At 40.3% G+C, this 144179-nt stretch overlaps 1 protein-coding gene across 1 annotated transcript; it reads right to left on the reverse strand.

Annotated features, from left to right (window-relative positions):
• Positions 1–54196: 54196 nt before the first annotated feature.
• On the reverse strand, positions 54197–109023 carry KCNK9 (potassium two pore domain channel subfamily K member 9). The gene is made up of 2 exons (XM_089477448.1): positions 108738–109023; positions 54197–55038 (listed from the first exon to the last, which is right to left on the reverse strand). The coding sequence occupies exons 1-2, from the start codon at positions 109018–109020 to the stop codon at positions 54197–54199; spliced, it is 1125 nt and encodes a 374-aa protein (XP_089333574.1). The 5' UTR covers positions 109021–109023.
• Positions 109024–144179: the final 35156 nt, after the last annotated feature.

Below are 144179 nucleotides of genomic sequence, written 5' to 3' on the forward strand. Positions count from 1 at the left end.
GAATTATTTAAATTTTTATTGTTAGTAAGGATTTTTATTGGGATATGCAATGGTTTGGTTACTCATACACGGTTTTATTAGTATTTTTTTTAAAGACTGAAATGGTAGCCCAATCTATTATTATTTTTATCAAAGCTGTTAAAACGCAGATGCCTGGTGCCACAAAATCATTTGGTGTGTCATGTGATACTTTGTTTTGTATACATTACCCCCTATGCACCAGGAATGTGTATTAACAGCTAAATAATGTTACATTAAAGTTATATTAATAACACCATGCCCTCCTCATACAGAGCCCGTCATGCTGGGGACTTTACCTCACGAATTTCTCCTCACATCCACTAACATGCAGAAGATCAAACAGGGCTGCGTGAGGGCTTCGCGCCAAACAGGAAATGACATCATATCCGGCGCAGCCACAACACAGCATCGGGGAAGAGCCTTCGGTGGCGACCTGCCACTAACTGGAGGATATCCGTAGGCCTGCAACTAACAATTGACCCCCCATATATGCCACTCCGTCCCTCAGATATGCCTTATACCCCCATATATGCCACTCCGTCCCTCAGATATGCCTTACATTGTTACATATTACATAAGGTTGAAAAAAGACTCCTTCAAGAACATTTTATTCATCCACGTCTAATCACTACGTTCTACTGGAGAATGAGATAATGCTCTAGAATCCCAGCTATCAAACTATTAGATCCAACATCCAGGACCCATAAAACTTTACTTTAAAAGTATGAAGTATGGAAAAATATATAATTGTACACATTTTAAATGTTATCATTTAGCTTTGCAAAAATTTGGCTTGGAAAGGTAATGTCATGTGTGTTTGTTTCTTTCTTTTCCAAGGACCCTAAGGCTACTTTATTCCAGATGTTCCTCCAAATGTGCCAAAGTATATTAAAAATAAAATCTGATAGCGACCTGTTATGAAAAGATTCACAAATTACAACATATTTTAATACACAACCTTAATATTCCTAAAAATATAATAATATTCGGTGAGAAATATTCTCCTGGGATATGAGTTTCCTTTAAATTAATTTGCACCAAATTTGTCCCTCTAGGGGTTTATTTAATAAAACGGGAGTTCAGAGATGAGTTGTGGTTTCAATTATACATTACACAGGGGCAACCGCAGTGCGCTTCTGCTGCAAGAAGGACTGAGCTGTCAATGCATAATGCACAGTTAAAGGGAGATGTCTCGAGTCAACTACGCAATTAAACATACCAGGGTTGACCCTTCATAATGTATAAGGAAATTAGCAGGCTGAAATTGCAACTCCATGGTCCAGTTCTTCTGCTCACGTGCCCATTATAGGCGCTTTCGGCAGTGGACAGGGGTCAGCATGGGCACCCTGACTGGTCTGCTGCTATGCGGCCCCATAGGCAACAAACTGCGATGCTCTGCGTGTTCTGACTCCTTTCTACCAGAACCAGCACTAACTTTTTCAGCAGAAGCTCGTCTGTTGGATTTGACCAAACGGGCTGGCCTCCTCTCCCCCCCCCCCGCATGCATCAATGAGCCTTGGCCGCCCATGACCCTGTTGCCAATTCACCACTTTTCCTTCCTTGGACCACTTCCTTGGATAGGTGCTTAGTTGGCCCTACATAATGCATAGTTTAATTGCTTTGGTGACTAAAGACATCTCCCTTTGTTAACTATGCATAGACAGCTCAGTCCAGTTCTTGCAGGAATTGTGAAACCATCATACAGGCAACTGTCAGGACCCCTCATTAATTTAATAAGAGTACATTTATTTCTTTGGACCACTTGTCCATAAAGCAAGTTACTTTTTTTATGCCCACATAGTTTGCATATCCAGCTGCTGGCCGCATACCGCAGCACCCAATCTGCCCCTAATCTTACTGGAGCAACAGATCGGCTGAATGTGGGGTGCCATCCGGTCCTGTCTATATTGCTGGGTTCTTCTGTAAAAACTTGGCACAGAGTACACTTGCAGAAATTGCACTTAATGAATAATTGTTTTAGCACATATATAGTGTTTTTTCTTTTTCACAAATTCATAACCTTACATTTGTCTAGGTTGAATTACATCTGCCATAAAACAATATAACTTTATTTTCTTTCCAGCTTCCTCTGGAGACTACAGGACTCTTGCAATGATTTCTTACTATTTACACATATTGTGACGTTGGTTTTATATCTCACCCATCCGTTAGATAAACCTCAGATGCAACATGAACCCAGCGCAACATAGTTTCACCTATTCACTTGATTGTTTTTCATTGTTAGGCTATGTATGTCATTGACTTGACAGTTGGCTGGGCATCCATGATTAACAGGATAAAAACCCTGGCAAAATGAATTGGACTTTTAGGTCTTTAATCTCTAATTACATCAAACGCCATCCAAATTCTCGTCTAACCAGATGGTGCGCAACCTCTCCAGCCCCTGACATAAATCAGTCAAGAATACAGAAGTAGAAAGTCAGATTCTAATGTATCCAAAAACTGTTGTTGATTCAGTTTTAGTTGTTCCAAATACTAATTTGTTTTTGGCAAACGTAGTAAAATGTAAAAGCAGCTTCAGTGCTCTCAGGCTAAACCTGACAGTTACAAAACGGCTCATTCAAAGCTAGCAGTTTTGGCAAGTTGAACAGCATTTTATCTTTTGTTTTTAATGGATGTCCAAGTCTCAAGCTGAACTTTTTGGAATTCAGTAGCTCTTCAACAACAAGTTCATATTATATTTAGCTGCTAACCACAGCCTCCTTTTAGACCCATGTGTTAAAATTGGCAGACTCTTTAATGCCGAGGGATGCCACCTACTTTACCACGAGGAGTCATCCATGAGTAAATATCCTGGAGGGCACTAATAGAGCCCTAGGTATTGACCAAATTAACAATTTTTGGTTCAGACGACTCACAAGTATGGCGCTTAAAGAAGAAGTGCCATCTTTCCTGAATCCTACAGTTTACAGTTCTATACATTATAAAAATATATGTAATTGTATTCATATATTAAAATAAGCAATACATACCTAATAAAAACCATTGGGCATCTAAAGTGCCTTTTCTAAAGAACCGATTTCTACTCATTAAATTATCCCTCCCGATTGTTAAGTTGCTGATTGCTGTTGGTTGGTTTAGGCAGCCTTTGTAAGGCAGGAAGAGAAGAAAATGATAACTTCAGGACAGGAAAACGATTATATAATGTTGGCCTTGCCACAAGCTGCCACAATGTTGGCCTTGCCACAGGCTGAAACCTTTAGGTTTCATGAAGTCAGCTTTTAGATGAAATCGCTCCAGAACAATTACTGACAAACAAAAACTTCAACAACTTAAATTATATATGTTAAAACCTGTATAAAAATTATATATGTTATAAAACCTATAACTGTTCCTCCGTAATATCCATAGTTCTGAAAAGGTCCTGCCAATGGTGAAGAATCAGGCCATAGTCACTGACACAGCAGCCATTACAATAAGATTCTGTTGAAATATTTGGACGAAGAAAGAAGACAGAAGAAGCAAGAGATGGGGGACACGAAAGCAGTCAGCAGAGAATGTAGTGTGACATTTAGAAAAAGCATTAGAGAGATTAAATAAAAAAGTGTGAGAGTGAATCAGATTAAGTGACAACGAATTTTCATTTTTTTGTTTTGGTCCGAAAACGAATGGCCCCAAAAATGAAACCAAAAATTTGTGCGGATTGTTTTTGGTCCATTTGCACAAGTCTACTAGACACTTCCCTAGAGCGGAGCCTTCACATGATGTGGAACCTTTAGTAGAAATCTTTGTAAAAGCCTCAGTAACTCATACGTCACCATTGTGTCTACGATGCTTCTACTTCTCACCTGTACCCAACAAAGCTTTTTATGCTAATATTAAGTATTTTTATTGTTTTTTAAATTGTTTTTTTGTTGGATAATTAGTTGCTTTACTGTTAAGGGACTCTGTTCATAAAACAACTTCTTTTTAGTTTTTACAACAAATCTAAGAGTCTCAGCGATGCTGATAATTAAAATGACGCAGGAGGATGCTATCGTATTAGACATATCTAAGTAGTGTTGATGCTCTTGGCAAAGAGCTTTTTTGGACCATCACAGCTTCCTGCAGTCCATTAGTTAATTAAGTTAGGCTAATTAATTGTGGTGGGTTAAATACATCATTAACCAGTGCCAACTAAAGATTTTTTTTTAAACTAATGTAATATATTACTTGGCGTTCAGAGGTTTCTGCCACTCCGCTAAAAAAAAGTTGACATTGGCTTACGACTGACACATAGATCATCACCTAACGATGCATGGATCAATTTCTTTGAAAACACAGTATTTTACAATCACTTTTCCTTACAGCGCTATATATTCTGAAACAGATACCATAAGGGAGCATTGTATTGTATATTATACACAAATTTATGCAGAAAATAAAATTTTATTTAAAACTAAAAAGATTACAATTCTTTGATTTAGTGTAAATGGTAAATAAGCAGATGAGCCTTCCAGCATAGGTAGTACAGGGTAATCCAGTAAGGAAATTCAGCCATGCCAGGGATAGGTATATGATTATGTTGGAACAGGATCCTCCCAGCATAGGTGGTAGAGGCTAACATACATGGGATAGACATACGGCTCCTGAATCTAAGACGAGACCAACGACATTGGTATTGGTCAAGAGCACCGTCTTTATTTTATATAAATGTTACCATTTTAGCTCCGCTGATATAAAATTATAATGTGATTGGCCAATGTATAACTTTTGCAGGAACACTTAATAAAAATAGCTATAAAATAGCAATAAAAAATAAAAAAAGGAACTTACTTAAAACATGTTCGGATTATTTTATGTGACTAAGTCATTCCAAGTCAAGAATAAAATGACAGAAGATTTATTTGCTAAAAACTAGAATACAACATATTTCATTTAATTTAAAAAAATGTATATATATATATATATATATACACACACTTGACATTTTAGAGGTATTCTATACATATTCCCAATATAGTTATACCAAAGTAGTTTGTAAATTTACATTAATCAGTTAATATTTCAGAAAGGTCCCTAATCTATTATTCATGCTCACCGAACTCTTATTACATTGTAATTTAAGTGTTCTAAGAATTGTGTGGGTTGACACATCCAGGGATAAGGAATATATTTTACAACATGCACAATTTTGTAATTTACACATTGTACATGCCGGAACATTCTTTCTCCATTCCTCGGAGATCTCCAGGCCGCTACAACCAAATTATCCTCATCCAGGGGGTCCGTCGCCTTCTTACTCATTACCCCTCAACCTCCTAATAGCAAGATCACAGAGAAAAGGTCCCTCTCCTCCTTCTGTACAAGTAGTAACTCTAATGTTTTTACCAATTTTGCTTTTTTTTTACTATGATGGTGTACATTTTTGCAGCATTATTTGCTCCTCTTCCAGAAAAAAAAAATTATATATATATATATATATAAAATAAAAAATAATAATAATAAAATAAAATATATATATATATATATATTAATATATAGGGAGCCCTTGACATCTTTGGCACTCAAAGGGATCTCTATTCATATTGCACTGGTAAAAATAATTAAAAAAATAAAATAAAAATATGTGGGGTGTAATCAGGGAACATAAATTAGGTCATTGTTCACCAGTGGCAACTATAGTGTAGAAGAAATCCTAAGAAATATTGCCATAAATTATTTTTTTTTTCTATGATTTTAAAAGAAGACCCTACTTTATGTAGGTACATCAAATATGGAACAAAACCATAGATGTTAATGTGCCCCCTATTGTAAGATCGCTATGGAACCTGCTGACGTTCTATAAATAAATACAATTAACATAAAACACCCTTTCTGAAAATATTGTGAATATGCCAAAAATCTTGCAAAATTTAAATGAAGAACAGTATGCGGTGCGATGCTTAAATACCTTGTCTTGAACAATACAAATAATAAAGAGAATTAAAAAAAAAAAAACAAGAAACGTTCTGAGCAATGACTTATACAAACACAATGATCACGCTTATAAAATGAAAATAAAAGGATAAAAATTACAGGCTTATGGCTCAGAATAGTCATAGGTTTTTTTTATTTTTTTGTCTTGGTTTTTTTTCTTCTCCCTGAAGTCCTGACATCCATCGCTGACAGTTTAATTGTTAGGGTTACGTGATGGATAAAGGAGCTTTCTCCGAGACTCCCACTCACTAAACACTTGCTTGGAAATGCAGCTGCTAAGCAATTCCAAGATAATAATTTTTCCTCTTCTTGCTCTTGTACCCGCTACCTTGCCATTCATTGCATTTGCTATAGTCTGCGATATGTAAAAAAAAAAAAAAGTTTATAAATATACAATTTTTACACATATATGTATGGTTTCTATTTTGTTTTGTTTTTTTGTTTTTTTGTGGGATCCCCGAGATTAATATAGTCACACAAAAAACAAAACGATTTTTTTAACCTTTTTTACATAGCAAAATTGCTGGGGTCCCACTTCAACCCATAGAGTTTTTTCATGGCTTCTGGAACTCGTTGGGAAGCTTGTGTTTTTGAATGCACTTGAGAAGATACTTGTCCTCCTTGGTTTGGAGGAGATGTGTTCGGTTAAAGCAGACGAGGGTTGACACCATCCAGCACAGGAGCTAATTTAGACATGTGGCCCAGTAATGAACCAGTAGAATCCATGTGGCAGACAATGTGTTCAATGTCTGCTGTCCAGTACTATCCAGAACTCACACAGAAGTGATCCGGTCAGGATGTAAATGCAGCCAAACGTTCTTGGTACGCTACAGCCTCTAGTGGATGTATGTGGAACTACAAGTAAAAAGTTTAAACAGTGGCCCAAAATTCTAAATTAGGGCAACCCAGGGGGCTAATCGCCCTCCTGCCCTTAATGCCAGTCCTCCTCCGAACCAAACACATCTCCTGCTTTCCAGCATGGACATGCAGTATAATTGACGGCCAGTTCAATTTCTGGAAGAGTTCCTTGAGGTCTAACAAGGGCCCCTTCGTGTGCATGCATTTTAGTTAAAGAAAGAAAATCTTACATAGAATTCCATTCACGGGTTAGAATTTTTTTTTTTTTTTTGTTTCTGTCACATTAAGCATGGAACAAATAATGGTGCCCACTGGGAACCTATTGCTGTGTTACATAAGAGACTATAATTCCCATCATGCACTGCCATACTGTATATTCTAATAATGTGCTCTGAATATACAGGCTTGTGCAGAAACTGAATGTTTTTATTCAGCTCATCTGATTTGAGCGAAACAGGCATCCGTTCAGCAGATCTGTTTATTTGAGCCGGAATACCGTTCAAGTAATTCATGAAATTACACGCTTTGAAAAATATTGGCGTACCATCTTTTATTTGTATTATCACATTTTTCCCAAACATTACTTATTTTGTTATTGAGTACTTGCCACCAATTTAGTTCAGGGCTTTTTGATAAGATTAGCTGTAATTTCCTATAGCCGTTCGGAACTAGAAAGAAAGTTTTGTTTGTAAAACACTCAGAAGGAGAAAAAAACAATATTATACGGTAAATGCACAAATACCTTTGAAAGAAAGATAAAAAATAACATTTCATTTATTGAATGCCTCTCATTTCTGTGCGGTCACGGAAAAAAATAAATATATATATTTATTTTTTTCAAATTATAAAAACAATTTAATGCTTTCTTACATTGTTATAGCTGTTAATAAAAGTTTAGTTCCTTTATTTAGCTCATTAAATGAGGATGGAAATGTTAGTTATCAAACAAAACAAAGATTATGCCAAATCTAAAATCAAACTTTTAATAAATTCCATAAAACACCCTGTATAAACGAGGTAGAATGCTTTTTCAATACCATCAAGAAAATATATAAAAAGAAAAAAAAGAAAAGAAAAAACACAATGAAGGTGCTGAACACATAAGAAAATAAATAAAAACATAATACTGTAAATCAGCGAGATAACTAGTTCATTGGCAAATGTTAGCCATTACATTAATAATTAAATTGAATTTTTTTTTTTATGACGTCACTGTGTAAGGGGGAAGCGGGCGTTGAGTGGCGCATGTCAAAACGCCACTCCCTTGACACAGAGTTTTCCTGGGGTGATCCTGGAGACTCAGAGAGTCATAAGTCATTCACTGGTTTCCAGTTCTGGTTTGATCCAGAGTCTTTATTTAAACCCGGTGAACTTGGTGATTAATTTTTTGGCTAAAAAAAAAAAAAATGATGACCAAAATAAATATATAAATATATAAAAATATATATATATATTTTAAATTATATATTATTACACACAATATGTGGACAAAAGTATAGGGATTAGAGACCTGACCGTTACACCAACAGGGGCTTTGATGACATCACATTCTAAATACACAGACATTAATATGAAGTTGGTCCCTCCTTTGCAGATATAACGGCTTCCACTCTTCTGGGAAGGATTTCCTCAAGATTTTGGGGAGTTTCTGTGGGATTTTTGCCCATTCATCCAGTAGAGCGTTTGTGAGGTCAGACACTGATATTGGACGAGACGCCCGGCTCACAATCTCCGTTCCAGTTCATCCCAAAGGTGTTCGATGGGGTTGAGGTCAGAGCTCTGTGCGGACGGTAAAGTTCTTCCAACCACCCTCATCCAACCATGTCTTCAAGGCCCTTGCTTTGTGCTTCGGGGCGCAGTCATGCTGGAATAGAAAAGGGTCTTCCCAATAGTGGGAAACTTTAAAGACTTAACTCTTAACTGGAATTCAGTTTGAGATCCAGGTGACAGCCATCGAGAAGTTCTTAGCAAACAAAAACTTTACCCCATTCCAGAACCTTCAAGTACAAGCATATAAATTTAAAAATGTTAAAAAAAACCAAACATGAACCGCATCCTTGCCAAAATTATATAACTTTATTACTTTTATTTGACTTCAATTTAATTTGGTCTGCTCTCAAATCAGCCCCGGGCTTTTTCAGATCTGGGAAGCTGGATTGCTGCATTGTATTTTGCACGATGTACAAAAAAAAAATCTAAATTTGGTTAAAATATGCTTAATATATTAAAATGGGTATATTTGGACACAGAGGGTTTCTTCGTAGCTGCATATTCCAGAAATGTAAAATCTGCTTCTGTGTGGGATGCATAATAATGGAAATTAATCAAGGCAGAACCGTAAAGATTGAAATTTCAGCTAATCTATCCTTTTTACAACCTTTGCAGAATGAGTCACCCATCTGAACATATATTTTATTCCTCCCCCTCTCCTGGAGTACTAATTTCTGGAGGTCATATTAAATATATTCTTGTCTGTCTTTTTGTTTTTTTTTGCTTGACAAATTAAATATCTCTATTATAAACCTGTTTATGGCAACATGCTGTTTAAAAGACAACAACGTACACAATAATAGGCGTCTTGAATTTATTTTGAGTGTCTCTCTCACCTACACAAGCAAAACATATTCCTAGGAATAAATGTGAGTTCCTTACAAATCATTATGGAATAATGCAATAAAATATCCCAAATAGCTAGCCCAGGGCAGCGTCAACAGCTGCCCCCTCTGCATCACCTTCCGTACTATTGAATGTTGAAATACGATGTCATATCCCAGCACTTCGCCTTTTAAGGACGTGTGATGTAAGGCCGATGTGAGTTATGGATGCTGTGCCGACTCAGCACAATCCTACATAGAGTTAGTATGACGGTTGGGGAGCTTTAAATTCCCTCTCTCCTCCCTTGAAATAAACTCCCCTCCTGTACTTTGTTTAACCCCTTTATGTATTGAAACATCATATTAGCATTTAATAGAGATTGTGTTATTAATATATTTAACAATAATGATCTCTGGCTCCTCATATACAAGACTGGCAATTGGTGCTTCTTATCCCTGTATGTTATGGTTGATACCCCTGCTTGAATGCAGGTGACTCAAGTGTATCATTAAACAATGACAAGTCAAGTTTTCCACGACGAGCAGTTTTAGAGCCATTTGGGTGGCAGATTTGGCCCCTACATAGAATCTCAATGAATGGAGTTTAAAGAGTTAACATTTCAAGAGTATTATATATAATGTATATATATATATATAAAATATATATAATGTCTAAACACCCTTACATTGGTTAATTTGCTGTAACGAACTGTAAAAATTAGGATTTGGGAAATGTGACAAATCCACTTATGCTTAAAAAACACAATTATTACAAAGGGTAAACAAATAGCATTACCTATAATGGTCTCCCATAAATCTCAATCTAACCAGGGAGATGTGCAGTGCTGAATCCATTTACCACCTATAGATTGCTAAAAATGTAATTATTCAGTTCAAGCAAAATGAGTCTTCTCATTAGAACCCGTAATCGGAATACAAAGGAACCCTTACAAGATGTAAAAAGAAACATCTATCTTAATGAGAGCGAGCAGCATGGTGCTGTCTAGCGAATAACCAAAACAGCTTAATGACTAATTTGAATTAGTCAACATGAGATCCACCGAGTATTTGTGTCCAGATTTAGCTAAAACAATATGTTTCCAGCAAAGACACATACCGAGTCAGGTTGGGCATTTTTATTCTGCGGCCCACGGCTAATTTTGATAATTAACCAATGTAAATGAATATTCATTTTTTTATAAATATATATATATATTGGTTAAAAACACATAAATTTTTCCTTTTTTAAAAACAAATGGAAAAAGAAACACTCGCCAGGCGTCCACAAATGAAAAATCCCACTCCCTGAGAAAAACAGTCGGTGCTCTGCAGACCAAAGGGCTGGATTCAGACCCTCCACAAGGAGGAAGGTATGTGACCTAAATACGTGGGTACTATTGTAATATAGTGATCATGCTGAACATAAAATAAATTGGAAGAAATCCTAATTTCTAATGGATTTATGCACATCATGTTTTCAAGAGACGGCCACATAAAAAAAACAAAAAACACTGCGTGGGAACACTAAACAGTGAAGAGGGGAACATAAGATTAAGTGGCAAAAAATCTCTAGCCTTTGACATACCTCCCATGTGGCCCATTTTTCATGGCACAGTCCTCGTAACTGCCCTACTTTTGGACAGTGGGGATCATGTGCCAGTTGGCAAGATCCTCTGATCTCCCCTGAATGGCCCAGAAGAGCTGTAATTGATGGGTCCTTCCTATCTCTAGCTCCACCTCCACCTGCCTCTAGCCCCACCCACTGCTATTCACAGCCCCACATTCTCACATCTGGCCCCACCCCTTTCCTTCCTCCAGCCACACCCTCTAATAGGTGTCCGAATCCGGGACACTACTAAACAGGCTAAGACTCCAACACATCGGGAGTACCGGAGTATCAGCTTGTTTCACGATAATAATAGAAACAAACTTTAGACAGAAAAGAAACAAATGTGTCAAATTAATTTTTCAAGAATTGTAAGAGATTGCTCAATGCTGCATAAAAAAATACTTTTTGATTATGTGTGTTTGACGGCAAGCAGGTGATTTTGTGACATCGTTTATTAAGAAGCTGAGCTTACCGCACTCTGACTTCATGCCTATAAATGCTTATTAACAGCGCAACAAATTGTTACAAATTATTACCTTTACCATGAAAATTTATTTTGGAATCCAGGAAGATGTTAGCAAGGTAGACAATGTAGATGAGTGGGCTGTACTTTGTGTCGGATGATCCAAACTATCTTTGGGTCTTGGCACGAGTTCCTCTGGATATGCGAGAGGAACGTCTCATATCCGACTGGCAAATAGAGCAGGGTTCATTGAGCTCAGTGAGTCTGACTCAACCGGTCATACCGCAGCAGTCTTGTCCTTCTACCTATAGACAAGAAGGTCATAGTGTCTTCTCCAGACCCGTATGAGTACTAGGGAGATGCTGATCAGGATGTTCTAGAAGAAAAACCCACTGAGTAATTAGAAGTATGGAGCAAGTGGGTATAACTGGGTAGTAAAATGTATCCTAAACATGCTAATAAAAGGCGGTGAAATAAGAGTATGAACCAGACCTTTGTTTTGGGCTCCATTACCAAATGTATGCTTTTCTTGACAATATTCGCCTGTCTGTTTAATTTATGTATGACAAAAAAAAATCTGAAAATGCAACAAATGTGTTGATCTTATTACAATGTCTTTTTTCCCCCCCTACATGTGCTGTATTATCACAGTTCTTATTAAAAACACAAAGCCATTCCAGTTCCTGGACACGCAACATTAAACTGAGTGATTAGAAACAAAGATTCTATTGTTTGATGCACAATGCAAACCAACGGCCCGGTTCAGCGATACAGACGTACACGCTTACAGCAGAACTAACCTCTTTAACTCCGTTCTTTTATCACATAATTCCTTTTACTAATGCATGTTACATCCAAGAAATATAGAGTTGTTCTTTTGCATCCTCTAGACATCATCTATAGAATATGGTGCTACCTCTACCCTATCCATTTTTAGCCTTTTTAACCCACTGGGGTACCCAAAAGAGAGAAAGGGACAGGGTTACTGCAATTCACTAAGAATCCCCTCACAAAATGAAACCAGAGCCCTCCAGTTATCGGTTCCTACTCGTTAATGTAAAGGTTTCATGGCTTGAATAACATTCACAAAGTTGATCGCAGTTCTGCCAAGTTTGCCCCTATTAAAACTGGACCAGACCCCTCGCACCTGGCTTGCATTTCTACGCATTGTCTCGTCCTGCTATATTCCCCATTAACTTCAAAAACTTCTTAGAAATACTTAATAATAATAATAATAAAATATTATTAATATTAATATTAAAAAAAAAAATATTCCTAACACAGGCTTTGTTTGGCCAGGGATTTTGGGAGATATTTAATAATTTGATATCAGCATGGCCTGATTTATATTTCGAACAATTCACCCTACGCAAAGCCTTCATCTGCCTTGTGTCCCTTAAAATATATAAAATTAGAAATAAAAAAAGGAGATTTTCGCTGTGGACTAAAAGTAGCATAAACAGGCTATTAGGTGTGAAAAATTATAGATTATTTGAGGTTTGCTACTTTTTATGCATCTCCAAGTAGAGGATTAAAAGAAGACTCCAGCGATGGTTCGGCAGCGGCTCCTGAGGGGGCAAATGAGACCCCCCTGGGCACAGGCAAAGAATGTGCTCCTATTAATTTTAGTGAGTGATTGCCTGGCACTGATTGGCTGCTTCAAGCATCCAATCAACTGCACAGTAATGAGACCACAGAGGGGATGTTGCACTGCAGGACTGGAGCTGGAGCTTCTCCTAAAGGTAATATACATTATTTGTTGGCGAGGCTGCATGGGACATCAGACTGTCCCTTTAAAATATTTGTTATATTTTGTTTAGTTAGTATTATAAGTATCATAAATTAGTGGAGGGGGGAGGAGATTTAATTGCACCTCCCCCAACACATTAATAAGGTTTTGGTAGCCGTATAAACTGCTTTGTGTGCCCACTATGTAGGAGGTGAGCGTAGGTTCTCACCCTATTGAGAGTTTGCCTTGACGTGGCGGGTGAGCTTAATTATGCTTTGGCCAATTCATATAACCAAAACCTCTCATTTATATTATGTTTATGTATTTGTTGCCAACTTTATTAGGGTGAGAAGCGCAGACAGTTTTTGTTTTTTGTATATGTAACCCCTCAAGGGATTTTAGTGATTGCTGCTGTGTCACTGACTCACCTGCAGTTCTTATGGAGTGACCAGCAGATGGAGAACTGCAAAGCACATGGGTGAGGTACAAAAGGGGCCATTGGAGTTTGGAGAGGGGAGTTGAGAGTTTGATGCCAGAGGTGAAGGACCCTTGCTGAGAGAGAGAAGGAGAGTGAGAGAGGCCTAGGACCAGAGGCCTGCTTGAAATCCATGCTCAGAGGAGAGTTGCAGCATCCTGGCAGAATCTTCCAGCAGAGTTGGCAGTGAAGAAGTTAAAGGCTGAACTGCCCTGATTGCAGGGGGTAGAGTGGTAAGCCTAAAACCTCCCCCCCTGTCTCCACAACAGGGCACCCTGAATTCAGCCACACAACAATAAAAGATTTGATCTCCAGTCCCACTGACATACTGAAGTTTCCAATACAATTCAACCCATACTGTGGAGTAAGATACTCATGGGCCCCAACTGTGTTATGTGCACCAACTAAAGGTACCCAGCGGCCACTAGGGCGAAGATTAGGGTGGGCCGCAGTGATTGTTGTGGGTGGGTGAACCTTGTATTGTATATTTTATTCTACTATATTTCATGTTTTTTCTGTTGCATTTATGCATAGTGTTTTGCTGTGCAATACAAAGTTAATTTTAAGTTAGCCCTGTGTCAGTTTTATTAATCACTCGGCTATGTTCCCAGCGGGAGCTCATATCCATACCCTGGATGCTCCGTTGGGTGGAGGCACTGCCACAGTTATGTATCCCAACTCCCAGGTAGCGGAGGCTCAGGATTGACCTGCAGAGCACAAAGAGGTAACTGGGGTAAGGGGCCACAGAGATATTGGTGGGTCTACCCAAAAACCCGTTACATATACATTGTACAGCCAATACGCTGTTTTTGCAGCATGCTTACACCTGTTTGGTAGGCCTCGTATTATACATTTGTATTATTTGAGCCTGAGACTAGGTCAGCGCACCGACTTTTTTTCTTTTCCCTGTTATCATAAATTAGTGACTGTGGCACAAAAACATCAGTCAGGAGGCGAATAGCGCAATCTGGCCATGTGAATAGTTAAAATTAATCAAGTTAAGTACCATTGCTATATTGAAGAAATATGGACGTGTTTAATCTTGAATGAAATGCATTTTTATAATAATATAGCATTAATGCCATCATTATCATAAAGTAATCCAAAGGATACTTCTAACAGAAATTATTTCAATTATAAACATAATATATGCCGGAAAAAGACAAATGAAGTGTGCACTTCAAAATACCATTTCTGCTGAGAATCTGATTGCATTTTTTCCCTTCTCGAACATTCTTTTCTGATGTTCCCTATGAAATATGGATGAGCTATCTGTCTCGCTGGGTCTCAGATACTAGTGAAAGGAAATCTAACATGCATATGTATGGGGAGTGGAACCTTGTCACAAAATCATTGAGCGTCCTCATTGTACTGAGCCGGGATAAGACCTTCCACCATATACAGTTTAGTTTCAGGAAAAAGGACACACTTTACTGCGTGATAAAAGGAGCAGCTGCCCTGAGCGCAGTCATTCTTGGGAGGCTCATAGCAGCTGCCCCTTGTGCCATCAAACACGGTAGCATGGGTTGCAACTGCGGCCGGGCCTCCCACCCAAGTGGGCGACCCCTGAGATCGCTCCCGCACAGGCCCGCAACCTACCTCTGTGTTGCTTGCATGCTGCGTGCGTGACCTCTCATTTTCCCCCAGTGGAAGCAGGAACGCAGAGGGGGTCACGATATGATGAGTCACATTACATTACGTGACCCTGCTGCATTCCTGCTCCCCTGGGAGGTAAAAAAGAAGTTGCTCGTGCAGTGTGAGAGTGCCATGGAGAAAGCTGAAGGTGAGCTAGCGAGTGTGAATGAGTGTGTGGGTGAATGAGTGTGTGAATAAGTGTGTTGGCGAATGAGTGTGTGTGAATGATTGTGTGTGCGAATGAGTGTCTGTGAGTGTGCAAATGAGTGTGTGTGCGCAAATGAGTATGTGTGTGTGTGTTAGCATAGATGTATCAATGTTTGGGGAGCAAAGGTGGGACAGGCAGGCTGTTTGGGGGCAAAGGTGACACATGTTTTCTTCTTGGGGACAAAGATGGCACAGACAGGCAAGTTAGGGCAAAGATGGCACAAGCAGTCTGGAGAAAAAGATGGCAAATCCTATGCTTCAGGTCCTGTGGATGCAATCTGTGTGCTGGCCTTTGGGATGTGCGACCTGTGATATATGTTTGCAATTTAGGGCTTCCAATTTTGGTACAACATAGTGATAACATAGTGATGTAATTGTATCATGTGATGTAAGGACAAGTTCCATGCATGAAACAAACCAAGGATTTAGTGCATACTCAGCGAATACCACTCAAAAAACAAAAAAAACCTAAGGCATAAATATTGGGGATCCCGTCACACTATATGGCCCTATATTGGTCAGCTTGCCCCCACGTCAAAAAGAACCCCATGTTTTGGCGAGTCCTATCTTATATTTCATGGCTATATTGCTTACCAAGGAGCTGAATCAATGGGACTGCACCTAATTTTAACCTAAATGAGACTCTCAAGCAATTTGAATCCTTCTCTGGACACCATTAATGAGACACCTGTGTGCACGAAACTGCCCAGCCCATATGCCATTGTGTGTCTCAGCTTCAAAAATGAGCTTCAACATTTACTTTTTTGTGTGGATCAACAAACCACTCAACAAATCCTATACTCTATGAAATATTATGTATTTCGGTAAACGTGTGGTGCATCGAAAAAGAATTCTACCATCCCAAGGGCCTGTTAACATAGTTCCATTAGAATGCAGGCGACGTATGTTCATGAGATTGATACAGATGGAATATTCCCTTGAACATTCATGTGTATTTCACATTGAAACACTTTGCAGTCACCTCGGAAACAAAATTGTATACATTAAAGACACTTCTGTAGAAGAGAAGAAAACTTATGATCAACTGTGGTGACATGGGATACGACTATTCCTTGTGAATTGATTATAAATATTAATAAATGGAGTTTTTTACCTTAGAGTAAAATGTACTGGTTGAATTATTACCAAATATACCGTAAACATAGTTACCTTTTTATAAGAAAAAAACTGGATATACTTGAGTCCTAAACTAAACTAATTTTAAAGTTTGATGATTAAATGAAGAGTAGGAGAGGAAAACAGAATTTATACATTAACAAAAACTGATATACGTATATATACACCGGTAATTATTTGGTTCCTTGTGGGTAATGTCTAAGAACAGTGGCGTACCTAGCTCACTTGTCACTAGGGGCAGATTATTTTAACGCACACTCTTCCCTTGTAGGTGGCATCGGGGCTTGAATTTTATGACGTAGGGTTGGCGTCTTGGAGCAAAATTTCTTTGGCACCCCCACACAAAAACAAACTCACTAATACCCTACACTTACGCATACATACATACATGCTTCCCAGTGGGCACTAACTCTAGATTCCCGCCTGACACCATAGGCTGATACACACACATGCTAACACTATATACTCAAACACTTACTAACACCACACCTCTTTTTCCTCTCCTCTTCTTCCTCTCTCGCACCTTCAGTCCCTCTCTCACAGGGCCGGTCCGACAATGGAGCCGAGTGGGGCAACCGCTCCAGGCGGCACTTTTGAAGGGGCGGCACTTCGCCGCCCCAAGCTCTTTTTTTTTTTTAAAGGGAAAGAGAGAGAAAGGGTACTGGCAGCTTGGTAAGCGAAAACCACTCGGCGCCCCTCTCTCCCTCCTCTGCGGTGAGTCTCCCTGTTCGGTCTCGGTGCCGGCTTCTAATGCATTACAAGCCGGCACCGAGACCGAACAGGGAGACTCGCCGCAGGACTGCTGAAAGGTAAGTACAAGGGGGGGGGGGGGAAGGGTAGATAATGGGGGGGGCAGCAGGGACGGAGGGAGAGGAAGGGAAGATAAGGGGGGGGGCGGCATTTTGCCTTTTTTAGTGAATAATAATACATGTGTGACAATGTCGCATGTGAACTTTCCTTGTTGATAAATCAATACTAGAAATATGAATTGTATATTATTTTCGATATTCAGTTTCACTTTGGATATCACTCACTCTAAGATACATGAATATTTAGTTTGAGTTTGGGTACATTATTTGGAATATTCAGTTTGAGCTTGGAGTTCATTTCCCAAACCATACATTTTTGAATATTCTGTTTGAATTTTCAGTATGTTATTTAGAATTTTCCTATTGAGTTTGGGTATAAGTTTTCACACAAAAAAGTCATTATATGGGCAGGATGGAATGACTGTAACTAGATTTTTAAAAGCCTATACAGTACATGTAATTATGTATTTGTTTTACACAGTTTAATTAATAAAGCCATTCCCTGCTGTTTCTATACACATTATCGGGGCTTTTAGGGCTGTAGAGCCCTGCGATCCCCTCATACCCAGCAAACATTCCGATGGAAAACCATCTGTCTAGCAGAGCCTCTAAAAGGGAATGGATGAAGTCCACCTTACATCGGCAACACTGTCTGTAACTACACCAATAACATACTTTGTATAGCATTCTTTGTGACAGGTAATGACACACGCATGTGTATTCTTTGGGTCTATTAAACCCGATTATTTGACATTCCATGATGCTTTATCGCTACACTTGTGCATTTGTATTCGAGAGAACATGAAAAGTTTTCGTTGTTGAAACCAAATAAATTAATATGGCGACGGATAAACGTACACGAAGACCAAGACGCACAACACGGAGATTATCGTTTCTTCGTGTTCGTCTTCATAAATATCTCCTAGCTAATCTCCCTGATCCCTTCCCCCATAGAAGTCACTGCCTTTAGCCTACCTTAATCCGGAATACCTTGCCCTGCCCTTTGCCAGGGGGACTAAAATCCATGTTTCTCCCAGGCCAAGTTGCACAGAGAGGTTGATTCAGACAATGAAGATAAATACAAAGTCTAATTATCGCTTTAGTTGACAGATTTACACCCATGCAGCTGGTTGCCACTGTGTACTCTATTGATGATCTGAAACCCGAATTGGTTTATAATACATCATAGATAAATGGTGACTTTTATTTATCATCTTAAGTCAAAGTAGAATCCAAACTATTGGGTTATCAAAATATATGCTAATATGTATCTTTTATCCCTTAAAACCACTTAGATAGCGACCAAGATATGGCTGTTAGTTTGTATGGCGATGGTAGCCATCTTTGAGGATGTCATTACCGTCACATGCTACGCCTGTGGAAGCGTCACCATGGAAATTACATATTTTTTACAATTAAATGACACCACTAGTAACGTCCCTTCACTAACTTTTTTCCCCCACACGGCTTCCAGACTATATGATGTTGAAGTAGGCCTGGTGCCTCGAAGGGGGGGGGGGGGGGCAATAGAAACCTCTGATGGAATATGCACAATAAGTCTATGTCCATAATGGCGTCCTAAAAAAAAAGATATGGGGGGGCAGACACTTCCCTAGGGTTTTAGTTGGTCAAGTACCGCAGGCCTAGAACGTTCATTGGCACATCAGGCAAATGCTTGCTATAGCGCACTATATTAACCCTTAGCGCTGCTGCCGTGGCAGATCGGGTCCCTCAGTACGCGGCTGTTGGCTGGATACACTCAACAACATAATGAATGAGTATCAAAAAAGTAACAAGCAGCCGTACGCATGTAATTTAGCGTCACGTTGGCCTTAAAGGACCAGGGCCACATTTTATCCACGGTCCAGCCCTGTAGGACAATGTCCGTCCATGGAGAAATCCAATGACCATCTTTGCTGGGGTTTTTTTTTTTCCGGAAACAACTTTGAAATCAGATCAGTGGGAAACCAGAGATATTTTTCTTGTGAAAGTTATTCTATATTTAAATCTAAAATATTATTTAAATTGACATACATAGCTGTAGAGACAATGCTTCAACGAAGGCTACAGCTATTGCAGCCGGGTTCTGAGCAACATGGATGTTTAAATTATCAGTATCAGTAGATTGCAGCTGCAAGCATCAAAAATAATTTTGGCAGGAATTACACTTTTCATAAATATATAAACCCTACTATTTTTTTTAATGTAATTCAACTTTAAATACTTATTCAATCCACGGGGACTTCAATAAAAGTACAATTTGGGAGCGTACTTATAAAAATATATATTCCGAGTGTTCAGCACTTCTATTCTTCTTTGAATACAGTAATTAAATGTAATGAATTTTTCATTTACGAAGATGTATTAAGTACGAGATTAGAAATGAAGTTATGAGCTAAGTTTAACTTTTTTTTGTGTGTGTGTGTGTGTGAGATTTACCGAAATCTTCTTGTTATAAAATAAATGGAAACTATGCAGTGGAATCCAGAAATGGCTGTCACTCAAAAAGTATTGTATAAATGAGCCGGCTAAATTCACAAGAATTAAGTATATTTCTAGTACTTTTAGCTTAAATAAAATGGTTATTTATATATATATATACATACATACATACACACACACATATAGTCAGTATATATATATATATAAAAATACATATATACTGTATATATATATATATATATATATATATATATATATATATATTATATTTTTTGATATATCTATCTTTAGATAAATCTTTCTAAATATTTTTATATGCATTCACAGAGAGCGTTAGAAAGCGGGCTAGAGAGTCAGCAAGAGTAAAAAAAAAAAAAAACGCAACCAAATCTCAACAACATTTTGAGTCCTATTTGTCTAATTTGTTGGGGCCCCTCCTCATTTACGGACATTTATACAAAATTTACAAAATTGGTTAAAATTAAAACCGGTACAAAGATCGTTGGCAAAACTAGCAACCAATATCCTATTCTGAATTTCTATTACCCCCCCCCCACAATGCTGCCTGAACCAATCGGCAAAAATCAGCAACTTAACAGAGAAGGGATAACTTAAGGGGAAGAATTTTTTTTTATTCCCTATGCTTACCAACATAAAAATTGGCCTTTAAGTCTATTTTTCCCAGTTGCTCGAAAGAAATTAAAGAAAGAATCATAACCAATGGGCCAATTTTCATACGTGAATGCATAATGCGTGATTGAGCTATAGATTTACCATATAAATGGCTGCGATATTTTCTCTGTGAGTGATCAGGATCGTTAAGCGAAGTCATATATTGTACGCATACAATGCACGTTGTCAAAAGAAAGCAAAACCGTGCAGGGTTATTTTTTTTCAGATAAATACCGGTATTATTTGTCATTTTTAATGGTTAGAGTACCTGCCATTGTATTAGATCATACTTAAACCTGCTAGAGAAAGAATGCATGTGTTTTAACCCATTAAGGATTCACCATATGCGTGTTTAACCATGACGCCCCTGTTATACATTATATAGATATATATATATATATAAATATTATTATATATTTATATATATCTGACCTTTTATATAAAAAATATTAGAAAAATTGAGAAAATGGGAAAAATATATAAATTTAATGGTCTTGTTATAAAAATGTCATACCTTTATACACATTTTCCACAAAATGAGAAATGTGTATTTTTTTGGGCAGGTTATATGCAACTACGACAGTTTCCTACATGCATAGGCTTTCTTATGCTTTAATACACTTGTTGGGCCCCTTGTCCAGTGCTGGATTAGGACCCTCCTTTGCCCCTAGATGTGCGCACACACACAAATTCACGCAAATAGGGGTAGGAAGGGCATGGTGTTTGCTACGGTAGTAGATTGTAAGCTCTAAAGAGCAGGGCTCTCCTCTCTTTCTGCACTAGTAGGGGTTGCGTGTTAATGTTGTAAATTTTTACTCCCCCTCCTATTATAACAGGGCTACGGAATCTGCTGGCGCTCTATATTCACATGATCAACGAAGGTCCCTAATGCTTCTTGCGGACTGCCTGCCCTAGGAACCAGAGGCTAGTCAATGCCTGACCCCGAAAGCTTCATCATACCCTTCCCTTCTTCATAAATATAAGACTCAACACAGGACCAGAAACTTACTTTGGAAGATCTCTGCATTTCTCTCCACATTAGCCTTCTTTCTCCTTTTCATCTCTCCCTCATTCTCGTTTCTCTCCCTCTTTCCATGTAGCTTTCATTCATTCACCTAAACGTATCATCTTGTGGCTCTCATTTTAATAGAACCTGAGTAGATCACAGTAGAATAAGGGATCCTGTCAGGACTCGGGTGATCAGGTCGGGTAGGAGCCCATGCGCAGGGGATACTTGGGGTTCAGTATGTAACCCACGGTGCATGATTATGCAAACAAAGACACCACAAACAGAAATCCAGGCAATGCAGTGTATTTCATGTATATAACAGGACCAGCAAATAAGGGTAATCTAGTCTAAGCAAGTAACCAGACGTATGGCAAAATAAAATACAGGTAATAAGTCTTTTGGCAGGGAGCCCGCTTGGAAGGGCGCGACAGACAGAGAGCCCGCTTGGAAGGGTACGAAAGGCACACAGCCCGCTTGGAAGGGTACGAAAGGCACACAGCCCGCTTGGAAGGGTACGAAAGGCACACAGCCCGCTTGGAAGGGTACGAAAGGCACACAGCCCACTTGGAAGGACACAATAGCAGGGAGTCCACTTGGAAGGACACAATAGCAGGGAGTCCACTTGGAAGGACACAATAGCAGGGAGTCCACTTGGAAGGACACAATAGCAGGGAGTCCACTTGGAAGGACGCAATAGCAGGGAGTCCACTTGGAAGGACGCAATAGCAGGGAGTCCACTTGGAAGGACGCAATAGCAGGGAGTCCACTTGGAAGGACACAATAGCAGGGAGTCCACTTGGAAGGACGCAATAGCAGGGAGTCCACTTGGAAGGACGCAATAGCAGGGAGTCCACTTGGAAGGACTCAATAGCAGGGAGTCCACTTGGAAGGACGCAATAGCAGGGAGTCCACTTGGAAGGACGCAATAGCAGGGAGTCCACTTGGAAGGACGCAATAGCAGGGAGTCCACTTGGAAGGACACAATAGCAGGGAACCAGGAACAGTACAGGTGCAGAGCCACAGCAGGAAGGTCCATAGACTTCAATACAAAGGCCCTGACTGAAGGGCAGGGCAGGTTCATAAAGGCAGGGTAATCCAGATAACAAGGCCCAGCTGGATGTATTGACTAGGGCTCAACCCAGGTAACAAGGCACACCTGAGTTCTGAGTGCTCCAGAGGGTGGAGGGTGGCCACTAGTGGTTGCAGATGTAAACACCACAGGTATAAAAAACCCATGGTTCAGGCAGCGAAAAATTGGTTCCTGACAGATACTCCAAATTAATTGCCAATAATTCTAAGGATAACACAACAGGGCAGAGCAATTTCACTGGAAAATCTTTTTTTTTTAAAACCATCTAAATGTCAAATCTACAGGGACACCACCATGTTACTGTTACAAGTGAAGTGTAAAATGTACAGTCTATCAGCTTTTTATACATGTAAAGGGAAGCATAGCTCTTTACCTTTCTGTTATTTTATTTCCTCTAATTTAAGACATTTTTATTTTAAAATTGTCAAATTAAATATTTTTGTTCGGAACAAATTTTCCACAATCGTTCAAATTTGTTTTAAGCACAGTAATACTTTTTTTGTCAAGACACCGAATGGATATAGTGAGGATTCTGGGAATATGGGTGAAGGCGTAATGTTTTTAATAATTATTACCGTTATGTAGCAGCTACAACCTCATCTGTGCATCTACGTCCTACGTCAGAGACTGATAGGTGCTTCTGTACCTGCTGAGTGTAGCCAATAACGGAGATGCATTGGCAGACTAAACGAGGATATCTTATACGATATGCGCAAAGCATGGAACTAGCCTTATCACCATAAAAACCGATGTAATGTCCCTTCTGATTGGACTATCGCATTGGTTGCTACGGTGCTAAATCCACTTTTAAAATGTTGACCTTGAATCACTTTTTATACAAGACTCCTAACAAGTTATAATGTAGGTCTATGGCACCTCTTTATATCTGCTGTGAATTAAAGGGACACTGCAGACTTTAAATGAAGCATATGAAAGCTGTGTGGTCCCTCTTAACTTTTCTGGTGCCACAGTTGTAAACGCTGTAAAAATACCCCATGTGCATTTGTGCCTTCCACTGTCCCCTCACAATATTATGATTGAGGCAATCGTGATAATTAGTGGTCAATGAGATTGCCCTCCATTCTGATTTCCATCGTTCTATTTTCCATAAAATGTTCAATAGTAGGCACAGGGTGCATATACAAAAATGGGGACTCCTGCCTCCACTAGGCTTTTACATGGTAACATTGTTGCAACATCAGGTAACAGGCGTTTGACATCCTCCCCCTGTGGCCAGACGGGGAACTGCAGGTTTAAGAGAAGATGCTGCTGATGGCTTAATCTGGTCTTCAGACTCAAGTAGACTTAATAATGTTGTAGTTTGGCCAACCTTGGTATCCCTAAAGCTCTACCAACCAATCGTAGTCGATGAACACAAATAAACGCATATGTCTGTTTGATATTTCTCTTCATCTTTAATTTTCGAAACATAAAATGTATCAGCTAAAATGGCCTTGTGGCAATCTCTTGTAATTAATGAAATTAATTTCCCATTCACTGCATTTCCAGGCCAGCTCTAAGCATTTTCTGCTGCACACGCAGCTCAAACTTCATCATGAACTGCTAATTGATACAAAGTAGCTACTTGACTGCTTTACAGTCTAACAAATGAGATAAAATTAGCAACTATTCTCTTCAAAAGTCACCGTAATGAAACATGCAGATGAAAAAGAAACAACTCCACCTTAATTACTAAATGGGTGTTTAAATTATTACATAGATACAAGGACCTACAACAGATGTATCTTCTGTCTTATTATCCTGGAGCTCATACGGCATAATATATCTGGCAACATGTAATTAAAGGGACAGAGAAGTCAACTTGTTATTGTTACCTTATACAAAATAATGAAATATCTGCATGATGTACATTGTGCAGAATATCGCAGGGGTCTGGGCTGAATAAACCTTAGCCATTTGAGGGTCATCATTTTCAGTTTGATGGACCTTAGAGGTCCAGGTAATTTTTGTACAGCCTTAGATTTTTTTCCCATTCATCCAGTAGAGCGTTTGTGAGGTCTGGCACTGATGTTGGACGAGACTCCCAACTCGCAATCTCCGTTCCAGTTCACCCCAAAGGTGTTCAGTGGGGTTGAGGTCAGGGCTCTGTGCGGCCGGCCAAGTTCTTCCACCCCAAACTAATCCAACCATGTCTTTATGGAGCTTGCTTAGTGCGCTGGGGCCTACATTCCGGTAGGTAGCATTCTCCTGGTGCCCAGCAAACTCAGATTTATCCTTCAGACTTCCAGGTGGTGAAGTCTGATTTAGGGCTGCAACAACTAATCGATTAAATCGATAATGAAAATCGTTGCCAAAGAATTTCATTATCGATTAGTTGAATTGATTTTTATCGATTATTAAATGAGGGTTGTTTCAGAGCAAACGCTCTGAAAAATCCCCCTCATTATATAATCCGTTTCAGTGACTCACAGCAGCAGCTCCTACTTACCAGTCCCTCCCTGTAATCACTGTGACAACTGGCCCCGCCCCTTCCTCCTCCAGAACCACATGGCTGTGACACTCATCTAACTGTAAGTATAAAATTAATATTTGGGCTACTGAAAGTTAGGGGAGGTGGGAGTTAATTTAGGGGCAGTTATGGTTAATGGGGTGTTTAGGGTTAATTTAGGGGCAGTTATGGTTAATGGGGTGTTTAGGGTTAATTTAGGGACAGTTATGGTTAATAGGGTGTTTAGGGTTAATTTAGGGGCAGCTATGGTTAATAGGGTGTTTAGGGTTAATTTAGGGGCAGCTATGGTAAATGGTGTGTTTAGGGTTAATTTAGGAGCAGCTGTGGTTAATGGGGTGTTTGGGGTTAATTTGAGGCAGTTTTGGTTAATGGTATGTTTAGGGTTAATTTAGGGGATGCTGTGGTTTATGGGGTCTTTAGGGTTAATTTAGGGGCAGTTATGGTTAATGGGGTGTTTAGGGTTAATTTAATGATGAGGACTGAGGGTTAATTTTATTAATTTATTAAAGTTAACTTAAGGTGCCGTTAGAGATAAAGGGGGGCAAACTAAGGGGAATCTAAATCCTGGGGGCAGTGAAGATTAACCCAGTACTTATTTATAAAAGTATGGTCTGTGACTCTATGAGGGGACTATGAGATATCTGGGGGGTATAAGGCATATCTGGGGAGGACGGAGTGACATATCCGGGGGTATAAGGCATATAGGGTATATAAGGCATATGTGGGGAGGGCAGTGTGGCATGTCTGGGGAGGACAGAGTGGTGTATCAGGGTGTATAAGGCAGATCTGGGGCCACAGTGGCATATCTGGGGGTAGAGTGGAGTGGCTTATCTGGGGGGTAGAGTGGAGTGGCATATGTGGGAGGCAGCGTGGAGTGGCATATGTGGGAGGCAGTGTGGAGTGACATATGTGGGAGGCAGCGTAGAGTGGCATATGTGGGAGGCAGCGTGGAGTGGCATATGTGGGAGGCAGCGTGGAGTGGAATATGTGGGAGGCAGAGTGGCATATGTGGGAGGCAGCGTGGAGTGGCATATGTGGGAGGCAGCGTGGAGTGGCATATGTGGGAGGCAGCGTGGAGTGGCATATGTGGGAGGCAGAGTGGAGTGACATGTGGGAGGCAGCGTGGAGTGGCATATGTGGGAGGCAGAGTGGAGTGGCATATGTGGGAGGCAGCGTGGAGTGGTATATGTGGGAGGCAGCGTGGCATATGTGGGAGGCAGCGTGGAGTGACATATGTGGGAGGCAGTGTGGAGTGGCATATGTGGGAGGCAGCGTGGAGTGGTATATGTGGGAGGCAGCGTGGAGTGGTATATGTGGGAGTCAGAGTGGAGTGGCATATGTGGGAGGCAGCGTGGAGTGGCATATGTGGGAGGCAGCGTGGAGTGGCATATGTGGGAGGCAGCGTGGAGTGGCATATGTGGGAGGCAGCGTGGAGTGGCATATGTGGGAAGCAGCGTGGAGTGGCATATGTGGGAGGCAGCGTGGAGTGGCATATGTGGGAGGCAGTGTGGAGTGGCATATGTGGGAGGCAGCGTGGAGTGGCATATGTGGGAAGCAGCGTGGAGTGGCATATGTGGGAGGCAGCGTGGAGTGGCATATGTGGGAGGCAGCGTGGAGTGGCATATGTGGGAGGCAGCGTGGAGTGGCATATGTGGGAGGCAGCGTGGAGTGGCATATGTGGGAGGCAGAGTGGAGTGACATGTGGGAGGCAGCGTGGAGTGGCATATGTGGGAGGCAGAGTGGAGTGGTATATGTGGGAGGCAGCGTGGCATATGTGGGAGGCAGCGTGGAGTGACATATGTGGGAGGCAGTGTGGAGTGGCATATGTGGGAGGCAGCGTGGAGTGGTATATGTGGGAGGCAGCGTGGAGTGGTATATGTGGGAGTCAGAGTGGAGTGGCATATGTGGGAGGCAGCGTGGAGTGGCATATGTGGGAGGCAGCGTGGAGTGGCATATGTGGGAGGCAGCGTGGAGTGGCATATGTGGGAGGCAGCGTGGAGTGGCATATGTGGGAAGCAGCGTGGAGTGGCATATGTGGGAGGCAGCGTGGAGTGGCATATGTGGGAGGCAGTGTGGAGTGGCATATGTGGGAGGCAGCGTGGAGTGGCATATGTGGGAAGCAGCGTGGAGTGGCATATGTGGGAGGCAGCGTGGAGTGGCATATGTGGGAGGCAGTGTGGAGTGGCATATGTGGGAGGCAGCGTGGAGTGGCATATGTGGGAGGCAGCGTGGAGTGGTATATGTGGGAGGCAGCGTGGAGTGGTATATGTGGGAGGCAGCGTGGAGTGGCATATGTGGGAGGCAGCGTGGAGTGGCATATGTGGGAGGCAGCGTGGAGTGGCATATGTGGGAGGCAGTGTGGAGTGGCATATGTGGGAGGCAGCGTGGAGTGGCATATGTGGGAGGCAGCGTGGAGTGGCATATGTGGGAGGCAGCGTGGAGTGGCATATGTGGGAGGCAGCGTGGAGTGGTATATGTGGGAGGCAGCGTGGAGTGGTATATGTGGGAGGCAGCGTGGAGTGGCATATGTGGGAGGCAGCGTGGAGTGGCATATGTGGGAGGCAGAGTGGAGTGGTATATGTGGGAGGCAGCGTGGAGTGGCATATGTGGGGGGCAGCGTGGAGTGGCATATGTGGGGGGCAGCGTGGAGTGGCATATGTGGGGGGCAGCGTGGCGTGGCATATGTGGGGGGCAGCGTGGAGTGGCATATGTGGGAGGCAGGGTGGAGTGGTATATGTGGGGGGCAGCGTGGAGTGGCATATGTGGGAGGCAGCGTGGCATGTCTGGGAGGCAGCGTGGCAAGCCTGGGCTCAAACGTGCATAAATTAGGCGGGGCTGGTTGCGAAATAAAGGCAAGAAATGCATTTTATCAAAGTTTTTTTATTATGCTGCTTGTATTTAATATAATTTGTTAAATTATTTTAAATAAATGAAAAATTTACATTCGTTTTTTTTATCCGATTAATCGAAAAAATTATCGGCCAACTAATCGATTATGAAAATAATCGTTAGTTGCAGCCCTAGTCTGATTCACAGTCTCACCGATGCTTGCCATTGCTCATGGAGATCTTCGGCTTTTGTGCAGCTGCTCTGCGATGGAAACCCACTTCATGAAGCTCCCGACGCACGGAACTTGTGCTGATGTTGCTTCCACAGGCAGTTTGGGACTCTGTGTTGAGTGAGGCTACAGAGAGAAGGTGTTTTTTTCTGCACTGGGAGCTTCAGCACTCTGCAACCCCGCTCGGTGAGTGTGCGTGGTCTACCGCTTCATGGCTCTGTGCTTTTGTTACGCCTAGACTCTTCCCCTTCCCAAAAATAGTACCGAAACACCTAAACTCAATAATTATACTGCATACTTTTGGTCATAGTGTATCAACATGCCAAAGTTTATATTTATTTAAAAGTCATTTAACTAAACTTTTTGTACAAAATTTACTGCTACTTTAGTGAGGAGACCAGAAAGATCTTTGATGGAGTAAAAAATATGCATTCACCCCGAGCCGAAATTAAAAATGGGTGCCGATTGATTCACATGAATTGAACATGAAATCATCTGAGCCCTCGAAAACCCTCTTATCAGCAGCCTATCAGTCATTCCCTCTGGAAAATCACAAAAAAGAAGCACTGTTATTATGCTTTGGTGGCTAATAAAATAACCATTAATTTTCCTGAAAATATGCTTCACATTATTTTAAGTGTTTTTTGTGCCAATCATGTGATATTAATTATTAAAGTCTATTAAGTCTATGTTTCAGAACTTTTTTTTTATCATATTGTAGAAAAGTTTTTTTTGTGTCAATCGTTTCATTTACATTCTTGGGTTTAAAGCATTACAAATTGGACAAATAACGCTTTCCTGGAATTTTCCAATATCCCAATGGTGTAGGTCCTATTGTTGATGGTTAATGGTTAATAGTTGATGGTTGATGGTTGATGGTAGACTAGTAGTTCAATGCAATTTTTTTTCCTGAAGACTAAAATGAAGACTTCGCCGGCGCCCAAGTCTACCAGCAAATCCCGTGGAATTCTTACAGTCCATGTACTTAAAGGGTCTGAGAAAACTAGAGCTGTCCGACTAAGGCAGGGGCGTCCAACATGCGGCCCGCTGTGCGGCCCGCGTAAGATCGGCAGCCAGGGCAAACGATCTTACGCAGGCCGCGCCTCAAGCCCTGCCACTTACCTGTGGGAGGGTCTTCTGTACTGCATAGAGGAAGCGGAACCTAGCAGAGTTCACGTGACATCACATGACTCTGTTCCAGTCCTGCTTCCTCTGTGCTTTACCAGAGAACGCAGAGGGAGGCCGCGCCCCCTGCTTAAGTCTGAGCGGCATCAAGGAGCTGCAGTGCAGGTAAGGGGGTGGGGAGGGTGTTAGAATGAGTATGCGTGATTGAGGGAATTAATCTGTGAATGAATGAGTATATGAATGAATGAGTGTGTGTGTGATAGCATGGATGTGTAAGTGCTGGAACCTAGGCATGATGGGACTTTGATTGCTGTTAGCAATCACACTCCTATCATGCCAAGTCAGCCAGTACATGGTGAAACCTGGCTAGCTGCCCCCCTTGTATATTGATGCTGCCAGCAGTATGGGGTCTGCACATCACAGCCACCCTGTACCAGCATGTACTGGCTGACTTGGCATGATAGGAGTGTGATTGCTAACAGCAATCACAGTCCCATCATGCCTAGGTTCCAGCACTTACACATCCATCCAGTAAATGCTGGAACCTAGGCATGATGCCTAGGTACCAGCATTTACTGGTTGCCTGGGTATGATAGGAGTGTGATTGCTGTTAGCAATCACACCCCTATCATGCCAAGTCATATTGCTATTTTTTTTTTCCAATTGTGTGTTACCTACTTTTATTAAAAATGTGAGTTTGTATTATTATTTTTAAAGGTGGGGGTCATTTTCGGTTTTGGCTAAGTGAACCGTGAATGTTTTGGTCCAGAATTTTCATTTTTGTGCATCCTTAGAATAAATAGAACTATTTCATTTTTAATTATCCTGAATTTGTAGTCACAAAGCTTTCTAGGCCCAGAAATCAGTGAGAGGAAAAGTAAAGAGGGCTTGGCTCACAAGCTTATCATCATTTTTCTAACAGGCACAATGACGGCTCGTTAAAAGTAAGTAGCACATTTTGGAAAGAAATAATAAACATGGAGAACACTTAAGGGGAGCATTAACAAAATGTCAGCATCTACACTATCGAAAAGAGTCATGAAAATCCAGAACAAAACATTAGATTTTTTGTGTTTTTGCGCGTTTGATGGATCTTTCGGAGAGCATCTTTTCATCCTGCTTTGCCATAGTTTAATCTACGTCAATTTAAAGAACAAGAAGTAAATTCTGCAGGAAAGAATTAACTTTTTTTTTTTTTAATTTATAGATTAAAACCTCAACCGGGCATTGGTCTCGACTTAGATTCAGGAGCCTTTCCCATGCCTGTTTAAATCCCCTCACTGTATTACCCTCTACCACTTCTGCTGGGAGGCTGCTCCACTTATCTACCACTCTCTCAGTAAAGCAAAAGACTAAGCCGATGTAATGCCATCTGAAGGCCCAAACCTGGAGATCTGGCACCAATGTTTTTGAAAATGCTACCTAAGAAATGTTTAAGTCCCATGGTGACCTTAAATGAAACAATTTAGGATGGAAACCTCATATCTCCCAACTTCTACTCCCCGGCGAATCGGAAGCTTGGGCACAATTTTGCACATGCGCAGTATATATTCTCCAGTGTCCCAGACCACGGGGTTCCAAAAAGCAGGACAGAGGAAGAGCTTGGCGGGGCAGTGGGATAGAGTGGCAAAATCAAGTCTGTCCCGCAAAGCAGGACAGTTGGCAGGTATAGATCTTCAGTTCTTATGTTTGTAGGCAAGTAAGTTACCTTTTTTTTTTTCTTTAACTGTGCAAAGTGCTTTTATTATGTTTGAATGATTTGTTCCGATTGTATGGAGTTGGTTTTTTTTTTCTCCATTTTTTCTCTAAATGCCACGACACAACAAATGATGGATTTAGATTATTGATAGTCCTCATATTCTCTAAAATATTCCCTTTTCTTCCTCTAATGACTTTTCTGACAGCAAAAGCACAAAAAAGATAAACCACACAAATAAAATATTGGAAATTATAATATTTTGTTCCTCCATTAACGTAAAATCAAAGCGCTCCAAGAACATTTAGGTCGTATTTCTATAGATTTTTATTTCTTTGTCCTTTTTTTTCATTTTCTTTTCTTTGATTAATTCCGACGTGAACGTTTTTCAAATGAGATTATAAATTATATAGGGTTCCTTTCATCCAGAAAACTTTCACAAGTTTATGGTTCATTTATTTTAATACAGTGGGAATAAAATCAGCAGTGAAATTTGCAGCACAATGAATGCCTGACCCTCAGAGCTAGCAATCTATTTCATTGTGGGTATAAAGTATAGAAGCTTAAGTTATAACACACTGGATGTTTTTAATACTAATATAGGTTTTCAAAGTAAAGATACAGTATAACCCCCCCCAAAATTCAAAAACCAGATCAATCCAGATGTGCTAAACCATATATTTAATGTTAATTCTGTATTATTCCTTCATTTCAATAGTTCTTCATAATTGCGCAGCCGCGCATATCCAGGTGTCGGCGGGACGCCAACTTTAAAAGGACAGGGCTGCCTGGACATCGCCAGTCCGGCACTGGCTGACACTCTACAAATAAAATGTGATAATAACTTTTTTCCGGTTACAAAGCTTTGCCATGCTGTGACTCGCTGAGCCTCTATGTCTTCTGATGTCACCTTTTAACATGTGGGTCGTGGGCTGGTAAAGGGACACAAACAGCGGAGTCAGCCACTTCCATTAAAATAGCTTCAATAAACACAATACTATCATCAAAAAAAATAGCAGGTTGGGCATCTAAACCAACCTAGAACTCAGCTCTGGCTTATCTTCTGTTCCTTCTTCAGGACAAGCGTTGACCATAAGGACGCTCTCTACCCTGGGAGCTCTGCAGTATCTCACTCCCAAACCGGACTCACGGAGTTCACCTACTTTGCATTATGGAAAGGAGATGATTGCTACTCCTAGCTTCATGATGGGTCTCCCTAAAAACATGGCTCAGATGAGGAACACATTGATAGTCCATGTCTTCACTTGGGTCCACCAGTCTTTTAGCGGGCAGCCAATACACCCTGCCATAAAGGAGTTAATAATTCTTAATGTTACCCACATAGCTTTTCATGGGTGGTCTAATCCGATCTGCTGACTTTGTACATCGGCCCCTTGTTGCTCTTTATATTCATCTGTGATGTCCGTCGCTGTGATAAAAATTGAATGCTACTTAATCCCTTTTTCATCTGAATAACAAAATTTTTTTGTATGAGCTGCCAAGTTCAAATGTTCTCAAAAGATTTAAAGAAATTGTTTTCTTCACAGCTGGAAAAGGGTGTCCAACATGATTTCTTACCAACACTACCGATCAACCAACTGTAAGAGGCTGATGGATCAACAAAGCTGAACCTCACGTTCCACAAAGTAAGAGGTCTCAAAATCTGAGCAAATAACCCTGCCATCTTACTATTACCTCTTCCATTTCCAAGCTGTCTGACCCGGAGTATCTTCCCATTCACCCCGAGACTTTAGGACTGGGGTAAAAATGTTGAGACTAACAGAGCCATAAACCGGCATGACCCCTTTTATGAGGACAATGGCAGCTAATTGTTATAGCACACTCTGAGTTAATTATTAAACGTCAAATGTGGTACAAGATGAAAACATAATCAAGGCCTTTGTTACTTCTTGTCAGGAGTACTTTGCTCATTTAATCAAAAGCTCTTAATTTTGTGCAGAGGAGCCTGTTGGTATAATTAATTTTTGTGAAACAATAGAATTTCATTGAAAGGAGACAAAGGAGGAAGAAGAAGAAGAGTAAGAGGAGCTGCAGGAAAGACGACAGAGACAAGGGAAAGGTAGGGAGACATTGTGAGTAAGAGGAAGTGTGTGTGAGCATAACTGGAGGTATGCTGCACTATTCTCTTCCTCTGGCTCAGTATATAATGATGATATGAGTTATGCTGTACCATTGTGAGTGTCTGGCTCTGTCAGGCCCCACCCGGGCTTGCTATAGTTTCTCTAGTCTTGCTACGGTTTTCCTGCCTTTGCAGTACTCCATTCCTGGATGTCCCTATGTTCTGTCCTGTACCTCTGATTCCTTACTTCCAGTCTTGCTCTTTGCTTTAGCTCTGTTTCCTTTATAAGGTGTGCCCCACCTGTGTGTTCCGGTTGTCCCAGTGTGCAGTCTACAGGTATGTCTCTCATTGCTATGTGTCTGGGTTTCATGTTTAGTTTGTTTAGTATCACTGTCAGCAGGGATTAGCGTTAGGACCCACCGTCATTGGAGTACTTTGGCGTAGTGGTGGGCTAAGCATACTATGGCCATAAGATGTGACGGAATCTCCAATAGTTATCAAATAGTCCTAGGCTAGTTCCTGAATGTATTTATTTGTGTCAGTCTCATGTAACCTGTATTACCGGCAGCGGGGTGTCCTGTCTTGTATCCCTGGCAGCCGGGTGTCCTGTCTTGTATCCCCGGCAGCAGGGTGTCCTGTCTTGTATCCCCTGCAGCGGGGTGTCTTGTCTTGTATCCCCGGCAGCGGGGTGTCTTGTCTTGTATCCCCGGCAGCGGGGTGTCCTGTCGTGTTCCCTTTTGTGCCCTGTATTATAGATGTCTTGTCTGGTTATGTTTCTTGCTTGGTCTCTCTGTTCCTTGCTATGTCCCCCTTGCTTGCTATGTTTCTGCTATATCCTTTGCTTAGCTTCCACGCTTCCGGCCTGCAGCATCCTGCCCATTTCTAAGTTCTGTTATGTCTCATACCTACTCCAGGGTGCCTGCAGGTTATTACTTTGTTTTGAACTGGATAACATCCGCTGATATGTCAGGGCACTGGTATGTGGCTGCACAACCCTAGGTGCTCAACACCCTGGAGAGTGCGGTCGCCCTGCATCAGGCCCTGTCCAACTCCGCTACTGCTCAATAACTCCTAAACTCCCTCTTTGGGCGCTCTGGGTCGTGGTAGGCGTCTGACCACGGACCCGGGTCCTTACAGGCTCAGTATATAGTAATGAGAGTTATGCTGTACCACTGTCAATGTCTGGCTCAGAATATAGTGAATGAATATAGCTTTGATGAAGTCTACAAAATCAATTTGCAGAGAAAGGAGACATAAAGCCAGAGGATGTAAATCAATTTACCTTTGCCGAATAGAATAAGTAGTCACTTCGTAGACCTGTGTTTTGTTTTGTTTGTTTTTTTTAATATAGAAATTACCTGTTCAGTAAATATCAGTTAGTTAATCATTTTTAATGTATTTATTTTTCGTATTTCTAGTTTTATTTTCAGTTGAAATACAGTTTACAAATTTTTGCAATAAATATTCTTCAAACTTTATATTTATATAGGTTTGTTACATTTTAAAGTGTAGGGGGAGCCACATATATGATCCCCCTGGGTTGCCAAATACTCTAGGTACATCCTGCTTTGTAAGTCAATCACCTCTGCTGTATTTCTCCAGGACCATAACACAAGAAAAATATTTTTCTTCAGCACCTGATGACATAACTGTGGCCAATTGCTGGATATGTATGGCTGCATATTCCGATATTACACTCACTTACAGTGTGGGCATCTCCACCCATCAGCCACACACACTGTAGCACCCCATCTGTCATTGCAGTAGTAGTTCTAGTGAGTAGGGTGCGCCAATGACCAGTGGCCCACTGGCATACCTGTGAACTTTCTGAATGAGCTGACCCTGAGATTTTTTTATCTCAGTTTTTATTAACTTTAATGTCCCATTATGTTGATTCTATGTACTTGTCTTGTACTTATTTAAAGACACACTTACTTGAGTCCTCTGCATTCAAGCAGGTATATCAGCTGTAACATACTGGGAGCAAAAACACTAATTAGGAGTCTTAGATACCATCAGATCAATGTAGAGTCAGACTGTGTGACCCTGAGATTGGAGCAAAAACCCTGAGACTGTACTCTATTAGCTGGCTGAAAGGTTTGGATGAGTGGATGAGTGGATGGATGGATGGATGAGTGAGTGAGTGAGTGAGGATTTGATTGTAGCGAGAGTGATTTTAAGAAGTCGATGGTGTAACCTTGAAAGTGGGGAGAACATATGTTTTCTCCCAGAATGCAGGTTGTGGGTATTAGGAGGATAGATTGTAAGCCCCTCTGAACAGGTAGGTATTTAATGAGTGTTTAGAGGTTAGAACAAGTAGGGGAGAGACTGACACAGCTTTCAGTTTGCCCTGGGACAAAATCGACCCTTTTTTTTGGCACTAACAATATTCAAAACATTCAAATATGTAGATTCAAAACCAAAAAAAGGACAACCTATAGTTGGGAAAGAGACAGCGCCTCTTACTGTATAGCACTTTTATAACAAGGGAAATCAATCTTGTATTTTAATCGGAAGAAAACAACTAAATTCTTGCTTGAAATTGGTAATCCACGTAATCCCATCCCTTATTAAATACGCCTCTCTGAAGGATACTAAAACCCCGGAATTTACTGGTTCTAAGATGGTGTAAATTTACCGGTAAATCATTCTTGTGTGGCCAAAAAAACTAATTAAAATTTGGCCTTAAATCAGCAGACATGTTATAAAATAAAAAACTACATTTATCACCAAATTGGAAAATTCACTTTTTTTCTGTTTTTATTGAGAAAGGGATAAAGAAGCCCAATTCGTATGCCTGTTTCTGTTATAGGAATATAGAATTTTTCACAGTTCTAAAACAGATCCTACTGTGTCCCTCTGGTAGAAGAGAAAAGCTTAAGGTTATCATCAGTTGCCAAAAATGAAATCTGTCTATTTTGTTGATTATTTAAACATAAGACCTAAAACCGAAGCACTTTTTCTATTCTTAATTGGTTTTGGATATGAACATGGTATCAACAGGGGTCCTTTTTTTTATAACCAAGCGAAATGGGATCACAGTTTGATGGTTCATGAAGAATACTAATGATATCTCCCAAAACTGACATATGCTGAGAGTAGCAAACCTTTCGCTCAGTGATAATTTCTTTAAGAAAAAATATGAATTCTGCACAATTTAAAGAAAAAAATCCAGTGGTTCTAGGCTGTTAGGTAGGATTGTGCTTCAAAACCCCAAATTACCTCTGACATCTAAGTTTTCTGCCAACTTCTAGATACACAGTTAAGTCCATTTAAGTTAAACATTCAAGAGATTGTCAGATAGTGAATTTGCCAACTTAAAAGTAAATTAAGACATTAAATCTTTAACACAGTGATCTTCTACCCCTGCAAGGAATTGCCCCACAAAGGATATGTAGAATGTGTAGATCACTGGGGCCCCCACAGCTCTGGAAGGGAGTTGACTGCGTTATAAGCATTGAAGAAGGTTGAGGTCTATGGTGTTGTGTGTGTGGCCGAGCGTGGTGTATGTGGCTCAGTATGGTGCGTGTGTTATGTGGGGTAGGTAGGAGTATGCTGTGTGCCCCCCCCCCTTGAATTTACATGTTTAAGGCCAAAATTTGTAAATTAGTGGAAAAGGGGTTTTTTAAGCTCCAGAACAGCTTTAGGCAAGTTTTGCTTCTATACAACAATGAGTTGAAAAACTCATTCCATTTGTTTCAAAAATCATTGAAGAACAGATTTCAGGGTAGGTATGGCAATGAAGGAAGACGTGGGGGAACGCCAACCGGGGTTTGCTCTCACTAAAATATTTGGGGTCGCTACCTGAAACTTTTTTTACTTGCAATTCTACATGTGACCATTAGGCTGTCTAGAGTCACAAGGCTTTTTATTCAACTATTTTCACAAAAAGGGCTTTAAACACAGGTTATAGGGGCTTAACTCCTGGGTCCCTTTGGTTAGCTCACCTCCAGGTAAGCCAAATACTGTCAGGCCTTCTCTTGCCTGCTTTAATACATAGACATCCAAGCAATTTCCTCTCAACCAATTAATCAAATATATTGATCAGATAATTCTAACAATATTTAATACTGATCATATTTAAAATGAAATTAAATTAATATTTGTATGTTAATGTTTTTTTCTATTGATGGGTAGCGATACAAAAATCTTAGTTGTTTTAATGGTTCCACAGTTCATATAATATTTTAATTAGGTATTTCACTAATGTCTTTTATGCTTTTAATGTAAAGTGCAAAATAAACTCCACAATCATACATAAAATATACCAAAGTATTTTATTATATTAAATTCAATTTCATCCAATAATTTTACAATACCATACAAGTCCCAACAGACTAGCATGTACCAGAAAATTGTCACGAACCGGGTGAGCAGGTCTGATAGGAGCCCAGGTGCAGGGGATACGAGGGGCTCTGTCTGTACCCCACGATGCATGATGGCTTGGGGTTGGTACAGACAGGCGCAGGAAATAAATCAAAGACAGAAGATGCGGATTAAGAGTTGTATTGTATATGATGGTACAACAATATATCAACAAGGAAAGTCACTTGGCAGGAAGCCCTCGGGATGGGGCACACACGGCAGGAAGCCCTTGGGATGGGGCACACACGACAGGAGGCCCTCGGGATGGGGCACACACGGCAGGAGGCCCTCGGGATGGGGCACACACGGCTAGAAGCCCTCGGGATGGGGCACACACGGCTAGAAGCCCTCGGGATGGGGCACACGGCTAGAAGCCCTCTTGCAGGGCACACGGCTAGAAGCCCACTTGCAGGGCACACGGGAGGTTGCCCACTTGCAGGGCACACGGCAGGTTGTCCACTTGCAGGGCACTCGACTTGGGAGTCCACTTAGTGGGGCGCTGGCCGCAACTCAGGAAACAAAGCAGGAACAGATCAGGAACCAAACAGGCAGTCTTATAACATCAACTGGCTTGATCAGGTAATACACTGCAGCTGGACCTGATAATGAGTCTGAGTGGTTCTGAGTGGCAAGGGCCGCCACTAGAGGTTGGAAACGGGAATGAGCAACTCAAAGTTTAAACAAGTCCAGCCAGTGAAGGGTGCAACGTTACAAAAATAAACCAAAAAATACAATATTAACCAGAAACTTATTGAGTAGGGACACGAAATAGGAAAGAACCCCAACGTTTCAGCAATAAGCCTTCCTCAGGAGGTATCCTCAGGCTTAGACTGGCCATTGGTCAATATCAGGCGAATGCCCAGTGGGCCGATGCCCAACAGCACCTCCTTTATTCCTGGTGGATCCTACCTTTTATTTTGTGGCCACCAGCTGGCTACCCCACACCAGGTGGCTGCACGGACACCATTTTATCGACCACTGGCCTTAAAGTGCCAGGGTTCATTTTTGTTTCTGGCCTGGCCCTGATTATGATATATCGAATAAGGGGCGCATGAACATGTGGAGAAAAATAACAACACAATAGTGTAGCAAGTTCAAACAAAATATCTGTGTAGTGAATGTATATTGCACTCACAAGAGTAACTGGTAGTAGAGGCTCATCAGATAATGACAGAGCTTGATAAATCCTGGAATGCAGATAAAAGAACCGCCAATGGTGCAGTATAATAGAAAATATATTTAATAAGAAAAAACTGGGTAAACTCACAAGTAAGTTGGCACAACAAAATTGTTATGCTTATAAGCGCAATATGGAAACAAGAATCCAGCAAGGTAAGAAATATCCGTATGGAAAAAATCTTTCAGAGTCTCTCAACGCGTTTCGCCAAACTCGTTGGCTTCTTCAGGAGCAGAATACAGATATTACAAATAAAATAAAGTAAAAAACTGCAGTCTATACATTTTCGTCCATTTGTCCCGTTTTTGAAGGTTCCCGGTGGTGTTCCAGTCCAATCACGTCCTCGAGCGGTTACATCATCACGTTGCCACGCATTGACGCGATTACGTTGCTTCCGTCATCCCGGCTCGATCGCACAGCAGCGTAGTCGTGTCATTAAGCGTGTTTCGTCACTCCCTCCCGGCTCAATTTGCATCTTTATTCCTCCACAGCTTGTTAAATAAAGTTGATTCAAGGAAACGGAGGAGTGCTTCTTTATCTTTAACCCTTTTACTTTAAAGGATTCCGGACGTCTCGGGCACAGGCATTTTAAACAGACACCCCGGGTAAAGACAAAGACAATTAATAAACATATTTGAAACAAGAACATTGTGTGTGTATTAGTTCTCCAATGTGTTAGAACCAAGAAAAAGGTAAGTAAAAAATAGAAATGTAAGCCAATAAGGAGTAAAATAAGATGAAGGTTAAAAGTTAAAAATGGAGATAGTCAAAAAGAAATGTAAAAAGGAATTCATTAAACTGGCCCTGATTATGACCCTGCTCTTTCCACCAGTTTCCCCCCCAAAAAGGTTATATTAGCATTTTATTTGTGTCTGGGGGTAGCTGGTAAACAAATATAGCCCTATCCAGGCCTTTGGTTGACTTTTAAAACTTAGAGAAAAAAAGATGCTATGGTTTCTCTCTTTTTTTTTTGTATTGCAACATTTTATTTTACAATTTTCTGGCTTTCCGAAATATCAATTCCAAAGAAATCTTTCGCATTTTCAAGTGGCTGAGCCAAATATAGCAATATTATTTTTGCATCTCCCATTGACAGTACTTTGGGCTGTTACCACGGAAACAGTCACAGTTTGAAGGAATGAAAGCTCACTTATTTTTTCCAGCAGGACTTTATTATTTTGAAAAGGTACTTTAAAGCTGTACATCATCTACTTACTAAGAGAGGGGGAAAACACAACATTTATTTTGAAACTGACACAAGTTTCCGTGTCTGGTGTCAAGAATGAAATGAATTTGCTCCGAGGACCATTTACAAAATCAAACACACGATGAGGTTTTTGATTGCCGTGGTGGTGACTCTAAATGGTTCATATTTTAGGCAGTAATATTTTTTTGACTAGGGGTTTCACTGCCTTCATTAGACACGGGACAGATACTATGATATCCATTTACATTACAGTATCGTATGCTGTACATGCTGACTCCCATCCTATGACACCTATGACATCATATCATTGGAAGGACAGGGGTTCTGGTGGTCCTGCCTTTGATAAAGCCTAGAGTGGATCCCAACTTTCATTTTGTCACTTTTTAGTGGCTGTTCTGTTGATGCCCCATTAAATACTTGGGTAGGAACCTAAGGCTTCAACCCTGGGGAAATTGGTTTCCAGGATGGATATTTATACTGTCTATGGCGGGAGAGCCTAGTACTTGTGCCTCGGTGCTCTTCAGACACAAACCTTGCCTGGCTTAGGCCTCCTTATTTGTCACTGGGGCTATTATAGAGTACGGATGATAACCATATCTGGGAACTCTGGGTAAAGCTTCGCTTCTCCGGGTCTCCGAGTCACTACAGGGAAACTCGGGGTTGCGGTAGCGACATCGCAGCACACCCCACTCCCTGACCACTTCCCTCCAATATTGGGTTAGCCCCGCACGTAACATCACCGTCCACCGGTGTCAGCCGGACCGCCCAGACGTCAGCGGGACCATCCGCCATTGTAATTGGAACTGCCTACCCACATCCCGCAAAGGGAGAGCTCCAGGTAGTTCCAAAGTGTGATGATAACCGATTGCTTTTCTATATGGCCAGCAGCAAACATGCGCCACTTTTTAAAAAGTCTGTATAATTTACACTTAACAAAGGTGTACATTGCGTCAATCAAAATGTGTCCAGGAAATGTATGTATATGATCTCATAGATGGGTTCCTAATGCCCTTAAGATTAACAGTTTACTATACTGGACATGGCCATTGAAAGTGTCTTACAAACATTCTAACTCATCAGGGCCTTTAATAAGAACCAAAAAAAAAAAAAAAGAGTATAATAAAAATATAAATAAATGTGTAAAGGTAAAAAATTTCCCCAGGTAGACATTTTGGTGGCCACTCCTGAACCTCATCAGTTAGATATTGCTGGTATCTCTCTAGGCACCCATAAGAGTTTTCAAAGAAATTAAGTGAAAGTGGCTTAAGCGGGAATGGCCTCTGTAAGTGTAATACATCATGATCGTGATGGAGATTTTTACACAAGAAAAGAACAAAAAACAGTTAAATAGAGCATTTGTCTGTTCTACCTCCTTTTGGACAAAATAGCAGAATGATGTCACTTCCAATATCAACGCAATGGAGTGACATCACATAGACGTACTTATGGGAAGCTCCCAAGAACAGGACCCGCTTCTCCTTCTGTACCCTTATCTCAGAACGTGTGTTCATCTTATTGTCAAGATTATATATTGTGAGTTTTAACGCAATCCGCTGGCATTCTATAAATCAAATGCCATAATGACTTTAGTTTTTGTTGGTATACAATGTGTGCATGAGCTGATGCATTAAACACGTAAAGAAAACTTCTGGTCTAACATATGTTTGCCTAACGTTGGATACGGTCCATCTGTTCCACAGATCAAAGCTGCCATCCTGCCCAGTACTAAAGACTGTTTATTCTTTTCAGTTTATATTATGAGGTTATTCCATGTATCCCGCAGGGCTTGCAATCAGGGTGGAAATTTCTTGGTAATACTTGAGGGCCAATGTAGCAAAAGATCCACCACTCTGTCTGACGAAGAGACCTCTGAGATCTTGAAAGCTTCTGTAACTTTACATCTCCTTCTGACTAAACTTTGACTATGGTCTCTATTTTCCATTGGGTTCATAAAGCTATATTATTGTTTAGTTAATATTAGAGGGATATCTTCACCCAGAACATAGCTCCAAGTTTTAAGGAGGTCCCAGTGACTAAAACTCATGAGGAAAGGTCTCTAGGAGTTCATCGGAGGGGAGAGTTTCCAGTTGTGTCAATAGGAAGTGAACGCGTCATGAGATTGTTGAGAGTATCCAGTTTTGCAAGTTGACTATCAAAGTTCTTTATCATTCATAATGCTTACAAGAACAGTTCCTTCACTAATTTGTGTATTAGCGTGGCTTATTCACTAAACTCAGTCTAGGCCTAGGGTGACAGGTCCAGGAAATCGCCATCTTGGGTGATCAGGCCCCTCTGTGCCCTACTGCCCAATTGGCCGGTTAAAGAGGAGAACTTTGATCTCCCCAACTGGCCTATCTACGCTATGGAGGTTCAGCACAGCCTCCATAGACTTCACTGAAAAGCGATGCGCACATTTAAGACACAGCGTTACAGCATATGACCCCATATCCCGGTGACTCTCAGTGTGGTGTTCAAACACCACACTGAGCTGATGCTTTATGGCAATGCTAATGAAGTCCCTTCCTCCATAGACAACTTATTTTTAATCTGATACTAGTAGTAATAAAAATCAATTTGGCGGTAGATCCTCTAATAAGTTACTTTAATAGATAATTTCACTCTACTCATGATTTTGTTCCAAAAAAGCCTTTATTGTAATGCAAAATATTTTAATACATATGTCTTACCTTATATTTCAATAATAAACCTTTTTGAAACTCTGCTTGTATATACAGAAACATATACAGTATTGATATTCAATGACCTAAACCTTTTAACTCTTTATTCTATATGTACACATGGGGCCTTTGTGTATATATATATATATACATTTATATATACAATATTATCACAATATTTTCTGCATCTCCTGGTGTTTTATTATTATTAATATTAATATATGCTACTTAAAAATTCAGAGGATTATTTGTAGGCTTTTGTAGGAAGCATTTCTACATTCAGTTATAAAAACAATAAAAATGTATGAATTCCAAATTATGGTACATGCGGGTTTTACCTCTTTTTATATATATAAAAATGGAGAATATTTTACAATACTTCAACAAGCAACTTTCTTGCATTTTTAAAAAATGACAATATTTCAGTGCATTCCAATTATGGTGCCATTCCATTGAATATAATAAATTATACAATGGTTTAAGGGGTTTCTACAGAATTTCTTGTGATTTTACTCTGAAATGACAACCATTTCAAGGGACAATTAAAGTTTGAAAAATAGTGAACGCAAAATCTTATTTAAATAAAGAAAATGCTTAATAGTGTTTTATTTTTTCATTGATATTTTTTTACTAATAATTATTTTTTTGCCTGTACATCATAAATCATTTTATCATTTAACCTTGCTAAACAGTGCATGCGGATAATATATTTAAAAAATAAAAAATAAAAAATGTGATCCTTAAAGGACTCTTGGCATCTCAATTCCAACTCCCATGATGCTCGGGTGTTGCCTTTGCATGATAAAGAATCGTAGTTCGCAACACATCTATTGCAAACTTCCTTATATCTATAAACGTCACCATCATGCTATGATTATAGCTTATATATATTATGTTTGTCGCATGCATTTGCTATAAATATAGGAAGAAAGTTTGGCATATGGGAGAATATTGTCTATATTCTATATAATAGAAGCGTCTGTGATTTACCTGTTAAAATGGGTAGAAGTAGATGTCCGAGTGTCAGAATATTTTTTGGGGGTCCCTATCGCGGAGTCCTCCATCCCCCTTTTTATAATGTCCCACAAATCAACACTGCGGAATATGATAATGCTGTATAAATCGATTTATCATGGGGAATATAGGTGGAAAAACTATTATCAGTGACCTAGGAGGAGTAAGAAAGGCAATTCTGGCACTGATAGGGTAAAACAAGCCAACGAGAGGGACCCACATTCTGCACCATGCTCTGTCAGCAAAAAAAAGGGAAGCAGGGTAGATAAGCCCCCCATAAAGTGATGTATTTGCCTTGCCCTCCCGAGACTCACATCCACAGCCCATGTCCTTACCGCTGAGCACCGTGATATGGAATCTAGGCACCAACATCAATAATGTAAATGGGCCAGTTGGGGGGAATCAGAGACCCTTCAATGGCCATTGAACAGCAGCAACCAGTTACTTAATAGGCAGCTTTGGCCATAATATGCCATTTTTCCTATACCCATTCCATTCCCCATCCATCCCATGACCATACCTAGGATATTCCCAAAGCTGGACCACCTTAAAGAGGTAAGAGAAGCAGGGCTGAGTTTGGTTGTAGCTAGCCAAACACACTGTTTAACACCAAGACAACCTCATGTTTGATGTCATTTAAAACAAATTCAACGATTGGGTGAAATGGACCATCGTTATGGACCCCTGTATAATCAGACCCCTGACAGCCACCTTCTTTCCTATTCCTTAAAGTCATCACAATGCATACTCCTAGGGTACAGCGTAGAACATATAGATCCACTAAAAGAATATGAAATTATTTTTTTTAATTATTTATATAGCACGTTGACTATCTCTTTGTGGCACTAACACATTTGTATTAATGGTCCACAGCCAGGCCCGGACTGGGACAAAAAATAGGCCCGGGCATATAAGCCTGAGCAGCCCATTTTTATTAATTAATTTATTTATTGTTAAAGCCCACCCTTCATGTACCATCTTTGCATTTACTCACTCATTCACACAAATCATTGACACATTCATTAATGCAGTCTCACAAATCATTCAAGCAATTCATCCACACATGAATTCATTAATTGTCATACGCATTCACACAATTCATCCACACATTTATTCATTCATTTATTCTCATACGCATTCACGCTACCCCCTCTCCCCATCTTATCTGCCCCTTCTCACTATGTTCCCCCTTCTCAATATGTACCCCCTCTCACTATCTATCCCCTCTCCCCATTTCTCACTATCTAACCCCCCTCTGCCCCTTCTCACTGCACCCCCTCCCTCACCCTACTTACCTCTATGGCCGCATTGACGCAGGGCCCCTTAAGCCCGCGGCAACTGCGACCGGGTCCGCCACTCTAAGGGGCCGGGAAGCCCCCACCAGGGCCGGCCTTAGGGGTCTGCAGCCGCACAAGGCTTAAATTAAAACATCGGAGTTTTTTTTAAACTTTATTTAGCATCTTCCATGTTAAAAAAAGTTAACAAAAACTTTATTTAACATGGAGGATGTTAAATAAAGTTAAAAAAAAAAAAAACCCCCGATGTTTTAATTTAAACCCTGTGCGGCCGCACACCCGTAAGGCCGGCCCCTTAGAGTGGCGGACCCCGTCGCAGTTGTGGCGGGCTTAAGGGGCAGGTGCCCCTAGAGGCCGCATAGGCCCAGTCAAAGGCCTATTTTAAGGTAGGGGCCTGGAGCTGCAGCTCCAACAGCCCCTAAGTCAATCCGGCCCTGCCCGGTGAGCCCGATGGCCAGTCCGGGCCTGTTTACAGCCCAGAACTTTGTAGCAGTATACCAAATACTGTTGACCGAACGCCCATGTCTTAGTGTCTTGGTTTAATGATAAACAAGGTGCTTACTACTCAAGAAATATGGGTCTATATATGCAGCGCTTACACATATATAGAATAGAATATTTAAAAAAAAAAAGATAACAATAAATGTTTTAATGAAATGCAGTTAATAATGGAAATACGTGGCTCCATCATAAACCTAAATAATATTAACCCCAAAACCCTTTTTGTTATAATTTCATTGTAGCCAAACACAGGGATACAATGTATGAAGTTCTGCAACATTCTTCAACAACTAGCTTGGCTGTTCCATTTATCTACCATCGTCTAGAGAAGGTCAACGAAAACCGGTCAATGGAAACCGGTCAATGGAAACTGGTGCACTGGGATTTTCCTATCATACCCCATACGCAAGGGACCAGGTGTCAAGATGGGACCCAATTCACATTCCAAAGCCGATTTACGTAGTCCAGAATTCCCATAAGGACTTCTGTCCATACCGACGAGGAAAGGAAGTGGTCATACAATTTGCAATTTATCAAGGTGTTTCAGCATTGCATATTATCATATATGATGTAAGCATGAGTCCTTCCTTTACGGGGGAAAAGTGTATTATACTTTGGAGAGTTCCAGCATGTTTTGCATAGTATCCCCTATAGAAATATACTTTTTGACCCATTTACAGTAGGGATTCCATGCCTTTGAGTTTAATTATATAAAGCCAGTGCATAGCTGAGATATTTACTTACCAATTCATGATGTCATTGTTTATATAGTATGATTTATTTTTTTTGTACAGTAGTCTGCACTGAAGTCCACCAGATCGGTTTATGACTTTTCAGGAGTATTGTACAGCATAATCATGCCAGTTCTGTATTGGATACAGAACACAATACACAATACAGAGACAGTATCCTCTTTCTTCTGACCTTCAGGATCTGTCCAGGATCTGTGATATAGCACATAACATGTAGGCTGTAATGATGTCATATTGGTTATAAATGACCCAATATAGATCGGTGGGGACATCCTAGGTCCAAGTTTGATATTCTTCTACCTAATGCAAAGTATGATTGTTTATTAGAATACTGTCTAAGTATCTAGGCCGATCAGATAATTTCCTAGACTTAACATTGCTTAACATTTGTGCTGTAGAGTGAATACTAGGAATCACCTGGAAAGATAATAATGATAATAATCATAATAATAGGTAATTTAATTCCATAAAGAGAAAACACTTATTGTACCCTTTATATGTTAAGCAAATAAACATTAGCAGATAGGTTATTTTATTCTTGCTGATGGTTCAATCACATAAAAACTTAAGAAGCTATTTCAGTTTCCATGGTAACAATGTATCATTGCCTGCTTTTCTATTATGACAACTTAGTGTTCCTGGCAAAAAATATACACGATTAAACAATTTTGTGGAATTCAGCAGTACTAAAATGATAATTTATTTCTAATGCTGCTAGTTAGGAAAGCATTAAATACAGCAGAGTAGTGGAACAGCAGCTTTAATAGAGTTAGTTTTGTTCCAGTGTCTCACACAGAGTTTAGTATATCTTATCTTCCCAACTGGGTGTCCGTTCAGTGTAATGTTTAAAATAGTCTAATTCTAATTGATTTCCAACTAGTTAAAGTCAGAGCGCTGATGTCACCTCCACCTTAGTGTATAACTCATGGTAGTTGTTTTAACGATAATTAACCTTATTGAGGTTATGATCAGTGGCAGCCTGTGGCAGAGCCAGCAATATATAATCCATTCCCTGTCTTGAAGTTCTCTCCTTTCTCTTCCTTGCCTCTGGAAAGGTTGTCTGAACCAATCAGCAACAATCAGCAACTTAATAGGGGAGAGACGAGGAACGTAAGAGGGAGGAAAAGTCATGCAGATCCTGAGAACAGGAAATTATGGTGACTGTTCCCTTGGTATATATTTTTTTTAAATACTGTAAGCTTTTATTGTGTATCTAAATTATATTTTTAAAAGATGAGACTTGGAAAAAGTAACTGATCCGCTTTAAGGAATATGAAGAAGTATTTTAGGAAAGGACAGGAGGTTAACTAACGTGTGACATGTATTCCATTAGCAAACCGAGTTCTAGAACTGATTGGTGTAAATTATTGAAAATAATTAAATAATAAAATTATTTTAATCAGCCCTAACATTGCATATAAGCGATTCCTATGATCTACAGACAGGACCAATCTCAGCGTCCCACAAGCGCCGTTTCCGGTGGTGTAGCTACAGGCCCGTGGCTCTAGGGGGCCCGGTGAGACCCTGTAGAAAATCATATAATAACCCTTAAAGCTCACTCATTTGATTTTTCTATCAGGTTAGCATTGAAGCATTTTTACTTTTTTTAAAAGTCTTAATGTCAGCTACAATCACCCTTCAGACTGCTAGAATGCTATTAAAATGCATAATATGTACAGATTTCTTGACAGCGTGGATATGAAGATATTTCCGTTTGCTCGAGAAATTCATGACAGCGTTTTGGGTTTTTTTGACATCTATTTTTAGTTTCCATGATTGGCAAATAGGTGGGAATATTTTGTCAGAAGTCAATCCGAGGATTTGAGAAAAATGTTAGAAATGGATTGAAATGGGTGAAAAGCTGTCATTACTTGCAGTTCCCCAGCAATATTTTTTTTCCCCAATTACATTCAATTTATAGATATTCCTATTAATTTCCTAATTGTGATGATTAGGCTTCCCGAACATTGCCTCTTCTTAATCCCTAACTCCAATTAAATGGAATACAAAAAAAAAGTGATGTTCCTATGAATACAAAATTTTAAAATCTAGATTTTTTCCAAATTACATAAAAAAAATTAATCTGGACACATCGTATTAAAATGTATATCACTGTCTGTTGTGCTTGATTCCTCTTTATTTTAATGCAAATGGTCACTTATCTTTAATAGACTTCAGGAATTTGAGCTCCAATTGTTCTGGATTATATTGTTTTAAATCAGTTCATGCATGTAGAAGGACACAATGGAAAAGCCAAATAGGAGACCACCGTATCTTAAATTGAATTGAATTGAACAAGCCACAATGGGTTTATCATAGGTTTAGCAACAAGGCTGGAAATGTTAAGCCAACACTGCTTAAATGAAGTCAAAGTCATATTTTCACCTCTACACTGCTTGAACCCCGACACATCCATGGTTAGTGAGGAAGAAGAAACCTGTAGGTGATGACCCATCGTTACCACCACCAAGTAGGATCTTGAGGGTGGATTTTGTTGGGCTTTCGCTCATCATTGCCTTGAAAGGATGACCTGAGCCGAGTTGTCTCTAGTCCTCGTTGGCACTTCGGTGGAATATTCTGCATCAAATATTCAAGGTGGGCACATATTTAGGCAAATACATTCTTACGTCTCCGTACGTGATTAGGACAAGCTTTCCGCTGAAGACAGTAGATTTGCTGAGATGTGATGTACAGATTTTTCCGTAAGGTCTACAGGTGCATTCATATCAAGAGGCATCTTCAGTAAATGTAGGACGTTTTTGGTAAGTTCTTTGTATTTGATGAAAGTTTGAGGAATTCTTACATTTTTGCCATGAATAAAATTGTAACTTGCTACAAATGGATCCATAAACCAGCTATACCTCATCCTTTGTACCGCGAATAAATATTGCATTATCTTTTCCCCAACAGGGGATTTTCCCCAACAGGGATTTTTCAAAAAGAAACAAACGACATAAAAGTTCACCTTACAGATCCTAATCGGTAATAGATACCACAATCTTGGTAACGACAACAAGCTGCTTTTTCAAAGATTCTAGAATTTTTTTATATTGTTTATTCTCTATCAAAGGAACATTCCCTTATATATTTTATTATATATATATATATATATATTTAATTTTTTATTATTTTTTTATATAGTTTTTTTTTTTTTTTTAATTATTTGGCCAATATACTTGGTCAGATGACAAACTAACAGAATAACATAAATAGGCGATAGATTTTAGGGAGGGGGAGAGCCTGCTATAGCATTAAACTAGTTGAGCCATATTGCCCATCATAGAGACACAGGGGGATTGTAAGAACATAAAGTCAGAAGTAGTCCTGTTCACGCTCACTTCTGGCAAGTGCTCCATGAATTTTGTTGAGTAAATACTGCATTGGTTTATTTCGGTTCTAATAGATTTGCCTGCCAACGCTTTGACAAGATTTGACCAGAAATTGTTTTCCGCTTCTCAAAATGAGAAGATAGATCATGCTCCTAATCACTACAACAGACATCATTTATCTTACTTCTCAGACAGTAACAGTAATTTCGTTAGGAAAAAAAGACACAAGTCCACCAAGAAGACAAAAAAAAACAACTATACAAGCTATTTCCAATTTTACCTTAAATAAGGGTAAAAAAAATCCTTCCTGCTTCCAAAATCATATTTCATTTATGATCAAAGGTTAATAAAAAAAATGTTCTTCTTAACCTGAATTCCTGTATATTCATCTATAATTGTTTCAAAAATAGCATTGGCACTCTGAACCCAACTAAGACATGCGATTACACTAAACTAGCAGAACAAATTCCAAGAGTATGATGTGGAGCTCAGAGGTCCCCTCTTACCCTTAATGAAGGTGCCACCTTCTACATTGGTCTACATACACACACACTACTGTTTAAAAGTTTGGGGTCTTTTTTGTCCTCTTTAAAACAAAATAATCAATAAAAAAAAAAAACATGAAATGGGTGAGAAATCCAATGCAGATGGGGTTAATGTCATAAATGACTATTTTTAATGGAACATCTTCATAGGCCTACAGAGGCCCTTTATCACTCCCATCCCTCCTGTGTTCCAGTGGCCCTTTATCACTCCCATCACTCCTGTGTTCCAATGACCTGTTATCACTCCCATCACTCCTGTGTTCCAATGGCCCTTTATCACTCCCATCACTCCTGTGTTCCAATGGCCCTTTATCACTCCCATCACTCCTGTGCTCCAATGGCAGTTTATCACTCCCATCACTCCTGTGTTCCAATGGCCCTTTATCACTCCCATCACTCCTGTGTTCCAATGTCCCTTTATCACTCCCATCACTCCTGGGTTCCAATGGCCCTTTATCATACCCATCACTCCTTTATCACTCCCATCACTCCTGTGTTCCAATGGCCCTTTATTACTCCCATCACTCCTGTGTTCCAATGGCACGTTGTGGTCGCTGATCCCAGTTTAAGTTTAAAAGGTTGATTGATGGTTAGAAACCCTTTTGTAATTATGTTACAGCCAGAAATGTCCTCGTTTTCCATGAAAACAGCTGAGTGACCCCAAACCTTTGAAGAATAGTATTGATATATCTCATTTGATTTTATCACAATTAATATGTATGTCTCAGAATGAACATGCAATTTTAATTATGATTTGCTCAGATTTATCTAAACAATAAGGATTTATTTAAACCAATTGAATAAAATAGCATCGGTGAATTGTAAAAGTTTAGATAAATTCAACCCAAGATACCTACAGGAAAAAAAAACAATATTGGGGAAACAAACATTTTATGATAATACCCAGATAGCTTTCCAATATAATATTATACGCAATAACATCGCTATTCGGTTTTCCTTCTTTGAACCCAATATTAAATGAGTTTTCTGCCTAAGTTTTCACAGGATACAATAAAATGTGAAATTTTTCTACATTGTAGAAAATCATAGTTTTGCCATAAACTCACCAAAAAATATCATTCATGAGTAAAAAAATATAATTGATAATACTTTTCCATCAGTTATTAAGTCTTCTTTTTCTTGAACAATATATTTTGTAATTAAATTTGGGTTGAGTAATGGGAATATTGGCACTTTCCCAGATACAGTGCCCAAAAACAATTCCATTTGAGTCTTTCTAGTAACTTTTCCAAACCAAAACTTATTGATGTCCCAAATATTTTTTATTTTTGGTTATAATATATCTCAGCTCACGCCATTCACCAACCAGCTGTAGTGATTTGTGTTCATTCGATTTTTCATGGTCTCGTTACAACTTTACTAACTAAACAGTGCATCTTTCCTAATACTGAATACTGAATACCGAAACCTTTTGACGAAAATAATTTTGTAAAATTTTTACTCATTTGTAATTTATGCCAGACACACAACACAAAAGCAGGCACTTTGCCTTAAAAACACCAAAAAGCTTCTTAAATGTTTGTGTTTATGTGATTAAACCTTTAGAATAAAGAATATTATGGCTCATAGATTAAGGTTTATTTGCTTAACCTGCTCCAGAGAACAGTCAATATTTTGAGTAAGGGGGCGCTGCGCCAATTAATTGAAGATTTGAAGATTTTCTTAGATTTTTTCCAAATAATGAAATTTGTTACGTTTTATGTCCTAATGGATTAAACAGCAAAGTACACAGTTGTACATATACAATTTATAATATTATTCTCTCTTTTTTGGTTCTTATTCAAAAAATAAAAATGCCAAACCCCATAATTTATCCCTGAGATATATCAGAACCATTAAATATAAAAAAAAATGTTTTAATATAATTGTAGATATAAATAATTGTAGATATAAATAATTAGAAACATTTATAGTAGTATTGGTTGCCAATATGGTAAGGCATTATAATATTATGGCCTAGTCAGAAAAAAGGCACCTTTTTTATTTCTTTTTATCGTTTTATTTATTTTTTTATTATTATAATTGGAAAAGAAATAGCAGGGAAATATATTAATTGATTATTGCAACTTTAAATTCTAAATATTATATTTTAGTCGAATAATAAATACATTAATGGTGTTAAACCCAATAGGTGACTAATGTACAACTTCGACCTTTGGCATATTTTTTTTTTTTTTTTAAATGTAGAGTCAGCGATTTATTCTGGCCTTAGCTTATTTACATTATGGATGCCTGTGTCGAGCCAAGATCCAAACAGCTGGGATATGAGGTCATGTCTTAGCATTCTGTATTAAATATGGCAGCCATGGATGGGGCGGCCATGGATGGGGCGACCATGGATGGGGCGTCTAGGGGTGCTGGATAGGTGCTGCATAGGACACAGAGTATTTTGGGACCATCTTTCCAAAATCAAACATAATTCAAAGATACTAGTCTTAGAATTTACTTTGTTTTGTATTACGTTTGTATCCATCTTTTAGACCCAACAGTAAGACCCGGAAACCAAGGGTCCCAACGCTTTTTGCCAACGCTGCATTTGCTTGTAACATTTAACCGTTTCCAGTTACCAAGAAGGTCAATACAGAGGATACTGTCTCTTGTATTCTTCCTGAGACCAATATATTCTTACCAATATTTAAAACATTAAAAAAAAAAATCAATTAAAGAGACAATCTTTTGTTCTACATATAACAAGGAATGCCCTGTCACTATTTTATTGAAAAAAAATCCGAATTGTACATCCACCCAAGTGTACCCATCTTTAGTCAAGCATTCCCCAAAAATATAATTCTATTCATGCAGATACTCGCTGCACCAAAAATATTTCTTTCTTAAATAAAATGAAAAAAAAAATATATATATATACAATTTAAACAAAGTGATTGCCGCTGATCCATTTCTAACGTCCAGAAACGAAGCAAAACTCAGCGTCGTTTGAAAAAAAAAATGATTTCAGGAAATCCAAAATATTGTTTGCTTCTGATTAAAACTTTTTGTGTGTGTGTATGTATGTGTATATGTGTGTATGAGTATATGTGTATGTATGAGTATATGTGTATGTATGAGTGTGTGTATGTATGAGTGTGTGTATGTATGAGCGTGTGTGTGTGTGTGTGTGTTTGTATGAGTATATGTGTATGTATGAATATATGTGTATGTATGAGTGTGTGTATGTATGAGTGTGTTTATTTGTATGTATGAGTGTGTTTATGTGTATGTATGAGTGTGTGTGTGTGTGTGTATGTATGAGTATGTGTGTATGTATGAGTATATGTGTATGTATGAGTATATGTGTATATGTGTATGTATGAGTGTTTGTATGTATGAGTGTGTGTATGTGTATGTATGAGTGTGTATGTGTATGTATGAGTGTTTGTATGTATGAGTGTGTGTATGTGTATGTATGAGTGTGTGTATGTATGAGTGTGTGTATGTATGGGTGTGTGAATAATTCATACCAGTTTTTACAAAGTGCATGCTTTAAATTTTTAGAACTGGCAAGCTAAAAAGAATCACTGTTTCCATTTGTATTATTTTATTAATAATAATAATAATAATAATATTTAATAAACAATCTATCTAGCAGTAGAAATGATAGTTTTCTTTTTCCTCAGGACATACCTGGCATACAGACTGCTTAATGCACATGCTTAGTCTGGAAAAGAAAAAAAAAAAAAAAAAAAAGAAGAACATTCTAAAAAATAAACATTATTTATTTATATAGTTTCTTTCATCTGGGAGAATTCTAGATATTAAAAGCAATACAATTGCTTTAATAAAATAATACCTGATGTTTGAAATTTTTTTTGTTACAATGCGTTAGTTTCCACAGTCAATCAGACGCATACCCGCGACCTGCTTTTCTTTCCTTTTTTTTTTTAAAAACATTTTTTAGACGTAAAATAAAAAGTCTGCTAGGTCGGTAGGATGAGCAGCACGCAAATGTCCCCCCTGCTTGTTTTGCGGCTTTGGAACGGGTACTTGCTTCATATTAATTAAAATATGAAATTCCTTTTCGAAATCCACTCAGGGGTTTAATGTAAGGCATACTTTGCTGGAGAAGTTAGGATCCATGCTTCATGCTCTAATGAGTCTCAGAGAAGGCAGGCATATTATTTTTTTTTTTCCTTCTCTCTGTCTCAATTCCGAATTTTTTTTAGAATTAAAGGCAAGAGAGAGAAGGTTGACCGCACACAAAAAAATAAGGAGTGAACTTAAATCGACTTTCGCCTTTTCATTAGCCTGTGTTTATCTGTAAAACTGTGCAGCCCGGGCGAAACGGAACTTACGGGAGACGGGAAAATACTGTTTTTTAGTGTGCTTGGCGAGATCTCTTCTATCTTGTAGGATATGGAATGAAAGTACTGAGGGTTCAGCTTGGAGCTGAATGAATTTTGGTGGGACACCATCCGGCTGGTGTACTCGTGGGACCTGTAGCACATGCAGGAACAGACCGACTGGAGGTCCGTCACTTCGGCCTTGTATCGAGGGCGGCCATGTTGAGGGTCTTCTTGTATATGGATGATCATGCTGTTACGATTCCCCGCTAAGGATGCCCGTTCCTCCGCGTCCCGTCTCTCATCCTCACTGTTCATCGTTAAGAACCTGAGAACAACTAAGTTTAGAAATGCCCCGATTACCGTCAAACCCACTAAAATGTACATAAAGCTAAAAGCCACGTAGAGCGGCTTCTTTTGGAGGGCCCTGTTTTTCTGCAGAGCCACGTAGTCTCCAAAACCTATTGTCGTTAAAGTTATAAAGCAATAGTAGTAAGCCTGGAAAAAGCTCCAATCCTCGTAATGGGAGAAGGCCGCTGCTCCGATGCATAGAGTGCCCATGCAGGAAAAGAAGCCCACGGTGACCATGTTCTCCATGGAGACCTCCGTACTCCTCATTCCGCAACACTTCTTGATCCGTTTCAGCAGGTACTTTACGAAGGTGTTCATTCGCTCGCCAAGGCTCTGGAACATGACCAGGGTGAGAGGGATTCCGAGGACGGCGTAGAACATGCAAAAGGCCTTTCCTGCGTCCGTGCCTGGGGCGGCGTGCCCGTAACCTACAAGGGAAAGCAGAACAAGAAAAGTTTCAGAAACAAGTAACTTCCAACATTTTTGTACAGTTAAGAAGAAGAATTTAAAGCCATATATATATATATATATATTGATTTTACTTTTCAAAGCCATTGGCTCCCCAAATATTCTCCCGCCATCCTTTTTCTGGCCAAATGCTAATAGTTGATGGGAATTGTAGTTCAACAGCAGCTCAATAGTGGGGATAATTGAGGTTTCACACAAAAAATACAATTTGCAAAAGGAAGAAATAGTCAACCTGATGCATTATTTGGCCTGTAAAGGCCATCAGGCAAGCGGCTATTGAGCCCAATGGCGCATCGTCTGTACCATTATGGCCCCCAGCCCAGCAAATCCAGCTTTTCATTGAGCGGCAGCTGGTTGAATACTCATGGCAGAACGTAACAGAGTGATAGCGGAACATGTCACATATTATTATTAATCTAATATTATTATTATTAATCTAATATTATTATTATTATTATTATTAATCTAATATTATTATTATAAAATAATAATAACTATAGAATGTTATGGAACAATTTACCACTTTATAAATAATAATGTATGGAAAGCCAGAATACAATTGAATCATATAAAGCACCCGATTTAGAAAAATTTAGGGAACAAGTAGTAAAAATGGAACAAAAGAAAAACTCCAGAAATAATATATTTTCACAAACACAAAACCATAGAGTGAATAAAAATATGTTAAATATGCAAAATGGAATAAAACATCACATATGTATAAATATCACTAGCCTCGTTTCCTGCATTTTCACCATTCTGCTCACTTAATACCCAAACTCTGGGGACCAAATGATCAATGCGGAGCAATCACCATGGCAACAAGTGCTGATTGCCCCACTTTTTCCATTGTTGCACAAAGTTCCCATTTTATAAACCTGGCCCGTTGGCTCCCCCGTTAGATTCGCTCTGTCTCTGCCGGTCCAGAAAGGCAAAAGCTTTTAAGCGGAACGAAGCGATGGGGAAAGTAATCAGGTTTGGAAAGTACTTCAAAAAACCCTTTGAAATGATGTTGTGCTTAAACACAGTACACGTATAATTAGCAGCAATTACACACTCCAGCTAATGATCCAGACACACAGCCTCTCCATTATCGCGCATGCATATTAAAGTAATCAGTCGTTGGTCTCGTCTTAGATTCAGGAGCCATATGCCTATCCCCTCGCTGTATTAACCTCTACCACCTCTGCTGGGAGGCCTTTCTGCTTATCTACTACTCTCGTACCTGTTACTTGTACCCAGTGCCACAGTATACACTCATAGGCTAAGCAATGGTCTATGCAGATTCAATGGAATTATTGATTTTATTCTCCCAAAATTTCTTTCGAAAGTGAAAATTCCGCCTGGAAGGAAATGAAAATCCATCATTGTGTTTTTTTTGTTTTTTCTACGGAATGCTGAGGGTTGGATATTTTGTTATTAGTTATTATTCCTGGGGTATAATGGATTCAGAAATACAATGCGCGCCACATGGGTAATCACAAAATAAAGGTGAAATAATTACTGGTGGCTGAGATGTTTATCAGCAATCTCGCAATCTTCCGGCTGCCATCAAACACCGTAATTATTATCAGAACGATGTCAAATATTTAGAAATATTAAGCTTGTTAAGTGATGCTGAACGATGTCTTAGATGAATTTGCAGACCCGATGGGCTAATTTGGGCCGATGCGACGTAGCCTATAGATAATAAAGCCATAGCTTGCCATCTAACAATAGAACAGGCAACATGGAAATACAACCATTCCCCCCCCCATCTCGTCGCCCGCTTCTCCTGCTGTAACGACTCAAACCTTAATTAGTCGTTGGTCTCGTCTTAGATTCAGGAGCCGTATGTCTATCCCATGCATGTTTAATGCCCTCACTGTATTACCCTCTACCACTTCTGCTGGGATTCTGTTCCATATATCTACCACCCTCTCAGTAGTGTAAAACTTTCTTCCATTCCATCAAAGCCGCCGATCCTCTGGTCTCTTGTTGTAACGTTTCTCCTCTTTTGAAATAAACGTCCCTCCTCTACTTTGTTTAACCCCTTTATGTATTTAAATGTCTCTCCTCTCCCCCTTCTCTCCTCCAAGCTGGACACATTGAGCTCTTGGAATAATATATAATATATATATATTAATATATATATATAATATATATAATATATAAAAATATATTAAAATAGATATTTTTATACACTTAAAGCAGATCTGTTACTTTTCCCAAATCCTAGTTTTTTTTCATTTTTACGCACTAAATGAACCCAATAATACCATTTAGATATTGAAATAAGCAATATTTATGTCTTAGAATCCCCCTTATGTGTATACTATAGGAGCAGTGATCTTAACTTCTTCATGAATATTCCTCCCCGTAAGGTTATCTCTTCCCTATTACTAAGTTGCTGATGGTTGTTTATTGGTCCAGGTTGCCTTTTTTTTTTTTTAAGGGGGTGGAGAGGCCGAGTACAAGGAATTGTTGAGATGATGCTGGCTCTGCCACCAGCTGCCACCATTCTCAGCTTCAGTTTAGTTACATTTTATAGTTTAAGCTCCATTCTCACTTAAAAATAATTTTCAAATATATACATATATTTTGTAGTGGTTTCAGTTTTCAAGTAAGCCAACTCCCAGCGGTGGGAATAACCTTGCTTCCTTCAACAGCAAAAGCTGAATCATAGCCTTGAAAGCGATCCTCTAAGCCTGTCTTTAACGATTAAACACATGGAATATTCAAAGAACCCGTTTAGTATCCACGATGAGGCTGGGAAATTAGGCATTCTAAATGGAAAGCCACTCAAAGAACCACTCGAAGGGATCAAAAAGCCCCAGCGAAATATGTTCTGGTGGATTTCAGCGTAATTGCAAAAAATTAAACTGTTTGTAAAAATTATCATTTTGGGGTATTTCTGCTGTCACAGCCAGGCGGGTAAATTACCAGGCATCTAGGGGGTGCGAATGCTCTGGGGGAGAGCGTTTGGCAGGTGGTCCATGGTAGGTGGTCCTGGGAGCCTCAGGTTTGGGTTTTGCAACTTGGTATGTCCGTCCCCGTGTTTGCCTGGTAGGCCTTATGGTTTTTGTTAATTATTTATGTTTATGGATGTTATTTATTATATTTATGTGTTTACTTGGTAGTCTTTGCCCTGTTAACTCAACAAGGTGTTGGGCCTAAGGTTTATTTAAAAAAATAAAATTGGCTGCGGCCTTTTCAATCCGGGCTTCATGTGTCTGTTGTTTATGGGGTTAAGGTAAATTGGGTGGGGGGTCCGGCCCTGAGATCGAGGGTCCTTCAGTGATTGAAGTGAACGGTTACATTATTATGGATGAATATTCTTGACTAGTTAATTTCTGTGAACAGCGACTCATTTCTTACTCACCGCCGCGATGAGCCGCTCAGCAGACGAGGTACATGACAAGATTCTCAATGTGAGATTCAATCTATCAAAGTAACCTTTCTGTTCAATGTTGTATCACAGGCTTTAATTCGCTAAAAAAATACTTTTAATGACGCAGCAAAAAGTACTGCTATACATTCCACACGTACCGAGGACAAAGCCTCGGGGTAGTAGATAAGTGTTACAGCATCCCTGCAGAAGGGGTAAAGGCTAATGGGTCTGATCTGCAGGCAAACTGATGAGTGGAACAAAAATGTGTTATCCGCTATTCCACAAAATCAAATAAATAACTGTTTCAAGTTCTTTGCCCGGCGCATGCATGGGGGCCACGGGGGGGCCACGGATATCACTTACGTTATCAGGCGGCTGCTTGCCTTAAAGAGCCAGGACCGCCTGGCCGTCGCCAGTCCGGTCCTACGTATACAATATATATCTCCTTAATGAGCTGACCTGAGGCTCTTTAAATGTTAACCCTTTAATAGCCCATTGGGAAGAAAAAATTGTAGTGACTGGCTCAAATGGCTTTAATACCGCTCCTCACGGACACCTGCGTTCAAGCAGGGATATCAACCATAACATACTCGCAGCAAGAGCATCAATTGGGAGACATATATGATCACAGCGGGGTAGAATAGGAATTGGGGTAAAAACCCTGAGATTCTGGGTCAGCGTTCCCAGGTATGCTGATCCCCTGTCCGAATATATTCAGGGATTGAATCATTTTGCCGGTACTTGGCCTTCGCTCGCGGCAGACGATGCACACGACAGGACTTCAAACGCAAAGTTAGGTGGATCATCAATTCCTCCTTTCTTGTTTAAACATCGCATGGCGCGAGAAATATCGATTATAATATCAGCTGTAAAACGTTCTGCTGCCAAAAAAACGACAGCGCACAGTGAAAAAAAACAAAAAAAAAACTGGAGATCTGACTTCAGTGTTAAAATCGTCATTTTTGGAAGTTAGTGTCTTTTTTTTTTAGTTTTGTCACATTTTGCCAGAAAAAAAAGGGTAAAAATAGGAAATAACTGAATTTACTTCTGTTAAAGCCTTTAAAGGTGGTGGAAATTAACCCTGTTTTGTGACCACTGTCCATGCTACACCCAACCCCCCCCCCCAAGGCAGGGAGGGGCAGGGCCGTTCGCTAAGTGGAAGCTGCAGTAGAGCTGCAGTACAGATCCCCATTGATTTTAACAGCCCCCTGTGCCGGTCAGGGGAGATCAGAGAGTCTCCCTAACCAGCCCACGATACCCGCTGGTTGTAAAAATCAAGACCATAGGGAAGCTGCTCTGGACGGCGGGGCAGTGCCTGAAAATCAGGACTGTCCCACTTAATCCAGGGCTGTTGGGAGGTATGCTTGGTGCCGCTGGCAATACAATGAGCACTGGTGGGCTACAACCGGACACAATTACATGTCCGTTAGCTACGATGGGAAAGCCTGCATGAGAGAAGCGCCGCACCGAGGGACCGCAGCTGATTTAAAACAAAAAATTATTTTATATTAATTTTTAAAAAAAAACAGAGAATCCAATCGCGTATCGATCACTGATCAATAACTACAGTAACTATACTAAACGCATCCGAGTAAAACATCTGATCAATTAAGAAATGAGAAATTGGCTTTAGTGTTTTATCTGATCGAGCCGAATTAACTGGAAGTTGTACATTAACCATACTTTCCATAATTAATATACTTTACGGAAAATATTACTTATAGAACAAGGTTTGGTTTTTTTTCTGGGATTTAACTACAAACCCCAGTTTGCAACCTCAGATTTTAGATTTAGGGACGAGAATTTGAGAATATAACCCTAAAAAAAATTTGTTATTCCCGGAAAGAACATTTTCTTCAGTCTCCTTAACTAAACGTTAATGCGTTCCTTCGCTAAGGGTTAAAGCTATGATCTCACCAGATTAGATGTTACAGATGTTCGATGACATCACTTTTTTTGTGACGTCACTTAACAAGTGTCCTCTTTACCCTTAACCAAAGGACTCTTACTTACTCTCATTGAGCAATTTACTTATTCTTTATGCTTCTAATACCTATTCAAGGCACTTCAGGTTAATAGCGTATTAATTATTAAGTAGAATTTTAAAAGGCATCAAATTTTTTGTAATTATGTAATGGCTCGTTAATAGTATTCCGTGTACAGGCAGATAGTAGCGCATGTTTCTGTGGCTATAAAAAGAACATTCCATTTCTTCGATCCACTTAATGCGATTAAAGTCAATTGTCCTTTTTCAAAAGCTTTTAGAGAAAGAATTTGTATAGTTGGTTGGTTGTTTTTTTGTCCAAAGCCTATTATATTGGATCTTTATGTGCCATTAAATTTATATATGGGCTCCTTTTGAGGAATGTTCAGGACAATTACCATCAGTGTCAATGCACAGCAAGGTGGCAAGAATGTAATTTACATTAAAGAAATAAAATCCTATTTTCTCTACATTTTCTGTATTTTTATTTTTTTTAAGGTTTCTATGAAATTATTTTAACTTGCTATATATTTAATTTTTAATTTATTTTCTGCTATTTATTTCTAGATAATAATAATAATAATAATAATAAAGTCTGCTCTTTCAAACATCCTTGTTAACACAAAGCTTATAAGAAGGTCATTATTTCACAAACTTGTCATAGAGTCACCTGTGTGCAAGCAGGAGTTTCATGTAACAAATTAGATATTGCATTATCCATTTAGATCACACTCCCAGTGTGATTCTACCCATCTGCGAGTCTTCGTTATCTACCGTTTTGACATAAGAAGTTTGGGTGTGATGACCTTGGCTTTGCGACGTGACCTTCCCAAGCCTAGCAGTATCTCTCTGTACATGGTCTTGTCTACACCTGGTTTGGCACGACAGGTTGGTGAGGTGTCGATGCCCTGATGTGAGGAAGACCCTCTGGGGTATTTTCAAGCTAATTGAGGAAGACCCTTGGGCTGTTCCAGTTTGGGCTGCTCCTTGTTCCAGCTGCATGTTCTACTATGTCTCCTGCTTTATCGGAACGTGTAGATAGAGAGGCACCTCTTTCCAAGCAGTTTTGGACAGTTGGTTGAGATTACGCTTGCACTCCTTGAGAAACCTCATCATTTCTTGAAGAAATCTCATTCTTGATGCCTGAAGATGGTCATTGTATTCATCTTCAGCGCCTTCTTGTCCGGCTCAGCGATGTTAGCGGGTTCCTCTGCCTTTATCTCCTGGTATGGCCGAAGCTCATCCAAATCCTTAAATAGGATGGGAAGCGTCACCTTCTGCTCCAACAGCTTGCTCTTCCTTCGTTGTCGTCGGCGTGGCTCATTGAGGTGTGGAGCTTGTGGCCTATAAAGGTGTGAATAACCCCAGGTAGCTTAAATTTGTATGGGAGTGGGAAGGCAATAGGATGGGAAATTGGAATCTCCATGACCCGGAGACAGAATAACGTGACCCAGAGAAGAAATGCTCCCCCAGGGGGCTCCAGAAGTTCCCAGGTCTGACTACCACTCTTGGGTCCCCTTTAATCATCAAAATGTAAAGATGCAATGACTAAAACTTCATGAAAAATAGTTTTTGGGGTTTTTTTTGGAGAAACATACGGAAAAAAGTTTGAGATCTTCTTAATGATGTTTACTGTGATCTCTCTATAAATCACATTTTACAAGCTTCAGCTGCCCCATAGTAAACTACTGAAAGTGTGAGACGGTATGCGAGCCAACATTTAATGGCGTAACCGCTTGAAGAAAAATTGTACGTTATCTTAGACTGCTTGATTTCAGGCAAAGCTCATAAACAACTTGTGGGGAAAAAAATACATTATTGGACTACTGAGCTGTCACAAAACCATCAAAAATGTGGATATGAATGCCAGCTGGTTGAAATTCCAAATACTAAAAAAAAATATTTAAGCAGACAACTTTATGTTCCAAAGATAGAACATCGAGCTTGGAAACGGTGCAAAACGCGTTGGCGCAAAGACAGAACGATGAACATCATCCTAGAGCATAAGGTTATTTATTTTTTTAAATAATAAAATTAAAAAAATCATGTAATTTAAAAAATGTATAACAAAGTATAAAAAAACCAAATCTTATCACTACAGAAACCAGTATATAATCCAAATTAGCCGATGAGAAAACACTAGAAGAGTGAACAGCTACTTCTGGATTTTTTTTTTTTTTATTATTCAGTTTTTAGAAAACTGGCATTTTTGTTATGTAGACTGCTTGATATGCAACAGCCTATAAGTTCCTGCTTTTGTGTCACATGAAGTTGTGGTCCTAAGTAAGCTTTCAAGATCTTTTCTGATGACTAACTAAGGATTAGAGGTTGACAAACATTCACCCACGTTCAGATCATGGCAGAAAAATGGCACTTTCTGCCCAAATGGAACCAAAAAAACGACTTCCATCTAGAGTTACTGCAGTAGTTACATCATTTGCGTTATGGGATTTACGTCATATGACATGATGTTTACATCATGATACAATGTTTCTCAATACGGTAGGTCTCTGTATGGGGTGGCAAAAAGCTGAAACGTTATTTGTGAATACCCACCACCTGCTTTAATCAGGAGGAGCTCTGCTGGGTTTGCATCGAGTTCCTCCTTGGCTCCGCTATCAGAAGGACTTATGATATACTTTCCGCCAAACCCAACATCATTTCAGGCTCGGCTGGTCCATACAATCTCTAGACTGTAAGCTCTTTGAGCAGGGCCTTCCTTACCTGTTCTTTCTATAAGTCAAATTGTTATGTTATATACCACTTGTTATGTCCTGTTTACCCATTGTACAGCGCTACGGAATATGACGGTGGTCTGTCTTTATTCCTAAAGGTTGTCTCATTATAGGTTCACTTCAATGAAGTCAATGAACCAAAACTTGGTCAGATAGAGAATATAGATTGGTGTTTCAGTGAGTCCCATTGACCTATTGTACAGTGCTGTGGAATATGATGTTGCTATATAAATCAATAGGTAATAATAACAGTAATAATAATAGTAATAAATGAACGGAAGGATAGCAGTTCATGCAACTTCAATTGATTATCTCCTGGACTTCCCTGAGAATCTACAGGGCCAGGGGCAGGAAGGATTTGCAAGGCCCCTTTGCCCTTCAGGAGAAGTAAAAGGCACCCGCTTACTCTCACACTCGTCGACTGAACAGATCTGAGTGAAGCTGAATGCTGAGATATGATGTCATACTCCAGAGCTCCGCCTCTCTCTGACCTGCACAAAGACCAAAAATGATGTATTCTGTTGCAATCAATATCAAGTATTCAATCACAGGCTTGTCTGGAAAACAAATGGCCCAAAAATTAAAAAAATCCATCTGAATCGTTTTTGGAAGTCTGTTCTATAATATTTTTTTACAACCTGAAATACTTAATTGTTAATCAAGCATATTAATATTTTCCTTTCTAACACAAAAATCATAATAAATCTCTAATAGTCCACTAGTCTTTTAAAAAAATCCTGTCGTACCGTTTAAATTTTGTTTTATTTTTATCCATTGGCAAGTAATTAAATTAAACCGCGTTCTGCATTCCTCTGCAGTATGACATTTATTGCCTGTTTGTTTTTTTAAAAGATTTCTTGTTAGCGATAGATATATATTACGGCGTTCAATCAAAAAGAGGGATTTGATACAGTTAAATTATTGATAGGATTAAGAATGTAATGACTTCAGATGCTTTTAGTTTAATTGACTAATCCTTTAATATACCTATTTAGTTGGCCAGACCCCAATTTTTTTTATAATTTCATATAGAGATAAAAACAGCTGAGATATTCAAACCCCAGCGCAGATTGTTTCAACAACACCCCCCCCCCCTCCCCCGACTTCACATACAAGATTTGCCACAAAATACAATGAATTTTGGAGAGAAACTCTCCCCGTGTACATCGTGGTTTAGCATTAAAGGAGCCCCTGGGCCGTTAGGGAAGGGGAAACATGACTGCTGGCATAGGTCGGCGGTATGGGCATGCCAGTAGATAAGGTCTTTCTTGATTTCAGCCCCAGATAGGGGCTGGAATGCCGAGTTTCTTTTATGATTCATATACTAATTTAATTTAATATTCAGCCATTGCATACGGTACTACATATGATTGACAATTCAATTTATCTTTATATTACGCATCTAAATGGTTCTCTTCTACGCTGCATATATTATACTATACTTACTAAAGTCGTACATTGAGTAATGAGCACTTTACAAAGTACTTCGGTGCACAGCAGGGGATTGGCTGTCATTTTATAAATGACAAACAGTAAGTCCAATCAGCATCCATCAGCCAATATCCCCTCCAGCATCAGAGCCATTCCATTAAATATGGCCGGTCATGATTAAACTCGTTATATATTCTTCACAATGATTCAACAAATAATTCTACTTATTTTCCATCGCCATTAGCGTCTTATTGCAGAATAAAATAGTCTTTTTAAACTTTTTTTCCTGGAATTCGGGTTTTGGTTGGGCAGCCACACAAATAAGTAGTAGGTTACTTTGTATATTGTATATTTTCAAGAGGAACTGTCATGATATTTATAATCCATAATATTAATTCTTAAATCAATATAAATAATAATAATAATAAATGTTTTTTGTCTTTCAGTTTTGTCTCTCTAGTTAAGGCCGATAATGGAAAGCATGAAATTAAATAACCTTATTAAATCTAAAATGCATCAACAAAACTAAATATATAATAATCATAAATTAACATAAAGAAGATAAAAAAATGAATAGCAAGCTGTTTTTATTGGTGCTTTAAAATAAAAGTGAACAGAGAACAGCTCCATTTAAATAAATACATAACTTCAACTGTGGCTTATACTGATGAAGTGTAGAGCTGAACCGCCACCAACTGCCAGAGTAAGAATCTACAGTTACTTATCAATAACATCCCACCGCCAACTGCCAAGAAACTAGAATAGCCCACCAACTGCCAGAGTAATTGGCTACAATCACCTGCCACCAATTGCCAGAGTAAGAATCTACAGTTAGTCGTCAAGAACATGCCACCGCCAACTGCCAAGAAACTAGAATAGCCCACCAACTGCCGGAGTAATTGGCTACAGTCACCCGCCACCAACTGCCAGAGTAAAGAGATCTACAGTTACTCATCAACAACATCCCTCCGCCAACTGCCAAATAAGAAACTACAGCCACCAATAACTACTAGAGTACAGTCACCCGCCATCAACTGCCAGAATAAAAATCTTCAGTTCTGGTCTAGCAAACTAAGTTTTGGTTTTACTGTCCCTTTAACTGGACCATGGCTCTTCCAGCATAAATTCTTATCTTGTAAAAGTAACATCTCCTTGCATGATAATCCACCCTAAAAGACGTATCCCTCGCAGTCTGACATGAGCTTGATGTCTTTACCGATTCACCGTCATACATTTTTATCTTGCAGAATAATGCCTTTTTTTGTTAAATCCAAGATATTTTTACAGTATAGGATATCTTACTAAATTTAACATTCTATGGTGACATCACCATTCTGCATACAAAAAAACTTATCATTAACTCTGCAAGTAAACAGATGCTAACGTTTTATGAATGTAATTAATGTCCCTTTTTGATAATTGTATGGATACCTCATCAGAATACACAATGGATACAGGGAAAACATTTTTTTCCCATAATGAATACATATTCGTATTATGGATCCATGAGCGGCTGTGCTGCGCTGCACTGGGACCCTCCGTCTTCTTCCAGTTATTATCAGAGATTTGCTTCTCCGCACTCGATTGCTACGATGCCCCAAGTGACTCGCGTGCAGCTGCCTCTCAATCGGGTAGTTAAGCTCCAAAGTTTCAGGGTCGGTCATCCTGAAACTATTCATCAAAGCTCTGAAAACATAATGCCAATCAGTAGCCTTTGGAGCCCTGTGGAGACACGATGTCAATCGGACCAGGAATATAAGGAGAGCTTACATTTCATACATTAGTGGGTTCAACCGTTACCTCCATTCTTGATTAACTGAGCGTGGGCAAAGTCTAAAAATGTCTTTTACTTAGTTTATTATTTTAATAGTTTGTAGTACTTTATTTTTTTTTACAATAATTCCATAACAATTCCTCCACTAAGAGTTTCAACAATAGGCATAACTTAAGGGACATTCCAGCCATCACATACTCTTCAATGCATTTGATTACTGAAAGGACCCTATGAAATCTTCATGACGTCCATCTTGGAAACACATCAATGGAATTGACCCTTCAGCCGCACCTAACTATTTTGCTTGGTATACTTGCCGCCAGTCCTGGCTCCATCCCTGGCTCTCACCGATCCTTCGCTATGAAGTCCCTTTAAAGGTGCTCACTGACATTTTGTAATTGTTCTTAAGGACCAAGGTTCTAAACTAACCTCCGTGTGCCATCAAAGGAGCTTTCCTTTGCTGGGTCTTGATGTCAAGGGCTACATCACAACCAACGCATGAAAATGTACATATCATGTGATTAAAAATTATAAAAAATTATAAATAAATAATGGAATAATAAATCCAGTTCAGAAAGTTTGTAGGATTCAGGAAATTCCCCAGATTGATAAAACTATAGGACATCATTTTGTTAGTTGGGGTTTACCAGATTTAGGTAACTGAATTATATAAATTTTATTTTACGATTTCTGTTGTCGCTTTTTCCCCCTCCTTTATTGTTCGAGAGCATAAATAAATCCTCTCTAACGATCCATGTAAAAAAATGACTTGGCTGACTTTCTTCGAGCCAGAACGCTGGAAGGCGATAAATGTCAAGTTGCTTTGCGCCCGCAGTTCTTTGATCTGACATGTTCGACAATATAGTTAATACATAAGTATTAAAAAAAAAACAAACAAAAAAACATATCAATTCACTTCCATTTGGGTCAGCTTTATATATATTAAGCTTTTTACTTTCACGATTGAGATTTGGATACAAGGGAAGGCACCTGAAATGAATTACCCCTTCCTTTGTAGCAGAACCTTTTATTCTTCCTTATTTCTGGGCTGAACGTATTTGTATTATTTTCTCTGTCCCTCTCGGTCATCCCTGTCGCAGTATTTTCAATATCAAACATAAAATATTGTTTGCTTTATTAAATATAACCTCAGAAAATCTGAGTCTACCAATAGCTGGTGTTTTAAGCAATGTTACATCTAACGGATTCAAGCCTACAAACATTTTACTGCGTAATAGGGCTCAATCCTCCCAAGTAGAATTTTTATGTTTTTCTCCATGTAGAGTTAAGTGAAAAGTCTATTTTTTTTACTCCATTAAATAAATAGATTGTCTGCATACAGTATTTAATGTGAACATAGGGATTTGGTGCTCCCTCTTCTGCACTTAAGTTGCTGATTGTTTCTGATTGGTTTAGGTTTGAACTGAAGGGAAGGGAGAGAACTTTAAGACAAGAAGTTCAATACATTTTCTTGTTGTACCGACTAACAAAATATTTTAAAACTGATTCTTTTTTAGAAAAAAAAAATCAGCACAGAGATAGTTTTAATAAAATAATTACTTCTGCCAAAAGTTTCTCTTTAACTGTTCCAAAAAAATTCTCCCAACCGTTAACTGCTACAACTCTCTGTAAATTGAGTCCGCAATGTCATTTTCATAGTGAGTCACATTTCCATTACTCCGAGAAGGAAGACGCTCAGCAAGGTCAATTGGTGGTGAACGTGTCCTATTTGGTGTCGGTTATCGAAGTAATTAACTGTGAATAAGATCAAGATTTATTTAAAGGAAATGTGTAGTGAGAACGGCATTAATGTCGCTATCTGTCCTCATTTTATTTTTATCTACATAAAACCACTTTAACAGAATAGTCTATAAAAAGATACAGTCTCAATAAGAGCTCCCGAGAGGCAATGATAATACTACCTATACTCTGTTCTGCATACAACGAGACCTCTACAACGGGACCTCTACAACGACACCTCTACAACGAGACCTCTACAACGAGACCTCTACAACGGGACCTCTACAACGGGACCTCTACAACGAGACCTCTACAACGGGACCTCTACAACGGGACCTCTACTATGAGGCCTCTACAACGGGACCTCTACAACGGGACCTCTACAACGGGACCTCTACAATGAGGCACCCAATTCATCGGACTCTGGCAGGGAGATCAGATTCCCTCATTTTCAGTGGACTTAGTCCTGTAACATATTGGAGTCATGTAAATAAAGCATTAAAAATGGAGTTTATGGCCACTTTAGACTTTGGGTTTTTTCAATCCCTTTTGGGAAAGACAACACTACTTTTTTCTTGTTTCTTAGTGTGGATTCTTGGTGACCGATCTGCAGTAGAGCCAGATGTGGCCTCCTGACTAAGTTTAGTCCTGGGCCTCTTGTCAGGTTGAATACAGATACTCTAAGGAACATACAAGAAGATTAAGAAGCCGCTTAGGGACCTCAGTGGTCCAATGGGCCCCTCTAAGGACGTATGAAGGACAAGATCTTAAGTTTATATCGATATATTCATGGGCGTAGGAACCCCTAAAAATCTGGGGGGGACAGCATTTTCCCCCATCAGATCCCCACTTTCTGACACTATCTACCCCCTCTCCCCCCTCTCACACTTTCTTACTATCTACCCCCCTCCCTACCCTCCCTTCCCACACTATCTACCCTCTCCCTACCCCCCCTTCTCACTAGCTACCCTCTCCCTATCGCCCCCTTCTCACTAGCTACCCTCTCCCTACCACCCCCTTCACACTAGCTACCCTCTCCCTACCCCCCCCTTCTCACTAGCTACCCTCTCCCTACCCCCCTTCTCACTGTCTACCCCAGGGGTGTCCAAGTTTTTTCTGCAGTGGGCCACTTCATCAGAATTGTATACGTGCGCGGGCCGCACTCATTTTTCACTGTGAGAAAATATGGCCTTTAATAAAATATGCAGATTAAAATAACGTAAAATGACACAAAACCTTTACTTTTCCTCTCACTGATTTCTGGGCCTAGAAAGTTTTGTGACTACAAATTCAGGACTCAGGATAATTAAAAATGAAATAGTTCTATTTATTTTGGGGATGCACTAAAATGAAAATTCTGGACCAAAACATTCACGGTTCACTTAGCCAAAACCGAAAATGACCCCCACCTTTAAAAATAATAATAAAAACTCACATTTTTAATAAAAGTAGGTAACACACAATTGGACAAAAAAAATTAGCAATATGACTTGGCATGATAGGGGTGTGATTGCTAACAGCAATCACACTCCTATCATACCCAGGCAACCAGTAAATGCTGGTACCTAGGCATCATGCCTAGGTCCCAGCATTTACTGGATGGATGTGTAAGTGCTGGAACCTAGGCATGATGGGACTGTGATTGCTGTTAGCAATCACACTCCTATCATGCCAAGTCAGCCAGTACATGCTGGTACAGGGTGATGTGCAGACAGGGTGATGTGCAGACCCCATACTGCTGGTAGCATCAATACACAAGGGGGGCAGCTAGCTAGGTTTCAGCATGTACTGGCAGACTTGGCATGATAGGAGTGTGATTGCTAACAGCAATCACAGTCCCATCATGCCTAGGTTCCAGCACTTACACATCCATCCAGTAAATGCTGGAACCTAGGCATGATGGGACTGTGATTGCTGTTAGCAATCACACTCCTATCATGCCAAGTCAGAATCACAGTCCCATCATGCCTAGGTTCCAGCACTTACACATCCATGCTATCACACACACACTCATTCATATACTCATTCATTCACAGATTCATTCCCTCAATCACGCATACTCATTCAAACACCCTCCCCACCCCCTTACCTGCACTGCAGCTCCTCGATGCCGCTCACAGGCTTCAGCAGAGGGCGCGGCCGCCCTCTGCGTTCTCTGGTACTGCACAGAGGAAGCAGGATGTGATGTAATGTCACGTGAACTCTGCTGGGTTCCGGTTCCTCTGTGCAGTACAGAAGACCCTCCCACAGGTAAGTGGCAGGGCTCGAGGTGCGGACCGCGTAAGATCGGTTGCCCTGGCTGCCGATCTTACGCAGGCCGCACCTCGAGGTGCATTCGCGGCGTTTCTATTGGGGGGGTTCCTACAGCCCTGGGGGGGGATTTCTTAATTATCGGTCCCCCCCGCATGAGTTACTGGGGGGGATCTGTCCCCCCCGTCCCCCCCCCCCGGTTCCTACGCCCATGGCTATATTGTATCTTGTTCATTAACAATAGTCTAATCATAACTATTATCTTTCCATCTTAATCAATTGTATTTTAGATGGGGCTCCCAATATGTTTTCACGTAGTGCCCCTATAAAACCTAGAAGCTTTCAGGACTTGAAGAACTCAAAGGTCCCAAAAGCTTATGTAACTTCACATCTATTTCAGTGTTGGCCCATTAAAAGATATTAACTTTTGACTAAAGACTCAATAAGTTAATGATTAAGAAAAATGAAGATAGGTCATCTTCAAAAATATATATTTTTCATAATATCCCCCCCATTAAAAAAAGAGTTTTTTATTTAAAAGTCTAGTTTCAAATATCTTCCTTTCCATGAAGGTATTGTAAGAAAAGAAAAATAAATTAATGAAATTTAAAAAAAAAAAAACAATTTTCAACAATATGCCTCAATTGTTATGTATAACTTTACCAAAATATAGAATCTTTCACCAAAAAATAAATCTAACTTAACTTCTTATAGCAAGCCTCTCCAAAGTATATTTCACATCTTCTTCTATATGAACACCTTAATTGCAAAATACTCTAAATATTGTTTAACCGATCATCCGGCAGAATACGATGACAATGTATAAAATAATAAAGGGGGAAAAAATCTACAGATTGACAAATATAAGTTTTTGGCAGCGATTGCCTCCAGATGGTCATCTCTCACATGAGCAAATGTTTCCATAACCCTTTGTCTGATTCACCTGGATAGAGATTACATAATTTATTCTCCCCAAAATAGAATTCCATCTTCGTGCGCAATCTGACGGCCATTAGTATTTGCAGCCAAGTGGTCGAGATTCCTAAACTTAAAAATTTTGGACAGATGTTCCTTGTTTCTTGTGTGCCTGAGCAAACTCCACCAAGGACATAACTTCTAAACAGCTTTACATAATCCGTACTTGGCTCGATTTTTGACTGCTGCCGATGCATGCAATCTTTTATTTTTTTTTACTTAGTGTGATTATAAACACTTAAACATCCAGGCACAATGTATTCCATAAAATAGAATGGAGTACGCTGAAATATTCTGCATGGGCAACTCCACATTTTTGGAACTATGTTTGGTAGACGAGCGTTTCAGCCAAGTTTGATAGAAAAAGGAAGGTTCCTAATGTTTAGCGGTGCGGTAAAATCTACGGCAGCGATATCCATCTTAGCCCTCGGGAAGTCTAAAGCTCTCAAGGTCTCGAGTTGAAAATCGCAAATGAACGGCACACGAAAACAAAAAAACAAGTCGAAAAGAAATCTTAAAACCGTCCTATATGGAGAGACTAAACTTGTATAGGCAGCTTTGATATGCTACAGGATCTACAAGGTGGGTGGGGGCGATATTTCCATTGAGAACACACAAAAAAAAATCACCTTAGATTTCCGAGCTATGGAGTCGATTTAACTCCTTGAATACCATTACATAAGTTATGGTGGGTAAAGGTGATGGAAACCCTTCCACTTAAAATTAAGGGGTAGTAGACGAATTATTAAACACTCATCTACAGACACCAGACAAGCCAGAAGGCTTGTTTTTCCCCAGAAATCTCATGGTGCTGCCACAACCAGAAGGGATTCTGGGTAGGCGCATGCAAATAAGGTCAACAAAAAGTAAACATGGAATAGAGCATTGTAGCTTTTCTTAATGATACGTTCAAAGAATTCCTTTGGTACAATAACAAAGGAACCCACCAACGATTAAAGACAAAGGGAAGTCCTCCTCAAGGATGGAAGTGGAAGTCCCATACCTGGAGTTGATAGAATCTTACAGCCATTCTGGCCTAGGATGACTATGCCTAGAGCGGTACTTCCATGCTTCATGGACCAGTTGGAGAGATCAGAGACCTCCATTGTATCCAGCCCATATAAACCATGAATGATTGCGTGTAGCCTATACATCCTCTACATACTCAGAGCCGCTCATTGTTCAAACGCCCCGGACCAGACGTCATGCTTACCATAAAGGATGGCAGCTGCAGGGGTGAGGGGCAGGGGAGCGAGTTGGGCTCTCAGATCAGTAGCTTCCAGTTAAAATCTGCCTATATGGATATTTCCACGGCCTAATTCTAGCAAAAAAATAAAAAAAAAAAGACACCAAACCTACTGTAATTCACTTTGTAAAATAGAACATTTTCTAATGAACAGTCAACGACTTGAATTGCGGTACTCTTGAACGTGGATCAGAAAAGACATGAAGTGGAGGATGTACACAAACCTATAACAGCTTAATTTCAAGAGAACGCCAATCGGATCACTCAAAATGTAATCTTAAATGGGGAAATCGGTAAAACACGTGTAACTGTATTCCATCTTCATTTAATTTCTTCGGGATCAGGCATCATTTAAGTGGATCATTACTTAGCTTCTAGCGCCAATCAATTTAAGAATCAAACTGCCGAGATCTGCTTTTGTAAGAAACAGATTCTGAGCTGTCTCGGTACATTAAACATCTATTGCTATTATTTTCATTTTAGATCTGTTTTTTTTTTTCACTATTACAGTTAATATGTTTACTATGTGTTTTGTAATAACTTGGTCGCTTTATTCTTTAAACCCTTAATTACATGTACGGGCTCAAAATGCATTATTTTCAATGGGTTTAGGCACAGCCCATTGTCCTTAAGGGGTTAATGCATAAGTGCGTACTCTGCATTCGCGTGCATTGATTTTTCATCTTATGATATTAACTTTTTCCACTTATGATTAATCACTACAAGTAAAAAAATATTTATTTACTTTTTTTTTTTTTGGCAATTTTTGACTTTTTTTGAAAACATTTTTTTTTTTTCCAGGTTTTTGTTATCAATTAATGTTTCAAGAGCCGTTATGGCGAAGGCCACGCTGACTCGTCGACTCGTCCCATCGGATCTCTAAGTGTTAAATGAGTGTAAAGTTCTAGACTATGTTGTGTGACCTTGATATGTCAGAGACCGCCGAGGCACTCAGACTCACGCACGATCTCTCTTGTGGGGCCTGAATTAGCTCCTTTTATTGCAACTGTTAGCGCTCTCAAATAAAGTCGCTTTTCCTGCCTTAAGTAACGGAGGAAACTTTACAAACCCAAGGGAAAAATCAAGTCGACGTTTCTGTTCTCCATTTTAATAATTAATCGCAGTGCATTTTTTTTTTTTTAACTTTTGCCTAAAGTGTTTGTTTAAAAACAAATACCCTTGGATTCAAACTAAATGATAGAATTCTACAATAAATCAACAAGAAGCAGTATAAATACTTATTCCTCAATTTAAAAGAAACATTGATTTCCTATGAAGAACTCCCACCATTTATTAAGAATATGTTTCCAATAGTTGTAGCTTTTGCCCCATAAAGTATCAGCTCAGTGTGGTGTCCTGGGAACTCTGGCTACCCGGAAACCCCCCCCTTGCGGGACGCGGGTTGGAGGTCCCGCTGATGTCGTGAGACAATGTCCTTGTTTTCCATGAAAACAGCTCTTGACCCCAAACTTTTGAATGGTAGTGTACAGTAGGTCTGTCATAGGATGTTGGGTAAGAGAGACTGCTGAGTCCTGCACAATTACCCCCAAGGTCACAAGAATCACCTGATGCCAGAGTGAGATAAGGGTGTATAATGTGTAAGTAGACCTTAACATGTTTCTTGTTTTTCCTTTTATCCCTTTCTTTCTTTTTTTCTCTCTATCTGTATTCTTTCTATTCCTTTATTCAGGAAAAACCCTCATAAGCTTCTCGTACAAGAAGGGCTGGCCCTGTATAATGCATAGGTAATTTAGAGAGACAATGGGATATTGTCATATTAGAGGAAACAATCTTCCATGGATCCTTTTTATTGGACCAACATAGAAAAAAAAGTTTTTATAAAAAACATAAGCTTTCAGGACCTCAGGACCTCAGGACCTCAGAGCCCTGTGTCCTATATCCTATAGAATGTGTCCTGTACCCTATAGAATGTGTCCTGTACCCTATGGAATGACCCACATTTCTCACGAGAACACAATTATATTTGCAATAGAATTATTTTTGCGGGCAGAGGCTTTTGTTCAACTGTAATCTCGTTTTGTCCTGTAGTCGTAGGACTTGATGCTGACCTCAGCAGGGTCACTGTACTAGAAGCTTCCTAACAATTGCCACTTTGATGGCCACGGTCGAAGGTAGTGGCCTCCACGGTAGTAGCTACGGGAGAAGGAGGCAGCAACCCGAGTTCTGCCTCTATTTGATGATCATGTGATTTTTATATTAGTTTGACCTTGTAATCCTATCCAAAGAAAGTAACACCACAACTGGGTCCTTTCTATGCTCTTTTACTGGCATTTCTATATAGACTCTTTGAACGGGACTCGCTTGGAGAATGGCCATTAAGGTGGCTTTCTGCCATTGGTGGCTCGAGACCCGATATTTCTCAGCCATTGAGTTGGGCTTGCACCGGCACTCTGGTCAAGGAGTCCATGAGTGTTCGAGTGTCGGCCATGCTTGGTCTTCTACTCGTTGCTGGAACTCTTGCACGAAATTCGACGGTTTGACACCAATACGTCACGTGGGTCTTTTTGAAATACTTATCACGGATCACCAGACGCCGTCGGAGTCCCAACGCAGGCTGGCAGCACGTTATAAATAGGGACTCTCGGCAGCATGTTGCGCGGACGCCGCTGAACAAACTAGAAATCGTTATTTGCTTACGTCCACGGCTACAACTGATTGTGTATGAGCACAATAACGCTTACTACGCACAGATTCTTAAGTCATTAAAGTAATCATATTTAAATAAAGTGGAAATGTGCTTTGTATCATAAGCAGGTTTGGAGTTTAACGAGCGCCCGCATTAGGACTTTGCCCGGAATCGCATTTTTTTTTGACAATTATTAATTACTATAGAATGCGGGTTATGGTGCTGAGACTGCAAGGAAAACAAAAATAACTGAGCTTTAAGGGGAAAAAGGTATGAAAAATAATACTATATTTTCTGCAGATATTTGTAGGATCTTTTCTGTGGGCCCACCTCGAGTGTCTATTACACCACAACTTCGTTATTACAACACGGTGGTGTAAACAGAGCGCGTCCACCGTTCTTTTTTTTTTTTTCTTAGTTTTTTTATTTTGTAAATACCCCAGAATGTACAATTCCACCTTTTTGAGGTTTATCATTTTGATCGTGAGCTTGTTTGGGGAACAAACTTGTGGTTTCTGCCTATTATGAGTGCCGAATGTATCTATTTTGTTAACATAATTTAACGACTGAATGTTTCTACCGCGTTCCCCTACTTTTCTGAGATGTGGCTCTGATGCTCGAGCATCTTAAGCGTGACTACTTAGACCTTTAAATACCCCAACCCCCAACCAGTGGGTTCTTTACCACTGAGTCCGAGCCCAGCAGATACCATAAGCGCCCCGCAGGACACGCTCGCTCCAGCCTGTTTGTGGGCAAGCAGTTCTTTTGCTGCTTTGCTTCCTTTTCTCATGCTGTAGCTCCTCTCCCAATAGAAATACCCCTTATTACCATCATCATACATAGACCAGTAATGACCCCCCCCAACCCATTGGTCTGGGGGGCTTTCCTAAAAGAGAAGAAATTTGAATTATATCATGAAGGAGTTCATTAGATTTTCTGATGAAGCTATCATTAAGTCACGCACGATTTAGCTGTTATAAATCTATTAAATTGTGGAATTTTAGGTAATTTTATATTGTCCCTAATTATATAACAAACATCGCTAAACAACTAAAAGCTAACTAACTATAAAGCTACATTTTTTTTTCTTTTTTCAAAATCTGTTCTCTGTGACGTTAGATACATTTTTTTTAACAAACCGTAAAGATTTTGATGTCTTCCTGGATCCTTCGCTGTAATTTCCAGTAACAAAGCAATAAAAAAAAACCCCAAAAAACTGGATGAAGCTCTATAAATAATTACAAACGATGCCTTTTTTTTATTGGACAAGCTGAAAAAAAAGGGTTTGAAAGCCACGCTGGGTCAGAACGAAATAAGTAACCAAGCACACGTATACATAAAAAATATATATATATATATATATATATATATATATATATAACATGATATTCAACAAATGTACCAAAAAGAGAATTCCCGGCTAGCTTTGAAATGTGTATCAAACAGCTGCAGTTAAATATAAAAAATGATGGTTTATTTTAATATTTTTTTAGTAAATAAATTATTTATCTTTGCCCTAATTCTCTAGAAAAAGGGTGGCGAAGTGTGCAGAGGCAATTAACCTGGCAATTAACCATAATATCCAGATCCTCCAGAATTATTGGTTATTTTTGGGGTAGACTGACCTCGAGTGGCGTCCCCTGGGGGTCTTAATGCTGATTATCTATAATGCCTAGAAATACAGCAGAAAGGCCCCTGATGACGGCCCGGCAGGGCAATGTGGCTTGTATGATTTCAAATGCATGTGCTTAATGCTTAAGTGCCCTGATGATAGCTACAAAATTCAGGAATATAGGAAAAAGAGTAAAAAAAAACCACAACAGATAATAGACACAAGGCACAGATTCTAGAACCTTGAATAAAAGTCTAGAAATCCAAAGGAATACAAATTATCAACTTTCATGACCCCCAGAGCTGTATACAGTAATATAACCTCCCCCCCAGAGCTGTATACAGTTATATAACCCCCCAGCACTGTATACAGTAATATAACCCCCCAGTGCTGTATACAGTAATATAACCCCCCAGCACTGTATACAGTAATATAACCCCCCCCAGTGCTGTATACAGTAATATAACCCCCCAGCGCTGTATACAGTAATATAACCCCCAGCACTGTATACAGTAATATAACCCCCCAGTGCTGTATACAGTAATATAACCCCCCAGCGCTGTATAGAGTAATATAACCCCCCAGCGCTGTATAGAGTAATATAACCCCCAGCGCTGTATACAGTAATATAACCCCCCAGCACTGTATACAGTAATATAACCCCCAGCGCTGTATACACTAATATAACCCCCAGCGCTGTATAGAGTAATATAACCCCCAGCACTGTATACAGTAATATAACCCCCCAGCACTGTATACAGTAATATAACCCCCAGCACTGTATACAGTAATATAACCCCCCCGGCGGTGTATACAGTAATATAACCCCCAGCACTGTATACAGTAATATAACCCCCCCGGCGGTGTATACAGTAATATAACCCCCCCGGCGGTGTATACAGTAATATAACCCCCCCGGCGGTGTATACAGTAATAACTCAAATGCTGTAATATCCGTTGACAAAAACCTGGTTTTAATTAATTTTGCTCCAATAATCTCCCTTCATCTGCAGACCTGGAGCCGCCGTTGCTGTCGGTCATGTGATATTTTGGGTGACTTTCCCGACTCAAACACCACACTGAGCTGATGCTTATTTATTAGTGAGAGTCCTACTGGGTGACTGGGGCTGAGCCCTTCTTTTGTTTCCCACAGGCAGTATGATAAGAAGTTGGGTGTTTGTCTATCGGATTGATTTGTATGAGTTCTCGTTCTGTTACCAAACTAGAAAAAAGTGCAATATTTTTGAAAACGTATTTTTAATATTAAAGTTGACGTTTATAACCCTGGAGGGAATTCTCTAAGATTTTTCACTATCCATTGCCTGTTCCAATTTAAAAGTAATAATAAAAGTATTTCCATTTTTAGGATCTATGCCGCAACTCAACTAAAACAACAAATCAATTACGTTATAGTATTATCAATAACCTCACATATAAGGTTTTTTTATGCATCATTTTTCTTTAAGAGAACAGAAATTTTGGGATAGAGAGAAATATGATTTATGTCTTTCTGGCAAAACTTTCTAAGAATAAGAAATAACAGGTATACAATAGGCAGATGTCAGCAGCAAATATGCGTCTGGGAAAAGCGCGCTGAATTTCTCGCTACTTCAGAGGTTTCTTACAGAAAAAGAAATAGCTGTCAATCATAATCCTGCAAAGAATGGAGATTATTCTTTGTCGCACGCGGCTCCTGCCGGTATCCAAATCAAACCAACGCTGACTTAAAGATGCATGAAAAAGAATTATACATTCTGCCATGTGACATAATATTAAAAAAAATGAAAAAAAGATATATATATATATATTTTATGTAAAATTTGCAGAATTTGCAGAAATATAAGTAAATAAATATTTTGTAGACCAGAAACTATTTCTGATTGGCTCGTTCATGTCACATTTTGCAATTACTTCAGCATCTACCATAAAGGGAGAAGTGGGTGTGGTCTAAGTATACTCCCCACCTACTGCCGCACGTAATTTCCATATCGCATTTCGACCAGGCCCCATCCACTTCCTGTTTCCTGCCTATAGACCTTTTAACTTATTTTAATTTGTGTAACGTGTCATCTGTGAGGCCAAGCTCATAAAGATTAAAAGTTCAGCTTCATAGACAATTATTTTCACCCTGCGGAATAAGTTTTGTTTTTTCCATTCGTAAGAAAACATTAAGCAATCTCACGCACCGATGCTCACTTCCCCTCATGCACCTTCACGGTTTTGAAATGTGAGCCAACTGGAGACCATATGGGAGCCGATGGTGTCCAAGACAAGATGTTGGGTCCTCGCCATAACTGGGAACTTCTTAGCTCCGGCTACCAGGAGCCTTCCCTTGAGGGACGTGGCAAGGACTGCACGCTGACGTCTGTGAGTGGTCCCCGCTGACATCACAGGAAACACCCCCACTTAAAGGGGAAATGGGTGTGTCAAGACCCCACAACCTGGGGGAATCAGGTGGTGACCCGGAGAAACAGTGCTTCATCCGGAGATCTCCAGGTCAAACACGGAGAGTTCCCAGGTATGGCCCTCGCTGATAAATTAACACAGTTGGCTCCTGTATGGTCCTGACTGACTGAAAAAAACTAACACCTCTTTCACGCCTAGTGCCCTATGGCAGCTTTTTTTTTTTTTAAATCTCTCCAAATGTTAATGTTAATAAAGAGTGAAAGCCATGCTGCGTTTCACTTAGGGTGACCACATCAGCCTAAATAAAGTGCTATTCCAAATTAGAGTATGGAGGATATATAACTGACTAATTGATTCCCTTCCGTGAGTCTTTCCATCTCACATACTGCAGGACAGCACTTTACCTGGACTGATCAGCAATATGTAAAAATTATGTGTCATGGAAAACATGGCCGATGTGGTCAACCTACTTTTGCTTCTCCGGGTCACTTAAGGGAAACTCTGGGTCACAGCCATCCACTTCTCTATTAAAAGAGTGTAGACCACCCACGACATCAGCAGGACCACCCACCGATGCCAGCGGGATCGTCCAGCAACATCAGCGGACCTCCTACCCGCATCTCACAAGGGGGACTCCAGGTAGCTGGAGCCAAAAAGTTCCAAGATATGGTGAAAACGCATAATCTTGGTCAACCAAGAAAAACATTTCTGCACATGCGCTCCAAAATGAAGTTAATTTCCAAAAACTCTAAAGAGCCTTAAAATGAAAGGAACGTATCTTAAAATATCAATTTTTTGGGGGTGAAAAGTGTTTTTTTTCATTTTAAGCACGTATCGTATAAACCTCATTCCTGTAAGAGATGTCCTCATCTTGAAGGCAGCTTCTTGAAGTGTGAGGTTGAGATGAAACTTTATGGTGAAGAGGATAATATTTCACGTTATTTTCTCTGTCGTTGCATTTTCTTCTTCGAATTGAATTTGAAATTCTATTTGAGGAATAAATCAAAGCGCGTTGCTTATGGCGAGTGCCGGTACGCGGTAATTTACTTTCTTTCCGCGCTCGGGTGAAACAATGATTCTCGCTAACTTACAGTACTTATTGAAAACCTTTCAGCATAAGTGACCAGGAGAGGAGCGCGGCGCGGATAAACGCTTATAAATGGCTATAAATAACATTTATAGCCAATCTATAATCTATGAGCGCCGTTTAAGGCCAAAGAAATCATGCAGCGTTGGAATGCGATATCCGTGTTTATAATCTATTGGAAAATCTGAACTCCGTCATAAATAATTCCATTTCTGTATCTGAAAGAGGGGATTTTATGATCCCTGTATTTAATAGTTATTTTATAGTGGATGTAACATAAGGAAGTTTTACTTTATTAAGATGGTGGTAGATAAGTAGCACAGCCTTTCAGCAGAAGTGGTAGAGTGTAATAGCGAGGGTATTTAAACATGCGTGGGATAGACATACGGCTCCTGAATCTAAAACGAGACCAACGACGGATTAAGGTTTGAGTCTCTACAGCAGGAGAAACAAGCAGATTACACGGGGCAAAAAGGGGCTGATTGCCCCAACCTCTGCTTTTATTCTCATGGAATCTTACAGCCAATTGCAGAGCAGCCTCAGGTTTTCAGGGGGGGGGTCTAACATGCAATTTAAAAGGAAAGCTTTCTACAGTCAGCGATTGGCTGCTTTGAGCAAATCACTTTCTCAATGAGCTGACTCTTGAAATATTAACCCTTTAATGGCTCATCATGAAGATTCTACATAGCGACTTTTCAAACGCGTTACCCAAAATGGCTTTAATACCGATCCTCATCGAAAACCTTGACTCGTCATTGTTTGAAGAGACTGACTTAACTGAGTCACCTGCATTCAAGCAGGGGTATCAACCATAACATACTGGGAGCAAAAGCACCAATTGGGAGTCTTATATATGATCCCAGAGGTGTAGAATGGGAAGTAGTCAGCTACAGACCCTGAAAATCTGCCCCTTCACTCTGAGATTGGGGCAAAAACCCCCGAGACTCAGGGGCAAACCAAGTTATGCTATAACTGCATCTTTGGTGGGGTTTACAGCTTCCTTGATTAGTTGAAAACCGCAGCAAACTTTCTATTCATGTCCCCAACCCCGTGTGGCGCTTCCATTGCTGTCAGATACGTAACTAAGTGACTAGTCACAGATGGAAATTCTCTAATCCCGTGGTTTTTCTCATTTTTTTGTGGCACCAATTCGCACATTAATTATATTGTCACACATTAGAAAGCAGAAAGGCATTTGCTCAAATGGCCTTCCTACGGGGTGACGGTGGCCTTTCTTACAAGGTTGTAATATTGTTACTTTTAGAAAATCAGAATAGAGTCGATCGCTGATTTATGTGCGGAAAAAAAGGCTGGAAAAATATATTTTTAATAAGAATAGGGCTTTTGTATTAAAGGGGCGAAATGGGGTGAAAAACTAGCTACAAAACTATTACAGAAGAGAATATTTTCAATGTATTTATTATAAAATTATTTAATTTAACTTTAATTAATTTTAGTTAATTCCTTTTTTCATTACTTGCTGTGGCTTTATTCAATTCTTAGATTTACATTAAAAAGATTTACTTTACTAGATTCTGGTAAAGATTTTCTTTAAACCAAAATGCCTACAAAGAATCTCAATTATTGAATAAATGTCATTTAATGAGAAATTCCCTTCCTTTTCGTTTCTGTGTGTTCCTTCTCTGCAGCTAAATAGAAAAATGCAGCGAAAAAAGCCATTTAACCCCATGGTAACTGAGATGCTTGAAATATTAACCCTTTAATAGCCCATCTTGAAGATTCTGTGTAGTGAATCATTAAACGTTACCATGACTTGTCATTATTTAAAGATACTTAATTGAGTCACCTGCATTAAAGCAGGGATATCAACTATAACCTTGAGATTGGGGCAAAAACCCTGAGACCCTGGGTTAAACCCCGAGAGTTCCCAGGTATATCTATGAATAGTTTGCGGAATAACATAAAAAACCCTCACCTTAAGCCTTCACCCTCTAGGACAAGTGGCCCTCTATGGGGGGCTGAATTATATTCGAGTGACCCACAAATCCTAGACCGCCAAATGTACTGGAAGAGCATGGAAATAGCATGTCAAGTGGGGGGGGGATTAAATCGGGGCTGGGGTCGGCACATCTGGTTTGGTTGTTCAATGAACTATTCAGCTTTTAAGCTTCAAACTAAATAGCCATGGTAAAGCACTCAGGCTTCCTCTGAACACACAGCTGCCTGCATTGTAACATGAGTCAGCTGTAAACACAAAGAAGGAGCTGCAAAGACCTGTGAGAGCGCATCAAGTGTCTCATAAACTCTGACAACTCCTATTTTTAATGTCAAATGCATGCTGGAGTCCATTTTCGACTGAGTCAAGTGCATTTTACTGCATGCAAATCGGCGCGGGCATTGTTTAGTTATTGGCGTTCAAAAATCAGACCTTTAACTCCTCCCCCAGCCGCCTCTACTGAAAGCAGGAAGCATTCCTCAGTACGCTTCTTGCACATGCTCAGTAGACGTCTCATTTTCCCACGTCAATAACTAAAGAATATCTGCACTGAGGGAGGGTAGCGTACTCCGGGAAGTTCCCAGTAATGTATACCAGGATCAGAGAGCCCTACTTACTCTTAATACCCATGTATAGCCCCGACCATCCCTACTGGGCTACCAAACATAGCCAAGACCCATCAGAACTTGAAAAATGTGTGCGTTTAGCAGAATGGTCCCAAAAGCATTATAAAGAGAGAATCCCTCTAGCTCAACATTTTTTCTAAAATACCCAAGTGAAAGGGAAAGAAAAAAACATGGAAATGGATTTTTCAAAGTAATTTATTTTATTGTAAGGCAGATGCCACACATTAAAATAAACAATCACAGAAAGCTTGGGATTCCAGCTTTTTTTTACCCATTGATAGCCCGGCATGCCTTTGTGCCGACTTGTTTCATTTGATTAAATTAAACTTTACCAAAAAAACATACATTTGATTTGTTTGATCATCTCTAAAACAAAGTTTTTGATACAAAAAAACACATGTTCAGTGTTTTGAAGCATCTTCTCAGCTATTCATGGATCTGTAACATGTTTTCATAATTATTTCAGTACATAAGTCTATGGAGACCCAAGCAGCTGCTTGAAAGTTATATCCGTGGACGTGGTGGGGTGTATCAGTTTTTGGTTGGTTTTTTTTATCGAAATTGTTAACTTTATTTTAAAAAGGATTCCAAATACATCTCGCAATGTCTACCCTAATAAAATAATCAACTGTATATTCATTCCAAATGACCTTCTTGGTTATAAGCAGGGCCAGGCTGGCGGTGGTCGGCCCTGGCACTTTAAGGCTGATGGCCGACTGAAGACAACAATGTGGCCGATACGTGCTATTTTTTTCTTCATCGCGTAGTGTGTGGCCAGGTAGATGCAGCTGCTGGGTGCACGCTGTAGCCGAGGTGATGTTGGCCTGCAACCTCCAACCGAAAAAGCTCAGACATATTCGGCCCCCGTCTAGTCGCCCGTTTCTCCTGCTGTAAAGACTCAAACCTCAATCAGTCGCTGTCTTAGATTCAGGAGCCGTATGACTATCCCATGTCTATCACTTCTAATGGAAGGCTGTTCCATTTATCTACCCCCAGCTCCGTAGAGTTGACTATGGTGTCTGTTGAAGAGACCCAAAAGGACAACTGCTGTTGGCCCCTCAACGAATCTGTGCCAAGGGTTTCTCTTCACGTTAAAGACCGTTGTATTTAACCTACCTATCTCGAGTGCCAAAGGGTTAAAAATCCATTTATGTCTCAATTAGCCAGAAATATGTACCAGTCATTGGAGGTTTGTGAGATAAGTCTAATGCCTCTTGGTGGAGCTCTGAAACCACAGTCCAGCCTTTGAGCCTTTAAGCGAGGGAACATAAAATCTGCTTGTTCCTGGGATACGGAGCTCCAGAAACAGAAGTAACAACGTAGCTCTTGATCCTGTCTGTTTCCGAGTAATGCAGATATGTTGAATTTTGCCACCTGTAGAGATGAGGATTTGTTACACTTGAGGACGCTTTTGATAACAGATCTTAAGTGTTACCTCGTCACACTCGGAATGGTCTAACAGGCTGTCTCCACTTGGCTGCTAAAACGAAATTTTTCACAATCTAAATAGGGGATCTTAACGCGTCTCAGGAGCTCACATCATCGGCAAACCATACCCTTAGCATGGACAATTTTTAATGCCGAACCAACCCCCGGGATGAACAGAGCCGCAGAGACTCATCAATGTAGCCTTTTTTTTAACGGCATGGTGCTTAGTTCATATAAATGTTGTTTAGTTTAGATTAGAGGGACAATTTTTAACCCCTGGAACAAATGGTACAAGTGGTACCAGAAACACCCTGCTGGGCGTCTCGGTCCCTGGGGCAAACGGGAGCAGAGTGGGGTCCGGATCTGATCAACGCAGCGGCGCCACCCTGATTCAGTTGCCCCAGGCAGCTGCCTGGTACTAAGACTGGCCCTGCTAGTCTGCCTCTATATAACGCTCTAGTTCCACCAAGTCTAGGTGTATCCCAGAGGTGGGGACACAGGATGGGGCAGCAACCCAGAGGGACTGTCATCACCCAACTGGACCATGTGTGAAAACTCCACCAATAGAACAGACTAACTTATCCTAGGAAAGGGCATATTTTGGCCTCACCTGCCCCACAACACTTACCTCCATGGCCGCCGTGCCGTGCTGCCTGAACACAGTGCTCCATAGGGTATATGAACGAGTTACAAGGGAGATCTCTTATTTGCCCAACTGGCCCATGGAACAATGGTGGCCCGAGGAAGCCTGATCGCTCATAGAGAAATCTGCCACTAGTCATTCAGCAAATCAGCCTGGAGCTCTGATCCATTTCATGTTATTTAAATGGCCAAAATTTTCTTTCAAAAACAAGGAAATCTCTAACGGTACTTCATATAATATATAATATAGCTATATCTATATATAATATATAATATATAATATATAATATATATATATATATATATATATATATATAATGGATATATTGATATGCTTGAAGAGAAAAAAAAAATGTCCATCGCGCCATGATCGCCATGATGGCTGAATGGTCCTCCTAGTTTCCCTGGGAACTATAATAAGAGATTCCAGAACACAGGCAACTAGAAATGGATTCAGTTAGAATAACGGAGCGATAAGTAAAGCTATCAAAGAGAACAGACTACTTCACAGAAGCCTCCATTCTCCGCATCCGACTTTAAACACATTCACGCAGCGCTGTTTGATATTGATTTCGCAACAAGTTGGTAGTCCGTGAAATTTAAATGTCAAATTGTTATTTTTTATTATATTACCAAAATAATTCAGGTTTTTAAGTATACAAGCTATATATATATTTATTTTTATTATTATTTTTATTTATTTTTTAAATAGGGGGAGTAATTAACCCATGCACGCTTGCTTCTGATGAGAATATTTGGCCAAAAGCATGGACAGACGCATATATTTTCTGTTTATTTTGTTGGGTATCATTTTTATCTAATTAATAGATTTGAATAACTGTAATGTTAGCAGGGATCCGACTTCTTTTTTTTCTTACACTGGAACTTTAAGGGTTAAGCCAAATATTTGCAAAACAATCACACTCATTGAAAAATGCAAAGCTTCAATAAAGTTTGCTCTTTAATTCATTTAAAGGATCAAATAACTTGCGAGAAAGCAGCTCACACTTTAGAAATGACAAGCTGCTTTGTTAAAGTGACGGAGCGCTGATGAGGTCATCGGCACTTCCAACCTAGAACAGTAGAGGGCAGGCCTGATTTGGCCACCGGCATTACACACTCTCTCCCCGGCGGCAAATCAGGTGCAGACACACCTATGACATCAGGAGGCTGCTGGACTTAAAGTGGAAGCGCCGCCTCGTGGTCACCAGTCCGGCCCTGGTAGAGAGGAGTCGAAATGATTATTGCAGGAAAAAAGCTTTGTGTTTTGGGGGTTTTTGAGGGTCCGGGGGGGACATCACTAATTCCGCACCCAGTATCTGCTGACATAATCATTGCGTATCTGTTGATCAGCTACGGAAAATAAGGTATATCTCGGCAGAAGCCAGGTTTTCTGAAAATTCCAAAAGGGATTAAAAAAAAAAATACTTTGGCTTCTATCGGAGAACAGCAGGTTGTGTTTTTTTTTTTAATCCCACTTGGCCATCGGAGATAATTTTGTTTGTTTACAAGCAGCTCAGCACTGCGGGGAGGAAAAGCGAGTCTGTGACCCAGTTAGAGTAGCGTTGCAAGGAGGCAAAGTTGGAGCTGCAATGGAGGTCTGTGCTGCAACACCGCAGGCCTCCTTTGATTTTTTTTTTTAGCTCCCTGGGCAGGTCAAAGGAGATCAAACGATCCCTCAGCCAACTCATGCTCCCCACGGCCTGCAAAAACGGGCAGTTACCCGCTACAGTGTCCGAAAATCGGGACTGTCTTGCGAAAACCTGGACTGTTGGGACGTATGGCATGGTTTCCCTCTTGAATATATATATATTGTAGGGTTTTCCTCTTTTTTTTTAATAGTAATAACTTTATTAAGTAAACATTAAACAAAACACAATGAAAATTCCATTACTCAGATCCGAGCCGATACTTTTAACCCCTTAAGTTCAATGGGCGGTCCCTAAACCCATTGAAAACAATGCATTTTGAGCCCGTACATGTACGGGCTTTGTCATTAAGGGGTTAAAAGACTGGAAATGCATTAAAGCGACATTAAAAACAAATACTTTTACACTATGGTTCCTGTAGCATTGTCTCTTGAGAATCCTATTATCAACACTCCCTTCTGTTGTAATAATGTATTATTTACACAAAAAACAGGCTATCTTTATTATTTATAAATTCTCTTTTTTGGGTTTTTTTCTTAAATTTTTTGTTTTTTTTCGAAAGCGTGAAGCTTGTTATCTCTGTGAAACAGCCTGGGGAATTTTCCATAATCCTGTCAATAAGGTTACAACAAAGAGAAAACGTAAACACGAAGTACAAAAACCCACATAAAAGGGTAGCTGAATCTGCGGTCACAGACTAACATGTTCCCCCGACCATTAGGAATTTTTAGTAGAGCGTAGATACATTTTTAAGACAGTTGGGTAAGCTCACAGACTCTGGGTTCATCTGGTTCACCAACACGTGGAGACCTTCAAAGACCAAACTTCTAAACGAGAGCAGGAGTTTGAGCTGCATCCCAATATGAAGCCTGATTTTATTATATTCAGACAAATTTTGTAAAGGAAAGACGCAGTGTGTCTCCAACATTTAAGGTCAGATAACAACCTATCTAATCTGCCCATTTTTCATGGTCTTAATCATGAAAAATGGGTCTTGGGTCTTGGGTTCAGGAGCCATATATCTATCCCACAGGGACACCCCTGTGTTGGAGCTGTGACTGAAAGTGAAGATGAGCCATGGCTGGACCCAAGGTGGTGTAGCCAGAACCAAGATGGACATGATCATGGATAAAGCTCAGACATCCATCAACTTCACAGCTCCCTGGACAAGTCAGAAGAGATCAGCATCCCAACACACCCATGATCCCCACTGCCTGCAAAAGTACAACAGTGGGGTAGCTACGTAGGACTGTAGCTCGAAAATCGAGCATTCTGCTGGGGAACATTAAAACTCCAACTTACATCCTCTACCAAAAAGTTAGTTTGAAGTGTGTTATTCCATACTGCCAAACATCCTCCCACCAACAATCTTTCCCAGGGAAAGCTTTTTTCGCTATGTCATTGGTGTTAGGTCCCAAGATGTTGGGTTTATTAGGGAAAGCATAGAGCGTAGGGGTTGGTTATAGTATGGGGAGTCATATCACTTATAAAAATCAAAGCTTAAAGGCACTAACATCATAACAAGCAATGAAATGGCCCAACCAGGACAAACATTCCATTGGTTTAAATGGTGCCATGGTTTGCACCACATTTGCTTTTTTGTGATAAGTTTAGTCAAGCATGGGTTAAGAGTACAACCAACGTTTTGTATGGGACCATGGTGAGAACATAGCAACAGCCCCTGTTTCTTGGGCAACAATTTAATCAGACCCTTTCCTTCTGTCTCATTTTCACCCAAAATACTAATAAATAAAACAGTAAGCAGAGCCATCTTCTCCCTCGGTTTATTAATGTTATCGTTAACTTTGCAGCTTGTTAAAATTAACATTAAATTTCGTATTCGTCTCTTATTGTAATAGCGCTGCTGTATCTGCCATGGCTCTATAAATGAAATGTTATAATAATAATATCTGGTAACAATAAAAATAACAATATCTGTAACCAAGACTTACCAGGCTATAGAATTCTGCGCACAATTCTGCAGTTAACAGTGTGGGAGACAATATTAAAATAAAATATGACTTCACTTTCTATTTAGTTCTACTCTCTCCTGCTGTCTTTGATTACATTTTGCGAGTGAAGAAATTTCGAGCCGCTTATATATTTTTAGCGCTAATCAGAAGGTTCACTGTTTAATATAATTTCTGTGCTGATTCCTTCTCATTTTTCCGCCAGTGTACACTATTAATATTAATTCATTGTATGAGGCAAAGACCTTACTATCCTAAAAATTACAGATACATCTTCTGCTACTTTGTAGCAGACCAGAGTGAGTTGATGATAATATTATTTATTATTATTATTATTATTATTTATTATTATTATTATGATGTCATGTTTAAACATTGTTAAAAAGAGACCTGGGAACTCCTAAGCTTGAACCTAGATGTAATAAAAAGTAGCTATTAAGAGGTTATTTTACTGACAGATGAGTTAAGTGACCTGAGTCCCAAGTCAGGGACAGAAGAAACCTTGTTGAAGAACTTGATGGGCCGTGTTCAAATTGCAGACCTGATTTTCAGGTCTCCAGAATTCCCATTTTCCAACAAAAAGAAGCCCATTTCTTTTATTCTGTGACAAATAACATTAGAAAACAGAAGAACATCAAGCAGAGTAAATTATTAGTTTATCTGCTTTTTGGCACCAAGAATGATACCTTTTAGAAACCAGCGTTCAAAGAGTCAGACGATGACCCCTGAAGAACGGATCTTTGGAGTCTTGAAAGTTTTTGTGTGAAACCTACGTCTTATTCTATAACTTTTGGTCCACTAAGAAACCATAGCAAACATCATTGGAGGAAGACCTTTGGAGAATGCCTTCATCATGGTGTAAACAGCGATGTATCCTAGCCTAGGTATAGGGCGACAGATCCAGGGGGCAGCAGTCCCCCTGGTACAGAACCATGGGGCAGATCGCCCTCTTGGGCAATCAAGCGCTTCCAGTGTCCCACCGCACAACAGACCAGTTATAAGGGAGATCTTTGATCTTCCCAACCGGTCTAGTTATGCAATGGAGGTTTAGCACACCCTCCATAGGCTTTATTCTTCATGCAGAGACCATAATGTCAACCTAAAGAGCATGGACCGATGTAGTCAGTACATTATATCTACTGGGTAACAGACACAAAGTTTGTTCATGTATAATTGTATTTCAAAGTTCCAAATCTGTCACAATTATAAAAAAAAACAAAAACAGATGAATTCTGGGTAATTTTTGATGTTATGGAAATGTGGAGCAGTCAATTTACATTACATTTTTCATGAAATATGCACAATAAATTGATTACCACAATTCAATAAATCCCCCCCGCCCTTGTCCATCCTGTGGCTAAAAATTGCAAATTGGATTTTAAACCCTATAAGAAATGATTGATATTACCGGTAAAATCTATCCCCAGCCCACCAATACTGTCAGCATTAAGCAAACAACAAAAAAAAAAAGATGAATGTCAAACATTTGTAAAATCAGTTGCCCAATGAATCCTATCAAATATGTAGATATCACATTGAATATCAAACCGTATGTTTATGTAATTTTCCAGGATTGAACAAATAATTGAAATAATTATCCGGAAATAATTAAATATAAATTACTCGAAATAATAATAAATAATGAAATAATTCCCAGCAGACAGTAATGTTGTTTTATTCCCGATAAAATCTTGCTTTTTTAAATTGCTGTAACCAACAGCAAACCTTATATAACCCAAACTAGTTTAAAATATTATACAATTATGTTGTGATTGCCATCAGTGCCATGAGACTGAAAAACAATAATAATAATAAATGTAATACATACTATATTATTATTATTATTAGATATATTAAAAACAAGAAAAAAATTACTAGATGTTGGTAACATTTAAAAAAATTTGCAACATCGCGAGTAGCCACAATTCTAATGAAATTTAATTTGAAAAGGGGAAAAAGGCGTGTTGATCCTTGTAATAGCGCTATGGAACCTGTTGGCGCTTTATAAATAAAATGTAATGTTTTAGATTTTTGGGTATGTTATGTGAATTTGGGTACAGGTGTTTTATTGAAGATGCCTAAATGTATCCTCTAGAAAGAAGAATCATTAGATTTGAATAATCATGTAGATTATGAGAAGGGGAAGTTGAGTCCGCTGCCACCATGGTTTACATAAAAGGTAGGTTTTTGATATTTTTGGTTCGCTTTCCATATTCTCATTCAAATATCTTAATAGTAAATTTGAATTTATGTTCTTCCGCATAATGAGGATAAATGGGTATCATCCTACTCATTCATAAGTAGGTTGGAAAGGAGATTTCTTTTTTTGTTTGTCATGATTTACAAACCACATTAACTCTTTATTAAGATTTATAGATAATGTTTTTGAAATCTGACACAGTTCAATTGATTTATTACCCCAATGTATCGCTTTCTCGAGTCCAAAATTAATGTACAAATGGCCATAAGAATGATTAAATGCCGAAACTTGTTCAATATGATCATTTTTAATGTCTAAGCCGAATATTTTTGAACATTAATATTATTGTATATATATCCCATCTCATGTAAACTTGCAACAAATAGTTAAGGGTTATAAAATAACACAAATCCTTGATTTCAAAACACGTACCGAGATCTTCCTGTGGGTAAATTTAAGAATTAACTAATTTATATTTTTCTGTAATCTGGAAAAAAACTATCGGAATACGTTTGTTGAGTTTAGGTAATTTGTAAGTATACAAAATGTAAGGATATAATTTATTCTATAGGTTGGAACGGGGGGAAGATTCTTTGTGTTGCGCTTCTTCATCTTCGTGTACGTTTACCTGCCGCCATATTAGTTTGAACAACGAATTTGTGTTCGTTTTCCCGTTCTCCCGAATCCACAAGTCTAGTAGGAACCAATTTTATGCAACGAGAACATCTCAATGAAGCTGAAGGGAAACTGGTCTTGCAGATATCGCATGGTACAAATTCTGATGTAAGATGGATTTATTTCAATGTAAGATCGAAGGCTTGCGTGCCAACCTGGTTTCACATGCTGGAAAGCCAAGCTTAAAGAACCGGGTCAAAGAGATCAAAATAATTATATTGTATAACCAAAGGTTTATCGTCATCCGAGCCGTAGTATCAACAGATAAATAAACACAATACTAATTTCGATAGCTTGGAAGTTCTTATGCTTATATGGGTCGCATGAAGATCATCCACCATCGGAGTGAGAAGGTCAAACTCAATGGATTAGAAGCTTCTCTGGTCTTCAAGTTACTAGGCTACCAGTGAAAGACAAGCTGGTGGACGAGGCTTCCCATGACACGAGATATAATTTGTGCTATTATTAGCAAACCCTGACAAGATGTTCCGTTGTCTCTTCACTTGGTAATTCTTTAGCTCCAGTAGCTTGGAGTCATCATCAAAATCTGTCTGCTAAATGAACCCTTTAACCTTTCCTCCTATCTCCCCAGAGTCAAAGATTGACAAGAACCTCCCGGAAGAAGTCATATTTTGCCGAAATGTTCCACTAACCTGAAGGAAAAAAAAAGTCATCCCTGAAACCGTTAATAACCCTGTTTCTAGGTAGCTAGGGAGGAAATATTGAGAATGATCAAAACAAGGTTAATTTCTATAGCAACGTACGACATCTGAGCACGAAAAAGCTATATATAAATTTGCATCAATTTGCCTAATAACGTGTTGTTTTAGTTTTATCCGGGTTTTTTTCATTCTTCAAGGTTTTATTTTTATATAAAATAAAGAAATAATTACTTCTTAGCTAGATTTGGTCTTCACAAGAGAATCGATCAACCCCAAGGTTTTTTAAGGTTTCATGGCTTTTCTTGAACCGAAAGATAAATACCAACACATATGACTTTTTTAATCAACTCCTACAGTACTTCTATTGCTATAGTTAATGCTTCAGGTTTGTAGCACCATTTTACTTCACTTGTCATGTTATTACCTCCGATTTCTATCCCAGATGCTGGTCTGATTATAAATACTAAATAGTTCCGGTTCACCGATTTTTCTTCCCCAGCTTTTTGATTTCTTCACCATTGGGAGGTGGTGGGTATTTTATACATGGTTGTAGGGATATGTAACTGTTATATTATGAATATTCTATATAGATTTTTGTATCTTAACCTGATGCAAGATCCCACCAAAATGTTCTATCCATCCCATCGTAAGAGAAATTGTTTTTTTTCCAGGGTCATGTGGGCGAGTTTCGATAATTTGAGAAATTTCATTTTAAATTACAAAAGGGTGGATCTATTCCTAATGGCAGGTAAAAATGCTATCCTGTATAACCCGTGGAAACAGTATTGGGATGAACATTTTGAATGACATTGGTCAACCTCAAGAGAGCCTCGAAGAATGAAGGGCTGAAATGAGGTGTTGAGGGCCTCAGAAGAAGTTGTTGTAAGGAGCACCATGGAAGGAGATAACATGTTAACAGGGTAGCTGCTCTCAAGGACGGAACGTGTTCCCTCATTGATGGTTAGAACATTGAAGGATTTGTTGGAGGGAACCCGGTATTCATCTTTTAGAAATGTTAAAATTATACGGTTATAGTTTGGTATTTCTGATGATTAACATCATGTTCCCCAGCAGCGGTGACACCAATCGAATCACTGCTGAGAAATATCATCACAAGTGACTCAGTCTATGTCATGTTACAAGCCGTAGTGCGCGCTGGCGTGTCTGACGGGGATAAATTTGACTTTGACAGGGACAAGCCATCTTCATGATTTGATTTGTGTCATCAAAGTAACAATGACGTCTCCATGACATACAGATTGCAACTGTTTAATTATTACAGCAAATGATCCTAAAGTGGAAAAAGATATTGTTTACGTATCTTTCGAGACATTTTTGCAATTTACGTTGCCACAGTCTGTCCGTGCCGCGCAGCCTCCAATATACATATCTTTTTTCTTATTTAGGTTTAGTCATTACAAAGAAAAAGCGACGAAGGTTTTGATCGTGTCAAGTTTATAAACTTGCTTTGATCACAGTTTATCATTCTAATCTGATGTCTATCATTCCAACCGAAGACTTCGCTTTGACAGTTTAGATTTTTTTTCCCCTCTTTTAAAAGTTAGTTATAAAATCTTTACAAAATAGAGACCGATAAAACAGACTGATGCGCTTACTAAGAAACAGATTGGGCCTCCGTTCATTTCGAAGATTGAGTGAGCAAAAAAATACAAAACAATTGTGGTGTCATCATAGTGTATAATGAAGGTCAATATGGAAATAATTCAGTAATGAAACACCCAAGCACGCTTCCATTTATCATATCTGGCAAATGCCAGTATGTGAAATGTCTGGTAAAACTTTGGGCTCCTGTTTCCCGTTTTTAGTTTTATTCTAGCAATGGCCAGTTATGTACGTCCCAACAAGTTTAGTACTTAGTTTTGGGGCACCAGGATTAATTGAGCCTAAGTACTCCTGGTTTGGCATCCTTTCACAGGCTCAGTCCTTTATAATAGCACATAGATAGAATATAATAAAAGGACCCAACGGAAAGACAGATGCAACCAAATATCTAGATGTGTGATTAATAGTATCTGGGGTCCTGCTGCCCCCTCTAAGAACTTGGCCTGGAAGCTCCCCAGGTGGGGACAGAACTATACCTGGGAACTGTCTGGGTTTAACTTGGAGTCTCCGGCTGAAGCATTGCTTCCCCAGGTCAGTCCCCTGTTTTTCCAGCATCAATGCATGACGAGCCATGTCCTCCGTGAAGCCACTCTCCTAGAAGAGGTAGAGCTCACAGTAGCCCATAAGAGACGCATTTAGCTGCATGGCTACCCACAACAAGGTGAGCCAAGGGCAGAAAAGTGATAGAGGAGCTAAAGCCAGCTGCCCCATAACCTGAGATCATAGCTTGCCTAGAACGTCCAAGAGTCAGTTGTGAGTCACAGATCTAGACTGTTCCTGGCCACCAGAACACTGATCATAACCCTACCTGGGAGCTCCCCGGGTTTGACTTGGATTCACTTTTCTCAGGGTAAGGGTATAGGGGTTTACACCAGGGTACCCCTACCCCCTTGCGAGGGCACCGATCCAGAAGAAGGAGAGCTCCAAACATCATATTGCCCATCGCTACCTTAAAAATACTTCCACTATAATATAGTTTTCTTGAAGCAAGTAGAGCTTTATAATTAGGATATTTTTCACAATCTACATTTTTTTGTATTTCCATAGTAAATATAAGTCCATTATCAAAAACTGTACTTCTAATGTGCTTTGATTTAAAAGCAGAAAGATCGCTGTGTCTTTTTTTATCACTCTGTAATTTAGAATTCCAGAGATAATCTCTTGAGAGAGAGAGTCGGCCCTCGTTAAAGTACTCTGTCTCATATATTGTACCCGATATTTTGGGGGTGTAGCCGTGCCATCTGCTGTATGCAAAATTCCTTTGGAATCCTGGTAAAAACATATTTCTCTGACAATATGTTGCTTCTTATGTTAATTTAATTCAATGAATCATGCTTTGTAAATAACAAGGACTTCATGTTTTACAGCTTCTAAGAAAATAATCGTGGATTTAATGCATTAAACACCAGATGTGCAGAAGAAGAGTCTACGGATAAATCCTCAGCAAACCACTGCGGGAAAACAGCTGTTTTTTTTTTTTTTTTACATGAAACGGGGGTTTCTGTTGCTTTTCAGAATTTTGTAAGTCCTGCGTACCCGATATTTAAGGAATCAAATCTAACGCGATTCTACGCAACATAACATGTTCTTCTTCTGGTATAGTCCACTTAACCAGGTTGTCCATGTGCTTTGGATATTCACAAAGCCATCCATCTAAAGTCGCAGGTATAAGTTTTAGACCGATAAGAATGACTCGATAAAAGGTTTGTATTTACCAAAGAGAAGCACATGTGCGAGGAAGCTTCCATAATAGCTTAAAAAAAAACTCCTGAGTTTTTAATAAGAGTCCATTAATTCTAAGCTTTTCCTACGGAAGAGTCCTTTAGAGGGAAGGCAATGTTTGCACAGCTTTCCGAAGCTCCGATGGCCCCACTTTCATGTGTACACAACTCGACAATACACACAGAGGGCAAAAAGCTCTCTGACACTTTGAAGTCCATCACAATGAAGACAATGACTTCATTTTGAATGGCAGAGGCACAGCTGGATCAATTTCCACTGACTTTTTTTTTTTTGAAGGATGAAGCATAAAAGGGAAGTATCTTTAAAACAAAACATTAGAATTCACATCAGACGCACAATACGGTGTGTAATGTTTAATTTACACCAGTGCAATGAACCAGAATATGGTTCTGATACGTGAAACAGCAAATTAAGTTTATTCCACTAACCATCAGCTGAAGGTAAACGGATTGTGATGATTCTATGGCATCTGCTCTCATTTCTTTCTCTATGGAGCTGAAAACAATACCAAGATAGACACTAAAGGCCGTCTCAGATGCTCAAAAGTTGACCAATATGAAGCCCGTTAGTACTTTGGTCCTAATATGTACCTTTAGGGACCACCGTTATTTGGTAGCCCAGCTTGTATTGCACCAGTTATGTCTGTATGTTGTATGAAACACCCCCATGGTTTCAGTGGGAGAGCTGCAATGCATGCACAGGAAGCATACTTAGATTCACTTCCTGCTTTCAGTAGAAGTATTATTAAACACCCATCTACACACACCAGACAAGCCAGAAGGCTTGTTTTTCCCTCAGAAATCTCATGGTGCTTTCACAACCACAAGGGATTCTGGGTAGGCACATGCAAACAAGGTTAACAATTATCACCTTTGCCTCTATATCCACTTTATACATGGATTCCTTGAAAGTAATTGCCCGCTGTACAAGACATCCTTTAGACAAAACTCAGAAAGAGGTACAATAGCCAGATCACCACTCATGGACAGCTGTTTCGTCCTTCATGGGACTCGTCAGCATGAGGTTGTGATACTGGCTTAATAGTATGAGGCTTGGGGTAACTAAGAAATACCATTACATAAGTTATGGTGGGTAAAAGGTGATGGAAACCCTTCCACTTAAATTTAAGGGGTAAATAGAAGTATTATTAAACACCCATCTACACACACCAGACAAGCCAGAAGGCTTGTTTTTCCCTCAGAAATCTCATGGTGCTTTCACAACCACAAGGGATTCTGGGTAGGCACATGCAAACAAGGTTAACAATTATCACCTTTGCCTCTATATCCACTTTATACATGGATTCCTTGAAAGTAATTGCCCGCTGTACAAGACAGCCTTTAGACAAAACTCAGAAAGAGGTACAATAGCCAGATCACCACTCATGGACAGCTGTTTCGTCCTTCATGGGACTCGTCAGCATGAGGTTGTGATACTGGCTTAATAGTATGAGGCTTGGGGTAACTAAGAAATACCATTACATAAGTTATGGTGGGTGTAGATGGGTGTTTAATAATACTTCTATTTACCCCTTAAATTTAAGTGGAAGGGTTTCCATCACCTTTTACCCACCATAACTTATGTAATGGTATTTCTTAGTTACCCCAAGCCTCATACTATTAAGCCAGTATCACAACCTCATGCTGACGAGTCCCATGAAGGACGAAACAGCTGTCCATGAGTGGTGATCTGGCTATTGTACCTCTTTCTGAGTTTTGTCTAAAGGCTGTCTTGTACAGCGGGCAATTACTTTCAAGGAATCCATGTATAAAGTGGATATAGAGGCAAAGGTGATAATTGTTAACCTTGTTTGCATGTGCCTACCCAGAATCCCTTGTGGTTGTGAAAGCACCATGAGATTTCTGAGGGAAAAACAAGCCTTCTGGCTTGTCTGGTGTGTGTAGATGGGTGTTTAATAATACTTCTATTTACCCCTTAAATTTAAGTGGAAGGGTTTCCATCACCTTTTACCCACCATAACTTATGTAATGGTATTGCTTTCAGTAGAGGAAGCCAATGGAAACAAGAAAATTAGACAGGATTCTCATTTTTCCTAGTAGGGCAGCAGCAGATGACCATGTCTACTGTCATCCCACATTGCTTCAACTCCCCACCCACTTTCCCCTGCTCCCCGCCCACTAGGGGTTGTATGGAGCTAGCCCCTCCCCTTCATGTAAGCCTTTCCCCCAGAAGACAGAGAGCTCCTGGTAGCCTACCATGGAGGTTGATAACCTCGTCGCGTTTGGGTTTGGAAACCAATGCCAGGGACATAATAGAGGTTCAGGTAATCCAAAACGTCAAAGCAGAAGGAGTGGGAAGACTGTAGTCAGGAACAGTTCCAAAGTCGAGGTGGGCAGCAGGTAGCCTGGTAACTAGGAAGCCACATGGAAGGATCAGGGAGCGAGAACAGGAAATGGAGCAATAACGCTGGGGTATCTTGTGCACAGTCTCAGAATAGCCTAGTACTGAGGGCACGGTGCAGAGGATTTTTATACTTCCTGGTAACCAAGGTATGCCTCCGTTGCCAGGGAAATGGAAGGAGGAGCAGCAGTATGCAGAAATCCATAGGCTATGGCGATACCTAGACACATGTGTCGGTTCCCCATTAATTTGATTCTTGCATCCGCCATATTGGATGGTGGAGAACCCGGGGTCCTCGGTGACCAGCGTGGAGGCCACCTGGAAGGGGGGGGCAGGGATGAGAGGTCACTCGGTCCTACCAGGTAGGACCCGACCACGGGTGTTTTCTTTACACTTGCACGTTATGATATTTTTAATGATAAAATGGAAAATTTGCGTTAACATAGCGAAACACATGAAAAAATAATCACATGGTATATTGGCAAGAGAAATGTTCAGCTGGCTCCGAAGGCTGCATAATGACTGCTCAGCTAAAAATCCAGGACAGGTGGCAACTGTAGTTACATGACCTAATACAGTTTGAAATGACTTCTTAAACTTCACAAACAGTGACAGTGAACATAACCTAATTTTCTTTGTCTCGTTAATTTGAAAGGCTTTTATTAAACGCTCAGATGATGGAATTATATTCCTACTATGAAACAATGTATAATAAATCATTGTTCGGCACATATTGTATGTGTCATAACTAAATTCGTCTTTATGTCATGAGCTTAATTATAATGTATTGAATATGCATGATAGTAAAAATTTATTTTTATGTTAACTCTGAAAAGAACATTTTGCAACAATAAGTAGGCAATCTCTGTGGTGTATAAGGTTACACGTATATAAGTATATATATATATATGCATGTAGAGGACGTGGTGGGTCAACGTGCCTTACCCAAAGAGCCACGTCACAGCACGAGGTGGCCGCATGGGAGCTGTAATGGAGGTCTGTGCTGCCACAGCCCAGACTTCTATTGATTGTACAGCCCCCTGGGCCGGTCAGCGGAGATCAGAGGGTCTTCCCGACTGCCCCACAAGCAGCACAGCCCGCAAAAAAGCAGAACAGAGCGTCGGTTACGTTGGACAATGCAACAGTACATGGAAATCAGGAATGCCCTGTGGACACCAGGACACCTAGGTGGTATGCTTACCTAGGAACTCTTCAGGTATAAGTATATATATATATAATATATATATATATATATATATATATATATATATATATGTATAAGTATGGGAGTTTTCCCTTACTTTTTTTTCACTCTGGCCAATCAGCATTTCCAAGGGGAGGGGCAAGCATTAAAAATATGTGTGCGGACGCCATTTTAACTGATGAGAGTTGGAGTGCAGAGCTTGGCAGAGGCCGAGACTGATGCTCATTATTCATACTCATGCTGCAAGTTAATAGTTTATATTAGTGCAGAAAATGTACTGTTTTGGGGTGAGTTGGAGAAGAGTATGTATAGAATTTATATAACTAATGCCGAAATTTAGTTTTTGGTCAACACAAAACAAACATTTGTGATGAAAGAAGACACTTGTCTTGTTTTAGTTGTTTATTGAATAAATATGGTGTTACTGAGTAGAGTTTAATTTATAAGAAATATAAATTGCCCAATTATTCTACCAGCGTTTGTGGAGAGCACAAAAAAAAATATCTTATCATGTTCACTCATAAATATCGGTGACAACGTCAGGTATTTGACCGTGCGAGATTCCTAAGTAGTTTTTTTCCATTTTTACCGGCGAGTACAAAACATTTGGAAATGTCCGTGATGAGGAGTGATTCTGGTTTTTGTGGGTTGGGCAGGGTAGTAGTCCAGGTGACCCCCGGTATTTCAGACCCAAGTAGGCAGAAGTCTTCTTGCTCGGAGTCAGAAGTGGAACTACAACGAGCCGCATGCGGCACCCGCAGCAGTACCGAACGTCCTCGATCTACTACTAGTGATCGTGTCCACCTCACCCACCAAAGTAAGGCACGGTTTTATTTACAACCAAGGACTCACTGAGGGTTATGTGCTGGTAACTCGGTGGGATCCTGGGCGAAGACAGCTTGTAAGCTATTCTATGGTGAAACATGGAATAAAACCACTAGCTGTGCTACCGCTACCAGCACTCCCCAGAGCAAAGACGGTCGGATGATAGCCGCAGATCTATTTTTGGTCCAGAAGATAGTGAGGAAGAAAAGAGAAGGTCTACTCTTGCAGCAGGAGTGGACCTTACTCCACATTCTGCCCATATGGTCATCGAGGAAGACAATGTTGTTGATGATTGCAATGACCTGGATTTAGATTAGTAGACGTGGAAGAGTCAAGCGACACATCTTCCAATCATTTTTTCTAGGTGTAGGAGCTGCAGCTTCTCCTAAAAGTAAGGTGTTTTAGTTTTCTTAGGTTTTTAAACAAATGCATATTAAATTACTTACAAGGTACTACTTTAATATGCATTCTCTGGTCGGGGCTGCATTAGGCACTGGAGTGTCCCTTTCAAATCATTGCTGCCCATGAAAATACTTGTGCTGGGCTTTGGGCCGGTCCTGGACTCATCACTTATGTAAATCGTGATCTTTATGGACTACCCAACAACCCGCATTAAAGCATATGGGGTTTCTCTAAAGACACCAAAAACAGTAAAGGTAGCTGCTCAACTGGTCCGGTAGCTTCTTCAAATTAAAAGAGGACACAAAGAGTGACCCCCCCATCTATGACAGCGACTGAAAGCGGACAGCAAGGTACGGGGTTGGAAACAATCAGATGCTCGGACCTCAGCAACATCGAGTCTTAAACACAAACCCTACAGATTACGGCTTTGTTGTGCGCTATAGCGCCATTGTTTGAAGAGATGTATTTGTCAGCATGAACCACCCTCTCGCTTTACAACATTAACACACCGGCTGCTTCTATGATCAGCACTGAATAGCCGTGAGTTAACCCACTCCCGTCACAAAAGGCAGATATACCTATGTGCCATTTACACTTAACAATTTCAATAACAAAGAGCTAAGGAATGAAATGACATTTACTTATAGAGCGTCAGCGGATTCAATAGCGCTATTACAACACAGTAACAGTAACATTAAAAACAATATATCATTTGATAATAACACGTTAAGACATATTGCTAAAGAAAGAGAAGTTTCAATGTGTTTATATATATATATATAAACTCCGATCAGCCATAACATTCTGACCACTGACAGGTGAAGTGAATAACGCTGATAATATGATATTATTATGAAAATCTTGTTATCATGGCGCCTGTCAGTGGGGGGGGGGATATTAGGCAGCAACTGAACATGTCATCCTCAAAGTTGATGTTAGAAGCAGGAAAAACGGGCAGCGTAAGGATCTCAACGACTTTGACGACGGCCAAATTTTGATTGGGAGACGACCGGGCCAGAGCATCTCCCAAACTGCAGCTCTTGTGGGGGGATCCCGGTCTGCAGGGGTCAAAGGTGGTCCAATGAAGGAAAAGTGGTGAACCAGCTCCAGGGTCATAGGTGGCCGAGGCTCATTAATGCACGGGGGGGGGGGCAGCCCATTCTGTAGCTCAAATTGCTGAAAAGTTACTGCCGGTTCTGATAGAAACGAGTCAGAACACGCAGCGCATCGCAGTTTGTTGTGTATGGGGGCCGGGTAGCAGCAGACCAGTCAGGGAGCCCATGCTGACCTCTGTCCATCCCCAAAAGCGCCTACAACGGGCACGTGAGCAGAAGAACTGGACCTAAGAGCAATAAAGAAGAAGGCGGCCGGTCGGATGAATCCCGTTTTATTTTAAATCACGTGGGTGGCCGGGTGCGTCGCTTACCTGGAGAACGCGCGGCACCGGGACGTGTCCATGGGGGCCGCAACTTACAGGACTTAAAGAATCTGCTGCTAACGTCTCGGTGCCGGATACCACAGCACAGCTTCAGAGGTCTAGTGGAGTTCATGCCTCGACGGGTCAAAAGGGGGAGCGACACAATATTAGGCAGGTGCTCATAATGTTACGGATGGTCGGTGTCTATACTGTGTATATATATATATATATATATATATATATAAAACGTATTAACTAAACACAGCCAAAAGCAGTGCATACATCTGTCTTCTATTGGCTCCACTGTATTCTTTGACAGAATGTTGACCTATAGGTTTAATTTATTCATGAATATTGTATTTATACAAGACAATTTATCAAAGTTCATATGGAAATTACCCTTGACTTTATAGAACCTTTCTTTATTCTCTTAAAAATGATCATATAATTCAATGTGAATCCTGTAGCTTTCAGTCGACATAGTTTGCCTTTGGCGACAGGATCTAGCCGTCTATCCTTAATCAGTCCTTGGCCTCATCTTAAATTCAGGAGCTATAGGCCCATGCATCTTTAAACACCCTGTATGTATGCATGTTACTATATTAGCCTCTACCACCTTTTCTGAGAGGCTGTTCCATTTATCTACCACCCTCTTAGTAAAGTAAAACATCCCTAAACTCCATCTAAGCATCTGACCCATTGATGTTAGATTATGACCTCTTGTTCTAACATGTCAACTCCTTTGAAATAAACATCCCTTCTGTAATTTATTAAATCAAATTTAAGTATTTAAATGTTTCTATCACATTCTCTCTCTCTCCTTTTCCAAATATGATCCCTAAAGTCTGGTATACAGTAATTACTAATAACCCCATTTTGCGTCTTTAAACCACCAGCCCCGTCACCAAGAGAGAGAATAAATTGTGTCTTGTGTTTACAGCAATTTACTTTCTATAGACTCTTTCAATAAGATGATTTATGACGGAGCGTATATCTAAAATGGGCTGCTCGGAATGGCATTGACACGCCGACCTTCCGTAACCAAGGACAAGAAGTTTCATAATACGGTAAAGCTTTTCTAACTTCCGAGGGGTTTTGCCAGTAAATACAGGATTTCTATTTATTTGTGTGATTTTACGATCGATAAACTCACCTGTGACTAATCACCTGATAATATTCAGTAGAATGAATAACAGCCATTTAGAAATAAACAAGCAATTGGTGTGTCTGCAATGTATTTGTAACCGCTAGGGGGATGGGATAGGAAAGGATGGAGTGAAAGAAAAGAACTAAGGGAGGAAAGGAAAGAAGGGGAAGAGAAGGAAGGAAGGAGGAAGAGAAGAAGGAAGGAAGGAAGGAGGAAGAGAAGAAGGAAGGAAGGAAGGAAGGAGGAAGAGAAGAAGGAAGGAGGAAGAGAAGAAGGAAGGAAGGAAGGAAGGAAGGAAGGAAGGAAGGAAGGAGGAAGAGAAGGGGAAGGAAGGAAGGAAGGAAGGAAGGAAGGAAGGAAGGAAGGAAGGAAGGAAGGAAGGAAGGAAGGAAGGAAGGAAGGAAGGAAGGAGAGAAGTGGAAGGGAATGAAGTAGGAAGAGAAGGTGAAAGGAAGGGGGTAGAAGGAAGGAAGAAACAGGGGAAAAGGAAGGGAGAAAGGAATGAAGGGAGAAAGGAAAGAGAAGCAAGGAAATGAAAGTAAGCTAGAAGAAAGGTAGGGAGGAGGGGGAAATGAAGAAAGGAATATGGGAGAGGAATAAAGAAAGGTGAAAAGTAAGACAGGTGAGAGAGTAAGGAAATAAATTAATGGTAAAGGGAAGGAAGGAAATGAAAGGAAATGAAGAATTAATAAAGAGGAAAGCTAGGAAGGAAAGATAGAAGGGAGGGGAAAAGGGGAGGAAGGACAGAAATGAGGCGTCCAAGAGAAGGGATGGGATTACATTAAGAAAAAGAAAAGAAGGGATGGGAAAGTAGTCTATTACAATTAATGCTTAAAGTTTTCATTTAAAACATGAACTGGGCATCTGTCATTATGTGTTAACGTGAATTGTCTGTAGCATTATCTTCTTTTATTTAAGTAGTAATACCCATTAGGTGCATCAGGACTACAACCCACTGCAGTAAATCAGAAAGGAGATAGAAGCAGCGATTGGCTACAAAACGGAATCCCACAGCCCTCCCAACACCCGCAGTCTACTCTACTCTCCCGACAACTTGGTGTTTAGCAGCCACATCATCAGAGAGAGAGACTGCGTCGTTCTCGTTTTTTCTTTTTTAATCTCAGCGCTTAACTGGATTCTGGAAATGATTTTCACACCCCATGCGAAGATCCCATTAAGTTTGTATTTCCTTCTCTACAATTATTGGAGGAAATCTCTCTGTATTCCGCATTAAAAAACGGTAGCAGGGGTTTGCTTTGCCATAAAAAAAGTCTAGAACTATAAATTATGGGTTTGCCATTTGTTTTAGTTAGATTAGAAATATCCTATCATTATAGCATTATCTCCCCCCAGCTGAAAGTGATGCCCATCACAACCATCCAACTATTCTACTACAATTCTCATTATCCTTAGTCCACCACTGGAGAACTCTATCTCGGAAATGAGTGTATTCGCAAAACTCAAGATATACCCCCCAAAATATGATAGAAATTAAGCGGTTTCTCAATGATTGGTTCAATTTTCCTGTTGCCGACTACTTTGCGTTCACTGAATATGAATACTCATATATGAGTTCAAAATTGTGAATAGATTTTTTTTCTCTTTGCCGAAAAATGGAAATTCTTAGAAAAATTAGCTAGATATTTCTCCTGTAGGGTTAAGCCTCAATACTCAATCCCCGTCATGGCAGAGTAGGTTGTAGTAACCCTTTGAGAGCCATGAGGATAAGCAATGCTTTAGATTTCCCATCTCCTAGTACCCAGAAGGGTTAATGTACGCCCGTTGAATGAGAGAGTAGATAACACAGAAGTAGAGCCGATATATGGAAAGGTTCAGCAACACACATGAAAGAAGTATATATCAAAGGAACAGTAGACCAGTGTCAGTGATAACGACATGACCCCGGAGGACGCAAGGCTAAAAGAGCAGTGCAAGGAAGCTGCTACCTTACAGGAAAAGCAGTGGGTGCACAGAACAGCCTCCCAGGAAAGGCCAATAGAGGGCCAAAGGTTGTGCAAAATCAAATTGCCTGGGCTATGCATAAAGCCAGTGTACGAAATGTGATTTGCTGTTCAATTTCTTTTACAGTGACTCTGGTAGATCTTATCTGACTTTGCTTGTAACATTCTCACGCTTAGACAAGAACACAAGTGGGGAAAAAAAAGACACAAGCAGGGTACAGAGACTCGGTAATCACCCAACGACCGCCCAAAGACCACCCAATCTACCAGGACGAGCCCCCCACATTCCCAGTATTATTACTCGATCACGTGTATCAAGTACAGTTACAATATACAACGGGATGCACAGGATTTATGTCAACAGAGTATGAACGGTTCATTAATATTGTATGGTATTTATAGCAGGCGGCCATATGGTCACCTTTGGTTTATTTATATATATATATATATATATATATATATATATATATATATATATATATATATATACTGTGTACATTATATCTATATCTATCTATATATATATATATATATATATATATGTGTATATATATGTATATATATATATGTATATATATGTGTGTGTGTGTATATATATATATGAGTGTGCACACACAATTTTATTTACGCACTCCATCTCATCCGACTATTGACACAATACTTAATTTAAACAAATCAGGAGTAATATAAAGAGGCTTCCATAGTTCTCCAAATGGTAAAAGAATCACTAAATTCAACATATGATTTCTATATCCATTTCGGAATATTTCGTTATATTTTAAGGTGGGGGGGGCAGCAGATGTCTGCCGCTCCGTGTGGCGTGTGTTGCAATACATCACTGCTAATTTCCATTACAGGGCAGATGGGTTTAACCACATTTCTATTTGCTCACTTCTTTATCCTACAGTTATACCCCCCCCCTCCCCCCCCCCCCAAGTGGGTGATGTTATCATAGTAAGACAATAAAAGCTAAACCTCGGTCTTCTCGTTATTCATTAACATTGATTTTATTTAAATATTCTTTTTTTTTTTTTTTTTTTTATGTACGCAAAGAGAGAGACGGGGAGGGCAAATGTTTGGCTAGCCTCGAAAGGGTTAATCCTTTTGCCTGTCAGAGGCGTAGGCAAACCGTAGCCTCAGGGTCCAGAGGGGAAAGAGTTAAAGAATGCCATGTAGCAAGATGCTATTTTTGGTTTCTTGAAGGCACTGCAGGACTTGTACTGCGGGGAGCTGTCCTTTTCAGCACCAGACTCCAGAAGCTAGGGATGCGAGTCAACACACATTTCATCACCAGTGATTCTACCCACTATATATATATATATTATATTATATATATATATAAGTAAATTACAGTAGTGAATGCAATAACGCCCCAATTACGCAATCCGTTGCCCTATTATACAAGACGAACGCTTTCCGGGAGGGGCTTTGGGATTTAAACGGTTAAAAATTTCCAGATGGGGAGGTAGGAAAGTCACTTCAGGGTAATTCATCCATCTTAAAATTCATTTCATTTAAACCCTCCTGTGACTTAGTCTATTTACATCAGTTGTCGGATGCCACAAGGCAGTTTACATGAGTTTAACCCTGCGTGGGCTGCCCGTACCCCATAAGCGTTCAATGGGTTAAAGCACAGGCAGGCAGTGCTAAGAAAGAAGAAAGAGAAGAAATGGTGGTGGGGGGGGGATCTCTGTTGCTAAATTATGTAATAATATTTTTGGACCCTTGCCCCATTTTCAAGTTTTTTCCCCCTAAAAAAAATAAATATGTAATTTTACTTGTGTGTGGATTAGGCAGATGATGGAGTAATAGATATATTTATAAATAGATAGGATAGATATTATTATATGTTTGGCTCATTAAGTAATTATAGTACATACAAACTTCATGCTGTCGGGGGGGGGGACTAGTTTTCACAGTATTTTGCATCTTTTTTGGCCTGATAATAAAAAAAATTAAGGAATATTCCCCATGTTCCGCTAGCAAACAAAAAAAAATGTTCTTAAAATACTCAACATACTCCGGGAATGGCAGGGGATTACTACGTGTTAAATCTTCTAGGTTAATCTAATCTAATATTAGAATATTCCTTGAAAATGAATACATAATCAACACTCCGAAGGATTCTAAAAATAAGACTTCAAAGGGTAGAGCGGCGGAAGAATTAACCCTTGCGCTCCCAACGCTCTCATCTGTATCAATAAACGAACATTGATTTTTTTTTTTAGAATTGTTAACCCTTTTTTTCCCCAATGTTCCGCATTTTACGCGCACGATCGCTGATGTTCATTATAGATGCACCCAATCTGATTCGTTTGGAGGTAGTTTTTCCTAGAAAATGGGTTAATTATCCCACTTTACCAATTTCAAGCAGCATCTTTTTTTTAGCCTTAAAGGTACATGCACAAAAAAAGCCCTTAAGGGAAGAATTTTTTTAGGTGAAAAGATACCATCTTTTCCAACATACAATCCAAAAAATATTCTTCCTTAATTAAATTTATGAAATTATTAATCTATATCTATATATATATAGGTTTATAATACAATATTCTATTAATAGATGTCACCCTCTCCAAACCAAAATAAATTACTCAGCTTCCAAATTTAAACAGCCAGTGACTCAGTATATGGGTAAAAAGTAACATATTATGTAATGGTTCTTGAATAATCCTTTACAAACAATGGGATGTAGTAGATACGGGTCTAGGAGGTCTGGTGGAGATGGGAAAAGCAAGGATTACCCTAAAAAATTACTCTCGAGTTATGTATTTTCTCCTTTGTCCCATTAACTCTTCTTTCAAAAGTAAGGCTTAGAATAAAAAAGGAAATGTAAAAATCTGCTGTAAAAAATAGGATAAGGAAGGACATTTTGAGTTAAATAAGGTCTACCGGGGGGTTCTGAGGTTATGACAGCGGTCCATATGCTTGTTAAAGGCATAGACAAATATTTATATAGCGCTTGAGTTGGTTGGCAGAGTACTGATGTGGAGCAATCACCATGGAAACCAGTGAAATCTTCATGCTGATTGGTCAATGCTTGTTATATAAATATGGCCCTAACAGTGCGTTTATACTTTGGTTAGTTGATTAATTAGTTAGTTGGTTGGCTTAACGTCCTGGTTTACTAAGTACAGCAAGACAGAGTATCGGATGAAGCTCTCCAATCCACAGATCAGAGAAAATTACAAATCCCTAGGTTAATGATGTGTACAGAATACACAGAACTGGTTAAATCAATGCGGATGATTTAAAACAGCCACAAGGAGCACACATTCATTTACTTGGGAGATAAGATTGTGAATTATCTTTTTTTTTCCCCTGTAATTCATGAACTTCTCTTCATGCCATAGTAAAAAAAAAAAACGCTACAGCCTGTTCGACACCATCTACAACAACGTTCAAACAGCATTCGGTAAATATATAGTATTCTATTTACACAAAACAGTGTATAGGGTATCGGCGCTCGCTTCAGATCTTCCAACAGATGCGACCACAAAGAATGAAATTATGCTTAGCAAGCCTTTTCTGTCACCCTCAAAGTGCGAATATTAGAGAGCAGACATAGATTCCCCGTTAAAAACTTTCTGGGGGTTTTCAACAAATCCAAGTAATTTGCCCATTATATCATGTTACCTGTTTAATAACCAATCCCACATTTTAACTTGTGCCAAACAGAAGACGAATTAAGAAGAAGAACACGGATTACATAAGAGTTCTAGAGCGGGTGGACAAATTGTGGTTACAATTCCAATCATACTGGTTGAGAGCGAGTGAATTTGTGAACCCAACAGCTACTAGGATACAGATTTACTCTTCTGTTCCAGAGGATTGTGAATTGTGTCCTCAGTCGCTTCACATTTTTCCCCCGTGACAAATTCGCCCAACGCTAAGTTTCCCAAGTGTCACTCACCTATTGTTGTGATGACAGTGATGGCAAAATAAAAAGAGCCAGCAAATTTCCACTGGACTCCAGCCCGGTGGGGCTCGGACTGCATGATGACCAGCTCCAACTGCCTGTAGTCCTCGTTGGTAATATTATATTTTCCCTTGAGGCGGATCTCCTCGGCTTTAAGCTTCTCCTCCTCTCGCATCTCGTAGTCGGACTCCAGGGCATCGAATACAGCGGCCCCAACGAGAAGATAAGTGAACGTGCAGATGATGAGGGACAGAGTCCGCACATTCTGCCGCTTCATGGCCACCAGCAGCCGGCTAGTGAGGGGATCATGTCCCCTCGTCCTGTCTGAGAGGACGCAGCAGCCAGTGGGAAGTTGCAGACAGCAATGGCTAGGCTGGATGCCTGGGGAGTGAGAGTGAAGAGGATGGTCGTGTTGGTGGTGGTGTTGATGGTTGCAGGGCTGGTCACCTCTCCCCACTCCCTGCTCGTGTTCCTGGGAAGAAGAAAGACACAAGAGACTGCTGGACCTTCTGGACCAGGTGCCCTGGAACCCAGAAACTCTACGCAGGACTTGCCCAAACCAAGCCGTCCCGATGCGCAGTGCCATCAACAACAGCACCTTCCGACTGGACCCCTAGCGTCCTTGCTGATAGCCAAGTCGATCTTCTAGGATAATTGATATGGTCCTGGAGTTGGAGCTGGGACTCCAGGGAGTAGGAGGCGGAATCAAAGAAGAGGGGATACACACTATAGATGTCTTTTGGTGCTCTTATGTATCTTTAAGACATCTGGCACTCTGCGGGTAAAGACAACCGTGGCTCAAGCCCAAAAATATATATATTTCCTTTTTTGAACTAAGGTAACGGAGCATATGCTACCTATGGACTTTAGAAATGGTTTCTCAACCAGTCGGGGGGGGGGGGGAGGCACCCAGATCAGAGCAGGGAGATACTTTGATACGGACTGCTCTATAAAAAAAATAAGTTTTAAGGTAGTTTTAGTCCTTTCTTAAAGCGGTGATGAAGGTACTGCCGTCTGTCAGCCTCAGTGTCTCCGCACGAAATCGACGAAAGGACATCTCAGCTCACCCACAGGGACTGGTTTCAGCCAGAATGTTGAGTTTCCAAGGGTTTTCCGGTCATAAATGCCCACGGAGAGGTGTCTAAAGTCCATCTATAAGACCGGGTCAATATTTCCCCACCAGGGTCGCCGAGCGTGAAACAGAACCAGCAACAATCAGTGTCCTCCTACTCGGACGTCGGAACATCCTGGATACAAATATATCTTTATCCTAATAAAATAGATGAGTTATTCCAAGTTAGACGCAGCAACAGTTCTTATAAATCAAGCCGATCCTTTTTTTATATATATATTAAATTAGCAAGCGGCGTACGTTACAATCGTGCCAGAAAAGGACTTCTAACTCTGGAGAGCTTTGTGTCAGGGATGAGGCAGTCAAGTGCTGCAGAACCACAGGCTGGAAACCGCATCTGGCTGGGATGAACGCCGTGGAATATTGGCCTCCGGGAAACAACCCCCCCCCCCCCCCCAAAAAAAAATCTTAATTCTCTCCTGCTGAGACAGAAGGTGATTTTTTAGGTTATATTGGGGAATAAAGGGCGCACAGAGCACCCGCAGGTCTCTCCTTCTTTTGTCTGCATGAAGCACCCTGGGCAAGTAGAATTCAGGAACGAAAAGCTAACGTTGGGAAGCAGACGCCGACGGGTGTTGTCCTAGCAGCCAGGTCATCTGTTCCATCCTCAACTCTACGATCGCCCTCCCCAAAAAGAAAAAAGTAGAAATCCCACCATGCGTGGCTTTATCCCCGAACGGCCGGGAAGGAATCAGGTGAATACATTGTATCGAATCTTTCTCCAACAGATGTCCGCATCAGTAATTCGCATCCCGGGAACTGCAGTGCGCCGGATTCAGAGTTGATGAGTGAATGATTTCCGCCAGACGTTCCTCTTATAAATCATTGTCCTTAAACTCTCCTGGTTTTTTTTTCCCTGTGTGTTGCTAAAACCCACCTATTCCATTTTTAATTCTATTCTCTCTCTGCGATCAGAGCCCGGTAAACTCTCTAATACCTTCCCTTTCTCTTTTTTTTTTTTTTCTTCTTCCCATTTCACTAACCCTTCCCTCCCCACCTCCCCCCACATGTCTCTCCATGCTCGCCACACCCCCCACACCCCCCCATCACCACCACCACCACCACCACCACGGAATACATTAACTCTTCAGGGAATCGCTGGGAGTCAATATCACGTGATGTCATATTTGAAGACAGAGGAGGGCAGGCGTTGCATTAATGATGAAACAGAGTAGAGAAAAAAGGAGGGGAAGAAAGAGGATAAAGAGAAGAAGGAGAGAAAGAGTGCAATGTCACCGTGATACAGTCCTTTAAAAATGCCCAAAATTCTGGAAGGGGGGGGGGGGAGCAAGATGCAATTCAAACTAGGCCAGGGGGGGTTATGACTTTGCAATCTGTATGAGATTATCTGTATCTGTCGCCGGAATTTAAAGATGCATCTGTTGCTTTGAGAGCCCTGATCCGGTATCCGGTAACAGCAACCGAGCTAAATCGTATTGCAAAGAAATAAAAACAAAATTAAAAAAAAGGCAGCCTCTGGCTCCACGGTACGGGAGACTGCAACTCCCAAGACACAAAGCCAGCCTCGTACGATCTTCAAAGGAGGAAAAATAAACATTTTTTTTTATTTACTTATTTTAACCCAAATCGGGGTTCTGTGTGTGTAACCATCCCGTGTATTCTTTTAACGTTATGTACTATGTGGGTTTCTAGCTACGGGGGTCGCTCGGCTGGCACATAAGGAGGTCGGGTACCATGCCGCGCTTTCCTGAAGTGGTTTGGCTACTGTAAGCGGACGCAGCGGTTGTCTAATTGGGGAAGGAACGGGTATAACGAAGGAAGGATCGATGGATTACCCATAAATTATCCGTTCTCTGTAAAGTTCTAAAAGCGCTTTATTAAACACTAAGAAGAATTATATGGGTTTTCGAGAAACAGCAGCTCATGTTTGCAAGTTATTGTTGGCGTTATCTAAATAAATAACAGCAAAAATTAATATAAATAAATCATTAAAAAAATATAAATAATGATAATAGTCATCGTTAAATGAGGGGTTTTTGGATATGTAGCGCATACATTGTATGTCAGGGTATTACTTACTCGGTGTTGGGTCAAAGGGGTGAAATTTTTCAGTTTTGGGGACTGGGCACCTCCAGCTGATGCAGAACATCTTGGGCAGCATAGCTGTCAGTCAATGAGAACTCAATGCAGGATTCTGGCTGAATTCTCCAGCTGCTGGGCTTTTTTTTTTAGCCTCGGTGCATTCGTATTATTATTACGTTTCCAAACTTAGATCTAAACTGGCATGGAAGGGGTATGTGGGGGGGCTACTGTGGCTACCAAGTTGCTCTAAAATAATCTGAGCTTCAGCTGAACGTAAAATAAACCGGCGCATGCACAGACGGTATTCAGCTGTACTCTGCATGCAGCTGTAGGAGGCAAAATGAGATATTACTAGGTGAAAATCATTAAACGTGTGCATTTGCATGAATTTGCATGTAATAATAATAATAATTAGAATAAGAGACGAACATTCAGTGCAGACTCAATACACCCAATCAATTTTCCTGCGGTAAAGACTCAGACCTTAATCAGTCATTGGTCTCGTCTTAGATTCAGGAGCCGTATGTCTATCCCATGCACGTTTAATACCCTCACTGTATTACCCTCTACCGCTTCTGCCGGGAGGCTGTTCCACTTATCTACCACCCTCTTGGTGAAGTAAAGCTTCCTTAATTCAAGCCCCTCTAGTTTTAGGCCACGATCGCTTATCCTAAGAGTTTGGAATATCCTTCTTCTACTACTTTACGTATTTAAATGTTTCACATCCCCACCGTCTCTCCTATCGCCTCCAGGCTGTCTCTGTGATCTGTCTCTTACACCTGCCTGACTCTCACACCTGTTTTTTTTCCATGTCTCTCTCGAGGCTATCTCCGTATCCATTCTATGTCCCGCATCTTGCCCCCATGCCGCACACCCAGCCCCCAGTTTTCCTCTGGATAATTTGCTCACCCGTGATCATCGGCGCCCCCTTGTGCTACCCCATGGCTTCTGCACCCTCATGCCCTGGCCTCAGTTTTTAAACCACGCCTCTTTAACCCTTCGAAATCCAAACATTTAAAAACACAGACGAAAAAAATATATTTCTATTCTTACAATTTCCCCCCCCAAAAAAATAGCCCTTCTTAAAAATAAATATTTCGTGTTTAACCCTTGCAATGCGCTCTGCACCCTTCTGGCACGCGATGGGTTAAGTATCCCTGAAGTAAAGGTAAAATCCCTAATTCTGAACCCGTTATATTCTGTCCTCAGCCACGGACTGTAAGCTGTATAAACAGATATACTTTTATACATTTTAAGTTCTACGATCTCTATCTCGTCTCCAAGGAGATTGTAGCAAAAAAAGGCAATGCGAATATTCTGTATTTTCCTGTAATAAAAACTCTACCCCCCCCCCCATCTCCTTGACTGCAATGCAAATAGAAAAGATAGGGTGTGATGTGTGTGTTTCTCTAGAAATAGTCGCACTTTGTACACCCTGTTAGAAACTGTAACGTACAATGAATTTTATTACCTTTCTTCGAGGGAACGCGTTGTTTTAACGGCGGCGGTGAGGTCTCTGTGAGTAATCGGAATTTTCGCGGCATCGCATTATCTTTGGTATTTAGCAAGATTTCAAATAATTAAGGAAAGGATGTGACAATTAAAAAAAATAGAATGTTTTTTTTTTTCCCAATTATAATATAACAGTAGAAGTGGCAGTTGTAGGGATAACTAGAATTAGATACACTTTCTTCTTTATTTCATTTCGAAACCAAAGTGAAAATGAGAACAGCCTGTTTTGGGGGAAAAAGTTCTTTTTACTCATATTGTCCCAATAAACCCCCTTCATCTGCAGACCTGGAGCCGCCGTTGCTGTCAGTCAGGTGATATTTTGGGTGACTTTCCCGGCTCAAACACCACACTGAGCTGATGCTTTATGGCGATGCTAATGAAGTCCGTTCCTCCATAGATTTTTAAATAGTTAATATGCAGTGGCCAGAAAACGTTATTTTATTGGGCAAAAATTACAACTGTTTTAAAAAACTTATGTTTAATCTGATCTTAGTAATAAGAAAATGGTGTCTGTTTCCCTTTAAGAACACTGTAAAAATATAGGTATCCAACATTTTTGCCTCGGTTTGGGGCAGACCCCTTCCTGTTCCAGCATGACTGTAGCCCCCGAGCACAAAGCAAGGTCCGTAAAGACACGGTTGGGTGAGTTTAGGGTGGAAGAACTTGACCGGCCGTACAAATCTTGACCTCAACCCCATCGAACACCTTTGGGATGAACCGGAACGGAGATTGCGAGCCGGACGTCTCATCCAACATCAGTGCCTGACCTCACAGACGCTCTACTGGATGAATGGGCAAAAATCCCACAGAAACTCCCCAAAATCTTGTGGAACCCCTTCCCAGTAGAGCCGAAGCCATTATAGCTGCAAAGGGGGGGAAACAACTTCATATTAATGTCTATGGATTCCCTGTTGGTGTAATGGTCAGGTGTCCCAATACTTTTGTCCATATAGTGTATGTAGCATATATATATATATATATAAACACACATATATACAGTATATATATATATTTATATATATATATATATATATATATATTACAATAGCACAGAAGCAAAAGAGACTAAGCTGAGCTTGCATATGGCTAGGAATACTCTATTATTTATACAGCTTCCCTAATGTGCTAATTTACAATATTAAACAAGCCAATACCAGCCATGAGCATATAGGTTGGAAATAGCAAATGTAATTCACTTTGTGCACAAGGGAAAAACCATTGTAATTAAACCGGAGTCATTATTCAAAGCGGAACAGGCCAGCATGCGCAGCCTCGTCTGACACCACGCCGGCTGCTAATTCCAATATTAAATCAGGCGATAAGAGCTAAGAGCACAATAGGGGCAAATTGTAAATGAAGCTCGCGGTTTGGCCCATGTTTTATCCCTCATTGCCCTAGCCCATGGCTGGTGGGTATAAGGTTACTTTGGGTATTTTTGATATGAAAATCCCTGGTTTTTCGGCCACGGGTAGGCCCCCTTTTCCAGGGTAGGGTTCCCCGAGGGTCTGGCCGTCCATGAGATTTTGGCTTATGAGTGGAAAGAAGCGGCTGCTTGTAAAGGCATGAAGCCATGCTTTAGGATATTAATGTTAAGGGAATTTGGCTTTTAAGAAATTCCAACCGCCAGGATATGACATCATATCTCTGCACGCTGAATGTGCGGCGCGGAGTGAGGTCACCATGAAGCCGGTGCCGGGTAGATACAGTGCTCCATTGTCTATATGAGGGAGATCTCTGATCAGCCCAAAGGAGAAGCGGCTCTCCGGGGAGCCCGATCGCCCAATAGGCATACCTAGGACTTTTATGGCTCCGGCTACCCGGAGCAACCCTTTGCGTGATGCGGTCAGGAAGTCCCTCTGAGGTCATTGGGCGGTTCAGCTGACGTCATGGCACAAGCCGATGTTTAAGGAGCAACCCGTCAAGAGTTCCCAGGTATGCCAATAGGGCAATCTGCCCCAGTTAGGTGGCAGAGGGGCTACCACCCAGCTGGAGATTACACCACTGCATATATTTGTAAATAATGGGGAAAAAATACTCATTATTTTATTTTTATGATTGGAAAGTTATCTCTAGAGAAGAATAAATCGTTTATAAAGCCCAGCCTCCCAGGTGGGTAAAAAAATGTGCCCTGACCCCCACCACTCAAAGGGTTAAGCGTAGAATTGCCCTAGTGGTTGCTGTATTGTTTTCATGTATCTTTGTCTTTATCACCTAGTTTACCCTTTGTACTCTTTGAGGATTGTAGCGACATAGATTAAAACATAGCGATTATAAAAAAAAAAAACAACAAAAAAAACTGTGACCCAATTAGTGTCTAAAACAAAAAAATAATTAGCCACCTCACATCGTCTGCGCCAAAACAGCTTAATCTAACGTTTATGATTGTGTTGCAGGCTTTTTTATAAACTATGCACCATATTGCACTTAACAAAAAATATCTTAAAGCGACACTCCAGCTTCTATACGCTTTAATGCATACAATAGCTGCGTGGTACCTTTGATTGTTTGTGTTATACCTTTTGCAAATGTGTTCTGCAGAATCCCCCCCCCCCATATGCATTTGCCCCTTTCCCCAGATCCCAGCTAAACGCTCAGGGAATGTTGCAGACCCCCACGTGCGAGTGTGGAAAGGACTCCGGTAACTACAGCAGCAAGGCTGCAGCTTCTCTGTAAGGTAAGTGCATTATTTTAGTTTTTTCCTGATGTAAGAATACATATTAAAGTACTTGCCCAGGCTTAGGGTTGCAAAGTATTATAATATGCATTCTTCTACAGTAGGGGTGTCAGGGACATTCGGGGCCGGCCCAAGGCAAAATGCCGCCTGGGGCAAAATGCCCCCTTCCTCTCCCTCCCTCCCTATTATCTACCCTACCCCCGCCCCCCCCGCCCTTTGTACTTACCTTTCAGCAGTCCTGCGGTGAGTCTCCCTGCTCGGTCTCGGTGCCGGCTTGTAATGCTGAGCACCGGAAATGACGTCATCTTCCGGCGCTCAGCATTACAAGCCGGCACCGAGACCGAGCTAGAGGGCTCGCAGAGGAGAGAGAGAGGGGCGCCGAGCGGGTACTGACAACTTGGTAAGCGAAAACCACTCGGCGCCCCTCTCTCTCTCTTCCGCTTTAAAAAAAAAAAGGGCTTGGGGCGGCAAGCCCCTTCAAAAGTGTCCCCTGGAGTAGTTGCCCCACTCGGCTCCATTGTCGGGCCGGCCCTGGGGACATTAAACTGTCCCTTTAACCTTAAATGCACGAATCAGACATAAGGGGCAAATTCTATAGGGATCATAGTAAGCGCTATAGTGTTAAAGAGCTGCTTGACTTTTTTTGCCCCCCGCTGGTACCCCTTGAAATGCCAGAGCACTTGACTGGTTTCCATGGGTGAACATTTACTCCCAACGCTATTCCTAATGGCCGTTGAGCGTTCACTGGAACATAGGTTGGCTGCCCAGCGCTCTCCTAGGGTTGTAGGTCAGATGGCCAGATGGCGGGGCAGGGAGCGGACCTGACCAAACACGGCCCACCTGCCGGGAAATTGAAGATAGCCCAAGGGAAGGAACTCTTCACCCATGCCGGTGGCTATGGCGATCTAGAATGGGGGACACGACCATCAGCACGGCCCCGGAGAGCCGGATCGCACCTTTTACGACGTTGGCTAAAACATTTAGACATTGAGACAATTTGCATGAGCCTTTTGGAGTTAAACTCTTACTGTTCCAGAGTGCAGGACTTTACCCGCCATGAATAGAAACATTCATTTAAATAGCAGCATCGGATATAATTGGGCTGCAAACGCTCTAATACCCAAGCGAACAGAAAAGAAGAAAAATATGGACCGCTATCAGGAAAAAGTAATTAATGTTTCTATTTGCAAACACATTTATATGTTAGACAAATTAAACCAAAGAGCCAGCGCTTCGAAATATTGTGCTAATTCCAGTATATCGGGCAAATTCACAGAGCTAAATGTTTTACCCTGTCAAGGGCAGGGGGACCCCGATACCGTTCCCACAGCAAAGCGGACCACCATTTATTCTTTAACAGACTACACCTAAAAGTAAGGAATTTAGACAAATTCAATCGTCCATCTAGCAGGCAACTGGCTACCATCGGCTCCCCAGACCAAGCTAAAATTCTTCAAATATGGCCGCTTATAATTGGGCTGGCCTGCTTTCCGAGGCGGGAACCAGTGGGGGCACAGAATGCAACGTTACGTGACCCCCACAGTAGAAGCAGCAGCTGTGAATGCAAGGAGCTTTGAAGACATGGTACAGGCGAAGTAAGTGTTATAGTGTGAGTGCGTGTTACAATGGTGTGTTAGTGCGTGTGTGTACGAATATATCGGTATTTTTGAGAATGTACTCAAGGGTGGTGCTCCATTCATCCCAGTTAAGCCCTAATTACACCCGAATATAATCACAATTCCAAGAATACTAAATAGGGGTACATTTACTTATACCTGGGAGAACGGGCATTCTTGGAATATATATATAGATATATAATTATTTAAAATTAAATAAAAAGTATAATTCTAGATCCTGATCTTGAGTCTTTTTTTTTTTTTTTTTTACTATTGGTAAATATAAAACAGACTTTATCTGGTAAGGAAAAATGGTTTAGGATTGGTTCTGTTTGTCTGTTCATAGAAACCCAATTAAGAGAACGACCCCTATCTACATTTTATAAACTAAATTAGAGTGAATCGTAGACTGGAGTCTTCGACCGCCGGCCTGGATTTAAATCTCAGCGAGACTGCATAAGCGAGCCAAAGAAATCGCACGCAAACCACGAGCGTCTCAATCTGTTCGCTTAATCTTCAGATTCTTAAGAACCCGAGATTCGAACGAGAATCCATCTGTATGACGCGATACGCAATACATGTTACAAACATACTGACGCATTTCTGGGCTCTTCTTTGGGGTTTTCTTTAATGCTTGAAAATATAAAGCATTAAGGTTTTTTGAGGCCAGGAAATATAATTTTTTACATTTTTTTAGTGATATTATTATTAATAATAATAAACACCAACAGCTTGTGCTTTTATGTTTGACAATCATTTTTTTTTTTACAATATTTAGCTTAAAAGTTCTCCCCAATGGAAGTTGAGATCTGAGTCTAAACGCAGCACAACTAACCAAATCTAACTCTAACATCGCTCGGGGGGGTTATATTACTGTATACAGCGCTGGGGGGTATATTACTGTATACAGCACTGGGGGTTATATTACTGTATACAGTGCTGGGGGGTGATATTACTGTATACAGCGCTGGGGGTTATATTACTGTATACAGCGCTGGGGGTTATATTACTGTATACAGCGCTGGGGGTTATATTACTGTATACAGTGCTGGGGGTTATATTACTGTATACAGCGCTGGGGGTTATATTACTGTATACAGCGCTGGGGTGTTATATTACTGTATACAGCGCTGGGGGTTATATTACTGTATACAGCGCTGGGGTTATATTACTGTATACAGCGCTGGGGGGTTATATTACTGTATACAGTGCTGGGGGGTTATATTACTGTATACAGCGCTGGGGGGTTATATTACTGTATACAGCACTGTGGGTTATATTACTGTATACAGCGCTGGGGGGTGATATTACTGTATACAGCGCTGGGGGTTATATTACTGTATACAGCGCTGGGGGTTATATTACTGTATACAGCGCTGGGGGTTATATTACTGTATACAGCGCTGGGGGGTGATATTACTGTATACAGCGCTGGGGGTTATATTACTGTATACAGTGCTGGGGGTTATATTACTGTATACAGCGCTGGGGGTTATATTACTGTATACAGCGCTGGGGGTTATATTACTGTATACAGCGCTGGGGATTATATTGCTGTATACAGTGCTGGGGGGTTATATTACTGTATACAGCGCTGGGGGTTATATTACTGTATACAGCGCTGGGGGTTATATTACTGTATACAGTGCTGGGGGTTATATTACTGTATACAGCGCTGGGGGGTTATATTACTGTATACAGTGCTGGGGGTTATATTACTGTATACAGCGCTGGGGGTTATATTACTGTATACAGCGCTGGGGGTTATATTACTGTATACAGCGCTGGGGGGTTATATTACTGTATACAGCGCTGGGGGGTTATATTACTGTATACAGCGCTGGGGGGTTATATTACTGTATACAGCGCTGGGGTTAAGGATGAGACTTCCTTTAATATATGGTATACACACACATTAGGTTTCTTATGTATATATATATATATATATGTGTGTGTGTAGAACGTTAACATGTAGTATGTGAAAGTGCCGTGTTTGCTCTGTTCATATAATATTTATATATAAGCCCCGCTTTATAATACACATCTTTCTGTAACGGCTATAAATCCCGTATATACACAGCTTTTAGTGTTAGTTTCGACCCATGACCTCTCCTTTTTTTTCAAGGACGGATAATCCATTCTTCGTAGCAAAGTCATGAAGATTTTACGGGGGCGAGTTCCTTATACCCATAACCAGCGGGTCACGCGGCCCCCGATAAAGCAATTAGCATACATTTGTAAGCGTTAATATATTGGGTAAATTAATTTTCGGCTGTCTAAGTCTCTGGGAAGGCAATCAGTTTATTCAACTGACCTCATCCATCTTAACCCATTTATAGCACACAGGGAAAAAAAAAAAGGTTATTAAACCCCGTCAGTGCCGGAGGCAAGCCGATATAGTATCGTCGGAACTAAAAATGGCAAGGAGAATGGTCACAAATCTGACGGAAAGATAATAAAAACCCTTTCTGGGCATTTTTTGAATTTTTTATTATATTTTTTTTTAATTATGGGGTGAATTTTAAAAAATTTAACAAAACCCCAAGAAGATATTTTGAGATCAGCAAAAGTAAATATTTTTTGTCCAGAATTTGTTTTTAAACTTGCAGCGACCCCGTTAATTCATGATGTAGCAATTATTCTGGGTTCCGTCTTCCTATGGCTTGGGCCTATGAGCATTTGGTGGTTGATATATTTTTTTGGGGGGGGTATATTGTTGGGGTTCACCTTCCAGCAGATATTTTTTGGGTTCACCCAAGCTGCTAAGCATTAAGGTGCTGCCTTGTGGTCGTCAATGGAAGGCATTTAGTTCGTCCAATTTGCTTATACATGAACCTTAATTAAAGGGCTGCTTATATACAAAATATAAGCCTAGAACCTGCCGGCCCCCGTCTAGTCCGCCTGTTACTCCTGCGGTAAAGACTTAAACCTCATTGGTCTCGTCTTAGATTCAGAAGCCGTATGTCTATCCCATGCATGTTTAATCCCCTCGCTGTATTACCCTCTACCACCTCTGCTGGGAGGCTGTTTAATATGTTGCTGATCCCGGCTTCCTTGCCGCCAAACCAGTGGTATTCCTCTTGATAAACTGCTCTGCACTTTTACAGCACCAAACATTCCGCAGAGCACAGGGAGGCTGGATGGGATTCCCGCTTTACACCCAAGGAATAGTTATTTAAAAGGAAATAATAAAAATGACCGTTCCTTTATAAAGCGCAGGAAGGAGATTTCTATAACGCAAACATCCTCAGAGCGAGTGTCGATATATAGTATTTTCCGTAAGCCAACGGAGTTTACGCGGCAGTTTCGGCGCGGTACTCAATAGAGCGTTTGGAGCAGGACTTCGACTTATGTCTCGGGCGGTGAGGACCCCAGCGGATTCAATTGATAAACGAGCAGAGAATGCCGCATGTTGTGCATCTAATTAATGGCCGTGACAAGAATCGATACTTTCGGAGATGCTGCTCTAAATTTAGAAATTTAAAAGGATTTCAGCCCAATAGGCAGATTTGCTGAAAATGTCCCGCGGGTAATTAACCTTTTATTTTTGTTTTTATAAGCGGGGGGCGCGCTGGTTTGAGGACGCCGGGGAAAGAAGAGTGAACTCTAATTGATTTCCTATTATATTACGTTACGTATTACACAGCGAGGCATGTATTTCATCACAAGGTCACATGACATCTGAAAAAAGAGATTTTACGTTTTTTGGGGGGTAAAAGAAATAGGGGTTCCACTATGTTTAGGAGAAAGGGGTGCAAGCCTGAAGAAGTTTCTAGGATAACAATCATGGATTGAGCCACATTAGCCCAAGAGAACAGTGGAGTCTTTAGTTGAAGTTGATACTTTATATCCATCCGACATAGAAAAAGGTGCAAAGTTACAAAGCCTTTTTGGCCCTCAGAAGCCTCGCCTTTGGGTGAATTCCACTGGAAGAAGAGACCTCTGAGGTTCTTACCTGCGCAGTGGGTGTTCCTTAAAAGACAAGATGATCTATACGATATTGGCAGTGTAACAAATACAACAATCCTAGTTACTCATTAATAAACCTGGAGACACTCGATAGGTGAACTTGATGAATAATGTTCCCTGAATCATGTCGGTGTCCATTTTGGCTACCTGGGGAGTGTCGGGGTTTGCACCGAGTCTCCAGGTTTTTACCCCGATCTTGGGGTGAATGGGCAGATTCTCAGCGTCTGTGGGTAAATGAGAAGATTTGCAGAGTCTCGGGGTAAATTGGAAGATTCTCCGGGTCTCGGGGTAAATGGGCAAATTCTCATTATCTCGGGGCAAATGGGCAGGTTCTCGGGGTCACATAATCTGGAACGGCCTCCTTACTTCTTGCATTCCGATTTTATCCAAGCTTCCCAACTCATGCTTTCCTCACTGCTATACCACAGCTGCTTGAATACAGGTGACTTCATTCAGAATATCATGGTCATTGTCACGGAGCTGGCTAGTCCTCCGCTGTCTTGTGCTCCCTTAGCCTGGGACTCCACACTTTCCCCGGCTCCCCAGTCACTCGCCGAGACTCAGTGTCGGGTAAAACCAAACGAAGACTCATTTATTTCTCACACACAGGGCTGGATATATCCAGCAAAACACACATTATATATATATATATATATATATATACATACACACACACACATATATATATATACATACACACACACACACATATATATACATACACACACACACACACATATATATATATATATCCAGCAAAACACACATTATATATATATACATGCATACATACACACACACATATATATATATATATTGTGACAGAAAGCAGGGGATGATAATGGAGGGAGTGTATATATCCCCTTATATTTTGCAGGGTGGTTACCCACAATAGGTTTTCTAGCCCCAGGGAGATGTACTGTTAATATTGGACTTATTAACGTCTGTTGTTATTTGTGTGTTGCCCGCATTCTCCACCATATGTGACAGAATACCCCTTCACTTGGTACTCTGTCCGGGAATCTTTACTTACACACAGCCTTCAAGGCTGCAGAGACGGCTCAGACACGAGGAGGGTAAAATAAAAGGCTGGGCCTGTTTTTATTTTGTCATCACAGGCATTACAAAAAATAAATAAATCAAAACAAAAAGCCTTGCTCTCGTGAGCACTAACTAATACACAGTTCTCCAGTCTAGCTACAGTTGGACGGCTTATCCGTTCCCAACAAACAAAATAACAAATTGTATATAATATTGGCAGCACTCAGTAGCTTAGCAGCTCTCTCCCTCTCACTCAGGGAGCCAAATGATCTCTCCTTTGCACTGAGACCAGGAGGCTACTTAACTGCCTCTCCCATTAATTAGTGGAACCAGGTGAGTACTAGGAGAGTACATATATATACATACACACACACACACATATATATATATATATCCAGCAAAACACACATTATTATAAAACAAGCTATTGGGACACAAACCGCCCGCTTAATCTGCCTCCCAGAGACAACAGGGGCAGTAACGAGATTAACAATACAATAGGGGGGAGACTGATTTATATAACATTAAACTGACAGAATGGCCTCTCCCTGGTGGCAGATCCTGGCTGTCTGCTGGAGATAATCCCCTCAGCCAGTGATGAGATGATACTGCTGGGGGTAGCCACAGAAGCCTTTACAGACCCAGGGCCCATCGTCAATAGGGAGGAGGCCGGCAGTCAGGCCTCTCCAGTGGCCCCGGTGATGGAGGCTTCCGTCACAGTCATCAAAAAAAACACACATGGTCATCAAAAAAAAAAAAAAGACAATTCTGGTTCACCATAGTAACTGCAGGACCTTTTAATTAGAAACCACCAAGTTCTTCTCCACGGTAATTCTCTGTCCTCCTAACATTCATAATATAACAATACATAATATTAATCAGGAAGAGGGAAGCGTCAGGAGTTCCGATCCCAAACGTTCCCAAGTTAATGTTTATATTTAGGCGTAAATTATCGGACATGCTGTCAACACTTGTGATTCTTGTAATCATTTTAGGAGTTTAAATTACATTTCAAGAGTCTCGAGAGACACGTGACGGTATCAGTAGTACATACAGATGGTAAACAATTGTCACATTGCTAATTAGCATCACACGACCGATATCGGCGAGCTAAGAGACACAGAGAGCATGAGCGTTCGCCAGGCCTGCCATCTTTTTTTATGTAAAAGCGTGTTATCGGCAGCGGGAATCCTATTTAATTCTAATCTACTTAAAGCAGGAAAGATGAGAACAAGATTAAATATCACGGCGAAAAGGGAAGGAAAGCGGATAGGTTACTGCTTTGGGGAAAGATTAACTTAACTCTGAGCGGTGATGGCCATGAAGATAGCAAATCTATGTCTTATTTTCTGGATCTCATAAAATCCTAATGAATTCCAAGAAGGAATAACACACAGGTTATTAAAACGTTGAGTCTGAGTAATATACAAGAGGTTGGGATCCAACACAAGCTCTACGAAGCCCAACTGGCCCATGAATTTAAAAGACCTCACCTATGGGTCCTAAAGCTAGTGCCAGTAGGAATTCTCAATCACTTGTCCGTCGTATAACCGCTTTGACTCCCATGAAACCTTTTCGTTTGTCCTCCTCGACCATCTTGACCAAGAGGTCCTCTCTCCTCTGATGGTGAGGGTGTGTAGTGTGTGTAAATATAGATGGCCAACCTTCGTGATACCCTGCGCCCTCCACCAGCGGAAAGAAGCCGGAGTCAGGCCCGCGGGGAAATCTGGGTTGCGAAATAATGGAGTGAGATTGGAAGGTGCATGAAGGAGGTGATATTTTAGTTTAAGACACTCCCACAGAGATAGGGAAGAAGACAAAGTGGGGCACCCGGTACATGATGGGCGCGCACTCCCCCCCCAGCCAGCAAACATTCGAAATATCTGCCAACTGACACATTGCCTCTTCTAAGAATAACCACCGAGGTGCCAAAGAACCTAGATGTATCTGAGTAAGCTGTGCCAACTGGGCTGCCTGGAAATATGACACCAAGTGTGGCACCCCCAGGCCCCCCTCACTGTGGGGTACATAAAGGTGGAAAGGCCTCCACCGCGGCGTCTCTTCTCTGATGATAAAAAAACATGGAGAGTGTCAGGCTTTGCATTGAGTCTCCAGGGTTTTTACCCCAGTTTCGGGATGAATGGGCAGGTTCCTCAGGTTCTCCGGGTAAATGAGAAGAAAATCTTGGCTATGCTTTTACTGTGGGACACTTCGTAATTCCTTGTCAATAGACATCATAAACCACCTATAGATGGGAGGGTAACTATTGGTTAATAACCACTCACCAAACAGGGGGTTTGTACGGGTTCTTCAATACCGATGACCTCAGATGATCTTGTATGAGAAAAAACAGCATAGGAAACAGTTAAAATTTGGGACCCCATCTCTAAAGCATTATCTGCTGGGTAGTCCTCATCTATAAAGTAATCAATGTTAATTTGCAGTTAACTCCAAAACTCCCCAGAGATAACCAAATGTCTTCTGTAGGTTGGCTCCAAAAGAAACGGCGGTGGCTTTCACTGGACTCCCACGGAACCTACCAAGATACCAAGATGATCCCACCGTGTCAAGCTGGTCACAAAGATTCCAGTTTAGAGGACACTCAAGGGGATGTTTCTATCGTAATTATAATATCGAAGAGCATTCAAGCCCGGCATTTATTGGAAAGAACCTTAGGTCGAAAAAAGTCTGTTCAGAAATTTAAAAAAAACCTGAAAAAGAAAGTAAAAAGCCCAGATTAGGTTTTAAAAAAGAGATTTTTTTTTGTTAATTTGAGTTTAAAAAAATGATCTTCTAAATATATTTAAATAAAAAACTAATTTAAAAAAAAAAAAAAAATTGGTGTATTTTCTATTTTAATATTTAAGGGAAAAAAGTACTATTTTGAATCGGTAGCTCTTCAGAGTCATAATAAATTATACAGCTGTAAAGCATCTTACACAATATATTGTGAAACAATACTCCATGAATATTCCATTCCAATTTTAGAATCATTAAAATTCACAAAAACTCTGGTTACACACGGTACTAAATAATACAAATGGTCTTCTTCCGTGGAATATTTCATTATATTATAAGGAATTTAATTGATTAAAATAAATCACGGCGCAGCTGCTGTGCCCCCCCCCCCCCCCCGTGGATGGTTTAATTTGGATTGATGAGTAGAATATTATTAATTAATAGGACAATTTATTGGTTTTAAAATAAAAATAAAAAATAATTATTTTTTTCTAATGCTTTCATATTGATCGTAGCGCTCGGATTGGCGAGCAAATTCCTTGGAAGTAAAATGGTCCGCAGTATGCCATTCCATAAATAATGGTAATTTTATATTAATGTTTTTTCAGTGCTGTGCCGTAATAATCCCTATCCCAACGTGCAGCGGAGGTAGAGGGTAATACAGCGAGGGTATTAAACATGCATGGGATAGACATACGGCTCCTGAATCTAAGACGAGACCAACGACTGATTAAGGTTTGAGTCTTTACAGCAGGAGAAACGGGCAGACTAGACGGGGGCCGAATGGGGCCGATCTGCCGGCAGGATCCGTAGGTCCAGTAAAGCTGGGACAACGGGCAAGAAGGAGAAGTGGAAATCCAGTACGGACGGACTACTGTTTCGCTGTGCAATATCAGGTATCATCCGGCTGAGAAGGCACTCTATAGACAGATTAGAATATCAGGATAAAATCAAATGGATTCCTTTTTTGCCGACCGTACGCTCCAAAGTCACCCTCCCGTCAGACTTCTTTCTAACACCGTCAAGGTGACATTTTCACTTTCGCGCCATGATGTCATAATGACAGAGTCCTTGCCCTGAAGAATGTGAAAGTCTCGATTCATGCCTGACACACACGGCAAAAGCTCAAACGGGCTGTTAATAGCCGGGCTGTGCGTAGAAGGGCCCCGATGTATACAGTAATGCCCCGCGGGCTCATTAAAGCCCAACATATAGAACCTGGCGGCAGATCAGTCCGCCGCGCCCCGCCCACTACCTGCCGATTACCCGCCGACTACCCGCTTACACCAGAGACGGTGGACGTGGCAGCTTCGGGATTCCAACTTTCTCCCTCTCCCTCCATCCCATTAGAAAGAACAAATTTGGTAAGGAAGATACTGTTACTGGCCAACTGATATATAATGGATTGCAAGCCTTTGAGGCTAGGTCTCTCCTTCAGACATATTATGTTCCCATTAGAAATTGTTGCATTTGAGCCAATCTCCCATTATATATTAATTTTTTTAGGATGTTTAAATGTCTTTTTTTTTCATTAATAAGTTGGCATCAAGGCTTCTATCTCTTAAGGACAAAGCAAGTTGACCGATGTTTGATCCGTGTTCTTTCCACGTAATTAAATATACTGGTATATGGCTATCCTATATATATATATATATATATATATATATATAAGAATTCCCTTATTGTATTCACCTCTGCCACTTCTGATGGGAGGCTATTCCATGTATCTACCACCATCTCAATGATAATTGTGTGCCCAAGGTTTTTGTTTTTACAGATTCAATGAAACTTTCAGATGTTCCGTTACTTTATCACACGCCGGCTTTGGCACCGGATAGAAGAATTCCGACAGGTGAGTCATCTTTCAAATGTATTGAGCTCTTCAAATTTAGGATGAGAGCCAAGACCCACTTCATTTCCATCAAATGCACTTCAATTCTCCAACGCCTGCCCGAAGAGTCCTCTGATCACTTACGCGTTGGAATGATTTTGCTCTCTGCATTCGATCACTACGTTTTTGGGGGATTTTTCAGAGTTGTTTTAAAGCCGGAGATTTTGAGATCTGCTGTTTAAATCCCCTCGCTGTCTTTGCCTCTACCACTTCTGCTGGGAGCCTGTTCCACTTATCCACCACCCTCTCAATAAGGTCCTTACATACCATATGACCTCTTCTTCTAACATTTCTCATATTTTAAAATAAAATTCCATGACATCCCCTCTCTCTCTCTCCTCTTCTCCCAGCCGTACATATTGAGATCCCTCAGTGATTATTTTTATCCTGAATACCCTTTACAGTAACATTTTTGACATTCTTTCCTAATGTCTCGATATCCTTTAGTATAATATAGACTTTTTTATATATTTCAGAATAGTAAACAGTAATATGACTTTGTAAAAAAAAAAATAGTATTTTTATTTTATTTTTATTTTAAAATAATCAATAAATAACAAAAAGTATCAGATTGAAATATACCCAGCCTCCGAACCCAGTAATATGAATAAAGCGGCTATCCCACTGACTGTGTGGATCTGGAGAAATGAGGGGCATTGGGGGAGGAAAGAGGGGCATCGGGGGAGGAAAGAGGGACATCGGGGGCTTTAATGGAGAATCTGGCCAGTGGTAGCCATCCAGACGGGTACTCAGTAGGGGTCATGTAAAATACACCAGCCCAGGTAAAATTTAGAGTTAGTGAATGTTTGTCTTAATCCAGCACTGCAGCAAACACCACATCTTACTTCCCAACTGTCCCATATTTTTAGCAGACAGTCCTGATTTTTGGGCACTAGGCTCAGTTAGGGAGATCCTCTGATCTCCAGTAAACGGCAAGGGAGAAGTAAAATCAGAGGTCTGTGCTATAGCAGCAGAGACCCCATTGTGGCTTCCACATGGCCACCCTTTGGCTACGGTCGGTGGTCGTGCCCCCCAGCCCTGTCCCTCCTACTTCCAATCACCGATTCGCACGGCCGGACCGGCGTTTACAACCTTGAGGGTCTATCCCGCACAAAAAGGTACCAACAGCCTCCAATCTAAACAGAACATAGCGTTCATTAAGTAGGAATCCGCCCCAAACTCAGTTATTATTTTAAATGCTTTGTGCAGGGTGCAGGAGCGGCGTCTATTAAATCATCGCCAATCTATCGCCGCCTCTGACGCCGTTCAAGGTCCGCCGTGTCTGCGCATTTGTCTCCGTCTGCACTTTAAAGCCAGCGAATGCCGATTGTTTCCCCTCCTCGGTGAAGCCTTGGGCATTGTCTATCAATTTTTAATCACAATAAGTACTAAACAAGATTTGGACACGTTAATGTTTAGTCATCCAAATAAACAGCGGAGACTGCAGCTCGCTCGGTGCTAATGCTTGGAGTGGGGGCAGCGTCTTAGTAAACACAAAGCGTCTTGGAAATAAGTCCAAGTAAATATGTTTATTTTGGACTTTGGTGAGATTGGTGGCAGTCTGTGGCAGAAATAGTATTTTCTAATCAGTTTCCAATCTTGAAGTTCTCTCCCTTCTCCTCATTCATGACCGGCCCAGGAAGCTGTAAAATCAATAAAAGTCTGGGCAGCTCCCACGTGTGGCTAATGGGCACACTGGGCAAATGCTGGAGGGCTGATGGCCGCCACACACTCTGCCGCTAAAGCAGAGAATTGTAGCACGTACGTGGCAGCACATATCCAGCTGCTGGTCACACCTCTCAGACGCTAGCCTTAAAGTGCCAGGGCAACCTTGTCTTCACCAGTCTGACCGTCCACGTGACCACCTTGTGATGCCCTGAAACCAAGCCACTGATTACGCCCTTCCAATGCCAACCACTCACCCTCCCTACTTTTATCCACACAAAGTGACAAATCCCGGCCTAGGCTGAGTAGGTCCAGGCCAACCGAGGATAGATTGCCCCCCCCCCGATGTCCCCCTGCACTATGGACCAGTTACAGAGGAGATATTTGATGTCCCAAACCAGCCTATTAGAAGGGGCTGCGCACCTTTAAGACCCACAGCGCCAAAGTATGACATCATAGTCATCATAGCACAGCTTTTAATGCAGGGATTATGCTGATCGTGGTGGGGCGGCTGGGAGCGATGCCCTAGGTGGGACCTAGCGAAAGGGGGGGATGTAAATATATCTCCATCCACACCCCCAAGATATAGACTCCAAGACAAGACCAAGGACAGATAAAGGTCTGATTTAAATTAATGAAAGTAGCAGCAGCCAATCACATTAATGCTATCAGAATACTGATACTTTGCTAGAATATTTATGATTGGCTACTGCATCTAATACTTTAATAGTTGTGCTACTGAGCATGTGCAGGAAGTGTACCTAAGAATGCTTCCTGGTTTCAGTAGAGGCAGCTGGGGGAGGAGTTAAGAGACAGAAGCCTAATATTCTAATTGCAAAAACTAAAAGATACAACTATTTGCATGCAGCGAAATGCATCTTATGTGGAGAACTTTACTCCAGCATGTAAAATTCCAACTTGGGGATTAGATCCTTTAATTCTCTTTCTGCATTTTTTAATAGAAACTGTACGATTGAGACACTGCAAAGATGCTGTTCCATCTATTCTGCTGAATTTGACACATTGGAACAAAATTCAGCATTAGAAAGAGAAGAATAATTCCTAGAACTGTTGAAAAGCCGATTTTGTAGCATTTAGATTTCCAGTTAATGCTTAATTATCATGTGGCACAAAAGCAGGCACCGATAGGTTGTTGCCATAGAGAGGAGAAAAGTCCCATAACAGTATCCGTGTTGTTTTTATGCGATTAAACATCCATGCGTGCGTGAATGCGTGCGTGCCTGGCCGGCTATGGCCAAATTCACTTTAATGGAAACCAGAGTTGATAATTGTTAGACTTCCGTGAAAAAGGTTGCGTATATCTCCTAAGTCTTTAAATAGAGGTATTTCCAGCTGATAACGGGGTTTAATGGCTGTACGTGCTTTACTGCCTTCGATTTCATCTATGAGATATAGGCACCACCTTACCTTCATGCTTATGCTAGATGTAATGTAAGGAAGTTTTACTTAACTAAAAGGGTGGAAGATAAGTGGAACAGAATCCAAGCAGAAGTGGTAGAGGCTAATATAGCGAGGGAATTTAATCATGCATGGGATAAGCGTATGGCTCCTGAATCTAAGACGAGACCAGGTTTGAGTCTCTACAGCAGGAGAAACGGCAACTAGATGGGGGCCGATCTGCCGGCAAATTCTATGTTTTGACCGAAAACTCCATGTTTCGTAGGATTTGTGGGACCTCTTCTATTTTACAAAGCGGGACTCCCACCCTCACCCTCTCTGTGCCTCGCCTTTTTCTCCTTGAGTATAACCCCCAGCCCTGTACACACTAATGTCGGTCAGCATTGAGAAAAACCTTGATATGTGATATTTTGGGTGACTTTCCCTGTTCAAACACTAGACTGAGCTGATTACTTATGGCAAGAAGATCCTCCATAGATTCCATTAGTCCGAGTGTCCAGTTGGGTGAAGTTATTCTTGAGTCAATCCCAACAACTCCACCTACTACATCACCTAATTTAAAAAAAAAAAGAAGAAAAATAAGGAAATGGAGAGGGTTCATTTTTTTCAATCATTTTTTTTAATGTAGGTGGTGAATACTTTGGGAGTTTCAAGCATAAACATACAAATTCATTAAACTCGCATGTACTCGCCTGTAACTTGGAAATTCTTCAATACACATATTGTTGTGAGTGTTAGCATGCTAGGGCATGTGGCCGGAGTTAAACCCTTTACTCAGCTCACCACTTAACTTCTTAGTGAATAGACCCAACCGGCATTAAGATCCACGACAGAGTCCATATGTAGGGAGGAGAAGGCTTGAAGTGGCGCTAAAGCAGTATTACGTCACTAATTGTAGTATGAGAACAGCCGTGAAGTCTGCAGAATGCTACTTTTGAAGAATATAAATGGATCGGAATAATTTTACATAAACATCCAGTCATGGCACACTTTGGTGATAATCACAATTTAAACAGGCCATTTAAACACGTCCAAGCTTTGATGGAATAAGACACATGTATTCAGTAGCAGAGGGAATCGCTTACAGATTGTGTCACAGATAATGGAGCCTCTGGAGGCTTTAGAATTACACAAAATTGGCCTATTTTTTTATATAAAGTGCATACAGACAGATGGAAAGCATATTATTCCATTCTTCCATGAATTTAATGGAATTAGTCTTCACGCAAGAGAGAAATCGTCATTTAAACAAATGGCGAGTATGGGAAAAAAGGCTTGGAGATGGGGGAGGGGGGGGGCATTTGTTTTTACTAATAAAGAGCACAGAAGTTTGTTGGTTAAAATCTAGCAAACAACAATATAGTGAGGAATATTCCGGAATTACGGTATGGTTGCTTTGTGAAGGCAACACTTTTGCAAGATGTTAAATTATGCAACAATGTAACACTCCAACCGTATGGAACCATGTTTAGAGACGGAATATTAGAGCAGATGCGTTTCTCCATATTTATGAACATAAAAGCTTCTCAGAAAATCGGTGAAATGTTTTTGATTGTCCCAAGTTTTTACTCCTTTAGCCTGACTCTTACATTTCAAAATCAACACATTGGTTCACCTTGCAAGGTTCTTGTTAGGAAGAACACAAGGCAATGATGGTGTTCCATTGGGAATTTCATTGCTACTTTCTGGTCACAATTCAAGGACCTCCCTTTATTTCCACGAGCGGTCTATCCAACCCCGGTGTTCATCAGACATCAGTTCCATAACATAGACTCAGGGCCGGCCCTGCTATGGAGCAGAGTGGGGAAATTGCCCCAGGCGGCACTTTTGAAGAGGCGGGTAGATAATGAGAAGGTAGGGAGAGGAAGGGTAGATAATGAGCAATGGCGTCGGGGGGGGAGGGCGGCATTTCATACTACGCCCAAGGCGGCACTATGTCTTGAGCCGGCCCTGCATAGACTGCTGGGAATAAGAGGGTCTACATAAAGCTGGATGACCCTGGGATGAGCAGGTATCTTCTTTTTTCTTCAACAACCACTTTAAATGTAATCGGTCATCTTTAGTGTCCTATGCAATAAATAAACCTATGGAATTGTTCTTACAGATTTAAACAAGCAAAATATCATTATCTATACCTACCTTATGTGTATACCATAGGGTCAGCCATCTTAACTTTCTGATCGCAGGATAGCTATGATTATTTAGAACACTAGAGTTCAACAAGTCTTTATTATATGTTTTTTGTTTAAGCGTATGGTTGCCCCGGCTACATCTATTTACCATAATTTACCACATTTATAACTTGTGAAATTGAATTTATTTAATCTGATGACCTTTTAAATTTTGTAGGTAACAGTCCCTTCTACCCATATCCCCTGCATCAATTGTTGTATAGACAAGCCACAGTCATGTAAAACGCAAGTTACACGCCCCCGAGGAACCGCTCACAGACAGAGTCCTGACAATGTGGATGACGTTCACACTTTAAGCCCTGTTGTGTTTTTTTATTAATGATATGTATTTGTTTTCAATTGATAGGGAAGGGGAAAATGACAAACACAGGAAATAGGCAAGGATTAACATATTCAACAATGGCAAATACACAAGAGAGGTAAAGGAATTAGGGAAAGTCACACTTAAACGTAGACTAGACAGTGAGTCGTCCTTAATACAAAATGCTACAAGTCAACCCTGTAAGCCATTTTAAAATTGCGATCCCCATAGTTTTCTTCAGATATGGGCCATCCGTTACAATTCAGAATTCAAAGCTACGCAGGTCTCTAATCTGTCCTTTAATATCATCGAACAATAAAAACCTTAATACCTCCAATTAAATACAGTATGTGATATTTTAATAATGTAACACTGTCCAGAAATGTTCCATTTTTACAAAATAAGTGAAAAAAAATTATTTAAATCTGAGTCTGTGCTTGTGTGGACTGTCTGGTGTGGTATTCTAGGGTATGCTATCCTAAAGTGCACCTTGTCCTGGGGGAGTGGCTTCCTTCAAGGGGCAAGGTTAATCACACATAGGGGTGGGAGTGGATTGGGAGTAGGCGGGAGTGGGTGGGGATTGGGTGTGGCCAAAAACACTCAGATTGGAGTATAAAGAAGTTGTACAAGTTCTCAAGGAAGCCTTTTTTCTATGAGAATGTTGTATAAGTGTCATTGTCTGGACTGATTCCAGAAGCCGCTCTGTTCCAGAGCTGAATTGGCATAATCCTGCATTGTCAGACATGGGGGGGACATGAATGTCTGACTTCACTACGTTAAGCGATTCATTGGTGTGTGGCGGCCAGTTCAGCATAGGGGGCACTTACAGTGCTAATTAGTTTATGAACTGACAAATTATGTTCTCTACAGGGCACTCTTTAATAAAAGCATCCAGGCAATATATAGAATTTGGACAATGATACATTTTAATTAGTTTGGGGATTTTATTTTTTTATTTTTTATTGTTTTTACAGAATGTTGGGCAGAACGACTATCTGGCAGCTCTGATATTTTTATAGTACGAACTCCTATGATTGTGGTTGGGGCTAAATGCTACTTAGACAGACCCAAACTGCCCATTAAGAGGGAGAATAAGCTGCCTTATCTAGAACCCTTGGAGCGTATCTGTAGACCTCCCTGGTAGCTACATATTTAACTTAAATAAAACATGCACAGCTTTGTAATTTTTCTTCTTCAACATGTATGTAAGGAAACTTTACTGAGCCAATAGTAGATAAGTGGAAGGGCCTCCCAGCAGAAGTGGTAGAGGGTAATACAGTGAGGGAATTCCAACATGCATGGGGTAGACATATGGCTCCTGAATCTATTGCTTAAAGTATCTATAGGAAAAAAGTCTGGCAGCAAATTCTATACAATGACTTTATTCAGTCAGTAGATAGTTACAATAGACCGATCCCTTATTATATTATCAAGAAATGAAGGGATGTGATACTGGGCAGTACGTATGAATTCCGAATGTTTTCTTATATTTAATTTTCAATATTTAGTTGAATTTCAAGTAGATTGTCATATTTTTGTCATTTTTCATTGTAAATGAAGTCGCATCACAAAGCCATCTGATTACAGAACATAATGGAGAAAAGCTCTTTTAACAAACAATTCTTTGCAAACATGGTAACAAGACTCGGCTTATAAAAAATAAATGCTGTTTTTTGCCATTTTTTTGGGCATCTTTTAATGGAACGTTTCGAGAGCCTTTGCTTTTTATTATCTTTCTATTTCATCTGTTTGTGTTTTACTCAAGGAGGCAGTAAAGAAAATTCCAAAAGTTGCTGGTGGCCAAGAGTAGAATTGTCCAACATTTTATGTTATAGGCTATGATGTCATTATGAAGTTTACAGGGGCCATTAAATATATGATGTAATACAATAGAAACTAAGGACCCACAACAGGGCAGTAATTGTTGCAGAGTAATCATTGGCCAAATGAATTCCAGGTCTCTAGAACCTCATACCAACATCCCCAAAAGCATTTTTTGGGTGCTCATCACAAAATAGTGACCTAGGAGCAGCAGCATCCGTGTCCCCGACATCAATTCTTCTTTTGTTCTGTGCTCCCATGCATGGCGATTTGGTATCTATGACATCACACATCAAGCAGGGCAACTGGGAAACAGTAAGAGAAGAAGTATATGTTGGCATGGAACTAGACCAGTGGGTTTTATACTATGGATCCAGGGCCGGCCTTTGGGGTGTGCGACCGCACAGGGCGCCACACTCAAGGGGGCGCCGCTGCGGGGTCCGATGCCGCCGCGGGGTCCGACGCCACCGTAGCGTACCGCTGCCGCCAGCAGCGTACCTAGCGGGGGGGGGGCGGTCCGCACCGGGTGCCGCTCATCAGGGGGGCACCCGGCACCCCTCCAGAGACGGACAGTAATGTCCGCCGCTGGAGGAGCAGGCTCGCAAGGGAGCCGTATCGGAGGTCTTTAACAGACCTCCGGCTCCCTTGAGTGATTTTAGTCCGGTTCAAGGATCTCCCACCGCTGTCCGTGCCCTCTGACCCGGAAGAAGACAGAAGAACTGAAGAAGAGGAGCGAAGAGAAGGAAAAGGAGCTGTAAGGAGAAAAGAGGAAAGGTAGGAAAGCATTCAGTGAGAGTGAGAGTGGATTGGTATATATGTGTGGATTGGTATATGTGTGGATTAGTGTATGTGTGGATTGGTATATGTGTGGATTGGTATATGTGTGGATTGGTATGTGTGTGGATTGGTGTGTGTGGATTGGTATGTGTGTGGATTGGTGTGTGTGTGGATTGGTATATGTGTGGATTGGTGTGTGTGTGGATTGGTGTGTGTGTGGATTAGTATATGTGTGGATTGGTATGTGTGTGGATTGGTATGTGTGTGGATTGGTATATGTGTGGATTGGTGTGTGTGTGGATTGGTGTGTGTGTGGATTGGTATATGTGTGGATTGGTATGTGTGTGGATTGGTGTGTGTGTGGATTGGTGTGTGTGTGGATTAGTATATGTGTGGATTGGTATGTGTGTGGATTGGTATGTGTGTGGATTGGTATGTGTGTGGATTGGTAAGTGTGGATTGGTATATATGTGTGGATTAGTGTATGTGTGGATTAGTGTATATGTGTGGATTGGTATATATGTGTGGATTGGTATATATGTGTGGATTGGTATATATGTGTGGATTGGTATGTGTGTGGATTGGTATGCGTGTGGATTGGTATATGTGTGGATTAGTATATGTGTGGATTGGTAAGTGTGTGAGAGTGATGGGTGTTATGCTGTACCATTTCCAATGTCTTTTTCATGATCTAATTATGCTCTAAAAGTACATCATAACTCCCATCATTCTATACTGTTCCATACAGAGCTGGGAGGCAGAGGCCTTGCACCCCCACCGCAGGACTCCTGAAAGGTAAGTGAACTTCAAAGAGGGAAAGGGTAGACAGTTAGGAGGGGGTAGATAGGGAGAAGGGAGTGAGACAGGGGAAAGGGGGTAGATAGGGAGAAGGGAGTGAGAAGGGGTAGATAGGGCAGAAGAGAGTGAGAAGGGGTAGATAGGGCAATCATACTCCTATCATGCCAAGTCTGCGCGTAAATCCTGGAATCTGGGTATGCCTGGGCATGATAGGAATGTGATTGCTGTTAATCATATATATATATATATATATATATATATATATATATAATATTATTTAATTGTTTTGTCCTAATTTGGTGTGTTACTTACTTTAAATAAAAGTGTTAGATTTTTTTATGGTGTGGGGGGGTCATATTCGGTTTTGGCCAGGTAAATGCTGCACTTTCGGTTTCAGTCCAGAATTCGTTTCGGTGCATCCCTACTACTAAGCCAGACAATTAAGTGGTAGGCCTAGACCACATCAATGTTTGGCGTGGTATATAGTGATTGGGGTTTTGTTACAAGTTTTGTTACAAGTTTTTATTCCTTTCTTTTTTTGGGATGGGGGGGCACCAGAGGAGTAGTCCGCACAGGGCGCCAAAACACCTAAGGCCGGCTCTGTATGGATCTCCCCGTAAGCCTGATTTTCCATCCCAGCCAGTGAGGTGCTATGATACAACAAACAATAAAAACAAAAGGTTCGATGGTCAACCATTTGTACATTTTTTCCTTTTTTTTCTGCTCAGGGCATTTGTCAAAAATGTTTTGTTTTTTTTTTGTTTTTTTTTAATTTAACCCCAATTCACCTTTCTGGTGAAATCATTAGCATGGAAATTACTTTACCCAAATTTAGTGTATAGTTCAAACGCTGAATTTGTGTGTCAAAAAAATTTATTCTTTTTAGTTTATCTTTTAGTTTTCTTTTTCTTTATAGCTTACACATAGTAAATAGTCAATTCTTACCCATAAGTCTCCAATCATATAAATCGGTCACCACAAGAGTCTGATAGCAATAATAAATAATAAATTGATTTTTGGAAGAAAAATAAATATCAGGCTCTACCGAATCAATGAATCCAATGAATCATGAAATCTAAAGCGCACAATGCTTTTTAGATCCATACATATGACATTTCTCTTTAAAACACACAAATTGAAAACATTGAATAACAGCAAAATCATTAAATTGACCAGAACAAAAGACAACTTTAGCTACAATATAACCGTTTTCCCCCCCATGACATGAGCACATTGGCAAGTTTATATAGGTGTCATGGGGTGGATTTCCTATTAGGTTATATGCTTAGAACCCATGGGTTTAGAAAGAGTCCAGGCCATTTTGCGAATCAATCGATAATTCAAAATTTCTACAAAAAAATGTAAAAAGTAAAGAAAATGAGAGTACATTAATGTTGTGTAGCCGGTGTTTCCGTTAGCGAGATGGACACCGGCTCGGTATCGCACACAGGCTCTGCCTAAGATAACGAGATGAAAGACGGTACCGGCGAAGATTTTATCTGACCCTGTCTTTGGGAATGACTGCTCGTGCGTGACATACGCCGCACAGAGACAGCGAGGTTCGCTGACGGGAGTCACCGGGGTCCCCGAGTACAGATCTTAACGTTGTGTTTGTGTGAAATACAGAAATCCGTCAGTCAGATCATTAAATCCGGTGACATTTCTAGACAGGCGGTCGTACTCAAACATAATTATATCTGGATTAGAGGTAATTGGAAGCACGCACATCATCCAGAGGCATTCGGCGGCCATAGGGCTTGCTGTAGGCTAAATTGAAAATGTAAAGCACCTCCGCGTCTTTTCCCAGTTTACAGTTCTATATAATAAGTACACCTGTGTAACTGTGTATACGAATTAAAATAACCGATATATATGTGTTAGAAACCCAGCTACACGGGAGCGGCCATCTTAACTTCCTGTTCTCAGGATCTGCAGGATTGTCTCTTCCTGTTACCAAATTTACCACGCCATTTTGGCAGCAGACTTATCTTTAATTGGCAGACGTGGTAGAGGGTAATACAGCGAGGGTATTAAACATGCATGGGATAGACATACGGCTCCTGAATCTAAGACGAGACCAACGACTGATTTCGGTTTGAGTCTTTACAGCGGGAGACTAGACGGGGGCCGAATGAGGCCGATCTGCCCCATGTTTCTATGTTAACCAGTGGCAAAACACCAGGGGTCATAGGGAGTGAAGTTCCAAAAGAGCCCCGGGCCCCTGCAGTTCTGTATGCATTGGGACCCTTCTCCTTAGAGTCTAGTAGGAGGATTGGAGGTGGATTTGGTGAGAGGTGCGTCAGTCTGGCAATGACCTCCAGACACCATGGAAGATACCCACACATCTGGTTCCCCATTGGACACGCAAAAGCAGGGCACTTGAATAGAGCCAAAGCTTGGCCTATGCATTTAAACTGCATTTAAAGCCCTACGTCCACCTGAACGAAACATTAATCGCAAGCTAAGAAAATCTCCTTAAGGAGACCCTTAATTTTTTCCATCGTTTCTTCACATTAAAACAATACAAAGAAATTAACTTTTTAAAAGTGTTAAATTCAGTAGATTAGGCAGAATCAGTATATAGGGCATTAATTTGATGTTTCTTCTGAACCGATACTATTTAATATATCAAATATCTGATATCCCAGTGTTTTCTTTCCGGCTCAGTCACTCGAAAGTCTGACACTCTAATGGAATTGTAGCCATAACCCCGCTCGACCCCTCACTATATCTTGGATCTTGAAATTGAGTTGAATTTGTTTTTCAATTTATTTTTTTCAGCTGTAGGTATTATTTTTATTGATATCTTTTTAGATATTCTGTCAGTGCCAAAAATATTTCTTGTATACCCCGACATGTGAAAGATTATTTCATATGTAATGATTGAGGGTCTGTAATTGTTCTCCCAAATTGAATTTATAGTATGTTGGAGAATCTAATATACCAATCTGAATATTCTACTGGGCATTATTTCGACATACGACTGGAAAAAAATGGTCCTCGGATAGTTTTTTGTGCTTGGTCCAAGTATGGCTCAGACCTGCATTGGCCTAGGTCCCATTAAGCTACAAAATAGCTGATCTTTGATTAAATACTATGGCAAACAAAGCTCTGGATCTGGAATACCAATGTTTTCTGGTGGCCAACCTACTCAGCCTAGAACTCATAAATATCCAGTAGGATCAGTGGGTACCCACCATGGGAGGATGAAGCTAAGGTCATGGAGGTGAGTAATCCCCTTCCATCATTTTCCCGTATTAAATGTCTGCCTGATTCTCTCTCCCCTGTCCTCAGTTTCTTACTCATCCCATCTTGATTGCCATTGTCAACTTCACATAGTCCTGAAGGTCCATTGGTGCATTGGGCAAAGTTCCATGGAAGAAGCTGGTACCCACTTTTACCTACCGCAGATGACCATGGTAGCTACCTGTTCAGCATGGGTCTAAGCAAGGTAATTAATAGATACTGGTGTTTACCATAGCAACGTCTCACTTATAATAAATGATTCTTTCACATTCACTGCTCAACAATAGGAGAAATAACTTAAGAGGAAGAGTCATGCGGGTCTCAGTCTATACAAGTAGGTTCTTCTACATGCTACTACATCTGCATTATTTACTCATATATTCCTTATTTTATTGCGTAAACATCATTACATAGATACTGAGCTTTTAAATGTAGGATCTGGGGAAAAAAATTCATGTTAATTCAAAAACCTATTGCATCTAATGCCAAGAGATATTTTTTAATCATATGTATTGATTTATTGTAGAGATGGAAGCAGAATTACATAATTACATAAAAAAATAAGTTCATACTTTTTTTTTTATTTGCCTTTAATAAATTCTTGTATTATTTTTGTAACCTTTATACTCTTGTTAATATATTCCAGAAGATAAACGTCCCTAGTGGAATTTTACATACATTTCTTTTTCATATTTAGTGGGTGGAAATTGTTCCTGATACATAAAACATGCATCATTTTTTTTTTATAATTGATGTACATTTCTGAACGTTAAATACTCATTACAGCCCTAGAACACACAGAAAATACATTAAAACATGCACCATTTTCTAAACATAAGGACAAAGGACAATATTTTTTTCATACAATCAAGAATTTCCTTAACTGTATTAAATCACATTTAAAAAAAAAACTTTGCTATATAATTATTTACTATTAGTATTTTTTTTTATTGCTACCTAATCCTCTGTTATCCCTCCACATGTTTAGGTGGGTCTGAAACCCAAGTGTTCCTTAACAACACAAACTAAATTGAAGGTCCTTGTGGCCACCACTACGTAGTCGAATGACATAATTCTATAATCATGTGAAATATTGCGCCATTTATTATTCAGGGAACACCTAATTGTCATGTGAGCCTAAGGCAAATGCCATTGGCTGTTGCCATTGAAAATGTTTCTGTGTTGTTTTTCCCATGACCATTTCTGCTAAGGTTTATTAGCTCAAGGCGCTAGAGAGCTCTGAAGTCTTTTTGATGAAATATGAATCTGATCCTCCAACAACTTTGTCTGAACTCGATGGCTGATGGCCTCCGCACGGAGAGAAGGTAGCAGATCTTAGCTGACCCAACGGCTAACGAGCTTCAGAGCTCCTCCACGGTGGAGGAAGAGGTAAAAGACTCTAAACAGAGCGACGAAGAGGAGATCAAGATAAGTCCTCTGGTGTAAACATTAAAGGAAAATCAGGACCGATATTCCCTGCCAAAAATTAATCAAAAGGAGTGAGATTATCAGTGTGATACGGTGTAGCTCATAAAAGATAAATGTGTTGAGCGTTTTCGAGACCTGTTCTCTATGATCACGTTCCAGAGACCTCAAAATGTTGGCCACCACACAATGGAAATGTAGCTTGGCACACTCGGGGAAGTACACGTTTGTAATTGTAAGCTCTCTGGTCGCCGGGCCACCTAGTTAGGTAGTGGCTGGTGGTATTGTAGGATCACAGATGGTCATTTACATTGTTTATGGCTACTTTGTTTCTTTTGTGCGTTTTCAGGTGCATGAAGCACGTTTGTTAAAGGTTTTTTACATTTAAATCGGGCTGTTCTTTATAACGTTGCCAGTTCTTGTTACAAAAAAAAAAAGCACGTTACCTCCCAAAATTGACTACAAATATGGAAATTCGAGATTTCTGTTCTTAGGTGCCAGCTTACATGTTCTCTGAAATATTAAACAAAAAAAACCAAAAAAATAGATTAATCAAATGAGGTCTGGGCAAAGCTTCATACGGGTTTCAAATGAATTCCTAAATCACAAGCCCATTGAAGCGGGTGACATTAACAAGTTGCGGTACAATTAGATGCTTTTTATACCATTCTTTACAAAATTGTACATTTTCTCTTGTTTTAAAGGTAAAAAAAAAAAAAGAATTCTTGGGTATGTAAATTGAGATGAAAGCACTACTAGCAGCTTCAGCGAATCCTAGCAAAGTAATAATGCATCATCTGCCAAAACTGTCACAATTCAATGTTTTCTAAGTTAAAAGGACAGTCCAGCCATTACTTTCACCCTTTAAATGATCCCGCATTGGGGGATTATACAGAAGGAGGCTTGCAGAAGATGTGTTTAGCGGAAAACTCGCAACCAGTGAGCGCCAGTGCTGGCTTGCGCAACAGTTCCAGTACGCCGGGAGCTGCAGCTTCTCCTGAAGGTAAATTAAAGAAGCAAGTTAAAACATACAAAGTTCTTTAATATACATTCTTCATTGGTAGGTTCCATGGAGAGGGAGGACCCATCCAGAATATTGACACTGATATGTTCTAGAAGAATACGCTCAACCTGTAGCCGGCAGAACAAATTCTGCATGGCAGATGTTGACTTGCTGTCTTGAAAAATGTATTGGTGATGAAGGAAGAAGAACTAGCTGAAGCCATATGGATAAAACACATGAAATTGTTCCATTCAGGTGCTGATGAAGGTTGGGTGCTCTTGTTGAGGAAACTGCACCTAGACATGAACTAATCCACAGCCTTGAGAAGATACTCGGTCATGGAAGTGATGTCCATGGGCAAGGTTCGTTAGTTCATTGTGTTAGCCCGTCTTATGTTGTTGGCAAATGCAGAGCAGTATAGATTGATTACATCTGTTTCTCCACTATATGAAAACCTTCTCCTCGTTTCACTTTCCGGTGTCCGGTTAATCTAGTTCCATCTCGTGGTTTCCGCTGGTTACCAAAGCCAATGCATGTAACACAATCCCAACCTCATTGGAGATTCTTTTTCAGATGCTTAACATCATCATCAATAATATGATGAGGCTGCATCTAAAATGTTAGAACAAGGGGCCATAATCTAAAATTCTATGATTCTATAGATTCTATGTTTTTATTATTGACACGCTGATGAATATGTCTATTTATTTCCTAAAAACCACAAGGGCTGGGGGTACAAGATTTAAAAAAATAAAAAACTCAAAAATGGATCCCAAGTAATAGGCAACATCAAGGAGTGGCTCGTTAAAATATTTTGCGTAGAATTATATTATGAAACATTGAAGATTCCCACTGATTAAGATTCATGCCACTGAAATGCCAGGTGATTCATTTACAATGGGAATGATTCACAGCTGTATGTTTGTTCAGTGGTAACAAGGTGACATTTCCAACAATCACTCACTTCTATTATGTGCCAATATTACTGTAATCCCCAATGATTTTTACTTTAAGTGTGACGGCCACCTGACGACGTCAGTGAGGCCGACAGCTGGATATGCGCGGCCCCCCGCTTCCGGTCGCATAGCCTGCAGCTGGACATATCCTACGCTATAGCTCCTGACTGGCCTGATGTGCCATAATGTCAGCTTCGGCATGCAAATGTTGAAATAAATCTATATGTTTTGCTGTGTGTCTTTTTGTGTGGAATTTTACCATTTGAACGTTAAGCCATTTTTTAAAGGTGGCCAGTGTTGCTTTTTGGACCCGATACTCCCTGTGCCCCTTTTTTTCTGCCCTGACCAAGCTGGTTGCATTACTTTCATTACCCCTCTTGGGTCCAAATTCTTTGGATATTACCCAATTCATCCTGCGCTCACCACAACTTCGTACATATCGTTCCTGGTCAATATTCCAAGAACGGCCCCTCGTCGATATGCTGTGCTCTTTGATCTGTATTCTCTCTCTCTGTATGATCCTCTTCTCTCAGTCGTTTCTCTTTCCGACTCGTCTTACGGCGTCCTTTGCGTTTCTCACCTGAATTCTTGTCTTCAGGTTCTGTAGGATCTGCTGCCTGTTCTCCATATCACATATATGAAAAGCAGATAAAAGTATATTGTTTCTCGTACGATTGTCATGGACCTTCAAAAGATTTCACAACTGATGACATTTTTGCTGGTTGACCTTAGAAGAAACAGAAGCCATTTTATTTTTATTAAGTCAATATTGGTTGGGCTTTTTGTCCAAGCCAGAAGGTGGGAAATCCAAATGGCCGCCAACGCCCCAAATCAGACCTCTATAACATCATTGCTTTCAATCTGTTCAGCGAACGAGACATATTTCAAGCTACAGAGGCTTTCAGGTAGCTGTAGGCTTGTAAATCATTCACGACGTTGACCATAGCAAACCAAAATGTCTCCAACGGACACAAGTGGCTTCAACGATTGGATTTGCTTTCTAGACTCGAGTCTTACAGGCCTTGGTCACAAACACTCTGTAACCTCACTTTTTTTGTTCAACCAATGTTAGAAAAGTATGGTTTTAGTATCAAAAGAGTATATGACGGATTTACTGTGGATTAGATACTCTAGTTAAAGAATAATGGAAGCGGAATGGTAGGAACCACCGTGGAAATCCATAATGGAACTCTCATCTGACCTTTTAAAAAGGCCT

The sequence above is a fragment of the Sceloporus occidentalis genome, unplaced genomic scaffold (assembly GCF_023333645.1).
Source record: "Sceloporus occidentalis isolate IW3139 unplaced genomic scaffold, rSceOcc1.0.p SCAF_11, whole genome shotgun sequence".
Lineage (NCBI taxonomy): Eukaryota > Metazoa > Chordata > Lepidosauria > Squamata > Phrynosomatidae > Sceloporus > Sceloporus occidentalis.

Bases quoted from the DNA above. Each gene is read 5' to 3' on its own strand.
- KCNK9 (XM_089477448.1), bottom strand. From the start codon at position 109,020: ATGAAGCGGCAGAATGTGCGGACTCTGTCCCTCATCATCTGCACGTTC. The intron at 55,039-108,737 runs GTGAGTGACACT...TTTCCCTTGTAG, and splicing joins CACTGTCATCACAACAATAG to GTTACGGGCACGCCGCCCCA.